The 144,179-nt window shown below is 40.5% G+C and overlaps 2 protein-coding genes and 1 long non-coding RNA gene across 3 annotated transcripts in view; 2 read left to right on the top strand and 1 right to left on the bottom strand.

Moving 5' to 3' along the window:
• Positions 1–14,526, top strand: part of cdin1 (CDAN1 interacting nuclease 1) — a 79,159-nt gene extending 64,633 nt beyond the window's left edge. The window contains exon 12 of the mRNA XM_047345158.1: positions 13,505–14,526. Within this exon, the coding sequence (XP_047201114.1) occupies positions 13,505–13,673 (169 nt within the window). The 3' untranslated portion in view covers positions 13,674–14,526. The remainder of the gene's footprint in view (positions 1–13,504) is intronic.
• Positions 14,527–30,791: 16,265 nt separating this feature from the next.
• On the bottom strand, positions 30,792–130,644 carry meis2a (Meis homeobox 2a). The gene is made up of 13 exons (XM_047345266.1): positions 129,800–130,644; positions 129,109–129,335; positions 127,710–127,851; positions 127,393–127,443; positions 127,111–127,161; positions 126,483–126,632; positions 118,060–118,174; positions 91,370–91,515; positions 64,218–64,294; positions 39,397–39,455; positions 37,186–37,275; positions 36,061–36,152; positions 30,792–30,930 (listed from the first exon to the last, which is right to left on the bottom strand). Exons 1-12 carry the CDS (start codon positions 129,809–129,811, stop codon positions 36,094–36,096), a joined length of 1,179 nt encoding a protein of 392 aa, XP_047201222.1. The 5' UTR covers positions 129,812–130,644; the 3' UTR covers positions 30,792–30,930; positions 36,061–36,093.
• Positions 130,645–132,110: 1,466 nt separating this feature from the next.
• Positions 132,111–137,037, top strand: LOC124855417. Its single transcript, XR_007035075.1, has 2 exons — positions 132,111–132,908; positions 136,696–137,037. It is a non-coding gene; the product is annotated as an uncharacterized LOC124855417 (long non-coding RNA).
• Positions 137,038–144,179: the final 7,142 nt, after the last annotated feature.

Genomic DNA, 144,179 nt, shown 5'->3' with positions numbered 1-144,179 from the left:
TCAGCAGGTTCTTTCAAAGGACATGACTCTTGATACTGTCTGTACAGCTAAAAGGACCTTAAGAAGTGTTTCAGCTAGAATGTTTTTTTTGCAGAACTTCTCTAACCAGAACTCATTTACGCTCCTTTTTTTCCTTTTTATTGTGAGCGTTTACACTTTGGAGTCCATAACAGGGCCACTGATGCTGAGTGGTAACTCCTATTCTGCAGCATTGTCAGCTGATGTCTCGCTTGCCAGCTGAAAATAAAAGAGAGGCGCTTCCAGTTTTGTATTAAAACCCATGCTTTTCTCCGAAACTACTATACCCAAGGATCCTGTCACCACCACTACATATTATAACTTATCCAGAGTTGCTACGAACTTCATGGAAAGTTGTAAATGTGATAGATTTTAAAGTGATTTCGCTGACGCAGACTTCTGTGGTGAGAGAAGAGGAGAGCCAGCTCTGCTTGGGATTAAAACCTGGTGTTCTAGCTATAAACTATAAAATATATTTACTTTAAAGTCAGAGAAGGTTTGTAACAGTAACAGGTATTTAATAAATAAGGCCTGAGAGAAGTGTCCCAGAGGAGCATAAACCATACACACATAGAGGAGCACAGAATTTCCTCTAAATGAGATAATCATCCACAAGGCTTGAGGTTATTTTTATTTTTGCCTCAGAATATAAACAATTTCAAACCATAAAAAAACCCTTTGAAAGAATTTACCCCCTTTTTGGGCCACAGATCACTGTAAACAGATGTCTATAAGTTAACATTAACACAAAGTATGAGTTTTAGATTGTTTTAAGCTGATATGAGTTAATTGTAACGTCAACGAAAATTCAACCAATTTAAAATAGAATTTATTTTATAAAACTCCATTAAAAAGTTCATGTTAAATAAATGAAAAGGGCCCTTAAAGGGCTCTTTACGTGATTTGTTTTACCCCGGTAAAGGCAGTGCGGTAATAATGACCCCAGAAAAAGGTTCCTGTAGTGGAAACACACCTTTAGTATACCGTGACAATATTGCTGGGTGATGAGGAGAAAAAAAATAATAATACGTTGTTTTTCACTGAACAGTGTCGATAATTATCACGATAGGGTTTAGAATTAAAAGTACAGTTTGTAAGATTGTATCTGTTTCGAAACAAAATAAAACATGTAAATGAAAATTTATAATAACCATTTAAATTTTTTTTTTTAATGATCAGAAACTAAACACTTTATTCGCTTAAGAATTGCATAACTTTATTGATTAATAATGACATTTTTTCAACTATAAATATATTGAAGTGCAAAAGGCATTTGCATTTCAGTTTGTGTGTTTAAGTACAAGAATATTAATAATACAAACAGTTACCACAGTTTGCAATCTGTTGTTAAAATGCTTAATGGAGACACCACTGTCTGTTAGGCAATAAATTATTGAAATTGTTTTATTTCTAAGCACTATTTGATGCCCAAATCTAGGCCCTGCCCACATGAAAGTTAGGTGAGTTGTGTGTGGGTTTTTTTGCTTGTGTTTATCATGTTGCAGAATCCATCTCTGCTGTTCTCTCAATCCCCTTGAACATTTAAATGTGACCAAGGCTGAGTCCTTTCTTCATGGGCTTAAGGTATGTGTCTGTGCATATCTGCATCAACTCACTCTCCCTCCCTTTTTTCCTCCCCACACACATCTCCTGTGTGGGCATTGTGTTAGGCTTTGCAGTGTCATCGCTATGACCGATCAACGCTGTCAGCCCAGGAGATCGCTCTGTTTGTTTTTTCTACTCCAAAAGGGGTTAAACTGTCAAGTTGACAACTCGCGAGACCCTTAGATTCTGCCCTACTGCCTCTCCATGCTTCCCTCCCATCCACCTTCATCCCCAAACGAGTGAAAATCAATACCAGATTGCCTGAGGACCGCTGTTTGGTGTGGGTCTGACCCTTAGATGTCCCCCACTCTGCTTCTTTCATTACATGTAGCTCAGTATTTAACTTCCATCCTGATCCCTTGTCTAATTAGTTTCGATAAGCTCCAAGTCGCTCTCTTCTTCCCTGCCTCCCTATCTCTCTATCCCTCTCCTTCTCTCTTACATGTGCGTTCACACACAAACATACCAAACACAACAGGCATTTTGCCCATTTGCCCCTTGGAGAGGACATCTCTGGGAGTAGCACAAATCCCAGCACACACACAAGCCCTTTGCTTTTCTTGTAGAGGGATTATTGACGTGTTTGCTTAGCAAATTTCTAAAAGCTACAATAAAATTGGATTTGCACTCCAAATTTTTTGTGAAAACACTGGAGCTAGCCTGTGTTGTCCAAAACTAATGGTGCCCTGCAATGGACATTCTGGCAAGACTAGACTCTTGCTTCTGTTGGCCACCCATTTATGTAGATTTGTCATAGAGCAGTTGATATCCTGTAGAGGATTCCAGCTGGCTCCTTAAATTTCTTTTATACTAATAATAACTTAACAGCAAGAGATACAAAGTTGGGTAATACTTGAGATGAGGTATTCCTTTTGTTCCCTACAGGGGGTCTGTCTATATGTGTGTATTTACCTTCCACCCAGATGTCTAGGTGTCGCCACTGCGCCGGCTAGCCGGTCGAACACTGACAAGCCCCAACAAGATGATGGCCCCCCTGCTCTGCTCCCCCCAGGGGGCTAAAATTACCCTTAGGAATGTAAACAGACTGCTGAGTAAGCACACAGATTTCTGCGGACCTTCGCCTCCAAACTCAACCTGGGCAGTTGCAGTTTGGACACAGACCAAACAGGGTTTGAAGAATATCTTTAGCTGGTTTTGTCTGACTTCCTGCACCATATTGAAGGAACAGAGAGTACATCATATGTGCATACAAGAATTTCTCTTATTTTGTTGTTTTAAACCTCTTTTTGTCTGTTTTACCAGAGAGATGGGCTTACTTAACAGGTCATTATTGTGCAGAATAGCCGTAAGCTGTTGAGTCTGGGTGAAGAAGTTCAGTGGGCCGGGCGCTGACATGTTGATTTAGTGGTGGTAATACGACTGCACTTCCAAAGGTGCTGACTTGGATGAAAGCCAGGCCTCTCTCTTTTTCTTTTTTTCTTTCTCGCTCTCTCTGGGAGACATTAGAGACCTGACTCTAATTTTGGGGCAGTGTTCTTCTCATGGATGCAGGGGTCAGAAGGCATACACAGGAGACATTCACACCTGCCCTACTGTGACTTTTAATTCCGGCTTCACTGAGATGTTTGCAGGTTAAAACCAATTGATAAAAATGGAAGAACAATTTGATAGAAGAATTGACAAGAATTTCAAAAGAATGAATCATAAAGCTTATCATAAAGTTTATACTGGGGAATTTATATAATATACAGTTTTGTCTAAAATGTGTCTGGCTTTTTGAATTCTGCAAAAATTTTTAATCATCCAACTACTTTTTTATCTGAGTATGGTAACTGTACAATATTTTTTGCCCATGTTGTGAATTTGCCCTTACTGAATGGCCTAATTTTGTTTTTATATTTTTACCTTTATGTGCATCTGCATGCTTCCGTTTGCCTGTCACTTCACTGCTGGTACACCAGAATTTACCCACTTATGGACAATAAAATGATATATTTATTTCTTTTTTTATTATTAGTCATTAAATGTGTAAATTTCTTTTGCAAAGTGACTTGGGGTACCATAGGTGATTTGGTTGCATTGCGATCAGCAGCGCTGCATGTATAGACCTCATGTGTGTGGAAGGTCCACATCCTATGACCTCACGTATAAACATGATATGTATACATACGCACTCTGCTCTCCTGGACACATCAGATTTGCAGGCGCCCGGTCAGGCTGACGCTGCTCTAGCAAGGCCAGATAGGGTTACAGTAAAAACTGTTGTTGATTAGGGCCATGCCTGTAGCAGTGGGGGACATCCTAAATTGAAAACACATTAGCAGCAAGGGTTAAGGGCAGGACTAGGCCCAGGGCTGTGCAAGGGGCGAGGAGCAGCGGCAGACACAAAATGGCCGTCCCTCTGCCTTCTTTTAACTGTGTTTCCCCAAGAGACAGGTGGCAATTATCGGCCAGGGCTGCTGGGAGTTCACAATAACAGGTTAAAGGAGCATGTATCCCCCTGACGATGCGGTCCTCTGTCAGGGCTGCCTCTCAACCCCCCAGCCTGCTCACCCACCACCATGGGGAGCTTCCCGTCTCGAAGCAGAATACACAGACATGGGGCCTCATCAAAGGCCAGTGGGACTCTGGACAGATCTAAATTATTGCTGTGGACTGTGCTTGACTTTAGAAACTTGTAAGACTTTCATTTGAAGACATTTAAAGCCATCTGAGCATTATATTCCTGGTTTTACTTTTTCCATGAAATGTAATTAAGGTCTTCTGAGTCCATTATAATGGAATTTATTAATATTGACATCTACTGTTAATGAATATCCACTAAGTGTGTCATAACTAAAGAGATCAAGCCATTGTCATGATGTAGAGGCTCATTAATAAGGATGGGGAGTCAATATCATGGAGAAGATCAGGTGTGCACTGACTGTATGAATGTTAACCTGTGCTCTGCTAGAAATTACATGGTTTATACCATCCATATAATAAAGGCACTGTAGGGTTGCCGTGCCTTTTATAGTCTTTGTATTTTTTTGCATTTTATTGCAGCCACAAACTTTAATGTATTCTATTGGGATTTTATTCAATTTAATAACAGGTCAAAAATACTTTTATAATCCCAGAGGGAAATGAAATGTATACATGTATTTATAGATGGGATGGCTGTGGGCAAGAAGGATATCCTCTATCGGTCATTATTACAGCAGATCTGAAGAGGCCTCTGACTGAAAACACTTTGCTGTTACATCACAATCTCATGAAGAAGGTTGTCTGTAATGCTTTGAGGGAGCCTGGTGCCTTCAAAATTCACATAACTAGTCAATGGAGGTATAATTTCATCTTGGTACAGCTTCTATGTGAAGGTCTCAGGGGTTCATTAGATAACATTAAAGAACAAACAGCATCAAGAAGGCTAAGAAACACAGCAGACAAGTCAGCCTTTTGTTCTAAAACAATATCTTTTGGAGCACTGTTCAGTCCATCATCCACAAGTGCAAAGATTACAACAAAACGGCAAACTTACCAAAACATGACTGTCCACCTAAAGTTTCATGTTGGATAAGGAGAGCATTAAAACGAGCTAAAATGCTCATGGTAACTCTGGAGGAGCAGCAGAGATCCACAGCTCAGGTGGGAGAATCTGTGAATACAACTCCCCGGTGGTGGTGCCATCATGCTGTGGCGAGGGAAGAAAACTGGTCAGAGTTGATGGGAAGATGGATGGATGGAGAAAGAAAACCTGTGGGAGGTTGAAAAACATTTGAAATTTGGCCAAGGTTCACCTTCCAACGGCACAGTAACTCTAAATGTGCGACCAGAGCTACAATAAAATCGTTTGGATGAAAACATGTTCATGTGCCAGAATGGTGCAGTCAAAGTCCAGAGCTAAATGCAATTGAAAATCTTTTATAAGACCTGCTGTTGATGAGCTCTTTCTAGCCGATCTGACAGAGCTTAAACGTTCAATTAGAAGCATACTAATTAATGAATTATTTGTAGCAAAAGATTATTCTACGAGGTATTGACTCTAGGGAACTTCATAAAAATGCATGCGTCACTTTTCAGATTTTCATTGGCCAAACACTTGCATGTTGGATTTCCTTCCACTTACTTTGTATCTTCCTGTCATACAAAAAGATTAAGGTTTTTGGCTGTAATGTGACAAAATATAATAAAGTTACATATATTTCTTTTTAATGCGATGCCAGAGAAAGGTCAAGGGTAACAAGAGTTCTCCCCAGTAGCTTGAAGCACAGAGTGATACAGTTATCCCCCTCCTTAGGGATAGTTGCATTTCAAATTTGAACCGATACGGTACCGATAGGCGGTACCTGGGAATCAGGTTGGCACTCAGCGGTACCCATTTTCGGTACTTATTATGTAGTAATGTTAATTTGTTTAGTAATAAAGTCTCAAAAAAAATTTATTTTAAAATATTTCTTAATATATAAACTTGCAAGGCACTATCCACTGCCAAAAGGCCAAGAATACACTTTATGAACAATATGTTATACATTATTACCAAGAAACTTGTTTCCGTGTGTTCTACAAGTTTGAGTATGTGCTATGCCTTCTTTCCTTTTTTGGTCCAACTTTTGAACTCTTACCAAACCCCAAACCAGATCCCACCTTGTTTGCCTTTCTCCATGTTCATGGCAGACTTGAGAGTGTCAGGATACATTGCACCATGACGCAGTAGATCTGAGAAGGGACCAGAGCCCATTACACACACAGAAAACACTTGTCCCTCAGATACATGCTGCTAATGTGTTAGGGGACATGCTCAGTTAAGAGACTTAACGAGTTCAAAACACTAATCAGAACTCTTCTCTGGGACTGGAGGATGTTTGGAAAGCAAGGCAGCAATAAATGCGGTTCTTTTACAACCCAAACGGAGACCTGACCCCAGGTTTTTCCATCTTACATTTGTCCTTTCAAAATAAAGTCTGTCGTTATGTTTACCAACTCTGTTACTTAATCATGTTTAACTGAAGCAATCAGTCAGCTGTCAGATTGTGTTTGGGTGTGTGGGTAAGGCGATAAGCTTTTGGTTAATTTGAGAAGGTGGTTGAGGTGATTGGAGCATTTGGGGGAGTGAGGTCAGAGAAAGTGATACTGATTGCGGAAAATGAAATCTCTGATAGTGTTGAGTGGTCATTGGAGAAGATGCACCTTAGGTAACAATGATCTGGCAGAGGTGCCAGCTACCAAATAATCACCTGTTTTCCCGATTTTTGCAAGACGTTCTTGCTATTGTAAATTATTCCTGACTTCTACAAACAAGGCACGACACAATAACACTACCACACTTCTATTGAAAACTCTGCATTAGTCAAATATGCATGCCTGGTTCATGGGCCAGTAACCACTGTCAAGGTTTTAACGTTAACCTTTCAGATCCACTAAAATGTTCATTAATGGTCATTAAAAGTATGGAAATGTATGTAATTTCATTGAATCAGTTCATTTATTCATCCATTCATCTGTGAATCCATACATTTGCCATTCCATGTATTTATTCATTCGCCACTATGTTCATCCGTCTATTCGTTGGTCATGATACAGCTTTTCATCCACTGATCCATCCACCCATCCATCCATTCATACATGCACTAAGAGTGGCCTGAGTTTTCTCCTACTGAATAGAGCATTGAGTAATGCAACACTGCCCCTCCCCCATCTGTTACTGCATAATGTCAGCTGGCTGAAATAAAAAAGCTCCTATACCTTTCCTCAAAGAAAGAAAAATTCAGCTGTTTGGAAATATTTCCAGTCGCAAAAAACGAGGACAAGTCATGATGAAGAAACTGAAGGAGGGCCACCCATCACGCTTTATTAGGGTAACACTGTTCACAAAACTACAGTTGGGAATCTTCAAGCTGACTGCTGGTTTGTTACTTGTGCAGATAGCCCAACTAATTAACAGAATAGTTAGACTCCTGGTGTAGAAGTACAGCAAAAAGGTATATTCTGTGCAATAAACACATGAAACCTGCTACTACATTTGCCTGATGTTTATTCAGAATTTTAAAGTCTATGTACAAAACTCGATATGAGAAATAGTTCTTATAGATATCATTATAACTCTAATAATCTCAAAGCTGCCTTTGCCTAAAGTTCATGTCCTGTATTATAGTCTACTTTCTAATGCTAGCAAGTGTCAACCACATCCTTCCCTCCTGTCAACCTGATTAAGAATCACTCATAAGTGTTGGCGATTGGAACGTACAGCCGAAGGGCTACCAGCATGTGTTTGTTTGTTACCTGAGCTGCACTAAACTTGCTCAAAAGAAATAAGCATGAAGTGTGGAGCAGAAAGAAAGCTTCTGTTCTTAGCTGGGGTCATGTTAATACCTTGACTGTGGGAGGTGAACTCTGCAGTTCAATTCCTGTTATTTATGGTGAGTAGGTTGTATAGTTTGCAGCAAAGGATTATTTACCTCCCTGTGCCTGGGTGCCCCTCTGGGCAGTCAGCCTTTAAATATCCGATTTGTGCACAAAAGCTTTACTTATCAGGGGTGTCATCATTGTCCACCAGGCCGAGTTGTTCCAAACAGCTACTGTAAGGCCGTTAATATACACAACGCGTTGGATTTACAGCGATTAGCTGCAGGGGCCGAATCACCTGACATGCAAGCCCCGGATCACTGACATATTCTGAAATTCCACACAAACTAATATATCATACAACTATAATCTTCCCCTGCAAATGCACTCCCAGTGGGTGACCTCTAAAGAACAGAGCATTTGTCACTGAGACACATTTTCTTTGTCTTTTTCTATTTTCTGTCTCGTTTTTAAGACCGTCTTGTATTTACCGTTTTTTTTTTTTTTTTCTTTTCTGCTTGATCCGTTTCAATGCTGTATGTTTTAAAACTTTCATATTTGCTTCGGAGAAAGTAAAAATGAAGACATAAAAATAATATTGGGCTAATATATATTAGAAGCACTTCAGAGGCTGTACCTTGTAACCTGATGTATGGAGGCAGGAAACAAAGAGGTCTTTATGGAGAGACCTCAGAGACACAGAGTTCACCCTCAGGTAGAGGCTTGCACTGTCTAAATCATTTCTGGGGTGTTTGTTTAAAATGACTGTGTGGTATGCAAAAAGAAGTAAGGGTGTTTTACAGTTGCACATAAAATTCATCTTTATTTTACTGATTGTTAATTATGTAAAATATATTTTAGAAACTGGCGTTTTATTTTATTTCTCCTCTCACCAATGCAGCAGATTGAAATGAAGTTTATTTGAAATAATTTTAGAAGACATAAGTGCATTTTATGGGTGGTGTGTGTGGGGCAAAGCCGCAAGCTTTCACAATCTTCAATTTTTTAATAATTACTTTCAGTTGTTGGTTTTCAAAGCAAAACATCCCCTGGCAGTTGGCTCCATTTTTGCACCAAAAGGGATTGGATGCAAAACAGCCAAAACTGTAAAAGTTTGGAACGACGAAGGGGAAAAATAACCATCAATGATAAGTAGCACATTTTCAGAGTCGCAAAATTTAGATACAGCAAAATATATGTTGGGGGAGTTACGACAATGTTAAATTACACAAACAAAATGAAAACCTTGTTACTAGACAACAAATCGGTCTACTATCTTGTGACTAGTTTCGTTGTTCATCCACCACTTTGTAAATTTTAAGTTTTAGTCTCTTTGCACTGGTTTCGGATATGGAAAAAAGACAGCTGAATGTTCAAATTGGATCAAAAGGTGCATCGAACGGTATTTTTCTATGGGTGTGCAAACTTATGCAAACCATTTATTGCAGTTTTCTATTATTATTATTTTCAGCTGCATTGCACATTATTGAAAGGTCACACAAGAGATGATGGGATATTTTATTAAAAATTAAACCTCTTGTTGGATTCACATTCAAACTTGACATTAAAACATAGTTTTTTTGGGGGTTTTATTTTTTACTTAAATTATTTAAAAACACTCTGCAGTCATTTTTGAAACTATTGCACTTTTAAACACCCTTCTATACAAGTATTGTGTTTATGCAACGAGCATTTAAGATTCAGAGGTGTCTGAGAGGTTAGCTCCATCTGATGCTTTGCTTCACTGCATGCTGTGTGTGTGTGCACTGGCAGCTAATAACGCTGCCTCTTCAACATTTAAGAGTTTTTGTTCCAGAGTGCCTTGCTCTCATTAAGCTGCTACCGTAAGCTGCTTGGCACCTGCTTAAAATGTGACCACCAGCCGCTCATTAACACTATCGAAAGCACGGCTGGCAGCAGCGATCCACGCCGAGGCTTATCAAGTTGGTTTCTGGCTGAAATTAGCTGCATTTCACAAACGATTTCCCCATCTCCTTATGTAGCTAGGTGTTTATTGGAAGATGGCCTGTCTCACTTAGAGGTCGTGTGTAATGAGCACATGCCAGGCTAACGAAAGTTAGCTTACATAATAGACCATCATTTGTCTACAAATTTAAGCCGAACTTCTTTTCCCACTTCTTCTAGTGTTAGACCTTCAAAGAGCCTATATACAGTAGTAGTATATAAAGCATCATAGTGTACATTTATAACATCTTTTTTCAGTGCATAGATGCTGTTTTCGAATCATCAGACTATCATGCTGTATTTATTAGGCTGACCCTCCCACTCTGTTATTGTTTCTTTTTCATATGTTAGAGTTTTACCTCAAGGTCCCCATAGTATTGACTTGTATTAAGGCTGAGCAAATTTCAGACTCCATTTATTTTCTTTACGGTATGGAAAGGCCTTGGTGGCATGGTTCCCCTGTGTTTATAATTTTGCTAGTTTCAATTTGTACTTGGCCTCCCCTGACAGACCTGGGACATGATGCATCGCGCAGCGCTGCCTTATCTGTTGATGTACAGTTTTAACCTTTTCAGAGGGTTTGCCCTGCTCCACTCAGTTGAGAGCAGTCACCCTTTTCTCCTCTGCTCTGCCTCGCCTCCCCATCCAGAGCAGAGGAAATCCTTGCAGCATGGCGGCCAAATGAAAAGAAGTAATCGTCTTAATGTAAATGTTTAGGTTGCATCTCCATAACATTTCCATATTAAGAATCGGTGGCCGTGTGCAGCAGTGGACCGTGGAAATTATGGGAGTTTTGGGGCTTTGTGCAGTGCTGAGAGGCTAAGCTATGTGTGTGTGGCATTGTGGTGAACTTGGAGTGTGCATCTGCAGGCTTTCTGCAGGGCTGTTTGCTCCTAGATACAGCACCGTAAATCACACACTGTAAAGCGTAGGATGCAGGGATGGAGTGCAGAAGCATGTACTGCTGCAAGGGCCGTGTGGAGGGAGGGGTGCACGTGTACAGGCGCATATTTTCTTGTACATGTCTGTCTCCACAGAAGTGCTCTATGTAAAACATGCACCGCCTCAAGGCCCAGTCAACACAGCGCAGGACATGTACACCACAAATCAGACCTAAAATTATATTTTTATTTTAAATTTTCATGATAATGTTTTTAAAGTCAGCCATTAAGGTATTTACAATAATCTCATATAACCATACAAGAGACAAAGAATCACAAAACCATCATCAAAATAAAAAATTAATGTGTTAAAGTAAAATTTCACCATGGAATGATTGATCACATGTCCAAGGTTTTATGTACTTTACCTTGGAACTGAACTTCCACTGCTCTCCATGGCCCCTTGGCTAGCTTCCTCTCTTGGTCTCCAGAGGCCCCGCAGCATTGTTAACTGTCTGAGGATGGAGTATCTGGGACTGGAGCTCTGTCAGCCCCCACAATCTGGTATTTCACAAGGGAGGTGAAGCGCTCAGAGTTCAACACCAACATGTTTTTGTGCATGGCAGTTAATGTTTAAAGAATAGGCATGATCCACAGTGTCTTGTAAAAAAGTATTCATGCGCCTTGACCTTTTTCAGATTGCGTCACCTTACAGCCGCAAACTTCAATGTACTGTATTGGGATTTTAAGTTATGGAAATAAATTGGCACATAATGAAGTGGAAGGAATATGATTGTTTCTATTTTTAATATATGAAAGAGGAAGAACATCATATTTAACCTTCAAAATATTTTCCTGGCGTTACAATCCAATTTAGACCTTTTGTGAGGTCAAAAATTTGATGTACAAGAGACAAGTTAAAGGTACAGAGATGTGACCATCAAGATTATACTTTCGAAATTTAGAAAACCAAAAATCATGTTATTGCACAAAACAAGCGGTTGCAAATTATTCTCTTGGATCAGAAAATAAATTATCTTAGATACTGAACTGTGTGCACACAACCAAAAGAAGGAAGAAGGCAAAATGGAAACATGCATAACATCGAGTTAAAGGTTAAATTAATTCTCAACAGGGAGAAACACTAATGTTTTGTTTTAAATCTTTAATCAATGTCTGTTTTATTTATACGTTACACCAACGTGCTGCACAGTAATGACGAGGACAACAATATAACTTCATAAAACAATAAAACCAAATGACGAAAAATATAAAGTTCAAATAAAAAACAAGTCATCAGTAAGTTTTATTTGTCTTTATTTTGAACTATATAAAGTTATATTGAAAAGTGGATATGTGTTTGACACGTAAACCCTTAAACTGACAAGAAATGTTATGCACAAAAATTGTTTTATAATGTTGAATATAAGAATCTTTCCCATCAAAGTAACAGTTTGATTATATCCCCTCATTTTTCTGGGGTTTTTACGTTGCTTAGTGTCTATATATCTTAATGAGGATACGGCTGACTCAGCCAATCTTGTGCCAAATAAAAATCTAAACACTGTAGCCAGCATTTGCATTTATACCCCTTTACTCTGATGTCCCTCAATCAAATCTAATGCAACTTATTACTTTCAAAAGTCACCTGACTATTAAGAAGTCCACACATGATCATCCCCACTGTGAAACAGGTGGTGGCGTTATCATGGTGTGGGGATGCTTCTCATCAGCAAGGACGCAGGAAGCTGGTCACAGTTGATGTAAAGAGGGATACAGCTAATTACACTGAAGACAACCTGTTAGAGGCTGCAAAGGATTTGAGTGCAGTTGAGGTTTAGCTTTCAGCAGGGCAAAGACCATAAACCTACAGCTAGAGCTACAGTGTAATGGCATAAATCAAATCACATTTATCTAATTAAATGACCTAGTCAAAGTCCAAAACTAACCGAGTTCAGAATCTGTTGCAAATACTTAAATGTAGATGCTCATATCCTGTTGTTTTTGATCCACTTTCCAATTATAGCCTGCTTTGTGTTGATCTGTCACATAAAATTCCAGGTTTGTAATTGTAACACATTTACGAGGTAGAAATACTTTGAGGGCTCTGTATGTGATAGAGAGAGGGACAATGATTAACTTTTTAAGCCAAACAGCTTCAAGGAATGATTGTTTTTCTTGACAAATGACTATTCATTTCTTATAAAATGAGTCAAGAAAAATATTTTAGAATTATGAAACGTTGGGGAAAAACAATAATCAGGATACATTCTTATTGCATGGCAAGATATTTGTTGCTATAACGTGCTTCACTGGTAGACAGAGGTTGAGAATCAAACAGCTTGACAGTGTTAACTGGCCAGCATTACCAAGGATGGGCAGTGGGACGACCATCTGGATGTTTTTTTATGTGCCAAAGGCACCTGATGACGAAAGGCAGAGGGCTAGTTAGTATTTTGGTTTTACAGAATATTAATTCAGTACCATTTTAAGTATTTCAGACAGATCTTTATCTTTTAGGCAGTGTTTTTGTTCAATGCAGCACAATTTGTCTGGCTGGTGATCAAAGGCAAATACCAAAGCTACCTCAGCTCCTATGATCCAACTCACTTATTCGTTTAATCAATTTTAGCTGATCTATCTTCTATTTCTGTACCTAACAACCAGAACTGTTTTAAAAATGTGAGATTAAATGTTTTTTGTGGGAAAAGAAGCAATAATATATTTGTTTCATTTGTTGTGTGTTACAGGTTTGGCCCAGGCCTTGTGATCTACTGGTATGGTTTCATAGAAGAGCTGGACTGCCAAAGGGACAGAGGTATCCTGCTTAAAGACTGTTTCCCTACAGACATCGTTACACTCTGTCACGTCACCCAGCAGGAGCAAACGCCTGAAAGCCAGAAAAAGGACACGGAGTGAGAGACGTTCAGTAATGGAGAGGAAAAACCAAAATAATTACAGACGTGGTGTTGAAAGGGGCAAAAGATGCAGAACAGTGAGGAGGTGGGAAGGGCTGGAACACTGAACTATGCAGGGCAGGATTCCTACTGTAGATCCGGAAGCAATTAGGCTTTCCTGCAGTGTGATGCAGCTGGCAAGAATCTGCCCTGAACTCCACGTGACCCCCTTTCTCCATCGGTATCGGTCTTTCTTCCTCCCATTCATTGCGCCAACACAACCTCATGTAGACACACAACAGCGTTCTGGATATCTGACGGTGCACAGCCAGATTCTGCTTGCGGTCGACACCTGGCCCTTGGATGGCCTCTCGCAGTGGATGGCCAGGGCGGAGGCAGGACACAAGACCCTCTCTTATCGCACCCAAAGCCCTGGCCTTTGTCACTCCTTCCGTCTCCGTTCCACTGGGTAGATAAGGGAGGTGCGTTCAAGGGGCTGGGTGGGTGCCTGTCTTTCACCTGCGTCACTCGGTGCCCTCTCAGTCACTCTGCAGGGGGGTAAACAGGATCATTTCTGATTAAGGTTGCCCTCGCGATGACCCTCTTACATGTTTATTTCTGTACATTGTTTTAAAGCTACTTTGTCTACAGTTGGCATTCATTTAGTGACCAATTCAATTACTGCAACTAATATTATTGTAATCTGAGGGCCTTTTTCCAAACTGATTTTACTAAGATTTCTTATAGTTTCATGAAATTACACAGTTAATTATTTCATACATACTGTTTGAGCTTGAGCTATTAAATAAATGTATAATATGAATAACCTTTTGTTTTTAATCAATTGAATAAAAACTATGTTTGTAAAATGTCAAGTTTAGTGAAACTGTCTCACTAATAAGTATTGACTAATTAATTAGTTGATGAAAGTCATTGTATTTGTTATTCTTTGAGCCCGTGTGTTTTCACAGTATTACCTTCAGTAATTTAAAATTATGGTCTTTTGTGTAAGTTAACTTTTGGTTTCAAGGAAAAATGTTTCAGCCTTTTTTCAGCCAGTTGACCAGCAGTGTGCAGCAACAGATGGTTGGAGGGTCGCACTGCAATACCCTATGCTACAAGCAGCTGGGAAAAAATCAGGTCTCTCTGGCACTTTCCCTTGCATCTCGTTAAAATTAATTTAACCGTAGGAACAGTATCACTGTAAATGTTAGTGGGTTTAAAACATTTGAAACTTTTTAAACCTAAATACTAGTAATGAATATATTTAACCAAACTCCTTTGCATTATGTCTTGTCGGGTTTCTGCATCATTTCTTTGGTTATATGAGTGCCTAAAGGTTAATTAAAACACTTGATTGCCATGTTAAGGTAGGGGAAACTATCTAGTGATTATCTGCTGCTCGTTTTTATAACTCCAGCATACTTTATGAGAAGATGCTGAGGGAAGAAACACAGCTGAGCTCTGGGAACCTGACCATAAAGTTGAGTGATGCTTCAGAGTCAGATATGCCCTGGCTATAGGAGGTCTGTGTTCTCCGCTTTATGGTGCACAAAACGATAAGAGGAAGGAAAGCGAAAGGTTAAAGAACATTTTGTGAGAGAGGGGCATCTTTTACCTTGCTCTAACCACAGCATTAAACCAAATACAATAGAGAATTTGTTGTTTTCTAATGTTAACAGGCTGCAAATATCTCCTGCTTTTCTGCTGGAAGTTAATTTAAACTGGAACTCAGGAGAAAATAGGGCAATATAAGTTGATTAATTCAGAAGTCTTCATAACAGGGTAATATTTGACTCACTCTGTTTGACACTGAAAAGAAAGTCCTCATGCAGGGTACAAATACATTCTGTTTTCTGCAGCCATGAACTGTTCACACAATTAGAAAGTTATGGTATGTGGGGGTTAAATACCCCTAAAGTGTTGCTTGATTTGTTACCCTTAAACCTCTAACCCTCAGCCGGCTCCCTTCTAGGCCTTGATCCCTCCAAGAGGAGGCCACTGGGTCACCATGGGGTCGCCAGGCAGCAACGGCTTTCTCTGTCAGCCCTCCCACCGTCATCTCACCCCACCCACCTCACCCGTGTTGTACAAAACAACTGTCCCCATGTGTCCAGTTAAAGTCAACCCTATTGCCTGGCCATGGTATGCTCAGACATCAGTTTATGGCTCCTGTTGGGCTCAAAAACATAGAACTATTTTACACAGGGAGGAAAAAAAATCTCCATTGAACAAGAGCAGAATAAATGGGAAACAGCAGATTCAGTTCCTCTCAAATTTCAAGCCTTCCTGCCATTGTTTTCCAAGATGGCTGTGTTGCACAGAGGACCCTGGGTCAGCTCCTTTAAATTAGCCTGTGCACACTAAATGCAGCTTTTTTTAAGCTTACTTCAAAGGCAAGCGCTGGCATCGAAGTCAGCTGACAAGATTTCCATGATGTCAGTGCAAATGTAGAAATAAATAGCTTCCTTGTAATTATTTTTACGAACCAGACGTCTTGTTTTTTTGTTTTCCTTTGCCCCCACCCCCCGACTCTTACCACTTTTAGATTCATTGTTCCTGTCACAACAATAAGAATAACTCTCCTGAGCGCTTCCCAAATAAGGTCGGTTTGGAGAGGCTGCTTCCTAGGCATGAGAACGCCCGGGATCTGGAGAAGGTTGATCTGAAAGAAATATCCAGCAAGAACGTTTGGATAAATACAGTTGAGTTCAAAATTACAACAGTGTGTCTAACAAAGTTAGTAAAGCTTTTAGCTTGAATTCACACACAGACAAATGCATCAGAAACATTGTAAACTCTATTCTAAATAATATTACAAAGAAATATTGATAGAATTTGTTATTCCTCTAAAGAAAGTGAAAAGAAATATTAGGCTGTTAAAAAAGCAGTTTCAGGCACTTAACAAACGCAAAGATTTACTGAATGAACTGTAAAAAAATATATATATGATTTAGCTTCCCGATAAATACCTGAGCTGATATTTAGTTGTATAACCACTGTTTCTAAAGGACTGTTTCACATCTGTGTTTCATGGACCAACTTCTGGCACCTGTAAACAGGTATTCCAGCCCAGGATGATTGGAGTACATTTCACAGTTTCTCTGTTTCTCGGTGTTGCATCAGAAACAGCAATGTTGGATGTAACCCTACAGGTGCTCAATTGGGTGAAGTTTCTAGGAATTGGCTTGGCCATTCTGCAATGTTAATTTTGTTGGTCTGAAACCAAGCTGCTGGTCCGTTTTGGGTCATCTTTTTGAAACGCCTATTGCAAAAGCATTTCCTCTTCTGCATGAGAGCAACATGAGCTCTTCAGGTATTCTGATGTATCTAAACAAATCCATGTCATAAGATAAATAGGTGTGACACTATAGTATGAAAAACATCCACGTGTCATGATGTTGAGTCACCATGCTTCACAGTGTAGTGCATGGCTTGAATTTAGCAGTTGGGGATCACCTGACCCAAAAATAACAATCTTGCTTTAATCTGTCCATAAAATGTAGCACACTTTCTCTTTAGGCCAATCATAGTGTTCTTTGGCAAACTGTATCATCTTCACCATGCCTCGGGGAGCTTCTTGCAGATAGATCAGCTTCACACGGACATCTTCTAATTGACACAGTACTCACCTTTAACTGTAGATCTTTGATTATTGGCTGAGTCTTTAAATCCATTGGAATCATAGTTTTCTTATGTGTCTCTTGTTTTGATTTTAATTTTAAAGCATTTTTTTACGTTTTCTTTTTAGCCCGCCAACGATCGTTTTCAGCTCTTCTCAGCGTTTTCCATTCTGCCAGCAGCTTTTTATTCAAAGCATGCTGTTCATCTGAAAAGTTTCTGGAATGGCTTATTTAACTCAGATTTTTAGAGGAATGCTCCATAACCAGCATGTTCAACATTTGCTGCCTTTGTCCTTAAAAAAGGATCACCTGTTTGACACTGGCTTTTTCACAGAATAAATGACCTCACTAAATATACTCCAAGCTATTTTTTCAAGCACAGTCCATTCTATCAGTTTATTAGCAACATGCATGTCATTACTATTGGACCTGTTAGTTTTCTATTACTCTACTACACCGTCTAGTAAATTGCTTGCCATGTAAAAACTAATTTGTACCAAAACCAGTGATTGATCTGGTTTGTTAGACTCTTATTCTGAACACAATTATTTTTGAGCTTAACTCACAATCATCCATGTGACAGAAAGAAAAAAAAAGGCCAGCATGTTATAAATAATGTTGCATTTAAACAAAAATACAGTGTGCTGCACTAACACATTTCATTTTTTTCTCCTCAAATTCTTAAATCTCTGCCTCCCATGTGTCAGATTAGTTTGATGCTGTCCACAGTATCCACTCTGTTTGGCCTACGCCTTAAGGCTATTGGAAGTCTGCGCTCCACTCAGATGTACAACTTGGCTCAATCTCTTGTAGATCCTGCTGTTTTATGCATCTTCGGTCAAGCTGTTAGACCTCTGAGACACTGAGCATGAGAAGAGAAGGACAGAACCACAGACTAAAGGGTTGGTTCTATCCCTGCAGCAGACCACCAAATGGGCTGCCTCCATGATGCTGTGTTATTTATGTGGAGAGATTTCAGGTCTGTTCCTGCCTCGGGCAACTTAGTTTTTTTTTTTGTAAGGATCCTCTCAGCCTCCCCAAGCCAGCGAGACATCACAGAGTGGAAATAAATAAAAGTTCTCCCTGAAGAATCAGAGCCAAATTAAAATTAAAAAATGTCTCTTTTTTTTTTTCTTTTTTTTTTGCTGGATCAAATAACAGCAGAGGGGAAAAAATGAGCCTCTGCTCTGAGTTGAAAGAGATGCGAAGAGTTCTCATTTTTATTTTTAGGAGGCTTTATCCCCTAATAAGAGGCTGGTCTTCAAAAACCACAATGGATCGTGAGAAAAGTTTTGAGGATGGGGGATGAGGGGCGTAATTTTAAATGGTGAAGCAGTGGAGGTTTGATTGACAGGATGGAGGACAGATGGTATGTTTAAAAGAAACTGAACAAGTATGACACATAAATTCACTCAGAGTTGGGTGGGGAAGAGATTTTACTTTCCACTGACTCACTGGCTTGGCTGGGTGAGCTCTATAATCGCTAAGAGCCAAAAAATGAAATAAAATCTGTGATGTTAATATCTTCGCTGTGATGCTGATTTGACATTGCATCTCATGAACTCAAGATCTCCATCTTGAAAATTACCCACAGCTTTAACTGAACAATTCAGGTTTCTTTCCACACCTAAGGATTGTTGAAGAAAAATATCGTGACTGTGCTCCTGCAATTAATGGAAATCCAAGAGATCCAAGCTCCAATTTGATACCAAAGGCTATTTTCAAATAAATATTTATATTTACAGTTCCTTACAAATGTAGGTGAGACTTTATAGAATAGACCAACAAAAAGTGGTGCATAATTAGAAAAGTCTGTTTAAAAAAAAGGGTCATCATTTGAATGCTGCCCCCTTTGATACCCCCCAAATAAATAAAATACATTGCAACAAACGGTCTTTACAAAGTTATCTAATTAGTTTAAATTACACACAGGAGATTCTTTTATCTCAGTAATAAATCCAACTATTCCAGTGAAGGCTTTAGAGGTTTTTTAGAGAACATTTCAGGACAAACAGCATCATAAAGACGAAGGAAAACAAGGGAGAAAGCTGTGGAGTAGTTTAAAGCAGGTTCTAAAACAATATCTTAAGCTTTAAACATCTTAAGAAATACTGTTCCGACGTGGCTCTCCACCTGCAATCATAGGCCAGCACAGAGACCTCTGATGAGAGTAGCAGCCAAGAGGTCAATGGAGACTTTGGAGGAGCTGCAAATACCCAAACCTCAGTGGGAAGAATTATTACAATGGCACTATTTGTTGTGGACTTCACAACGCTGGTGTTATAGAAGAGTGCCATACAAAAGCCAATGTTGACGGAAGACATGTGGAAGAAAGTGCTCTTGTCAGGTAAGACTATTGTTTTGAATTTGTACTTTTTGCCAAACATGCAAAACCCTATATGCGGCAGAAAACTACCATAGCCAGATCAGAACATTTCAATAGTAAAACAGGGTGGTGGTTGATTGGAAGATGAAGGAAAATACAGGGCATTCCTAGAGAAAAACATGCAAAAGACTTGAGACTGGGTTAAAGGTCCACCTTCCTCAACCTTAAACATACTGACAGAGCTACCATGCGATGGTTTAGATCAAAGCATATTCATGTGTTATAATGGTCTAGTCAAAGTCCTGGCCTAAATGCAACTGAAATACTGATGTTCACAGATGCTTTTCTTCTAAGCTAAATAAGCTTGAGAGGAGATACTCTTGAAAACCAAGTATGCTTTTTTTTTTCACTTCAAAATTAGGCACAACTTGTGTTGGCCTATAACATAAAATACCAATAACATACATTGAGGTTTGTGGTTGCAATGTGAGAAAATGTGAATATCTTTGCAAAACGTTGCTGTCACGGCACTCCTGATATGGTGTACCTATGCAGTCCTACCAATGTGGCGAACATCTCATACAAAAGCCACACTTCCCAGTGAGTATTTTTACTCAGGTTACATTTCTTCCCATTTTTTTCCAATGTTTATCTCATGAGTATGTGGGTGGAGGGGAATTCTCCATCTGATTAGAACCACATAGATGACAACCTGCAATGAAGGCACCTGCTGTAGCATTGACCAGCAGAAAGGTCAACCCCCCGGGTGGCATTTGGTGTGACCCAGAAACCGTGCCATTGCCTGCTCGCAGGGAGGCTTGGTGACATGCACATGATCAGGTATGAGCCAGCAGGGTAGAGGAAGGAGAGATGACACTGAGACTGCATTGTGACAAAACTAGAAAGAAAACAGAGGACAATGTTTTAAATCGGCTGGAGACAAAATTTAAGTAAAGTCAAAACTAATTTTGGCACACCACAGAACATATTTTTAAAGTGAAACAAAAATCTAATCATCTAATTTCACTTAAAAAATACTTTTGAATTGAGAGGGTTTTACATGGTTTCTCAAATGTTTGGCCCTGTCAAAGCCTGGACTTAGACTGTTATATTGTACTGCATGTTTGGAGTTTTTGTCCTGTTGGAGGGTGAATAGTTACCCCAGTCGTTCGTTTACAACTTCTACTTTTTCTTCAGTAATGCCCTATATTTAGCTCCATCCATGTTCCCATAAGCCACAACCAGCTTCACTGTCCCTCCTAAAGAAATGTTTCTCTACAGCTCATTGCTGCACAATGTTGCACTGTTGGGGATAGTGTGCTGAGGTTGATGTGTAGGTGGACTTTCACACTTAGGGTTATTAATGTATAAACAGAAAGTTACATTGTGGCTACATCGTTTATGGCAAACTACAAACATGCCTTCTAGTGGTTTACTTTCAAAAATCGTTATCTTCTTCCCGTTTTCTTCTGTGAAATTCAGATTTGTGACATGCAAAATTAATAGTAGTTTTGTCTACAGATTCTCCGACCTGAGCTGTGGACCTCTACAGTTCATACGGACTTACCACGGGTCTCTTGGATGCTTCTCCAAATAATGCACCCAGTGCACCATCCTGTCAATTTAGATGGACAACCATGTTTTGGTGGGTTTGCAGTTGTGCCATACTTTGTCTTTTTGGTTGCTTCTCCTTCACCTGACATGTCTGGTGCATTCCTTGATCTTCGCGATGGTGTTCACTGAGGCCTTCACAGAACACCTGTGTTGATACTGAGATTGCTGTACCTGTTCTGGAATGCAGGAACAACAGTGCGATTGGTTCACACCTAGTGAAAAGCTTGAATCCAAATTATAATCAGAGCCACTAATCCAGATGATAACCATGGACCTGTCCTTGTACACTGAGCCAACCCTGCAGTCGGTCACAATCACGCTTCTATTTGTAAAAAAAAAAAAAAAAACATTTCTTATGATGCAATAAATCTGGCCTTGTAATGCTAACCCAGAGATCAGAGGACTTCTTCAGTATATGAACTCGATTCTATTTAGGACATATTTGAAAGATGTGATATGACTGTGTATTTTAGTCACTTGTTGCCACTGGTAACAGCACAATATTTAGTTAGCACATTGGGAATCAAAGGATTAAAGCAGTGGTTTAATTGGCTGAAAAAGGAAACAGACAAATGCTCTTAATTGAAATGTTCCATGAGTATTTTTTAGTTGTTCGCTGTTTGGTTAAAGTTGCACTACTTGCCCCAGTTGTTTCATTAGTATGAGAAAGGACGTGTCACTTGTTAATTGTACAGCTAATTTTCACCCTAAAAAACTCAACTGTGTTTTTTTAACCTTGCTGCAGTCGAGCCATGTTTTTGAATTTCTGGTCGCAGATAAATATACACTTCCATCAAAACACATGTCCTGCATATGACTTATGGGAGGTCAGCATGAAGGGAATCGATGCCATGTTTCATTTTTATACTCCTGATTATGTCATGTTGCTGGAGGGTGAATTATTGCTCCACAAACTTGCAACAGTCCCAGTCAGTTAGTCACAAAATGATGAAGCAGCATGTGTGAGTTCCACGCAAACTTTAAAGAGAGGTTTGAATCTCGGCCTTCTGTAACTTCAGGACATCAGTTTTAGTGACCACATCCCAATCCCACAGGGATCATCACCCCGGTCGCACAAAACAGGGACGACTGAATGGAGCAATGGGATGTTGTCATTCAAATGGAATGAATAACTTGAACTGCATTGCAGGGTTGAAATGACCCTGTGTATGGGAACTGTAATGTGGTTTTCCCACTGGGTTTGAAGGGAAACTCTATGCCGGGCTATTCAGGTGTGCAATAAAGTGCTTTTCACTTTCTGAGGACTTCCTGTCTCCAGTGGCGTTCTCCATTAACTCCTTGCAGACAGACAAGAGGCTTCCCATTGGCCAGGACGCTCTTTATCACAGCAGTTATTCCCCCCTGGTGTGGCCCTACCTGGCCTGCAGATAAGATAGGGAGTCGGCTGCCTGTCATTACTGGCAGATGAAGGTTATTTGAGTATTGACAACACTTTACACTCCCTTGTTGAGAAACAAACTTGGACTTGTAAAGCTGGTACACACTAGGCTTTTATTGTGTAGAGGCACCCAAATAGTGTGATGTCAGAGCTCCCCTTCCTCCTCCTCCTGCTCCTCTTCAATTGGCTACTATTTATTCCCCCCAGCTGTAATGACGCGCTAAAAAAGTTCTTGACACCATCTCTTGCTTTTCATCACGGAAGCTTCCGACTGCTAACAGGGACAGAGCTGTTTTTTCCTGGCCCCTCTCTTTCTCTCTCTTTTCCATCTCTGTCATATGTCGCTGAAACTCCCACATGCTGAATTTATCAGATAAATTACAGAATGTCGCGCAGGAAATCTTTCTCATAAATCTCCACATCATCATCATCACGTCCCCTGCGGATGGCACACTCAAAAGACTGAACAACCAATTAATAAATAAAATCATCGACCAATGAATAATGAAAAGGTAAATGATTCATAAGTAAATGCAAAATAAATACACGGAGAAATACTGGATTAGCATAAAGAGGTAAGTAAAAAAGAAAAAAACCGCGTTTGGTTGATGACAAAAAAAATGAACAAAAACAAGTAAACAAAGTAGTTTTCAATGAATCACTTTCTTCATTCAGGTAGTTAAATCCCCCCAATTATTTAGGTGAAGTTTTATACAATAGGAGGGTATTACTCGCGGTAACATGGCGTGTACATACATGATAATACATCTGTACATATATACATATATATGGAGTTCATATGTGTATTCCAAAAAATAAACTTATACCAATGGACATGTTTTGGAATTTCCAATGCACCGAATGGTAAGACTTGATGTAGTATTTTATTTTATTTACCTTTATGTATTGGTCTTTTGGCTTTTTTCAGTTTTTCGCCTATTTTAGCACTTTAAAATAGTCCATTTTAAGTTCGTTACTTTTATTTGCAATTACCACAAGCATTTGTTATTCTTAAAAATCAAAGGTAGAGTATTTTGGATTTTTTCCATTTTATTATGGGGTTTTAAACCAGTCTGTTGTTGAAATGGATCACCTATGTCTCCATCCCTTTGAAAAAAGTTTTTTTTTTTTTTTTCCCATCGCTTCCCTTCGTTTTCTGTCCTGTGTTTTTCCAGTATAGACCTGTATGCCATTACACTGTTTTTGAAAAATAAGGAGAGGTTTTAACTGCCACCCGAGACGATAATGCTTACCGGTTCCATACTTTGAGTCATAATCTTCAAGTGGGCTGTGATTAATGATAGCAGCAGAGTTAGTCGGGCCCTTCAGGCCCCGCTCTCGCTTGCTTCTCTTTGGGTCTGAACTCGGAGATTCGGATGAGATGTTGCGGTTCTGTATTATTAATTGCTAATTTCTCATTATATGTCACACACACGCGCGCGGAGAAAGGGGGGCGTCGGGCAACAAGTCCCCTGGTGCGCAGCATCGTATTGACCCCACAATCCATCTCTATTGATTTCACTAGCATCCTGGATTCCTAATGCATGCATAAGGAGCTAAATACCTGTGAGTAAATGTAAGATTATGGGGCGCGTTTGCAGCAACAATCACCTCACAAGTAGAAAAAAGAGCAAATTTTCAGCTTGAAAGTAATGAATTAACCAGGGTGCAAAGATGATCACCTTCATGATTTTTTTTTCTTTCTGTAAACAAATGGACTCTGGCCTCCAGAAGGGGTCGCCATCATGTAAAAACGGTGCGCCCAAGGGTGAGTTAGAGAGGGGAGGGGGTCTCTTTCGCTCTCTTTTGCTTCAGCAACATCTACATCGGGTCGGAGTTATTAATTAATGAATCTGAGGCGCAAATCGTGCTTTCACAAATGTGCGCATTAATCAACAGCCCGGAGCATTTTTTATATATATATATTTTAGGAAATCCACAGAGTGTGAGCGGGTCCCTCAGTCCTTTCAGTCCTCTCCTGTTATTTACAGTCCCTGTGAAATGTCTCACTTTGCTGCCCTCGACTACCCGCAAGATTCACCCCCCCCCCCCCCCCCCCCCCCCACCCGCAAAGCTCTCAAAATAACCCAGGGAAATTAAAGAATAATAAAATCTACTTATAGGAACACAAGCCATAAATTAACTTTAACTGTCTCGTAATGGGAATAATGTTGCATTTATTTGGGGGGAATCTTCTCCGGCCACATAAAGCGCGATTATTTCAGCGGAAAAAAAGCGCTCAAACATTGACGAGCTGGAGGCCATTGTAACAAGGCGCTGGGAAAAAGGCAACGTAATGAGAAAATGTGGGCCCGGGGCTCGCCTAATTAAATCTTAACTGATTGAAATAATGCTTTGAATACCTCAAGGCTTGACTAAACTCCGGCTATTTCCCTTTTTATTGCGCTTTATTTATTCTGCCCCTCTTTCTCCTTCTGCAGATTCACAACAGGCCGCTGCAGTCTGAAGCTTCTGCTGCAATTCAAAATCCCTGCAGCTATGTTATTTGATTAATTATAATTTTAACATCATTAGGAATTAGTTTTTGTGGTGTTAGTGTACGCAAAGGACGGTGCAGTCACTCATTTTAAGAGGGGCACTGAAGTATGAAAAAATGTAATAATAAAGGCCTTTTTTTTTATCTAAACTGCAAATCTTCTCCTCTTAACGGTGTTTTTTTTTTTTTTTTTTTTTTGCAAATATTTGCAATTAATTTAAGATATTATCTTAGGCCTAGACGTTGCAGAGTATGTTCTTGGAAATAAAAAAATAAGTTTGCATTAAAAAAAAATCGAACAAAAAGGCCAGACGAGAATAATGAGTGAAGGGTGTGCATGCATGCAAGTGCACGCGTGGTTCTCCCTCCATTGTCTGAGAAGGGAAAAATACTATCATAAATGATAAATAGATAATGGAGCTGTCTCTTGCAGACGCGTTCATCAGTGGTAAATGGGGGCTGGCGCGGAGCACCGCGGTGAATTAAGGCAAAAGAGTTTGCAACATTCCTGCAGGGTGTGAGCTGACAATTAAACAACACACACTCACCCTAAAGGAATAAAGCACAGAGCTATACCCTTCATGCGATGAAGGGAAAAGGTCGGAAATCCATTTTATTTCAATGTAATTTTTTTAGTGATCCCCTGTTTTAATTTTATGAGTTTTATATTCTAAAATATAGATGTTTCTTTCTTTCGAACATGTCTGTCTGATTTAGGAAACAAACAAAATATATTATCTCAGCATTGCTGCACTGCACTCAAATGTCTTATTCCTTCTTCCATTTTGATTTAGTAGCTAATAATAATTCAGCAAGATGTGAATTTACGTGTCCTTCACCTACCAGCCATATGAAAATACAAAAAGGATGTTTTCCTCAGGCTGATAAGTAAAATGTTCCATTTGAGATGCAATTTGCTGTCATTTAGCGCAATAAAAAGTACAGAAACAGCCTCGAAGCAAAATAATTTTTTTCTTCTGTTGTGATTCTATTCGAATTGCACAGATAAACCCTTTCTCATATTTAAAAGACAATAAATACTACAACAAAACTGTTTCTTTACGTTGATGAGTAAAAGGTTGCATTGAAGAAACAATTTTAAGATATATTTCAGGCATAATTTTATAAAAAAAAAAGTACAAAACTGAGAAATACAGAAAGGAAAATTCACAAAATGCATCCGGTTGAATTTTTTCCTCTTTAGTGTTTGGTCTTGGCTTGCACAGCTCAACCCTGCTTCTTATTAAAAGCCAAAAGAAAAAAAAGTTCCTTCTTAGAAAGCCTTTTCGGCGCTGCTATAATAAACCATTTTCCCCGGGCTTTATTGATCAGTCACTCTGAGCTAATGTAATTATACTCATCAATAGGGGGACTGCAGGGAGAATCATTATGTGGTTGACATTGATAAATGATCAGCCCAATGCGGCCCTTTTCTCCCAGAGACCCCCCGCCTTTGACCCGTTCACGCAGGCCTACATAACGTAGTCATAGAAACACCTTATGGCGAGAGAAGCAAAAACTGCTGAAATGTAAAAAAAAAAAAAAAAAGGAGGACAACACATATAACAGACTGCATACATACACAGAAACTAATAACTGTCCCCCTGAGCGAGCCATTTTTGAGGAGGAGCAGCTGCGCAGCGCAGGACGCTCAGGCCACCATCCAAATCAGCGATTTAAGAGAAAAAAACAACTTTAAGTTTTCCCCTCGCTTAGAAAAATGCACTTATGTGTCTAAAAATACACAGATAAACAACCTTCTCTTCACTCTCTGTGGGGGGAGGCAATAATATGAGCATTATTATTAACATGTTGCAGCAGCGCGTTGCGTGGACGTTTAATATTGTTGCGGCGGCAGAAGAAGAGCGCAGAGAGGTTGCATTGTGCAGCAGAGCAGAGGGAATATATTCCTCATTTTATTCGTGCAGCAGCAGCCCGGACTGGCTTTGACAGGGAGGAGATGAAGGGGAGGAGTTGTTTAGCTCGGCTGGATCATCCATCATCCCTGTCACACCGAATCGGCAAAAGGAAAGCAGCAGAGGCAATCTACCTTCTGTCTCATCGGGGAGGAGGAGGAGGGGGAGAAAGAGAGGAAAAAGAAAAGAAAGGGGAAAAAACTATTAATATTAAAATCCTCTCCATCCATAGTAATACTCACGATTTTTTTTTTTTCAGCTGATAATCTCCGCACAAATCAGCGCAATTTCCTTTCCTTCCGTGTTAACCCCCAGAATAAAGAGAAACAGAAATGTTAAATAGGTCTTAAATAAAAAAATAAAAAAATCTGTTAACTCAACTATTGTGTAAATTCGATAAATAAACATTTTATTTATCTCCATGACCGAGGCCCAATATGTTTGTAAAGGAAATAACATTAAAAAAATATAAGCCACATTTACAGGTATAACTGCAGAAAGCCTGCAGGTTTTTTGCGCAACTGTTTATATTTGAACTATGGGAACCACATAAAATAAATAACACAACGCTACATAGGCCGCATGGGTTGAAACTATAAATTTGTAAATAATTACACATCAATCTGTTAACCGTCTTCTTTTTTTTTTTTGGTGGTTTGTTTTCAAAGAAGCGCCATCTTTGTTGCAAGATTTCCAGTAAATTTTGATTTTTTTTTTAAGTCTATACATTTTAAGATCCATCTTAAAAGAAAAAAGGGAATGCCAAAAATGAAATGGAATATTTAATGTCCTATAATAAAAGTTAGGATAATATAATAATGTTCAACTGATGCCTATCCAAAACAATCCACAGAAAGCATATTAGTAAATATATATATTCTTGTTACATTTAGATTAATTGCTAAATTTTTTATAATAAAAATAATTAAAACAGTATTACATTTGTTATTATTATTATTACTATTATTATTATTATTATTACTAGCAGTAGTAATAGTAGTAGTAGCAGTATTCATTTACATGATGACTTTTGCTGTAATAAAAAGCATGGCTAATAAAACTTAAAGGATTAGAAAAACGAAATAAATTCTTCTTTGTGTATTTGAAGGCTTGAATCCCACATTGCAGAAGTTTGAACTTTTTTGTAGAGGACAAAAAAAAAAAAAACGAAAAAAATCAAACAAGGTAATGTGTCATTTGTGGTTTTAGGCTATGACTTGGATGGCCGCAGGCAAATACAGGCTTGGAGATGGGGGGAAAGAGAAGAGATAGCCTATCACAGCCCAGGCGTGCATTTGAAGACGACAATGACAGATTTGACCAACAGGCGGCGCTGCAAAACGACAGAAATCAGGCAAGGAGCACACGGCGAGAGCCAGCCATACTTCTGGCAGCGATTATTCCCGTAGCAAATGCTTTCTGTGTTGGTTAAGTAGTAGTAATAATAATAATAATCATAATGCTGAAAATATTAGTCTGCACATCCAACAGGTAGGAGTTGTTACAAAAAATGTAATCCAACCCCCGCCCCCCTTTTCTTTGCAAATTGTGAATTTGTGAATAGAAAATTGACCTTTTGAAAATATTTATATATGTTCCTCTCTTTCCTTTAAGTTCTCCATCACCTGGAAACTGCAGTCAGTCATTTTAATTTACCTTCATGTCAGTGTTTTACTATTTTTTTTCAAGTAAAATGGCTTGGTGGCCAGGTTGTTGTGTAATTTGCTCCCTTCATTTGCATTTGAAAGTTATTTATCATTTGAAGGGAACATTTGTGTGCCTGAATAAATTGCCATGGCAAGATGTGCCTCCACCACAATTTGTTTTTGTCATTTTAAGAGGGCTACTCAGCAGTGAAGGAATCTATTGCAAGAAGAGCGCAGGAACAAGGTGAGAAAGTGATGTATTTTTATAACCATGTGCAAAAATAAATTTAACATGCAACAATATACCCCAACAATAATTAACCAAACAAACTGAGCTCTGTTAAAATGGGGGAAGGGGGGTTATGACTTTGTATGCAACACAGTTAATCACACAAAAATCTAACAAAAATCCAAAAAATGAAATATTTATTACAGCATTTGTGACTGAACACCTTTTAAACATTACGTCACAGTCCTCATACAAGTATTTAATGTATTTTTGACAAAGCTTAAGGGAGACGGCATCTTATCATCTAGTGAGGAACACGTGCTGAAAAAGGAAGGAATTCATGGACATACAATATCAATGCCACAGCAGATCTGAAACTAGCAAAAACATTCTTTTTCAATTGAGGTAAACACATAGAATATCTAACATGAAACAATTAATAGACTGAACTCTGTACGAAGTTTGTTACAATATTCTCTCTGCTTTTTTTTCTCCTAAAAGCATTGAGTTCATAATTTAAGTGTTGTTATTTTTTTTTCCTTTTTCTTTTTCTGCTCATGTTTTTTTGGTGCATCAACCATCAAATGCTTCTCCAGTGCCACAGAATCAACGTCTGTGTCTGTATTGTCCTCATGGCAAATTGTGTCAATCCGGCAGGTGAAGAAGCGCTGCAGGGTATTGCTCTCAAGCTTCCTTCCAAAGGCTCTTAACCAATGAGAGTCCGGGGTACAAAAAAAAGTTGAAATTAAAAGAAAAAATGTACAAAAACCAACACAATCCAGTGCTTGGGCATGTCAAACAAGGAACCTTTTTCTCCTTCAAAATCTACAGGGCAAACATTCATCCATGAACCAAAAGAAAAGAAAAAAGAGACAGAGAGAGAAGGGCATGACAAATGTTCAAACTGAATCTTTTAGCAGCCTTTTCCCATCATGCCCTGTTCTTACGGGGTGCAGGACCTGATTGCCCCTCTGTCGTTTGAAGCCTTTTTGAGATGTTCCATCTTCTTATCGTTTTTTTTCTGGGGTTTTTTCTGCTTTTTCCATGTTTAGTGTTGTGCTGTGAGAGAGTTTCTTCTCCAGGAAGGAGCACACACAGTGTGAGAGAGAGAAAAAGGTTAACCTTTAATTCTAAAACTAGCGCAACATAAACATGTGATCAACAAAACCAAAAAAAAAAAAAAAAAAAATGCACAAGTTTTAACTTATTTATCTATACTTTTTATACTACAGTAGTTATAACTCTTGGAGTCTTTCTGCTTGTTTCTTTTTTTTTGTTTTCCTCGATCTTCTGTGGGGTGATATTATTCTTATTTTGAAAGAGTGTGTCACATGAACATGTGTGTGTGATGGCATGTGCCAAAAAGAGTGTCTGTGTGTGTTTTCCATAACGTGCATCTGTCCGTTCATCGCACGTTTTTTTTTTTCTTTTTTATGTCAAAACATCTCTCGTTGATCTTTACCAAAAGCCCAAGACTTTACAAAGTGTTCTTGTCAGCTTGGTCCTCTGTTTTTTTGGATCAAAGTAACAAAATTGACAATATTTAAAAAAAAGAATCACAGCTCGCCTGGAATTCTGCTTCTTTAGTGTCAAATTCTGGTCAAAAGGGTTTGCTTTTATTCTTAAAAATAGTCTCAAAATAGGATTTATAGTGGGTTGCTTTCTTCTTTTTTTCTCCTTTTTTATTTATTTTGGAAGTGTTTGTTGTTGTAGCTGCTGTTTTCGTCCCTTTACTATTGGGCGTGGATGTCCAGGCCATGTCCTCCAGTACTGGGGACAATGTGAGTGAGCAAAGGGGGTTACTGTGCAGACATGGTCATTCCTGGGTGCAACGAGGGTCCTCCGTGCATCAGCATGGTGTGGGGAGTGTGGGGATGGTCGGGAAGGTATGCATGATGAGGTGGTGGTCCGTGTCTGAGCTGCGAGGGATGAGAAGGCATCTGATGAGGGTTGGAGTAGATGGGTGGGCCCATGCTCATGCCCATAGGACTGCTCTGAGGTACATACTCCCCTGGCATGACTGGCAGACCTGAGAGAAACACAGAGGGAGAGAAATGTATTCATGGAGTCAATAAAACTGCAGCTATGACACGCTCCCTCTCCATTAACAGACCTTAATTCAATTTAACCTCAACTTCGCCAGCAGTGAGCTTAGCAGACTTTATGACATTGCGTGTGTGACTACAGAGCTTTTAGCCTCTGCATGTAAAGAGAGACATTATTGCGCTGGGCTATTTTAGGCCTTGGTGAGTGGTTTACAATGCCCAATAGCGCTGTGGTCTGGTCTCAGGTTGGAAAACGATCCTCAGTCATCCACAGACAGTGGCAGTCCTGGAGGATGTGAGGAAAACCCAGCAGGGGTATTGATGTGGAGAAGTGCTAATACTTTTACTAGTGGAACAGTCAATTCCCACACTGAATTTAGTGACATTTTTCCCAGGGGACGCCTCTCTGCAAGTACATATTCACTTTAAAATCCCTTAAAGAAGATGTTAAATAATTTAGGACTTAGAAAGTTGTATCAGCCTTATTTTGTCTGCTGAAACAGAGAATTTTAGGCTTACAGCTACAGTGTCCGTACCCCTTGAACGTTTTCTAAATTAATGTTTTATTCTGATTGTTTGTGTGAGATCAATGCCAAGAAGCCCGCATATGTGAAGTAGAAGGAAACTGATACCCTTAAAGCCATTTCCACCATGTAACATGATGGTGGTAACAATATGCTGTGGGGAGGCTGGTCAGAGTCAGAAAACCTGTTAGAGGCTGTAAAAGGCTTGAGTCTTTGGTGTTCTTTCAACAGCAGCTTTCTTACTGCCACTCTTCCATAAAGGAAGGTTTTGTGCAGTGGATGAGTAATAGTTACCATGTTAACAGGCTTCTTCACCTGAGCCTCGGATCTCTGCAGCTTCTCCAGAGTGACCCTAGGCCTTATGTAGAATGCCATGTCTTTGTAATTTTAAATTATGCAAAACCTCTGTGCTCTTCACAGAAAAGCTGCATTTATTCTGAGATTATATTAAACACAGATTTTATTTAAGAGTATGACAGTCCACAGGTTGAATACAAATGTATACACCAATTTTCTTTCTTTTCATTTTCATCCCCTTTTATTTGTAAAACAAATTGAAAACCCTTTCCTTCCACCTCACAGCTGTGCACTACTTTATGTTTGCTTATTTTCCATAAGCCTGATAGAACAAATAAAAGTTTGGTTGGTGTAATATGAAAAGGTGACAAAAAGTTTAAGGGGTATGAATACTTTTACAATGGACTATAGATGTGTGGATTGTGGGTTTGAAAGAACAACAAGGTCAGGAAACAGCAGTAAGACAAAGTGACAAAGATGAGAGGAAGTAGGCAGAGAATAAAAAGGAAAAGGAGGTGGGACATGGTGATGTCCCTTAAGCTGGACTCCACTTCATATGTGTGGAGACCTCAGCATGCTGGCATCTCTGACTGTGACAGCACCCGGGACACAGAGCTGGCTCAGCAGTGCCACTGTTTGGCTTTCATATGACTGGTTGTTGTAATCAGAAGGAAAAAAGGAAGGGGGTGGGGGCTCGGGGGTGTTACTGCTGGAGCCTGAGACTGGAGCATGAGAACATGGCAGGTCCAGAGGACCTGAACATTGCGGAAAGGCAGGCAAGTAGGAGGTCTCTGTTGAATCCAGGGGGCCTTGGGGTGGGATTGGGTCTGGGCTGACCCTGCTTTGTAATGTGAACCCCAGGGGGAATGAAGCTGTAATAGGAGGGGAGAGGTCACTGCGAGGTCACTGGGCATGCTCTCTTTCTGCATTCCTCCACCTTAGTACACTACAATTAAGAAATTACATTGGAAGGCCCCGGTGGGAGGCGAAAGAGGAGTAGCCCCAAATCGATAACTGGTCTCAATGGTTGAAACCCGTGCCATTTTCTGTTTCAGTTCATTAGAAATGCCACTGTTTTAAACTTACTACTTGGGTAGTAACATAAATAAAATATTCAGGGTGTTAGGGCTTGATGGCTGCCCATCGTCTTCATATAGCCCACAGCAGCTCCTGTTAAAAGGTCCAGCAGATGTTTTTGACACTGTAAACTGGTAATCTCTCCTCTTGTAAGCTGCTGTCATTCCATTAAGTAGATCTGAGAGCCCCCTCCTCTCCCCCCTTTATTAACAAGAGTGGTAAAACCATCTGAAGACATAGATAACTGGGGAGCAGACTGGGCCCCTGTCCTGCCATCTCTGCATGCCTGCCTCATGAATAGGCTTTGCATTTCTGCTATGGCACAGTAGTCCTGCTCAATGGCTGGCAATAATTAAGTACCAAATATACCATATTGTGTGCCTGTGTAATCAAATCAAGAGAGGGTAATATTCCTCTGTATTAAGCTATTAATGTAATTGGTCATGAAGCATAAAATATGTTACATAATTAAATCGTCTCAAAATTATATAGACCTATATTAAGAATTAGCCAACCTGAGCAAATGTTGTCTCTGCGTGGCTGTTTTAGGGAACATTGCTTCCTGATATCCCCTTTTTTTCCAGGCGCCATTAGCAGAGACAGGAGGGGATGAGACCGAACGTTCTGAAGACAGAAAGGAAGCAAGCACCGGAGGGGTGAAATGATCTCTGTCGGAAGAATTGCCGCTGTGACCCCTTTGAAAATCCAGTCGCCATTTACATATAAAGGATTCTTTTAATCAAGGTAAGTGTTATTATATTGTGCCCCATTGAGCAAGGGAGTTTGGGTGTTAAATAAAATCTCCTCTGCTGTGCTTCCTTTCGGATGTGATATGTCTTGATTTTTCAAATGCCAGCACTGCAGCAGTATGGCATTTAAGGCAGAGGAAATAAGTATTAAACATAGCAGCACACAATTTTTCACAGGAAATATATTTCTAATGGGGAGGCAAAAACACAAGTTATCCCCACAGACAATATAATAAAATAGATGCATAAATAAAGTTATGTGTGTTAAAACTGAATGACAGGGAATAAGATTTGGACACATGAAGAAAAAAGCTGCTAATATTTTAAGAATGCTAAGATTTTAGCTAAATTCTGTGAGTATTTAGAAAGAAATCCTGCTCCCTATCAGTGCCAGTTATTATCAGATTATTTAGTCCTACTTCATGACCTAAAAAGGTTTATTATTATTAAGGTATTACACAAGAAGCATGTCCTAATAGATAATAGGAAAGAGCACTATAAAGACCATCCCAATATTATTGTTGCAAAACACACTTAGAGCATGTGTTATAGACATCTTTATAAAATTCTGAAAATGAGCATCATTGGAGCCAGAATCCGGAAGAAGAACAAATATTTCACCATAAACCAGCCACGACCAGGTGCTCTTCACAAGATTTCCAACAGAGGAGTCGAAAGCTTAATCAGAAGAGGTGTCCAAGAGCCAAAGACCCTTCAAAGAATTAGTAAGTACCATTTTTCCAAGGAAAGGCACTCAACCACCATGGCCTCTATACATGCTTCCGCTGATGAAAAAAAGGATGTTTTAAGCTCACAATAAGTTTTTTGCAGAACATTTGGACTAGCCACTAAAATACTGGGAGAATACAGTCTGGTCAGATTAAGTCAAAATTGAACAATTTAGGTAGCGGCGCTGGCGCAGCAGTAGAGTCTGCGGCTCACGTATAGAGAGCCACCCACAAATATGATGTGGGACTGTGTTTCAGCATTTGGTCCTCGTGGGTTTCATATAACTTAAGCAAGGATGACTAGAGAAATGTTACCCGGACATCCTTGATAGGAATCTGAAGATGAAATGTTGGTGGATTTTCCAGTAAGACTATGATCCCAAACATGCAGCCATAGAAAACTCAATTGGTTTTAGAGAAATAAAATAAAGCTGCTAGAATGGCCCATTAGTTCACCCGACTTGAATCTTGTTGAAAGAACTGTAGGATCAAAGTGCAGAGAAGAGGACCCCTTAACCTTGCATGCATTACTCACACCTGAGTAATGCATGCAACTAGTTTCTACATACAGAAGATGTCTTAAATTTGTCATGACCAAAAAAAGCTTTTCTACTACATATTTAATAAATGTCAGTAAGCATGTTCTATACTTTTTCCTTGTGCCATTCCAGTTTATAACACATCATTTATAAGCTGATTTATTTTGATTTCCTTGTATGTGTGGATTAATTGGGTTGTAACTGACATCTGGTTTGAATTCAATCTCTATAGAACTACTAGAAAAACATTTACTGAGAAAAACGTTGGCGTGTTCAAGTATTTTCCCAACTGTAGCTGTGCTGGGGGGTGTGCAGCCAGTCACAGTCACCAGTCTGTATCTATATGTGTGAAAGAGATCACCCTCCTTTTGGGTACCAAATAGATGTTTGTGTCCATAACCCTATAAATTTATCTCAGCGTTTCTTGTCTTTGAGTCCCAGGTCAGGCTTGTCACCGCTGGCCCCTACACCCCACCACCCCCCGCGATAAAATTGTCTCCCTCCAGTAAAAAATAATAAACGCACATCACCCCCCCTCAGATGCTCGTTCCTACAAATACGCATCTCAAAACAAATCCCCATTGAAGGATCGACCATGTCACCCACAGCCCGTATATCTAGCTCAGGGACCGTAATGTACTGCGGTGTTCCCGTCTTTGCATATAAGATAATTTGGACATCAATCCTTCCCCAGACAGATTTATGTCACTCGGAGGACAGTTTCACTTCTCTTTCTTTATCGCTTCACTGGAGCCTGCTTAATTTCCCCCCGTCAGCCCCTTCCCCAGGAGATGTTATTTTTTCCCTAAATGTCCAACATTTGCATCGGCTGTCCGGGATGGGGAGAGCGATGGCGCTGTTGTGATAAATAAATTTGTGCGTGCCATTCCAGGTTGTTTCTTCCCCCTTTCTTTTTCCTGTTGTCCCCTGTTGTCTGGCGTCTACAAGTCGGGGTCCTCACCATTCCAGGATAGCTCCCACTTATTTCACAAGTTGCCAATTTATCCTCGGCCCTCCCACTTTGACACTTAAAGCATGTTGCTAAAACATTAAGCCAAGAACTGTTGCTGGGGATGTAAACTTGCTGTAAAAAGACACCGTGCTGGTCATCTAAAAAGAAATTCTAGGAGGAAACCCTGACCCTGATTTATCCCCTGGACACAACAGTAAAACATGTTACAAATAAATCCTAGTACTTACTTCCCCCTTTTTCTTTGCGTTACAAGATGGAGGTTACATGTAGTGCCATTGCCCATCCATGCCCATATTCATCCCCATTCCACTCATAGGCCCTAGAGAGAAGGGATAAATGCCAGAAAAAAGAATCAGCAGGAGTTTGAATCACAGAAAGATTGAAGAAGACCCATTGGTAGAGAGGATGAAGTTGATTAGCTTAAGATGGAAATGATGAAGCAGAGGAAGGAGAGTGCAAGAGTGGTTACAGTGCCTTGTAAAAGTATTATTTCCAGATTTTTTCACATTACTACTACAAACTTGAATGCACTTTTTAGGGAACTAAATGGAAAAGGTTACATGGTTTTCACATTTTCTTTACAAATAATTATCTGAAATGTGCATTGTACATTTGTATTAAGGTGTCTTCATTGCAGTTAAAACTACAAGTCTTTTGGTGAATGTCTCTAAAAGCTTTTAATTTCTCCTGCTTTAAATTCTGCTTTAAACCTCTTCACAACTCTATCCCTGGTCTGCCCAGTGTGTTCCTTGGTCTTCATCGTGCAGCTTGTTCATTACCACAGCATGATGCTGCCACCACCGTGTTTCACTAGTGTTAGTGTGTTAATGGGGATGTACAGTGTTCTATTTACAAATTAGGTGACTTCTGAAGGCCTAGGTGACAATGGTTTTTATTTAATGGTATCAGAGTAAAGGGGGCGACTACAAAAACATTGCACACATTTCACATTATATTTGTAAAATAAAAATTCAAAAACCATGTATCACATTCCGTCTACATAAAATGTGCTAATAACAATAAAACCTGAATGAAGTACATAAAATGTTATAGTTTCAATGTAACAATGTGGAAAACATGTATCTTTTTGATGATGATACTTTTTTAAGGCACTGTTGCATTGTATCTTAGATTTAGTTATGGTTACATCAGAGGATTTTTCCTTATGCTGGCAAATAGTGAGTGGACTTGTAAGGATAATGCACTGTGTCATTGTGGTTTATGTGGTTAGTTTTGTGGATCTGTCCTAAAATGAGTCGATTAGATCTCAGTGCAACGCAGTTCATCGCAACTAATAAATGGTAAAGCAAGGGTTTTGGAAAGAGAGATAAGAAAAATAACGATGCATTTACCAGCTGGTCGGATCCCCATGTGTTGCTGACCATCCAGTACGAAGCTGCCCATTGGCTGGCCCTCTGGACTGTATGCTGCTCCTTGGCTCACTGAAGGATCAAGAAGAAAACCTGATTGTAGTCAAAACGTGGACATGAAAAAGGGAGTGGGGGGGGGGAGAAGAAAAGAGAACACACCAGACAATCAGCAATTGTCTCAGCTCCAGCCCAAACATACTGTAAGACATTGTGCTCATGTTTGTGGACCGTATTGACTGACGCGTGGCATGCAATCACGCATACAGTGGATCCTTATGCATGCAAGCGCACACACACTTGTGCGTGCATGCTGCCGGTGTCATTCTAAACCATGCTTACACAAGATACATTGTTATCAAAGCAAGAGAAGGGGACATGCAGTTTGACAGGATGAAAAGAAACCACGTTTATAGCATGTGCTTCTTTTCTATAGAACAAAAGATGCAACTCCATGAAACATGTTTGACTTATAAGATGCATAATTATCCCCTAATATGAATGATTTATGTGGTACCACAGTGATCAAGCCTCAGTAGTAATAAGTTAGCTCAGATGTGTCTGGTTTTGCTAATGACTGGCTTTGCTAAACTGCTGCATCTCATTAGTCTCTTGCGAAAATATTCAGACACCTTCAACGTTTTCCTATTTTGTCTCATTAAAGCATCAAACCTCCATGTGTTTTACTGGAAATTTTAGGTGATAGACCAACACAAAGTAGCACAGTTATGCAGTTGAAGGAAAATTATAGTTTATTTTCAAAATGTTTTATCAATACAAGTCAGAAAAGTCTAGCACACATTTGTATTCAAATCCTCGCCCTCCTCAAGACATTTTTTTCATTGGTGTCGATTAAAGCTCCACCTCCTTTGAAGAGTGTCTCAATCTACAGACAGATTTTTTTTTTTTTTTACTAAATGTTCTTTGCAAAATAGCTCAGGTTGGATGGAGAGCATCTGTGATCTTCAGTTTTCTTTTTTGTTTTTTTGTTTTAGCCTTTGACTGGGCAGTTTTAACAATGGTAGATCTAGCTGTTTGTTTTGCTTGTTCGTTTTTTGTTTATGCTCTGACCAGCTTCGGTGGCCCTGCTGAAGAAAAGCATCACCACAGCATAAGGCTACGTCCACTTTGCTTGATGTGCAAATAACCCAATGATTTCTGAATTCTGCAGGTGGTTTCTAAATTCATATGTACACCACACTTTTCAGTTCTTTGTGTAAAATTCCGAAAATCATAAATAACTTTCCTTCCACTTCAAAATTACATCCACTTTGTGATGGTCTATTAATTATATAAGTTACAGTTGAGACAAAATGTGCCAAGGCTCAAGCCGTTTGAATACTTATGCAACGTACTGTAACTCATGTTTCTCTTACCAGACCCCACCCTAAATAACAATATTTTAAGAGAAGTTACTTCACCCTTGTCTGGCAATTTCAGTCAGTTAAGCTTGAGAATTGGTTTATTTAATATTCAGTATCTCCTCTTTACAGCAGTTATGCAAAATATTGTAATTTCCTCCGTTGTATAGAGCTAATGACAAACAGATTCAAAGAAATGTAATAATGTATCGTCAAAGAAGTTACATAAATGTATACATTTTAAATCAAACTCTCTATCCTCCTACTAAAATCTGACTCTCACGGTTGAGAGGATTTTTTTGATCTGTGGAATACCTACTTCAGATCATAATTCAGAAGGGAGATTTTAGAGGAAGTGGAATTTAAATCTAGTGCAGAAAGTGAAAGTATGTAAACCTACTTAACCTCAGGCAAAAAAAAAACAAACCTAAATCAAATCAAAACAGACTAAAAAAGGAGATAACTCATAAACTGGTGCTAGCATCTCCTGCACTCCTCTTGTGTCCAATTAGTAATTCACAGAGAATGCTAATAGAGCCCTCTATCCACTAAGACTGGGAAATGTCCAATTAGAGTAGATCAGCAAATGGCTAGCAACATTTTAGAGCATAACACTGAAAAAAGGGGTAAAAGAGAAAGAGAAATAACCAGGAAGGATTTTGTTTAGAGTTAATAGGTGAAGAGGTGCAATGTTGGAAAATCTGGCCTCAAGGTGGGATGTTTTTGCAAGTGAAGGACTTGAAAAGGATGTGTTCTTGTAGGGAAAAACAAGGGTTAGGAACACTCTCGTGCAGATTGGCTGGATCGTTCTGCTTTCTATTTCAATTTTTTTTACCTGCTCGATTTGACTGGTCAATCATGGGTTGTACTATTCTTCTTCTGGCGTTAATAAACCTGGCAGAAAGAGAGAGAGAAAAAAACAAAGAGTAGAAATAAATGTTAAATCAACCCCTCTTTCACACTCAAGGAGATTCATCACAGGCCTCCACAAAGACAAACAGTTTTGCATGACTTAATGGCAACATTAGCCACAAAGTCCTCGAGAGAGGTGCACACAACAAAACAGAAACAAACAAAAGGGCAATTGTGTGCTGACTTGGGAACCCAGTGAGGGATACTTTTAATGTTCCATATGATCTATTCCCCGCTCTTTTAATAAAGCTTTTGATTACGTTTGGTTGCTATGGGCACAAGGGAGACATTCCTCAAGTATTAAGTGCAGCTTGGGCACAGAGGCTTGGGCACATCCCTTTCTCCCTGTTCTTTGTTAGTTAGCTCTATGAAGCAAACACCAATTTTATACATGTAAGTATACTGAATTTACTATGCTGGTTTCTCTAAATGTCATTTTGCAATGCAAGAGTTTCTTTGTGAGCAAAATACAGGGCTCAAATGGTTCCTTTCATTGCATCCCACCATTTTACCCCCACGCAGCAGTTTCCCTTGCTTGGGACCCCCTCTCTGGCAGCATTGTAGGGGGTTCTGCTCCCCTTCCAGCTGTCTAGAAATGAGGACCAGGCATGGGCCACTTCGTGCTTTCACGAGGTATTGTTATGTCAGTGAGCCCATCAATTAGGCTGTCTGAAGTTTTATCACCGCCACAGCAGCAAATAAGTGCAGCTCCACAAAGCCTTCCCGGCTGGCCTTGCTCCTGTGACTTTACCAGCGTGGAGCCAGAGGTCATCTGGAGGTGAGTGCCAGCCAGGGGCAACCTTTTTAACTTCGAATAGGGTGCCTTGGGGTGTGTCAAGCGCAGGGTGCATGGCCACAATAGCCAAGCCAGCTCTCAACCTTTCCCTGTAATTTTGACCCCTTTCCCATTCCGTTTTTCTCTCACACGCTTTCAAAAACCTAAAGAACTTGGCAGTAGCACTACAGGTAACACCATGTGTTTGACATTAAACAACAGTTTCAGATCACATTGGGTCTGTCCAGCATGCTGGTTCAAAAAAACATGCAGGGAAGAGAGGGGAAAAAAGCTTCCCGTCCCTCCTTTAACATACAGGCCCACGGCACCATCAATATGGCTAAAGTACTGGTCATTAGAAGGAAGGGAGAGCTGGAACCAATTTGGGCTCCTGATCCCCCATGAAGCCCTGATACCTGCCCTTACCTTCTCCAATGAACTTAAACGACTATAATCTGCCCAGCTCAAAGTGACATGGTTAAATGTACAAAATGCACGGTTGGGAAAATAGAGACACGGTACTCATTTGCCAGGGGGTTTCTAGAGTGCAGGTACGCAGGGGTGCTGTGGGCCCCTGAGAGAAGATGAAACACATCCATATGAGGATAAGAAAAAAACACGAAGGAAGTGAATAATTTGATTGCAATGCATTAGTGGGGATTTAAATCATTGGTGATTTCTATATACAGGGGTTGGACAATGAAACTGAAACACCTGTCATTTTAGTGTGGGACGTTTCATGGCTAAAGTGGACCAGCCTGGTAGCCAGTCTTCATTGATTGCACATTGCACCAGTAAGAGCAGAGTGTGAAGGTTCAATTAAACCACGGCTGCCCAAAACACATCAGAATTAAATGTGCACCTCAACTCTCCTGTTTCCACCAGAATTGTCCGTTGGGAGCTCCACAGGGTCAATATACACGGCCGGGCTGCTATAGCCTAACCTTTGGTCACTCATGCCAATGCCAAACGTCGATTTCAATGGTGCAAGGAGCGCACATCTTGGGCTGTGGACAATGTGAAACATGTATTGTTCTCTGATGAGTCCACCTTTACAGTTTTCCCCACATCCGGGAGAGTTACGGTGTGGAGAAGCCCCAAAGAAGCGTACCACCCAGACTGTTGCATGCCCAGAGGGAAGCATGGGTGTGGATCAGTGATGGTTTGGGCTCCCATATCATGGCATTCCCTCGGCCCAATACTTGTGCTAGATGGGCGCATCACTGCCAAGGACTATCGAACCATTCTTGAGGACCATGTGCATCCAATGGTTCAAACATTGTATCCTGAAGATGGTGCCATGTATCAGGATGACAATGCACCAATACACACAGCAAGACTGGTGAAAGATTGGTTTGATGAACATGAAAGTGAAGTTGAACATCTCCCATGGCCTGCACAGTCACCAGATCTAAATATTATTGAGCCACTTTGGGGTGTTTTGGAGGAGCGAGTCAGGAAACGTTTTCCTCCACCAGTATCACGTAGTGACCTGGCCACTATCCTGCAAGAAGAATGGCTTAAAATCCCTCTGACCACTGTGCAGGACGTGTATATGTCATTCCCAAGACTAATTGACGCTGTATTGGCCGCAAAAGGAGGCCCTACACCATACTAATAAATTATTGTGGTCTAAAACCAGGTGTTTCAGTTTCATTGTCCAACCCCTGTATATATATATATGTATATATATATATATTGATCCAATGTTAATATTGCTGTTAACTGATATATCAGTTAATGACCATAATGGCAATATTAACATCGGATCAATATAGGCCCAAATTGGAATATCAATATTTCATATTAATATGCCTTTTTTCTAAGTGTGTCAACTCCATGTTACTTGTCAGATATATATAGATGAGTGCTGTAGGCCAAGGAGGACTGGCTGCTGGTCATTTCCCCCCTTAGCCACCTTTGTAGTTTTGGTCGTCTGTACCCGCCTTTTTTTAAAACAAGATGGTAATGTCCACCACGAGAAACTGTCAGTTTGTACCCGCCAAGCGGACATTAAAGATTTAGTTCTGCAACTAACAATTAAAATAACTTTTTTATCTTACTTATAGTCCTGTAAAGACAGGTATTTTTATGGCTCTAGTAGATTTTGGTTGTGTCTACTGGCTCAGAAAGGGGATCAGAACCAAAATAAAACAGAATAGTGTGATGAAAAGTATTGTGTTAACAATATTCAACTAAATTAAATTATACATGAGATATGAACATTTTTATGACAACTTATGTTAATAATTTTCCGTGATTTAAGTACATGGGAATGAAATGGAAGATCACAGGGAAACTGTGCCTTTGGGCTGTCAGCTAGAACAGCAGATTCTAAGTAACATTACACCCCTCCTGATAAATAGTTATATCTGCGATCATTCATATAGATAAGTGACTGTTACATATTGACCATGTTTTTTTTATTTTCTCTTTTTTAACTCTTTTAGCCTTTAGTCGTTTGTCATCTAAAAAAAAAAACGATTTAATGTTTTAACCTTTTATACCATCAACCTGACGATAGCTGCAGATAGATATCTATCTAATAGCTATATATATAGCTATTAGATAGACATAGCTAATTTAGCTATTATGTATAGCTATATCTGGCACATATTCATTAAGGACTGAAGCACCCATGTTAAATAATGCACATTGCCCCTTTTAAATAAAGTGAAACTAAGAGAGAAAGAGTTCCAGCTTAAAAACCAGCGTAAACAATAATTATTAACATCACCCTCCCTCTTGTGGCACAAACCATGCTGCCTACCAGAATATATGCCCTGCCTTCTCCCTTTCTATGTTCACCAAGGGGCTCAAAATCACAACCATGTGCATTCATACCCACTCTGGGTCATAACCATAAACACGTAATATTAGAAATTGTCTACGCTGGTGCTGAATTTGACCGTATTTCCAGCGACTGTGGAGAAAATTCTCTGGAGAGTGCGCGCTGTAGGATCAAAGTGCTATTTTCAATTTTCTTTAAATATTCTGAGGGAAAGAAAGTGTTGTTCATGTTGTGTTTATCCAACTTCTTACAGGAAATGTTGAACCAAAACTGCACAGGAAGAAGGTTTGAATGTTTGCTCTCATTGAAACGGTCATTTTTAATATGAAAACACGTCACTGCTATGAAGACAAACAGATATCCAAATATTTCCTACAAAGCCCGCTTCTCACATGGGTCTCATTTTGGTCAATATTCCGAGCCTTAACTAATACCATATCATGCCACAAAGACTTAGCTTTAGGGTTGCCACAGTAACCAGCAGGCGATGAGGTGCACCAAAGGGAGTAATGAGGTGGGGTGGGGTGACCATGCCCCCCCTTCTTTGTGGCCTTAAAGCACCTTTTATCAGTCTGAGTAAAGCCAATTGAGATTATCAGACTCAGGCTTGATAACAATGTTTCCCCTCAACCCGTGAGCTGCTAATGGAGTGTGCTTATAACAACACAGAATCCTCCAGAGATGAAGGCCAGTCAGGTTGGATGGACACTCAGATGGATGGGCCCGGAGCCCCAGGAGACTCAGAGAGGTTGACCACAGGGACTGAGCATTCCTAAACTGCTCACTAAAACATACGTATGAGCTGGAAATCGACACAATGCCACCGCAGACATGACCGCAACCACTACCAGCCTGTCCGAAGGCTAACCAGAACACAGGCGATTCACAGGGGGAATCACCGGCTTCAAACCTCCAGCCTAAAGCTCGTGTTTTATTATCTACATCTGGTGGTCAAGCTTATTATGGCCTGCCTCTGCTCAGTGTTTGTGCACAGGAGCAGCAACACACACATGTACACACACGGTACACAGAGCACCTCTCAGCAAGGGAACTCCATGCTGTCTTCAAACAAATAATTAAAGCTGAGGTTAGGGGGTCATAAGGAGGTCATTCATTGGGATACAGCTCAGAATGTGTACAGCACCGCAGGAGGGGCCAGCAGCAGCTCCACTGCTGTTTAATGTAAGGAGTTAATGTCGTCCAGCCAATAAGCCTTGAACACATTTTCACGTCGCACATCAAAAACCCGGAGGAGCATGTACGTTAATATGTGTGTGCATGTTTAAGTCAGTGTGTATATTGTACATGCCAGCACATTCTTCACAGTATATTGCCAACTGGCTCACAGTAGCGCTTCCAGCTGACATGCCCCTTAAACGGTGTAAAACATGCAAGCGCACAAACACATACACACATCTCCACTTGATGACTGAGGACCCAGTTCCTCCATTATATGAAGTGGTAAGTTTGCTTGAGCCCTGACTGTTGTGTCTTTGTGGATCGCAGAGGAAAATAACAGACAGATATGAATGATGGAGCCAGGGCAGCGGGAGTCCACTTGACACAGGGTCTCCACAAGGCTGGATCAACACTGCATGCTTGGTTAATAATATCTGTTCTCACACAAGGAGGTTGGGGGCTTCACAGAAAGCTTTTTATCTGCTAACTACCTTGTCTAGCATTGTATGGTAGTGTGTATTTTGACATGGGAGAATTAAAGACTTCCTAGTTTTACAATGCCTTGCAAAAGTATTCATACCCTTTGACCTTTCTTACATTTCGTTATGTTACAACCACAAACTTCAGTTTGAGGATTTTATCGGACAGACCAACACAAAATAACAGACATTCATTACGTGGAAGAGAGATGATACATAGTTTTCAAATATGTTCACAATTTTCAAATAAAAATCTTATGTCTGGATTGCATTTGTACTCGCCCCCTTTGAGTCAATACTTTGTAAAACCACCTTTCACTACAATTACAGCTACCAGGTTTCTTCATCTAGAGACTGAAACATTTTACCTATTTTATCTTATTCTGCAAAATAGCTCAAGTTCAGTCAGACTGGATGAAGAACATCTGCTAGCATCAGTTTTCAGGTCAGGCTCAGAATCTTGATTGGATTTAGGTCTGGATTTTGACTGGGGTATTCTAACATAAATATGCGCTGATCATAACACAGTGCATTTCTGGCTGTATGTTTAAGGTGACTGTCCTGCTGAATGGTAAACCGCCACCCCAGAAGGAAGTCATTTTTATCCTCTAACAGGTTTTCTTTCTCTATTTAGCTCCGTCTATTTTCAGATCAGCTCTAACCAGCTTCCTTTTTTCTGCTAGAGAAGAGCATCCTCACAACATAATGCTGCCACCACCGTGCTGTACCATGGGAATAGGGTGTTAAGGTTGTCAGCAGGTGACGAGGTGACTTCTGAAGGCCTTTAGATCCGAGTGAATGAGGATGAATAGAAATAAAGAATGAAAACCATATATCACTTTTCTTGTTCTTTATAATAGCTACTGTGCGTTGTTTTAAGATCAAGTGGTGTGAATACTTTTGCAAGACACTGTATGTCAAGTTTCTTTAACCAACTGCCACCGTAAATAACAACAATAGTTATTCCCTTCATAAGATAAATTACCTGACCTCTATTTGATCATTTCAGACAGTGAAGCTCCCCACAGCATTATGCCGCCACCACCATGTTTTATCATGGTTCATGGTGATGTTTATTGCTAGATTTCCGTTTGCTAATTAGGTGACTTCCAATGACAGTTGGTTGCCCTAGATTTCATTGAGGGCTATCAGAATAAAATGAGCTGAATACAAATTCATGCCACACTTTTCAGTTTATCAATAATTTTTCTCACATTTCACAAGTAAGCATAACTTTGTGCTGGTTTATCACATACAAACCTAAAAAATACACTGAAGTTTGTTCACTTGACAAAATGTGAAAAAGTTGATGATTTAGATTTTCTTTTCATGCAAAAAAATTCTATGAAGGTTACTTGAAACTTCAAGATGTAATCAGTGCAAACCTGTCTGTCTGACTTGAGGCTTGCCCTTTTCTTTCTTATTTCCTCATCTAAGTCAGTCAGAGAGGCCTTGTTTCTGCTTAACTGACTTGCAGCCACACCTGGTAACTCTGTAGTGTTGTCAGCATTCCTGCGCTGTAAAATTGTCATGCCAAACCACCCTAGCCTGGAGCAGAGCCAAGAGATCGAGTGCGTGAGGGAGGGAGACGAAACCCTGCCAATCAAGAACAGGGTCACTCGTTTGACGAGTTTGCGATGAAAGAAAGAAAGCGAGCCACAGCTAGCGCTAGATGAAACAGAGAAATGCTGAATGCGTCAGAGGTTCAAAAAGATTGCGGCTTGGACATTTCAACAGAGGGATGTTGACAGTTTATTGCCTGTATGGCTGACCAGACCATGCCCATTTTTCTAAACTCAAAAACCAGGGAAGAGTGTAGAAGTTTCCATTCGTCAGTCAGTCTCCAAGACCCCTGTCTGTCTCTCTTGTAAGAAGATTACATGCAACACAATCTGTACAAGAATGTGCTGAGCTCAATCCATGATCACTGCTTGCAAACACGACTGTCCTCTGGTTCCTATTAAAGCTCATTGCTTCCATACTTCTGCTTCAGCCCAAAATAAAGAACCCAAACTGCCTTCAAATGAGTTACAGCTCACTGGAATCAGACGAAGGAAGGATTCAGTTTGATTTCCTCTTTTATAAAAACAGTCAATCATTCAATGTCTTTTGACCAGGAAGCACATGCAAATTAACCCCATGAGGAGGGTGTGTTTAGTATAAGCAAACACTCATTATGGTCTGGTCAGACACTGGGGCGGTCTGGGGCTACTGAATCTCTGACACTGATCTATTGTAGTGTCAACACCAGCGATTTAATCAGCTTGCATGGTCCAACAAGATCTCCATAACAGTTTATATATACAGTAAGCCTGCCACCAGGCAGAACCAGCAGTATCTCCACATTTATCATAAACTATCAAAAGGACACTTTTTGTAGGCTTTACTTCTCCAGTGTGGAACAGATCCATGGTTGTCAAACTGTGGTACAAGTACTGCTAGTGACACTTGGGCTGCCTTCAGAACAAATGTCAGTATCAATTGAATCTATTGATTGCGTGCTAAAGAGGAGTGAATTAACTGGGATGTTGAACACCAACATTAAAATATGAATTTATCAACCGCATTTATCTTTGCTTCATTGTGCCTCAACGAGAAGGCAATGGGAAACATTTCAAACATTTCCAGAATGAACTGAAGCTACGTAAGCCAGAAACTGTATTGTTTGAAAGATTTAATGTGGTTTAAAGGATTTTGCCAAGCTGTAATTTTAAGTTTAAAGTACTTGGAGACCAGTAACTTAATAAATAATACTTTTATTTTGATTTTTTTTTTTTATCTGCTCAATAATGACATAATCATACCTTAGTTGAAAAAAACAAACACAGTATTTTGTTTTTTTGTAGAAAACTAAAGAAAAGAAAAGTGAATTTTCAAAATTTTGGGAGGGTAATTTGTTTTCTAACTTCTGGCCTAGAAAAATCTTTGGTTTGATCTTAGCAACAACAGCAGGATATGGCTTTGCTTTCGAGTAAAAGTTTCAGGTTGTTTGTGGTCGTATTTACTATGAAACTACAAGTCAAGCAAAGCAAATATAAATAATAAAATATTAATACTTTTATGTTGTACCTAACATTTTCTTCTTTAAGGAGATCTTAATTTGGCAGTTAAAATCTGGATCAACTGCCCACACTGGCAGGCCATATATGTAAAATTTTTGAATAGCGAGGCCCCAGAATTTTTCCAAGGGCCACAGTTTGGACACCCTTCATTCAATGAGATGCAATACAATCAATAGAGCAGACAAACCTAAATTTAATCAGCATGGCAGTCATGTTGTATTTTGAGATTGGGGTCAAAGAGACACCTTTCATTTCCCCAATTTGAAATCCAACTTAACTGGACCTTTGTATCTGTCAGTATGATGGCACTTGAAAACAATCGGGCTTTACAGAGGTGGAAGTTTGAGAACTGCTGGAGTAGAACAAGGAAGTTTCTTCAAACTCATCATATCCCCCTTTTTTTTCTTCCTGCTTTGAGCTAAAGCAGGAGACGGGGGATGTATGTCGGGTGAACATTACCTCACCCCCATGTTTGATTTAGTGCAGATGTGAAGCAGAGTGGGGCAGGAGCACGTTTTTTTTTTTTTTTTGGGAACGTCAGAGAGGGCCCAACTTTGGGGCAACCACTGTGTTTACATAGTTTTACCTCCGTCTATCTTTCCCTCTTTCTCCTATCCACAGCGCCCCCACGCAACCCCACACACAATCTTTTGTCTGCCTCTGAAAGGGGGACTGTTTCACCTCTGTTCCATGGACTTTCACTGACCTGTTTTTCTTTCCCTTTTTATTACTCCATTCATCGCCCATTTGCAGCATCCCTCCCCCCCAACTCCACCCTCAGCCCTATATGACTAACATTTGCATTGCTCTGTCAGTCGAGCTGCACAAGTCATTTCTCTAAGAAACCCGGGGAGTGCGAGTCATTAAGACTCCAGTGGAAATTCAGACAAAGAATTATATATTTGTGTTGGAAACTGACAAGATTTAACAAGGAGCTAATTAAAATAAATCAATAGCACTGCGGCACGCTTGTGCTCCGTCTCCATGTCTTGCTCTGATCTTCTGCATCACAGAGGTGTAGCGCTGCAGTGTGAAGTCCAATGCTTGGCTACTGATGGTTTAGACCTAAAATAAGGCTTTTACTAGCACCAATGAATAAGTTAAAGAGAAATCCCCAAACTGTCTCTATATTTTACAGCAGAGAGAAAGACAACAAAAAGGGATAAACATAGACATCTCTACTGCTGTTTACCCTTCCCATCTAGCACTGTCTCCCCTCTTCCCCATGTCCAGAGAGGGCATGTCAGCTCTGGGCTCTGCAGTCCAGCGGCCTGACCCCTACAGGGCGGGCTGCGCGGCCCCAGCTGCTGACTGTCCGTCAAACACCTCCAGAGAAGTGTCGGGCCAGGAAGACCACGCTTGTTGCCCCTTTGATCCAGCAAGCAGCAGCTGCTGCTCCACACAGCAGCACTTTGTTCCTCTGTCTCCTCACCATACTCTGTCCTACGGCACAAAAACTCTGAATCCAGCTCAGACGTGGAGGGTGAGAAAGCAGAGGAGGGAAAAAAATGTGGGGGTTATGATGGAGAGGAGGTAAAAAAAAGGAAAAAAAAACATTTCTTTTTCCTCACCATAGCACCAACAAGCTCTGACAATGTCAGCGGGGTTTTTTCTTGGCCTCGACACAGCTCTCAGGCATCTCCTGCTTGACGCTTTACCCTTCTTTTTCCTTTAAGAGATATGATAGTTATTGTTTAAATCAGCTAAGGTGAATAGAATGGACTAAGGCCAAGTCTGCCCCAGGCGTCAACACACCTGCATGAAAGAGGGCTTATTGTAGCAACCGAGCGTGGCTAACCTGGCCTAGCCCTACCAGTTTTTCTGATGTAAAGAAGGAGTATAGCCTCACATCTTTTTTTCTCTTTCTTTCAGTCAGACCCTCAGTATTTTCTCATATTAACCTCTTTTTCTTCACAGGGTGGAACCTCTGCCCTGTAGTATTTCTGCACACTAATACTGTGCCTCGAACTAGTATTTTTTCCTATCACAAACACAGTGTATTTATTTTGGGTGGCACAAAAAAGGCGGCACTAAGTAGGGTTCAATTGGGAAGTGGAATGAAAATGCTGTAGTGTTTTCATTTTTTTTCATGAGGGATTTTCATTTATTTTTTTGCTTTATAAATAAAACTCTAAAAAGTCGTTAGGGGAATGTCTCTACCAGCCCTGAACATCTAGAAAATAAATGTTTGCCTATTTTTCCTTGTAAAAAAGCTCAAGATGATTCAGATTGGATAGACTGCACCTATGAATAACAATTTCCAATTCTTGCCACAGATTCCTAATTGGATTTAGATCTAGGTTTAGAGTAGGCCATTTTCATACATGTATATGGTTTGATATAAACCATTTTATTTCACTATGACTGTGTCTTCAGGCCATTGTTCTAATGATAAGAGAAGCTCCATCCCAGTCTCAAGTCTTATACAGCCTCTATTTAGCTCCACCCATCTTCCCATCAGCTACTGTATAACTAGCTTTTCTAACCCTGATGAAGAAAACAATTGTACAGCATAATCTACAGGGTCAGGTTTTTACAACACATACATTGCATATAGGTCAGAAAATTTTGTTTTGGTGTCATCTAACCATATCACCTCATATTTGGCATGTCCTCTACGTGGAGTGTGCCAAACAGTACGTGGAGTGTGCCAAACAGTAAAAGGGACTTTTCATAGCTTTCTTTTAACAATGGCTCTCTTCTCATCACACCTCCATGAAGCACAGATTTGTAAAGCGCACAACTAATAGTTATACTGTCAACAGATTTTCCACCTCAATTGTGGATCTCTGCAACTCCTCCAGAGTTATCGCGCCTCTCTTGGCTGCTTCCATGATTATTGCTCTCCTTGCTGAGACTTTCAGACATGTCTTGTTAAGTTTGCAGTTGGGCCATAAGCTTTCCAGTTTTTGACCTTGGTCTTCATGATGCTTGTTGTTCACTAATGTTCTCCAACAAAGTTCCAAGGCTTTCACTGAACAGTTGTGTTCATACTGAAATTAAATTACACGGAGGTGGGATCCATTTAACAATTAGGTGACTTCTGAGGGTAATTGATTACATCAATTCATTTAGTAGGTATCAAAGAAAAGGGGCTGAAGGCAAACGCACCCCACACTTTCCAGATTGTGGTTTTAAATATGACAAAATGGAAAAAGATCAATTGCTGTGGACACTTTTATAGTGCACTGTAGATATGAAGAGCTAAAAAAAGTTAAAAGAAGAGTTGAACTACATCTTACTTGTTTGGAGAGTATTTACTTATAAACTGACACCCACTCTGTTAATACGACACTATAATAATGTGTATAAATGCACAGTATGTTATATCCGGCTTGGATATGTGGTACAAACAGGTAGGTAGTTTTTTTTCTGAGAATGGCTATGTCAATATTAGCCCCTGTCAAAGGTTCCAGCACATGAAGTATGACAGAGGTCGTCAGCGCTGGGAAGTAAGGTTCACTCCTCATAAGACTTTTTCTGGCCTCAATAGTGGATGAGTGCTTCCTGCCTTCATGCTGCTCCAGAAAAAGCTTACTCACAAACTGGCTCTCTCTCACACACACAGACTGGAGTAGAGAAACTATATTACACCAGCCTATCCATCAGAGTTTTTCAGATAAGTGAGGTGTTCTTACAAGAACACCTCACTTTCTCAGTTGTGAAGTGTGCCACCCCACTTGCCCACATTTTCCCCAACATTGCCGCCTTTGTACGCCACTGTGGGGAGGGCAGTTGTAATCTCCATTTTCAGCCACTTTTCTGGTGCTATCTTACAAACGTGTGGCTTTTTTAAGTGTCTCCATTTTTTTTACATTTCTTTTCATCTCTTATTTCCTTCACCCATCTCTTTGTCTCTTGCTCTGTCATCTTATGCTCCCTTTTATTCTCAACCTCTTTTTCCTCCCTGTGCCTGGTAATCGAGTGAGAGATTCAGTGACTCTGTGACTCCCTCTTATTGTCAGATATCAAACAGGGTGGCTTTGTGGATTACCAGGGGAGGCTGATAATGACATGATAGAGGCGTGATATTTCAAACAAAATTGAGTGTCAATTGGCTGCATCGTCTAGGCAACACAAGTGCCTGCATTTCAGCAGCGAGGCAGGAAATAAGGCCAATCTATTTCTTTTGGTACACATCAAACATCTCTCTCTTCCTCCTTTGTGGTTTCAGTTTAGAGAGAAGAAAAGTCCTATCAAGAGCAATACTTATACCCCTGTGCAGAATACATACATATTTAGATAAATAACTGTTTATTTTCCTGAATTTAAAATGAATTAGCAAATGTTACAGAACTGATTAAGTTTCAAGTAAATTGTGCCCCTTTTTAACCCCATACCTGATTAGAAGTTTGCATTCGCATTCTGTCCTTCTGCAATGCATAAACGCACATTCAATTCAATTCAATTCAAAAATACTTTATTAATCCCAAAGGGAAATTAAATATTAAACATGCATACACGTGTGAATTTGGACCTGTTTGTAAAGGGAATCTCCATTCAGTTTTCCTGTCTTCCCAGCATGCAAGGGATTTCTATCAAGCACATTTCAAAGTTATGCCAAGGCATCTGAATTCACCTATTTGTGACCACGAGAGTCATCAGTTAAATGCGGGCAGCTTGCCTCTGACTTCCCATATTGAATAATTAATCAGAGTTTCAGTTGCACATAACTGGTTTGACATACATACGCTTCAGCACACACACACACACACACACACACACACACACACACACACACACACACACACACACACACACCCACTCTTGTTTTGCTATATGTAGTGAGGACCATCTGTTGACTCCCATTGACTTCCATTGATTTTCAGTCATTTTCAACCCTTTCTATACCCTAACCCTGACAATAACCCTAAACCTAACTATTACCAGTGCATGCCTAACCCTAACCTTAACCTAAACTCAATTCACACCTTAGTCCTAAACCTAACCGTTAGCAAAATAGGTCGTGAGGACCAGCACAATGTCCTCACTTTGGTACAAACGGTCCTCAATTTGATGGTGAAATCGGGAAAATGGTTCTCACTGTGATGCCAAGACAGGAACACCCACACACACACACACATACACACACAGAAGTGGTGGGACGATCAGAAGCTTAGAGTTTAGGGCTAAAAAGCCAAGCAGCAGGCCAGTGATATAAATAGCTGTTGTTTGTGAAGAGGACTGCTGGCAGAAGCGGCAATGACACTGTGGAGCAGACCACAGGGACTGTGATGTGCCTGGTGGCCCGAAGCAAGCCCTCTGCCTCTCAGATCAGCTCTACCACAGGCTGTGTGCAGCTTTGACCGGCCCGCTTCACATGTGACAGCCTTAAACAAATACAACAAAGGCACAGTCAGTTCAGCCTCCACTGTGGTGTATGGCCCTTGAATTTGAGTCTCTGAACTGTCAGGTGTGATTCTCTCATAACAACCTCAAAATACAGAAGACTTAAAGCTGAAAAAATAGTGAAAGAAATAGAAATCAGCATTTCATATTGTTTTTGACAACTTTTTTCTTAAATCTCCTTTTTATTCTACCCATGGGTATACTGAGGGGAGCATTATAGTCTCTCTTTTGGGAGCAAGAGCTAAAGGCTGAGAACCTCTAAGCGCACTAGGGGAAAAGGCATTCCCAGCACCACATGCTTACAGAGATTCTCAATTGAAACATCATCACTGATTATGAGAGAAATAAATATATTCCTCCAGTCTGGGAAGAGAGAAAGAATAAGGTAATTTAATCGCCTTATTATTCCCCCACTCTCAACATTTTGTTATGCAAGTTCCAGTTTTGGCTAATTCCTACAGCGACTGCTCATAACTCACCACAAACATGCACTAAAAACATGCATGTGTTTCCGTTTATATGCAAAAAACACGGCAGCAAGCTCAGTGATTGGAGAGATGTGCAGAAATTGGGACCCCATTCTGTTGACAGTGTTGTAACATTACAACTGTTTACAGGTGAAAGTTTTAATAGATATTTCTCTACCAGGTTTGCACATTGAGGGGCATACATGTGTTGTGAAAAAACACTGTGTGAAAAACCACTCTAGATTGTGTTGCCCGTTATTTTTTACAAACCTGGCTCATGCTCTGTCAGACTGGATGGATAGCTTCCGTGAACAACAAGTATCAAGTCTTCAACATTCAAATATCAAACATTCTTAACTGGATTTTCAATCGGTCTTCATTCTTTGCAAGCCTCTAACAGATTTTTCTCCCATGATTACCCTTCATTTACTTCCATCCATCTTTACATCAGCTCTGACCAGTTTCCCTGTCCCTGCTGAAAAAAAAAGAATCCCACCAGCATGATGCTGCCACCACATTTTTGCACTGTGTGCATGGTATGTTCAGGATGATAAGCAGTCTTAGTTCACTGCCACTTATAGCATTTCACATGTAGGGCAAGAAGTTGCATTTTGGTTCAATTACGGAAAAGTGAACTCTATTTACTAATTAGGTTAACTTCCTACCACACCTGAACTGAGATAGAGCAGTTTGAACCGACTTATTGGCCTACACACACACACACACATATATATATATATATATATATATATATATATATATATATATATAATGTGTTTACACACACACACACACACACACACACACACACACACACCAGGTAATAATGATACACTGTGGTGTTGTTAAGGATGTGATTACAACTCTCTCCAATTTTATATCCCAAAACACTCACTTTCACTGAAAGGAGCAGGAGCAAGGTCGCTGGAGGTTCTTTGAAATGTGACAGCACATAAACAAAGCAAAGATAAAACATGGCGTTGCTGAATCAACTAGTGTGAAAGAGAGAAGGTGGCATGCTCAAGGAGGAGGTAAAGAAAAACAGAGGAGTGAAGAAACGAGCATGCCTGGACAAAGAGAAAATACCTCATCAAGGTTCACAGAGTTTAAAAAGCTCAGCCAAAAGAAGGAGCTCCTGTCCTTCTCTGTTCCAACAGAGATAAACATACACATAGACCCCTAAGGCCATTCTGTTATACCTGGTCACCTTTATCCCTCTTAGTTTCTCCAACCCCACCCTCTTCCTAAATACATACACAGCATCCTGGCATCCCATTCACATCACTGCAGGGGCACAGCAGCATCAGCCTGTGGATAACACACAGATCCTCCGGCTATCTCTCTCGGCAGATAAAACTAATTATTCCAAATCTACCCTGTCAGGTTGTCTGATCCACTGGGGCCCCAGTATAATTCTCTCTTTCTCTCATTCTCTATCGCAGGTCCTCTATTGGTCATAAAGCACAAAATGACTAGGAACCTGCAGGCTCACCTCAAGAGTAAAACATAGTGACGAGTCATAAAGACACATTTACAGCAGCTAAAATGCAAGAGTTTCTTTGTGAAAGCAGACCTTTACAAAGTGCCCTGATCATTGCTTAAAAGTAGAGATTCACTGATTTGACATGACCGATGATTTTTTTCTGCTCAGTGAAAACAACATACATGAGTCCTAACAAGTTGCACTAACAACACCCTTCTGTGTAGAATCTGTTATTGACAGAGGAGGAGTCAAAGTTCATAAAGGCTGGTATGACAGAGAGCTACACTTCAGCACTGAGCATTTAGTTCCTTTGTCATTAATTACTTTTGCAATTTTGGTCATTACCCAACTTTATTGGGTTTGAGGAGGAGCTACCGGCCACAGGAATTCATTTCATTCTCACCTTGGGGATATTTTACCAAACTGGCAAAGGAGCAAACTGACCCAGAGTCGACTTGCAGATAACAGGAAGGCTTAAAGCAGTACAGCAAAGTTGCTCGGGTCAAGAAAAAGATTCAATTGGATCACAAACAGCCATATGGAAATCTCTCTCATTCACACAGTGTGACGTCAACTCTGCTCTTAATCAAAATCATAAATGGAGATGCATCGATGAGGCTTTTCTGACCAATACAGTTTCCAGATGTTCTTTAAAGATTGTTAATTAAGATTTTAAGTTATTGTCTTTTTTCTAACAACTACAAAACACAAAAGTAAAGAAATGTACTCCAGGTCTTTGATAAAGGTGGTAGTTTTGCATCCAGCAGAAAATTATCTACACACACACACACACACACACACACACACACACACACACACACACATCCACAAAGCTTTCATAAGATCTTAAATCTCAAATGATTTCACCAATCAAGTACACCAAAGAAGCCCTAATCAAATGTACACAACTATGAAGGATAACAAAATGTTCCTAATATTTGTATGCTTTGTCTTTTTTGGGACTCATGGAAAGTCTTAGAGCTAATTAACAATGCGAAACTCTAAGAGGCTTTCCAACTGCACACCCTAAAAACCATCTATAACAATGAGCTCTAAAGGCAAATGGAAGCTCATAAACAGGGATTCCACAGTATAGACTTTGCATTTTATCTTTCTGCCATTTTCCCCCTTTATGAGCCAAGGACCTCTACAGTAGCGAGTGTGAGGACATAGCAAGGATGATAGTAAGGATGTTAAGGAGGTAGAATAAGAATGAGGCACAGGTTGAGGGAATGAGATAGAGGAGTGCCGGGGTCACAAATCTGGCTGCTATTCCAGTATGTGACATCTTTGCTCGTTTGCGGCTGCTCATTAACAAACAATACTGCTGTGAAATTGGTTTAATGACAAAGTAATAAAATTGCTATTCTGCTCACAGATGGCCTGAGGCAAACGGAGATTCTAGCAGGCTTACTCTGGCTGCCCGTGTGCATTAAGCTGCTTGTTCATGAAAATAGAATCCCAACACTTGACTTCTCACAACCACTAACTTTTTTTTTCCTTTTTAAGTTTTTTTTCTCGTCTTACAAATGAAATAAATTAACCTACTTTCGTTCCTTGTATTCTCTTTGAATCCTCCCTCTCCCACACTCTCACCCTTTTGCTCTCTTTGCTCTCTCTAGTGTATTCTCTCAATCTTTCTCTGGTTCTCACCCCGGTTCAGAAATTACCATTCTGAAATAAAAAAATTTAATTTAAAAAAAGGAGGACTGCCCACGCAAAAAGCAGCCTGACTTCATTTCAAACGTGGAGCCCTTGTTATTAAACGACCCACCAATAAAACCAAGCCATTGAGGAATAAAAGAGCCAAAGGAGCAAAGAAGTACAAAGATCTCCCTCCTCCCATCTCTCTCCATCTCTCTCTCTCTCATGCTTTCTCTGTAATGCCTCTTTTAGCGCTTCGCCTCTCTGTCTTGCCTCGTCTGGCTTCGTTCTGCTTGCATGCCGTCTTAGCTGGGAGAATTCCACAGCCTTGGAGAGTCTATGTAATGGGAAAATAAGTAAAAAGGCATTCATTTTTTCTTTCCTTTCTTTGTGCATGATTGCCCAACATTGCCAGTGTTATTAAATCCACCACCTGTTTTTCATAATCATGCACTCACACAGAGGTGGGCACCAGGCTTGCTCCGCAGCCTCGGTGGGTGTCCAAGCCACGCTATGACCCAATGTTCCCCCGGTGCCCGATAAAGTGGGAATGGGCCCTGTTAATTACACTGGAAATTTTCAACAGGGTCCCGCACTCACGCGCAGCACATGCTGTACACTTGGAGCAGACATAAACACGGTGGCACACATTAGCATCAGCTGTTTAATGCTCCCATGGCTTACCCTGTGAGCATGTGTCTGGATTCTGTTGCAAGCATCTATTTGGATCTGTGACAACCTCCGAACAGAGAGAAAATCAAAATGAATCCCGCTACAACGGGGAGTGTGCTATGTACCGGCGGTGCCAATAATGAGAATATGTGTTTCCAAACGAGTTTCTTCATCCAAAACTGATAAAATGGGATTATTATTATGGCATCAAGGAGGCAGCCAGATCAAATGAACTTATTGGGCTGAGGGCGTTAGTAGGGGGGCTTGCACTTGGGATCTGACAACAGAGTCAATTCTGCTAATTAACTGCCAATTAGCAGTCCCTAAATGAGAGGGATCATGATGCCTATTTTGGCAGCGCCCTGCTCGTCTCTCTTTTTAGTTAGATGCACATATATACTCCTAGCACCACAGTGCAATGCAACACACACACACACACACACACACACACACACACACACACACACACACACACACACACACACAACCACAACCTCTCCACACTCCGGCTGTATATATATAGAAAGTCTGGGGTATGAGATGGCTGCTTCTGAGAGTCCCTGATTGCTGCCAAAAAAAGGCATGACATTTTCATCTGGGTCAAAGTTAGAGAGATAACCAAGCAACTTTCCCTAACTAGCCACCAATGTGGCAGAAACAAATATGTAAATCTAAAACAGACATGAGGAGAGCGAAGGGGGGGTACCTCAAAGCCTGTGAGTGTGTGATTCAGGAGACTACAATACTTATAAAGAATGTGAAAACGCAGCTAGGCCAGTTTCACAACTTTATGTTACATTTGGAAAATATTAGTTATTGTTATTTAGCATTTCATAAGGTATTTGTCTGCCAAACCAGAGAATCATAAATTTTTTATTTTTTTTAAATCATAAAGGCAAGTGTTCCTAAGTGTCTCATGGGCATTAAATGGGGGTTAAAAATACTTTTTTGCTGGACGAATGCTTTTTCTTTTTTTGTCTTGTTCTCACATACTCCAAACAAATGTGTTTTATCATTAAATTTCGCTTGTGAACCCGAACAAAGCTATGAACCTCTGGAGATATAAACCGAAAACTCTACAAGGGTCCTTAGTTGTTGAGGAGGGAGGAAATGGAAAGATCTGAATGGTGATGGAGCCATGCTGTCAGGAGAGCTAAATAGTTCAGAGACATTAGAACAGTTTATGTGTGCACAGTCTGAGGAAAATCAAGATTTGACATCAATAGGCTACTGTCTGAAAGCCAGAAATTGGGATGCAATGTAATAATAAACTGGGATTTCTAGGGATGTCTAACACTGACCACATGTGTCTGCTTGGAGTTCCAATCGAAGCATTGTTTTAATGATTGATATCAGAGTCCCTGACTAAGCTTAACTCCTGATTGTTGGTCTACTGTCCGTGATTTTATCTGCTACTCCTTACAAGTCATGCAGTTATGCTTTGCACAAACAGCTTTTTAAAATCAAAGCCGATTCTGTGTCCATGTCTTGCAAAACTGTATTACAGGCTGTGCATATTTGGTTAACCTAATAAATCTGGATTTTCACTAACAATCTTAGTGTTTTTCACCCTTGACAATGACATTCACAGTGAAAGAGATTGCATCAGATGATGCTCCCCAAACAGCTGCTTAGGGTGAATGCGCAGAGAGCAGCTGAACATTGGTCTTTAAACTTTACGATGTTCAAACCAAAGCGCAAAATGTTCTGTAATTTTTCTCCACACACGATTAACTAACACCTGACTTAAATATATTTTGAGACAATTTATCAAAAGACCAACTAAAATGACATTCAGTTTAATGAAGTCTTTCAGTGGTTCCTAAGCTTCTCGCCTTTTGAACCCAAAATAACAGTGGAGGAACTTGTGACCTTGACTAACTTATGTCAAACGGGTACAATGACAACACAAACCACATTAACAGTCAATGTACTGCTTTTATCTATTTGCAAGGAATGCTTTTACATCTTTTTAACATCAGTAGCAATAACTGCTTTAACTTTATTGTTTTTGTTTTTTAGTTTAATTTCTGCAGAAGATCTCAAGAACCCACACTTGTTGACTTGTGACTCCCAACTTTGGGAACCACTTAAGTATTGAAGTGTAACTTGGTATCCAACAAATGTATTTTCTACAATGACTCAAATTGATATCGAGGTTAGAAAAGGCTGATGGGGACATCCCTTGTGATTTCCAGTTATTATCTTATTTTCTCTTATCAACTATTTTAGCAGCCATAACTTGAAAAGCCTTTGAAGTACATGTGAAACAGGTGATAAAATGTTGGTTAAGGCGGGGCTTCTGCTCATAGATTTTAGATTTTTTTTTTCTCTCTCAATGAAAAAACAATCAGTGCACCATGCCCTGCCCCAAATGGCTGCAGAGATTTAACTTATTTCATCTCCTCAATGGGCACAGGCTGCTTGGCGCCGTCGTCTGGCGGATATCCTTCCCTTATCATGTGACCTGTGCTCCGACAGGGGGCAAAGGTTGGCCGCGATCCGCCCCTGTGTCTTAATAACTCACTCATTGTATTCCTTTCTGCCGCTAATTAGAGCCTCTCCCCAGTGCATGTATGTGTGTGTGTTTGTGTGTCTGCATCTGTGTCTGTGTTTGTGTCTGTGCATGTAGTCTGCTTCTTGGCTGTGGAGAGGAGGCAGAGAAGTAAAAATAGAGTGTGGCTTACTGCCCTCTTTATTGTTATTAGTGCTCCAGTGGCACAGCAGTCAGTCATCACAGATGCCAAGAAGTGACATATTCGTTCTCTGACTTGCTCTGCCTCTCCCTCAACCACAGAAATGACTGCCTGTGAGATGAGTGAATAAGGATAATAAGTTCTTTCCTTTTTTTTTTTAAAGATGTTGTGTCTCTCAATTATCTGTCATAACCGTCATTTCCGAGACTCATGAAACAACCTCCCGTTTTGTATGTGCTGCCTTGTGTTGGCATTGCTGTATAATGGCAGTATAGTTGGTGGTGTGGGTTTATGGAAGTGAGCGAGAGACCATCGGGCTGGCTCTGACACTGTGACATGAAAGGATTCGGTCAGGCTCCATTTAGTTCAGACTGATAGCAGGACACCAGGAGCTGCTGAGACAGGCAAATACACGGCTAGATACTGTAAACGTTTCAGTGTGCAGACATCAATGCAATGGGAGTCATAGCGCGCACCTTTTCCAGACCATGCCTCAAATCTGTCTGAGTTGTAAACAGAACAAGAATAAAAGCACTATTTTATGGTTAACTAATGGGGTACAGACACATGTGCATGTACAATTGCTTCCTGTTGTAATGTGCATAGCCTGCACAAACACACTTTTGGAACTATTAACAGAATAATCGAGCCCTCCTCCTCATCTGCTCAGCACCAGCGAGGCGCAATTGTGGACTTTAACCTTTTTCTTTGCTCTTTATTAACGTTGAATAGCTAATGGGGTGTGGGCTACAAGCAGGTGAGGCTGTTAGCTAATGATATGCACTAGATACTGAAGCAGGTGGAGCGTGTCGGCGGTACTAACACAAAAGACTTCAAACCATCTGGGCTTTGTTTTCCATGTATACAGGTGAGCGGCAGGTTAACGTACAGGGAGGGTACTGGTTTGGGGAAGTTTGAAGGGGCAAGAGGGGGGAAAAGAGCAAGATGCACTGTCCATTGACTATCTAACAGAGCGCCGTTGTGCCCTCGCCAGGCTGCGACAAAGCCCTGATTCAGCACATCCTTTCCCCAAGGGAGAGCTCTGGTAACTGAAGACAGCCGCCGTCCCCTCCCATCCACCGCCCCCACTCATCCTCTCCTTCTAGCTCTTCCTTCGTCTGTCTCTGTCTCCCTCAACCCCTCTTTGGCCGGTCGCACCAGCCATGCATCAAAGGGAACTACAGAACAATGTGAGGGCCAGCCAAGAATTTGGAAAGCTGCTCTTTTACTTTTTATCTTCTCTTTTTATAACATAAAAATGCATCAAATCATCCCCACATGGGCCATATAAAGACTGAGTAGAACCAGAAATAAATCAGCAAAGAACTATGTAACCTACTAGTAACTCTGAGACATGGGAGAAAACTCCATTGGCTCACTACTGCTTCCCTGTAACACATCCCTTAATGAGGACGCATCCTGTGCTGACAACACTCAGAGTGCAGCACTGATAGCCTTGCAGTCCAAGCCTCTTTTCTTCTTTAGTGTCTTGTTTAGTTTATTTAGGAAATTTTACTTAGTGAGCTTTTATTCACACAGCTGTTGTTATTCTGTCAATACCATACCATACATATTAAAGTACGTATGATTCTACAACGATATACATTCACATTAACATACATCACCTTGCAAAACTCTTTATACCCTTTAAACATTTTCATTTTTGTCATGTTACAGCCACAGACTTCAATGTATATTTTTGGGATTTTTTTTTTTTATGATTCAACACAAAGTAGTGTATAGATTTGAAGTGGAAAAAAAAATAAAACATGGTTTTCAAAATGTTTAACAAATAAAAATATGATCATATATTAAACTCTCATTACTCTCAAAGCTCTATATAAAATCCAGTGAAGCCAATTCTTCATTTGTGCATAATTAGTTAATTGTTCAATTAAATTACACACATAAATCCGTTCAAAATCAGTGGCAAGTCTTAAAGATTGTTCTGCACATATGCTTTCCACAGGGAAGCACGGTGGTGGAAGCATTATGCTGTAGGGATGCTTTTTTTTAGCTGGGACACCAAAGCTGGACAGGGTTGACGGGAGGATGGATGGAGCTGAATGCAAGGTAATGATGGAGGAGAAACTGTTAGAGGCTGTATAAGAGTTGGGACTGAGGTGGAGGTTCACCTTCCAGTAGGGCAAAAGCCTTACACATACAGCAGGAGCTACAATGAAAATGTTTAGATCAATGTATCATCACCTGGTAGACTGGCCCACCAAGAGTCCAGACTTTAATCCACTTTAACTGTTTAACAAAGATTTCCATCCAATTTAATAGAGTTTGAGCTGTTTTGCAAAAAATAATTAACTAACATTTCAGTATATTTATGTGCTAAGCAGGTTGAGACACACCTGAAAAAGATCTCCAGTTATAATTGCAGCAAAATGTGATTTTACAACATATTGACTCAGGTGGTCTGAATAAATATCCAAAATACAATTTTGAGAGTTTTACTTGTAAACATATTTGAAAACATTAATAATTTTCCTTCCACTTAGTTTGTGTTTGTCTGTGATGTAAAACCCCAATGGAATACATGTGCTTCTTTATTAGATTAACCAAATGTGCTTATTTCAGACAAAGTTTGTGGTCATAATAAAACAAAATGGCAAAAGATTAAAAGGGCATATACACTTTTGCAAGGCTTCTGAAGATGTGTTTGGATAAAATACATTTGATGTTTAAATTTAATGAATAAAGATAACAGAGGGACTCCACCTATGTCTATCTATTTTTATCTGTTACTCTGTCTCTCTCCTCCCAGTTTAGCTGAGTATTTCTGCATTAATCACCATGACATAGGCAAGGCAACTCAATTTTCTGCTCCTGTAGGTAAGGTGCACAACGTGGCATGAGGCATGAAACAGGCAAGCGTTGGCTAATCTTTGGTTACTGGTGTAATTGAAATGCTATCCACACTGTAGGGTGCATTAAAGTCTGATAACAACAGTTCCTGTGGCCAATTTAAGTAGCTTGACTTCCTCTGGCTATAAGGGAATAAAGCAAAAAGGTATGTAAGAGAGACAGAGCCATTTTAGGTTGGACGGTGGGAGAAAAAGGAAGGGAGGTGTTGGGGGAGGGGGAGGGTGGGGGCTGAAAGATAAGGCTGACAAACCCGGCTAATTCTGCAGGCATGTTTCTCATTGTGATCCGGTAAAAATGAGAAAAAAAAATGAATCACAGAACCAAAAAATCAATTGACCCTCGGGTGACTTGTCGGGCTGCGAGTCTGATAAACCTAAAAGCTTCGTTAATGTCGGCCTGCCTGTATCCAACAGATAGAGCACTTTGTAAATGAACCTGCTTTGATAAGTATATTAAGGAAAGCTGTGAATAAAAGGCACAGACTTGTCATTTGTAAATAGAACCCCCCGCTACATGGAATTAGAATGATAAAATGGGGCTCCATATAATTAAGTTTGTGTAAGACCTGAAATCCGTGCAAATACCTTCCCGGAATTTTGAAAGGAAGCTGTCAGTTCAATTAATCTGAACATCACCCTGAGAATGTACTGAACAAAATTAAGCCCCTGATAAAACCTGGGCTTGTATTTTGATAAGTAATTCCTGTATCATTTCTTTGCTTCTGTGATCAGTTTATTTAATCCACCACCCCCAGTTATGTGCTAAGCCATCTACAAAGACCCTGCTGGCCAGGCCACCGAAACCTTAATCCACCATATAGCTTGCGTAAAATGGGGAGGGGGTGGAAGACAGTTTTGCCTGTTGTGTGGCATCAGTGGCAATGCTAGGTATGTTTTTGGATGAAGGGGTGGGGTAAGCATGGGGGCTGTAGGGAAACCTTATGATGTCGGTCTGGTTCTTTCAATATATCCAGCTGAATACATATGCATCAAACTGCAAAGATCACAGTCTCCACTGCAGAACACTGTACGGATAACACCAGAACAGCTCAGTAGCTCAAACATAATGATGCCACAAAGGTTGTGTGTGTCTCTGTCTGTGAGTGTGTGTGTCTGTCTCTGTATGATGGGGAGGGATGTTCATAAACGGTTTTCACACTTTAGGAGTATTAGCTGTCATGGCTGGTGGGTAGATGTGGAGGCAAAAGCTTTTGAGAATAAAAGGCAGAACGATGCTGGTGGTGGAGATAGGGCAGGCGGGAATCTTGACTCACCAGTTGTTTACTTGTAAGATGGTGAGGCCTGTGTCTTGGGCTAGCTGCTTCTTCTGCTCTTCAGAGGGGTACGGGTGCTGCAGGAGAAAACAGACAGAAAAAAAAACAAACACACATGAGCCACTTTGATCTAAACATTAACAGGAAAATCTATGAGCATACTTGATTTCAAAATATTTAGCTAAAAACCTCAATGTATTTAATTGGACTTTTATGTGACAGGCCAAAGCCAAGTGGAGCAAAATAGTGAAGTAGAAAGAGTATTGCACAAGTGCAAGTCCAAGAAGTCTTTATTGTCCACCTAATTTAACAGACTGGGCTAGGGGAGCCTAGCTAAATACAGTGTTGGGCCCAGTCATGGGAGAAACAAAAGGACTGAACTACACACATAGAACAAAAGAGACTGATAAAAACTCTGAATCCCAGAATGCACAGCATTAACCCATTTTAATGACAGCTCCCAGGGAGGAAAAGTTTCACAGCTCAAATTCCCATGATGTCATAGAGGTATTCTTCCTTTTTGTCTGCAGCAACCTCTGCAGACAAGGGGTGACATATGCGTGAATGTCTTGATCTCGCCGGTCGAGTAAAAGACTGCATCTTCAAAGAAACCTTGGATCCAAAGTAAAGTACAATCTGCTGAGTATCCGGTGACTGTACTCCGAATGAAAATAAGACTAGCCACCTTGACCTTTCTGTTGGAGCTCCCACAATAAAGAATCTAAGCCAAAGATTCCCAAAGAATAGATGGTGTCCCTGTGTCAAGGAAGCATTTTTTTCCCTACCGCCTGAAGGAGACGACATTGAAACTGCAGTTCTAAATGCCTGGCATGTGCACGGGATTGAGCAGGCCGCCACCCAACTCACTTGTCCTATTGGCCATCCTCCTGTTCATCAGAACAGTTTATGTAAGAGGTGGTGTCTGGGCAGAGAAAATTGTTTTAGAATAAAACAATTTTAGTGTTGTCTATTTTGTTGTGTTTTGCTTTGTTAGCAAAACATACATATTTACACTGAACTATGATATCACTGCATCGTCTTAGTTTTATTAGTGTTTCGTCTTATTTTTCATTTTACTATTTTTTTTCCATACATTATTAATTTTCTTTATTCTTTTCATTTTTACTTTGTAGTTTAGTTGAATGTTACTAGCCTAGGTAAAGAGATGGTTGACTGAAGAATTAACTGGAGGTTAAAGTATTATGATAATAAATTCTTGAATTTTGGAGAGAAGTTGTTTGTTTAGTCTGTATATGTGTGCAGGGCTGGCTGTTTGAGAATGATAGTGTGCGAATTCACTCCTTCATCCATTGTTTTATGTTACCACACCTCACCAGATAGGTATTCATAAACAATATCTGCCAGAGGCTGAGAGCTGAGAGCAGGTGGTGCCAAGCTTAGTAATTTTGATCAGAATTATTAACTTCATTAGTAACTGCCTTTGGCATTTATTAGCTGTTCATATGCAAACCAAACCTTGTGTTCCAAAACAATAGAAATATTCTGGAAGAATACCTGTCAAAGGCTGCAAAACATTTGAGATTGGGCGGATGTTTACCTTCTAGTAGGACAACTACCTTAAACATACAAGCAGAGCTAAAATAAGATGATTTAGATCAATGCATATCCATGTGTTAGAAAGGCCAAGTCAAAGTCCAGACCTAAATACTATAAATAATCTGTGCCAAGAATTATAAACTGATATTCAGAGATGCTCCTTATCTAATATGAATGACCTTAAGATGTTTTACAAAGAAAAATGGGTAAACATTTCTCTAACTTTGCAAAGCTGGTGGAGATATAACCAAAAAACTTGTACCAGTAGTTCAAAAACCATGGTGTTGCTATAATTATGTTTCACCATGCACTACTGAATGTAATACTTTGCGTTGATCTATCAGGTAAAATCTCAATAAAATACATTAAAGTTTGTGTTTATAAGATGACAAACTATGAAGAATTCAAGAGGTAGGAACACTTTTGCTGGGCGCTGTATTAGTCTAGTTGCCTGCCACTGCACTTTACTATATGCATAGAATATGTTCCTGTGTTTGTTGCATTGTGTAATCTAAGACTGCACCTACTTGTGACATCCATCCAACCCTGCCACTCCCTTACACGGTATGGACATTCAGGACGTCTTGCACACAATCACGCTCAAAATTCTGTGTTAAACCAGTCAAAGGTGGCCAAACAAGTTTGGCAAAACTGTTAACTATAATAACCCTGTTTCAAATCCCCAGCCTGCCCACACGAAAAAAAAAAAAAGTTAAAAATATATAGGGCGCATACTAAACATATGCATTGCACACAGACTTAAAGAAGGCACTTACAGACATATGCACGATGACAGGACTTCACAGCAGGCCCAACACAGATATTGTGGTGTCTGATAATCCTTTCATAATGCCAAGCAACAAAATGAGTGGGAGCAGATTTGCAGCAAATACGTTTATCTTTCCTTGAATGTCTGACATGTATCCTAGTGGTGGCTTTTTCATCGAGAGCAGCTGAATACAAGCTAATTCCAAAGGAACTGAATACTGTGAAATCTCCTCCACAGCTCTGCCAGGACTTTTACCTGAAAATGGAAATCTCTGACAAGGGCTGCAATGAAACTATTTGTGTCAGGTCTAATCTAAAAAACATTGGTTGATATAAATGGCAGACCTTGGGCTGTCTTGCTCCCCCTGGGCCTGCTATGAAGCATGACAAAACAACAGTGATCGCTGGTGACAGATGTCTTTAAGGGCCAGATTAGGAGTCGGAGCGCACGCAAACGAAACAAATGAGACACTATGTGTTTCATTCACCACTGTGCATGCACACAGAAAGCATGTGCAAACAGAAATACACACAGGGGCATGAAAACCTTCACAGGCATGACACCTGCAAATCAAAACATAGAAAAAGTCCCTTTGAAAATGTGATGTTTAATCCCTCTCTATATTCAGATGGTTTTAGGCATCACTGACACACGTTCCCCTCTTTCCAGCAAAAAGAACCCAACTGTAAACACCTCCAATAGTCAAAACTTTGGCCTCGTCATTTTACATTTCAAATTCCACAGCTAGTAATGCTCGACTGGCTTGTGCTAATTGAATCCAATTTAACATGACGCGATAACAGTTGTTCAAGAAGCATTTTCTCATTTACTGCAGAAATAACTGATGTAAGTGAGAATTCATATCAATATGGAGAAGGATTACACTTTTCAGGTAGTCCTGCCTGTTTCAATGTTTTAATTAAAGGATAGATTAAAAAAAAAATGGTTGAAGGAATGTGCTCAATTAATAACAAACAAGACTAAGATTGGACAAATAATGAGTCCCCGCCACAGAGGAGGATTAATCTGATTTGTACTTGTATACACAGTCCCTTTTAATATGCTAAAATCATTAACAAAGGAACACTGATAATGCTTGCATAGAAATGCAATTTCTGATTGCCAGGTGCTGACATTTCCTTGGCTAGCTCTGACAGAGTTATTGTGTGGTTGTAAGTGTGTTTGCACAAATGAAGGTTGTTTTTAAAGAGAAGATGAGTGTGTAGAGAGAAAAAAGACGTCTACATCTGCATGTTTACCTTATTTGTGCACCTCCTCTCAGCAGCAACTTGATTCCGGAGTGCAGCCTATTTTCCCCTGCCCCTTAAACCTCTGTGCTTCCTTTCTGTTCATCTAAACTCTCTTGCAGAAGTAAGAGCAAGCACAGACATATCCACATGTGCACAGGAACAACCACAGACAGATTCTTAGGTCAAGATACCTTGGCAGGGAAGGGGTTTAGGTTTTGCCTAGATTGGAAATGGGAGTTGGTCATTTACATTGTAATAAGGCTTCCTCACCGTCTCAGCCTCAGACCAGTTCATCAATTGCCTTTTGTCAGCCAGAGCGCGCTCTAGCCCGGTGATAAATACGCCGGCCAGCGGCACAGCTCGTCCAGCGGCCACCGCGTAATGAATGGTTTGAACAAACAAGAAAGATGTCTCATCAAGGAGAGTGGGGACGTTAAAGCCCCCTTGCACACAAAACCCCTGAGTAAGGAGATTTACTCTAGACATGACAGTAAAAGAAAAAAATCCTATTCTGTCCAGCTCATGCCTCTTCCAGGCCTTACCCTTTAACCCATTCCTCCTCCGGCTCTCTGATGATCTCCTTTCCTCTGCCTGCAATGCTACAAGATGTTTTAACAGATGCACAGCCAGGTTTGCACACAAAGTACAATAACTTGTAAAAGCATTTACACCCCTTAAACGTTGTTAACACATTGTCACAACAACTGCTAACCTATATGCATTCAAGTGGGATTTTATGTCATAGACAAACTCTGAGTAGTGCATAAAAGTGGGAGGAATATGATACTTTAGCCTCAGGACAACATCCCTACGGTAAAACATGATTAACACACCATCCCCTCGGCGAAACATGGCGGTGGCAACATCATGCTGTGTGGAGGTTTTTCATCAGCAGGAACAGGAAATCTGATGAGTTGATGAGGAGATGAACTGAGCCAAACACAGGGGAATCGTGTGAGAAAATCTGTTAGAAGATGCTAAATAAAATGGCTTAGATCCAAGAAAATACATGTGTTAAAACGGCCTACTCAGAGTTCAGACCTATATCTAATTGGTAACCTGTGCTGAAATTTACAAATGTATATTCTCCAGTCTCCCTGACTGATTTTGAGCTATTTTGCAAAGACGAATAGGCCAAATATTTCAGTGTCTAGCTGGTAAGGACATGTCCCAAAAGACTTGAAGCTGTAATTACAGCCAAGAGTAGTTCAACAATGTATTAACATGAGTTGAACACAAATACATGCCACACTTTTCTTAATTTTTATTGTTGAAATAAAAATCTGGTCTAACATAAAATCCCAATGAAATACATTGACGTTTGTGGTTATTACCTGATGTAATAGGAAAAAATTCAATGTGATATAAATGCTTTTAAAAAGCAGAAAGAGTTTCATTCACACAAATGAAAGTACTAATTTTCTCTGCATCCTAAAATGTTTGCCCTTCCATTGTAGCTGATACACACACATATTTTATGATTCAAGGCTAATTCAAGCAATATGACATTCTGGGCCTTAAAAGATTGCGGTAAAATTGGAGAAATTAGAGATTAGAATAACCTGTTAATGGTAATTGGAACAATAAGTTAAATGAATAATTTTAAATCAGCCAATAAGCACAAAAAATCTTCTCAGATTTGAAAAGAAAGTAGTCATGTCTGATGTGTTCACTTCTGGAAATGTTTCCAACTCTCTGGGGACACCATGACATGATTATTTAATGACTGAAAAACAAACACACTGGAAGAACAAAGAGAGTATTGATAACCTCCCAAATAGCTTTGGATCCATTCAATATGTTCAGTTAAAAACACCAAAGCTGATCTCCTTACAGGGTTTTACTGCAAGACATAAAACAGTCTGCAAATAATTTTAGTCAATTTTAATTTGTTTCGGAGCAGCACAAGAATTGAAACCACTGTTATTTATGCAGAAATCTGTTTAAAACAAAAGGACATACAATCAATCTACATGTCACCTTGTTCTAACAATCTGTTGTATGAATTCACACACAGGTGGATCACACTGCCATTCATCAAAGAATCAAGCTATGTCTGCATATTTGTATGTGTGACTGACTGCTGGCTAAATTGCAGGGTTTGATGTGCTCCCTGCTCTCTGATAAGCCTGGAAGTAATAGCCCTATTGGCTTCTGAACATTACAAGCTGAGGTAGCTCTATCATCTGCTGGGTATGGTCCTTAAACCCCCCCCTGAGCCCAGCTTGGCATTTTAACACACACCACACATAATAACCACATGTACCGCTGGACAACTCTTACTTCACAGCACACCTTCCACCCACGCTGACTCCCATCTACTCATTCAACACCCAGTTTGCTATATATCACTTTCGTACTCTCCTGACACCTATTTGCAGCCGTCATCAAATCCCACAGCCCAATCATTATCCGGACTGCTCCTTGAAACCCCCACCACTTTTCCAGCTCCGATGCTTTCACTCCACCCACTGATCATGCAGCCCCCCCTCGCAGCCGGTGCACCTCCATTGATTAATTACATCATCAGTGTGTGACATGAGTTATGGAGCCAGGTCACAAGGTTGCAGTGGCTTGCAAACCTATTCCATGCTAATGACTCCCAGGAAATCACAGGCCATTGGCTGTTTATCTCCAGTGCCATGGCAACACAAAGGATTTTCTCAGGATGACTTCTGTGATTAAATCCCAGTTATTTTGTCTATTGGATAGGGATTTTAGATAATCTGCATCTTTATCTTCTATTTAGTGAAGTGTTCATTCATTTTGGAAAATAAACCTACAAAATGCTATTCAAAAGTGATTTTCTTTGTCATTGATCAGCTACATTATGACTTTTGTGTCAAGTTCTAGAGGAATATTGCATTCACACATTGATTGGAATCTTATTTGTTTTTAATCAAAGTGACTGGAGGATGATAATAATATTCACTGTCAGGAACAAATGAAGGACTGACATTTTAATATGGATTCTGCATGAAGCCGGGGTAAGATTGGCACATTTTAAATATCAAGTTGCCATAGTTAATAATATTATGATTGGCTTCTTTGACAAATGACAATGAGATTGAATGCATATCAGCATTAATGAAAGATTAAACAGATATGTCAAATAAATTCAGCACAAGTTTTCGAAAACAATCAGTGCATATAGCGCAGTGTTACCTTGCACTGAGTCCAACTTCATTTGGTATCGTAGAAGAAGAATTTCTCCATTTAGCTCATTTCAGTTTTGATGGAAAGCATCTGTGGATAGCGATTTATAAGTCCTGGCACAGGTTCTTAACTGGATTTAGGTCTGGACTTTGACTAGGCCATTCTAATGGATGAATATGCTTTGATCTAAACCCTTCCATTGTAGCTCTGGCTGTATGTTTAGAGTGGCTGGTTTGCTGGAAGGTGAACCTCTGCTCTAAAGCATCCCAGCAGCATGAAGCTGTCACCACCATGTTTTAGTGTGGGAATGGTGTCTTTAGGTTGATGCAGAGGTGACTTTTAAAGGCTGCGGGGGACCATACATTTTGTTTAAGTGTACCAGAATCAAAGGGGCTCTATACCCCCTTAGAGTTTTAATGGTAACTTAAATATAAAAAACAATGTATAATTTTCCTTCAAAATTACACTTATGCATTACACATGCATTACTCTGTTGGTCTATCACATGAATTCCCAATAAAAAACTGGGAAATTTGACATTGTAACCCGACATAATGTAAAAGAGTTGCAGGGACATTGAAATTTTTGCAGGACACTGTGTAAAAGCATGATAAAACCTGCAGAAATAAAGCTGTTTTTTTTTTTTACCTTTTCAGTTTCATCTATATTTTGTACTCAGTATTTGCTTTCTCCCCTCTTCTGTGCAGATTTTTGTAGGTGGAGGTGGGGGTTTGTTTTATTCCTCTAGGAACAACATTGCTTCCTGACAACAGTCAGAAATGGGTCAAGAATGTCGAATCGACTCAATTCCTCAACCTTTCTGCACACACACACACACACACACACACACACACACACACACACACTCTTGTTTTGCTATATGTAGTGAGGACCATGTGTTGACTCCCATTGACTTCCATTGATTTTCAGTCATTTTCAACCCTTTCTATGCCCTAACCCTGACAACAACCCTAAACCTAACTATTACCAGTGCATGCCTAACCCTAACCTTAACCTAAAGTCAATTCACACCTTAGTCCTAAACCTAACCGTTACCAAAATAGGTCGTGAGGACCAGCAAATTGTCCTTACTTTGGTAGAAACGGTCCTCAATGTGATGGTGAAATCGGGAAAATGGTTCTCACTGTGATGCCAAGACAAGAACACACACACACACACACACATCCGTGTTTTACTATCTTTATGAGGACATTTCAGTTACTTCCATTGACTTCCATTAATTTTCCTTGATTTTTAGTGCCTAACCCTGGCCCTAACACTAACCCTAACCCTAACAATAACTCAATTCATACCCTAGTCCTAAACCTAACCCCTGTCCCAAGAACGGAATTTGAAAAAGTGAGGACCAGAAAAATTTCCTCACTTTGTCAAAATGTCCTCACTTTGTGATAAGAATACGAAAAATGGTTCTCACTCAGCAACAAGTACAAGAACACACACACACACACACACACACAAACTACTCTAAGAGATCCAGAACTCACATGATGTCAAACAACTAACCGCAAGCACTGCATGCGAACCTCAGATAACAGCAAATTAAACATTTACATCTGCACCTCATACAATCTACATTCACAACATAGGACTATGCTTCTGTCTCTCCCACCCCAAACTCCAAAGCATCTACACTCAATAAGCACTCTCCATGAACTGCCCTCTGACAGTAAAACAGTGAGGATTGCAAATAGATTGCAAACAAGTGGGGCTTACAACATCCAATATATAGGGGAAAGGCCCCCAGTCTGTCTGTCTGCCTCTCTGACTGGCTGGCTGGTAGGTTGCTTGGCAGTGCAGTGCAGTGCAGTACACCCCCCCCCCCCCCCCCCCCAACAATCGCTGGCTGGGCTCCTGAAGCCAGCTCCTGGACCCCGGCCAGCAGCCCGTTTGCTCTACACCATTAATTTATGTTCACTGGAGACAGTGCAAGGTTGTAGAGAGGCTCTATGCCATAACCGCCTTGCTTGCTTGCCAAGCTACAGCAAGAATAAAGTGAGTGAAGAGGAGTGAGAAGGAGGGAGGGCTGAACTGAGAGAGGGTGAGGAAGACACCCCGGAGAATGTAAAGATACAGGCATCTGATTGTATCAATGTCCATGAGGCTAAATAGCAATCACTCCCACACAATCCCAATGCACCTCCAGACATAACAATTGATCAACAGACAGAAGAAGATGTTTTAGGGGATATTTTGCCCAGCAATATTATGTATAACAGAGTAGGAAGACATGCTTTAGATCGATGAAAAGAATCAGAATAGGAATGTTGAAACCTGATGCGTTACCTAGATCAAAGTCTGAAGATTCACAAACAAATACAAAGTGAAGTTCCCCAATATATCTGTCAGAGTTGTATTTGTAAGCTATGTACTTGCTTTGCAGACCTAGTGAGACTTCTGACCTGCAGATCAAAGTCAGTCAGTCAGTCATTTTCTACTGCTTATTCCATAGTGGGTCGCGGGGGAGCTGGTGCCTATCTCCAGCAGTTTATGGGCGAGAGGCAGGGTACACCCTGGACAGGTCGCCAGTCCATCACAGGGCAACACTCAAACAACCATGCACACACTCATTCATACACCTAAGGGCAATTTAGAGTGACCAATTAACCTAACAGGCATGTCTTTGGACTGTGGGAGGAAGCCAGAGTACCCGGTGAGAACCCACTCATGCACGGGGAGAACATGCAAACTCCATGCAGAAAGACACCCGGCCGGGAATCAAACCCAGGACCTTTTTGCTGCAAGGCAACAGTGCTACCAACTGCGCCACCGTGCAGCCCCAGATTGAAGTCATCTCTTCAAAATTCATGAGGTAAAATTTCATCAACACAATCCAGAGCAGGGATTTCAGGATCTCTTGTGTCCTATAGGCACACTTTAGTTGGTACCAAACCCACTTCTTTTGTTTCCTGCTTACTCCACTGCATATTTTGTCTCCTACTCTCAGCTCATCTCATTCACATATTTCAAAGTTTTTACTCAACCTTTAAGCCAGGTCCTAGAGGGCAGGAATTTGGCATGCTTTTTCAGGCCAGTCTGCAGCCTTTGTTGTGGTAACTGCCTGCTCAGGGGCACCCAGCTCTGTTCTTCTCTTTCCTTTCTGGCTCGTCTGATGTGAACACACAACCTTACTCGCTACATTTAAGTTGTTGGCACTTTTTTCTAATTCTCAAAAATCATTCCCCTGTTCTTTAGTCCTCTGTGATGCCGCTTGTTGCAAGTGAGAAGTAATTGGTGTCCTGCCTTTGCGAGGTACTTTTAAGACCTATAAGCAGATCATTAGAGGCCTGGTGGGCCCTTCAAAGCAGAGCACCCACCCCCATTTTTTCCCACATGGGACAAAATCTACACCGCCTGTTACTGTTGCCAGTCATAAAGTCATTCAAACCATGTGCAAAAGCAAAATTTATTAAGTCTCTGAATAAAGATGTTTGCTTTTAATATCACAAGGGCCCCTTGGATAAAAGCTAAAATGTTGAGCTTTTACAAAGTGAATGGTTGAATATTTAATATTTTACCAAATGTGTATTAGACCCTATACAGTTATACCAAAGTATTCAAGCAATATTTGGAAAGCACAAAGCTCCTAACAAAATAATTAGCACTTAGAACTTAAAATTGCTTAAAACATTTGTCAGAAAAAGTGCTTAACAGTGTTCATTATTTTCCCCTTTTCTGATATTGGGTCACGGAGTGTAAAACAGACATCCCTCTTTCTAGCAAAACCCTCTTGCTCATTCTGGGGGATCCCTAGGTGTTCCCTTGCCAAAAAGGTAACATTTTCCCTCCAGTGAGTTCTGGGTATGTTCTGTGGTTTGCTCCTATCGGGATGTGCCAGGAAAACCTCCAGAGAGAGGAGCCCAGGAGGTATCCAGATCTAATGCCCCAACTAACCTATCTGACTACATTCAGTCCAGAGAAAAAACAGCTATAATTCAAGCTCCATTGGATTATGAAGATCCTTAACCTATGTCATAGCCTGAGCACAACCACCATATGAACTCAGGTAATGTCATACACTTGTATCTTGGATCTTGTTTTTTCTTCACCATGACAGACTGGAGCAGTGCCCAGCTTACTGCAGACAAAGCCCCAATCCATCTATCTATCACCTACTCCATCCCACCATCACTAGTGAGTAAGACACCAAGATATTTAAACTCCTCTGCTTAAGGTAAAGGTTGACCCTCAAAAATAAACAAATTCTTACACCCTTTTTCCATTGAAGAACTATGGCCTCAGACCAAGAGGAGCTGAATCTCATCAGCTCCACTTAACTCTTGCCTGTGAACTGCTCCAGTACATGCTGAAGGTTATTACTTGAAGATATCAACAGAACCACAACATCTGCAAGCAGCAAAGATGAGACACTGAGGTACCTCAACCAGACACTCTACTCTGTACGTATTAACAAGCACAGCCTTTCTAAGTTAATCTTTTTCCCTTTGCTGTGTTCTTCATTCGATGTTAAGTGGAGCTGATCTTTGATTTTAAAAGAAAAATTGGGTGTGTTCAATATCTCTTTCCACTTGATGCTTCTGCTCCTCAATGGTCTCCATCCTTATGAGAATAGGGATTCCAGTGCACAGCCAGCATCTCTTTTAGCTGTCTCCCTCTCTCTTCCTCTTATCCTATCCCTCTGTCTCTTTAAGACTCCACGTTCTCCAGAGAAAGGCCAGTGCGTTCTAATAGTAAGCCTCGGGATACAACAACAAGAGCACAACCACTTACAGAAGACAAACAAGAAACCCCTGGGGGCCACATTGGAATGTCAAGCCAATTTGGGAGATATCATAGGACATTTATAATGTCAATTTCTGTTTTCAGGTCAGAAATCAAAGGCAAACATTGTGGGTAACATTTGTCCATTACATTGCAGTCAGGAACACCCCCATTCCCTACCAAAAAACAGCTGCAGGGGACACTTCCTGTTTGCTAATGATGCTAAATGTGTTCAAGTCAACCATGTCAAATTTTCTCCCCCTCTGAATGGACAGCTGGGGTGGAAGGCAATTTTTTTCTGCCCTCCACCAATGCCTGTCGTTTTTTACCTCATGCATGTGAGAGAGATTCTTACAGGACTCTAGGAGACAAACACTTCAAACCGTGTCCCTTTTACTAGGACTGACTTATATAACTGCTACAAACCAAAGATGCATTCATTGGCATAAAGCCAGCCAAACCCTAATCATTCATCATTCTACTCATACCTGTTGTGTCTGTTCTCTGTTACTGACTACAGTTTATCTCCTTTCAGAAATGCACATCTTAGGTGCTGTACTTTCATCTAAGTGAGTATGAGTCAAAGAGATTTCTTCTGTCATTGCTCAACCCCCAAGGGCACCTAGCTGCAAAAGGCTGTGTGGACTGACAAATGCCCTCAAGATCTTTTGCTTCCTTATTGTTTCTCAACATGTCACAGGAGTTAAAAATGCCTTTATGAAGCACTGCAAAGGCATGTGTAGAGTGGAGAAGAGAAGGCTTTTGCAGCTTTTAGGTTGAATCTTTAAGTGCATTCTTCCATTCTGTCTTTCCCTCAGGTTGCAGTGGTTTAAGGCTCAATCCTGCCCGGGGGCCAAGGTGACCTTTCTGACCTGGCTGGCCTGCCTAGCTACAGCCCTCTTGTTTGTTAGGCGCTTTATCCACTGACAAAGCAGGCAGGAAGTTGGCAGCAACCCAGCAGCCCCATGGGAGGATGACCATCAGCTAGCTCAGCTTACCCTGCTTATTACAGGATGGTGGGGAGCATGTGTATTTTTGAGTGTCTGACTGTGCGATGGTGTGTGTGTGTGTGTGTGTGTGTGTGTATGTGTGCGCATACAGCTTGTTTTCACACATCTATGTTTATAAATGGGCTTTTGCATGTGCATGATTGAAAACATTCAAAAGTGACTGCCCCTGTTTTTTGCAATGCCAATTTCTTAGCTTATGACACGCAAAGAAGAAGCCCAGAAACTACAGACCTTCTCTTCAAGTAAACCAGATCAGCCACGTATGTTAGCAACAGTCAGACAACCTTCTAATCGCTTGGACTCCTGGGACTCCAGCACACTTCACTCTTTCTCTCTTTGCTCGCTCCGTCCTCCTCCTCTCTTCAGCCTCCTCATCAGAGCACTCAGAGCAGCTCACTAAAGCATTATATCATAAGACACTCCGGTTTCACTCGCGCCACTCTATAAAAGTCAGGTAATTCATACTTCATTTATATACCTTCCCATTAATAAAGCTGATGAACTTTTCACTCCTTAAATCAAATGGGCCATTTTAACAGGACTTAGAGCACCAGTCGTTTTCTCTCCATTTTCCTTCTATTGCTTTGGAAAAGGATAACCATCAGATTCCCAACTGCTACTTGGAATATATAGACAAGAAGGCTTCACAGAATTTTAAGACTTTTGGCTGACCCCTCCTACAGAGACGAGCTGTGACTCGTACCTTATGGTTGGATTTTTTTTGTTGTTTTTCTGCTTTTTTCTTTCTGTCTCGATGTAATAGAAGGTCATTGACCTACAGGCCTAACACAAGGCATGATGGCTCCCTGGCTCAGAGGCTGTTGACAAGCATCTGTGTTCTTTTCAACAACTCGTTGAACCACCCCCCGTCAACCTTCCCTTCTCAGGAATGTAACACAACCGCTCACTGAGGTAACCCAAGCCCCTCCCCTCGCCCATCCTTCATTTACAGAAACAGAGAGACCAACTGGGGGTGTAAGGCAGCTGTCCCCCATCTCTCCATCTAACTCTTGCTCCCTCTCTATTTCCCTTCCTCTCTTTAGATTTACTTCTAGCCCACTGCCTGTGGAATAATTAATGATGCAATTGAGCTGAGGAGAGGACTCTGATCAGCAGGGGCCATTCGTGAATGCCTTTGTAACCATTTTAAACGGGAATGGAAAATAGTATCTGAGAAAGGTATGAGACAGATAAGAAAGGGAAGTAGAAGGACATAACACAGTTAGATGGTGAGAGGAATAGATTGTTAATAGTCAGTTCACCCTAAAATCTGTTTTGGTTCACTCAAGTTTAATCCCCTGTACCCATCCCCCTTCTCCTCTTGTCCGTCCTCATGGCAGGATTGGGAGGGCCTGACCTGTCTGGTGATTGATGGTAATGTCTCAGGAAGTCATTTTCCCCGACAGCACCCCACCGCCTTTCACCAGGCCTGGTGCAGAGGTGAGCCCATCACACGGACGCTTTTAACTCTTTGCTCGCTCACCCTCGCGGGTTTGATGCACCCATATATCACACGCAGCCCTTAAGCACCACCATCTGCCTCTAACAGCAATGCCTAAGACAAAAATCAACTCTGCTGCTTTTGACATCAGAGATGAAACAATTACTGGTTTTAGATATACCATGATAAAGTATCTAACGGTTTTTTCCTTGTAAAATTTATTTTCCTTTAAAACTCTATTTGTAAACCATGCTAACTGAAAATTAAATTCAGGTTTTATGATTTTCCATCAAACAATGAAGTAAGAATAAATTATAGTATCTGGGCTGTATTACTGTCTAGGGAAGGATTTTTTGAGACATTTTTTTCCTTCCTTTCTCGCAGATGGAAATGGCACAAGCCGTCTTCTCAGTCGCACTGTGATGGACAGGCGACCTATCCAGAGTGCACCTCAACTCTCGCCCACTGACTGATGGAGATAAGCACAAGCTCCCCCATGACCCTGCAGGACAAGTGGGTATAGACAATAGAAAAATGGATGGATGTCTTCTCACTCTTCCAGCTGCTACTAGCAGTCTAGTGGCTGAAGCTAAGTAAGGTATCTATTAGCTGGATGTTTGCTGTTTTCAAAAATGGTCTGCTTTGAATTTTTTACTGGTAAACAGCTTGTCAGATTTATTAAACTACCAGAACTGCAGCAAACAGTCTGCTTATACTTGGTAGAACTGCCAAAGTAATAATTCAAGACTTTTATGTCTGAAGTAGTTGGACAACTTTGTATTTTGATGAAAATAATTGACACAGCAGATGAATTTAGTCAGTAGTTCCTGTAAAACCTCAACATAAAAACCTCAATTAAAACATAGGGAGGTCTATGCTTCAAGTAAGTTATTTTAAAGCTAGTTAAAAAAGCTTACAATATCATAAAATCACCACAGTCTGAATGCAGGGTGTATTGTGTGTTCAAGCTGTGATTTTTCACTACAAAATTTATTAAAGGGCAGTTATCCTTTTTTAACCCTTGCTTATTAAAACACTAGAAATGATATTAGACAGTTACATATTTCTAATATATAGTACTTGTACAAATTGCAAGTATTTCCAACCGTGAAAATGTCACCTTTTGCACAAATCTACACAAGCCCTCTTGTAGCGGATCAGCCGAGCAACCCCTTAATTCAGGTTGCTGGGGACGTATCTCCTCAACTCCATTATTGTTTGTGCTTACGACCTCCATTATAGCAATTAAGACACGATTCCAACACTAGGAATGCTGTGCTACGTCGCAGTATTGCTAACATCTTCCACATCTCCACTCCATGTGTCAAAGCAGAGCTGTCGTTTCTTAAGCACACATATTTTTTTACAGTCGAGCTCTTTTTTCTTTAATGCTGCTTTCTGCATTTATTTTCTTAATTCGACTCAAACTGTGCCTTACAGACATCCCTCTCTGTTTGAGCCCAAATAACCTAAAATGATCCGTGAAGAGACTCGTGATTCCCATTTTCAATAGGCTTCATTAGTTTTTAATATCTAGCCAAGGAAAAGAGGGGGAAAATGGCATGAAGATAATCAATGAAAAGGGGCTGGTAGCCTATTAATCTCCCCCGAAGGATTGTGGGTTAATACACGCTCTTGCATAGGCAAACATGGCTGTATGGTGAACACATCTGTCTGCCTGGATGGGCTACTTAATGAAACAGAGAGTATTTGGCTGTATAGATGGATGTTGTTCCCCTTGTGAAAAATGATTTCCCACTCCCAGTGTCCTGAGGCTAACGCACACATGATAGGACTCTATTCAATCCGCTAGAGACCTGACTGTGCCCCTGTGTGAGAGCGGCTTAAACAATAAAGGTGCCGAGCTGGACAGGCAATGCATGGGCACCGGAGCAAATCTTCATGGAGATCATATCAGGGACTCCTAATGTGGACAAGACTCAGACTGACCCGGGAATGAGAGAAGATGATGAAAGACGAAACTTGCAGTGGTACAGTAGTCCTCTAAAGAAGAACAAGGAAAGGGAGATAGAGAATGAGCCAGCTGCCATAGATAAGCAGGCTCAATGTACTTGGTGTTGTGCGTATGCATGTGCTAGTCAGCCGGGACATGTGTGCATGTTTCTGTGTATTCTGACAGTATCGCGGCTGACCTCTGGTCAAGGAGTCCTGTAACAGGAGCTCACCTCTCAGTGTGCTAAACAGCCACCTGAAGACTGGATTAGCCAGTGCGACCTTGCCCCTGAGGTAACCGAGATACACATCCGGGGGGACAGACATGAAACACACCCGTGTCACGTGTTGGAGAGGCATGACCAGGCAGGGAGAGATAGACACAGGGAAGATTGAAGTTTAAAACAAAAGCTGGTGCACCGAGACAGAAGAGGCCAGGTGGCGGTAGGGATTGTAAGTGCAAACAGGACACTTATAAGAGGATGAATTCAAGAAGGATACAGTATAATGTGGAGCAAGCTAAGGTGAAGGTGTCAGTGGTGTTTTCTGTTGTCAGATGAAAACAAAGCATTGGAACATAAGAGGATTGAGCTGCCTAACCCGGTGCCTTGGGGTAGCCGAGATTTGTGCCTGTATGGAAATTGATGCCTGTCAGCCTTTCTATGACTCAACTCTGACAACATGCATGTATGTGTGTAGCTGTGAGCATGCTGTGCTATGACAAATGAGTAGCGCTTAATTTGTGGATGATTATGCGGGCTGTGGGTGCCCTAAACTCCTTTGAACTTGTAATTGCCCCTGGTTTCAGTAATGAACATTAAGGAAGATTCAAAAATGTGTAGCTAATTAAACATTTGCTCCCACCCACAATTTTTCTCCTGTATTTCTTCATCTTCATGCTGCATGAGAGGGAGAGTAGAAGAGGAGGAGCTGGAGTTGGAGGAGGATAAGAAAGAAGGAGGAGGTTCTGCATTGGGAGGCATGCACTGCTGTTGTCGCCCTCTTTATCTAAATAATTGTGCAAGCTGGTTTATGGGCTTTAGAGAGGTGCTTTGTGTGTCAGTCGTGCAGCCTTGGGATATAGAGAATCTAGCTTTCCCCACAATCAATATTCAGAGATTCACATCTGGAGCCAAGACCTGCTTTGCTCAGATTTGGGTTTATATATTTATTTTTCATCTTTATTTGATTTTTGATTGGTTGTTCTCTTCCTTTATCCATCTGTATGTTCTTATCAGTGAAAAGAAAATCTATTTTTGCTTTAGAGCTAACTGATCTATAAGACATGCTCATTTGTATAGCTTAGAATGGTGCAAGGCAGCATGTGGTTATAGATGAATAAAGAAGTCTGAAAAGATTTCTAATTGTAAAAAGACACTAAAGCAAATGGTTATGTATTCAGACCTCTTGAACCTTTGTCATTTTGTCACTTTACAAACACAAACTACATTGTATTTTTATGGATTATTATGTGGGGAACCGTCACAAAGCAGAGCATACTTATGTAGTGGAAGGAAAATAGTTGAAGGTTTTCAAAGTTTTTACAAAACAAATTTTTTTCAAGCCTGTTGTGGATATCTAGAGATGTAAATATTCTCTGCAGAAGAACTTAAGCTCAGTCAGATTGGATTTGAAGCATATTTTAACATCTTACCAAAGATTTCAAATTGGATTTAGGTATGGACTTTGACTAGGATGTTCTAATGCACAAATATTCTTTGATCTAAACCAATCCATTGTGGAGTGCACGACTTTACGTTACCCTGTTAATAAACTGTTATGTATCTCTGCAGCTGCTCCAGAGTTGCCATGGGCCTCTTGCCTGCTTCTATGAAGAAAGCTCTCCTTACCGGAGCTGTCAGTAGTTTAGGTGGACAGCCATGTCCTGGTAAGTTCACAGTCATGCCATATTATTTTTATTTTGAGATTATGCATGCTTTATGAAATGTTCAAAGTTTGGTTAATAACAGGGGTGGACAACTTTGCTTTTTACTCGGTTGTATTTACGTATATCAGGGTAAAGGGGATGAATATAAATACATGCCATAATTTTAGGATTTTTATTTATAAACAATTTTGAAAAGCATGTGTCAGTTTACCTCCAATGCATAACTATGCGCTACTTTGCATTTGTCTATCATTTAAAAATGTTTATAAATTGGGTGTAATGTGGCAAAATGAGAAAAGTTCAACGGATATGAATAATTTTGCAAAGCACTATTTGCATGCTTAACAAAACTGCTGAAGTATTCTGGATAAATGTCTGTTTATCAGGCAGAGTCCTGGTGGAGGGCAAGAGAATATGGAAAGGAGCAACATATTGAGCTGCTCAGCCTCAGTCTTTGATGTGGACTGGTCTCTTACCTAAAAAATAGCCCATATGTTCAAAAGGGAGAAAGAGAGAAAATATATCAATAGGGAAAATTGAAAGGTGAGGAAGTCTGGGGGAGAGGGGGGAGAGAACAAGAGACATGGCTCCCAGTTATAAGGACCCCACTGTGCAGGAATCCCACCGCCTGCCTCTGGACTGAATTCTGGGTAAAACAAAAGCATGCATTTGAGAAGAATCAGAAAAGGAGGGGAGAGAAAATTGCACAAAATGGCAGAAGTTGGATCTGGTGCAGCTATGAGGTCCCATGATAAACCAGACAGCGAAACACATAGTCTGTTTTTGATTTTGTCTCTGTGCCTCCATCCTTCCACCTTTTGTCTATCTTTGCCTCCCTCCCCAGTTTAGCCTGGTTTGCTGTTTCCATGTCAGCTGCTCCTTTTCCCTTCTGCATTTTCCTTATCTTGGTGTGAGATGAATATCAAAGCAGTGCTGAGGCTGCTTGGAAGCCTGCAGCAGAATCTCATTGGCCTCCATGGTACCCTGCAAACAGCAGCAGCAGCAACAGCCACCGCTGGAACAGCTCTTGCCACTGCTCCACAATCTATCATGAGAGCAATGAGACTAGTCCTCAGGGTAAAACCCCAGATTAGGTCAGAGGTAATTTAAGTGAACTGGATCTAAAATGTAAAACCTTAATCCTCTTCTATGTTTTGTTATAAGTAAGATAACACAAAAAAGTTTAAAAGGGGAAAGCAGCAAGGAATCAAAAACACCATCTTAAACACATACCATGTCACCAAAAATAGCATATGAGGCCCCTTATTACAAACAGCCACATTCTATCTTATTTACCATAGAGTCAGATATGATTGAAAGACAGTGCTTTGCAATATAAATATTCATGCCCTTTGAACTTTTTCATAGAACAAAATTAAACTTTTTGGCATGCAGAAATCTAACTCTGGAAAATGAACACTACACATAACCCTGAAAACACAAACCCCTCAATGAAACATAGTGGTGGCATCATCATGCTGTGGGGAAAGCTGGTTAGAGTTGAAGGAAAGATGGAAGAAACTAGCTACATGACAATGCTAAATTACATTAAATGCATGCCAAACGTTTAGATTTTTAATTGAAAACAAATAGTTGAAAATTATGTACCTTTTTCCTTTCACTTCCAATGATGTGCTTCCCCAAAACATATGTTGAAATTTAGGCTTGTAAGGTGGCAAAATGTGCAAAAGTTCAAGGTGTATAAATACAAGGCAGTGTAGGTGATAGATTGGAGTGTTATGACTAACGAAGGAACTGACAGTGCTAATGGCAAGGAAATTATCCCAAACTGGGCTCCATATTCTCGCCACAGAATAGGCCTTTAAAAAACGTCTTGTCAACTTTACGCCTGTGCAGTCTCAAAGAGTCTTTCTCTGTTCTGAGCAGCGAGTTTATAAATCTGACTGCCTTCAACAGGCCATGCTCCGTTTGCTGTCTGCTGTGGTCAGGGCACGTGTAGTCACCTCTGCAGGGGTAAGTCAAACTCATGCCGTGCTCCTGCTCTTCAATGAGGTCAACCCCACTCCAACCACATTATTTAAAGGCCTGCATATTGCATCACATTTCAGGAAGCACTTTGAGTAATGCCCTGTTATTTTGCACTGTTGTCAAACTGGAAACTGCAAACACTGTGGATTTCCATATGGGTTAATCACCTCATTGCAGTGGGAATATGTCGTAAACAGTCCCTGAACGAAAACACTCATCTCTGCTACTTCATTAAACAACCTGCATTAAGATGCAAACAGCAGGAATGAAAATTAACAGGCATGGGTGGAAATGAGAGAAAACATGAGGAGTAGCAGGGACATGTATGTATCCCTGCATTCACAAACAAAAAACAGCAAGGTGCTAATTTTCCATAAGTAAGAATATTAAAATATAAATAAAGAAAAAAAAAGGAAAAACAAACAAAACATGTAAGCAGCATATAAGCACTTTCTCACACCAATTGTGTGCCGTATGCAGTGTTAATGTGGCGTGCTTTACATGCTCAGATTCCATGTGGGGAGAGTTGGCTTTGAAGTGGAACTGTGACAGATCTGGATTAGGGGGCAAAGTGTAAAGGTCTGATGTCAAAGCAAGAAATGAATTAGAGCTTATTACATTCAAATACAGCATTAAATCTCTGGAAAAACTAATATCAGTGCCAAAAACACACTGTAAGAAGTAATAGAGCTGCAATGCACTAATAGGCTCCAGGTCAATTTGCCTGCTTATAATTGAAACCAACATTTCAAAGCTTCGCCTTGCTTTCCCTACATTTCCTACCTTATAAACAATCCATTTATAACTTTGTTTATGTATATAAACCTTTGTGTAGGATCTAGCCATTGTAGTTAAGTATTTCATCTGTAATTTTATTAAATTGAATATTATCTAAAAACCCTGAATTACACTCAATTCCAATTGTTTCTGCAAGTTCATTGTTATAAAATCTGATAGTATAGAACACCTAATTAAAGCATTACAACTCTAAATTTCCTCTTGCAAGCAGATACTATTCATTAAAGCCCTTATCACAGCTTTTCCGTACATTAAACTATAAGAACAACATGGAAATTTATTTAAAATTGGCGGGTAATAGATGTCCTCCTGGCAGATGGAAATTGACAAATAGTCGTGATAAACCTAAGTATTTCATGCTCAAAACAACCAAAACGTCATTGTTAAAAAGTGGTGAAGTGCAGAATGGGTAGTTGGTTTATAGCAGCAACAAACTCGATGTTGCTCATATCAGGTGTGTGCCTCAGAAAGAAAAAAAGATTCTTATTCTATTTCCTGCTTTGTCCTCTTTGCAAATATCTTCAGACAGAGAAGAAGTTTCATTTAAAATAAAGAGTTGTTCCACTGTGTTTGCAGTTGGGATCCTGTCTCATTGAGGGTCTATCACTGCTTGTTACCCTGACAGGGGAAGAACAGATGGCAGAAAGAGGTGGCTTGTGTCTCTGTTTTCCAGGGTCGCCGAGCAGCCCACATAAGAACACAGCGACCAGACAATAGCTGCACACCAAACCCTAACTTCCTCAAAGGTCTCCTCCACTCTCATTAGCAGTGACTTTCAATGACTTCAGTGATAAACATCACAAAACTATGTCAAATTGTCTCTAACATCTGTTTTGCAAACACTCACAAAGCACCCACAAAAGGCATGTGATGACTCTTTTTCCCTAGATCTTCCACTGTTAGTCACACATTTGGATAGCGGCGCTGAACCAAGCCGTCGCCTGGGTTACTACGGGTGACTGCAGAACTGACTTTTGGGCTCCTGAGGCAAACAAGCACATGACAGATTAGTGTGTGGGCCTCCTCCAGGCTTCCACCTCTCTGACCCTTAGGAGCCCCCTCTTTACCTCCTCCCCATGTCTGCTCTTATCCCTAAACCCACTCCCTGCCTCTCTTTTGTCTCAAAACTCTCTTCATCTAAACTCAAAACAACCTGAGGAGGTGGAAAAGCAAACTGAATCTCAATCACAGAAGTAAAGGCTAGAGTAAGTTCTTTTCTGAGTTGATTGCTTTAAAGAGTAATGTCATTTAACAAAATATACAAATAAATGTTACACAATTACACAAGATTACAAGTAAAATAGGAATTTATTTATATAAAAAATAGAATCTTTCATCATGTGTATTAAAAAGAAGAACAAATATAAAACAAACAGCTTTTGGCAGCTGAAGAAAAAATAGAGTTAGGTACTTCAAACTATTTGCAGATGTGTGTCTCCACCATTCAGGGACTGCCCGTATTGGAACAACCCACAAGGATTAGCAGGACTAGAGGAGCTTAAACAAAACAAAACAAAAAGAAAAAAAACTGGGGACACAACAGGGCTGACTGTTTAGTCTACACAAACAACATACCCTCTCTTATTTTTTAGGGGATGGACTTGCACCCTTGTTTGTTATATGGAGCAAACATCCGTTGCCAGGGTTTGGCCTTGCCTGTGCCCATGTCTTGTGAATGACCCTTGCTGGCTCTTTTATGTGCGCCTATAAAGGGTGGCAGTGAGAGCAGCTCCCACAGGAGGGCTCGACCTGACGATGACACCCTGTTGTCATGGAGATTAACGCTATGTTGGGCTTGGGTTGTTGGTGTGTGTGTGTGTATGTGTGTGGGGGGGGGATTGGGGCACTGTCAGCAGTGTATCTAATGATGTTGTCTGCAGCACAATGCACTCAACTCTTCAAAGGTCCTCACTTTTCTGATCACATGTATTTAAGGTGCAGGATTCTTATTGCTGCGTTGGCATTTTGAGCTCTGCAAAGAGTTTGCAACATGATCAACTTTTATTTATTAAGCTCAGTGAAAACACAGTTCAGGAGTCAATCCTCTTCAAAAGCACACACTAAAGACAGTGAATTGAGCTTTCATACAAATAGGTACACTTAAATGCCACTGGATCCCACCTTAAATGTTATCATCTGTGCATTTAATTCTACTTCACAGTCCAAAGACTCTCGAAATGACCAAAGGATATATCACTTCCTTTTCAAAGAGCCCAGGGGACCAATATACCTGGCTTAGCAGCTTAACAGCATTTCCCCAAACACCCGGGCCAAAAGGTGGCTCGGGACACAGAACCTGAGACGCTTGATGTTTGAGAGGGCTACGTACTTACTCCTCACACTGACCACTCTTCCTCTGTTGCACAGTCCATCCCTACTTCCTTACAGTATAGAAAAACTTTCAAGTGGTTGTGCTTTCTCCTGTTCTCCATTATTTATTTTCATAGGTGTTTGAGGATTTACATGAGCCAAACTGACAAGATCAGATCTCAGACTGGCGTCTTTGTATCTGAGTGCTTCCTGTATTCATTGCTGTGGTGACCTTTGTCTTTACAGAAGTGAGTAAAGGGTAGCAGTTGGTGAGTGGGAACAGAAGGCCAAGCACGCCATGGGGCTAATTGTAAATTTTGGAGTTTACTTTAGTCTTAGCATCACCTTTTCAAATCTTGTCCTTCTCCTCTTTTATCTTTTTTCCAGCTTACATTCCTACTATCCACCCATCCAGTGCCCTCTTGGCCCATGCTCTTGCAGTGGAGCAGAACATTTTACCCCTAACAGTGAAGTTTACCTTTCTGATAACATAATCTCCCTGTAGTATTGAAAAGCTTATTCCAACAGTCTGGGATTTCCCTTCCCCTAATGTGGCTGGAAGACATCCAGAAACTCGTGGAGAGGGAGAAAAAGAGAAGGGGGGCGGGGGGTGGCATTAGAGAGGCAGAGCAGGAGGTAGAATACAAGAAGGAAGTGGAGAGACAGTCTGACCCTCTTCTGCCAGCCAACGCCAGCTGATCTGTCCAACCATTGGCCAATTACATGTGGAGCATTTAAGGTTGCCAGTTTTCTTGCTCCCAAGAGAATGTGCATGTGGCCCCAATATAAAAGAGGTCAGGGATATCATAGCCCCTCTATAGAGTCTTGTTTTGAGGAATCAATATGGTGCAAAAACAGTACTTTCCTCTCAGCTGGAATGCTGGCACTGTAGGACTGATGGTTAACATGAGCTACAATGTGTCTGTCTCTTACGTTCGACCGCCATGACCAAAACAACCTCGTGATTTCTCCCAAGAGAGAGTGTGAGGTCAGAGCGAAGCTTTGGATGGAGAGTGGGAGGGCAGAGGGAGAGGGCAATTTTGTTATACTGAATCTAAAAGCCAACAGTTGTTACTATTGGTCCGTGTTGTTTTTTGTGTGTTAAGGGGGGTTTTGTCCTTTTGAGCCTTTCAGAAGATGTGACAATGGCTGGATGTTGAGAACATATGTAGGGAGACCCCTGTGGCTCATGGAAGAGGAGCTCCATGCTGGCCCCCTCAGTTTGAGAAAATTCAAGGCCGCTCCATTCACTCCTCACCCCTCAGTTAATGAATGTGTGAATGGCAGAATGCCGCTATAGGCCATTCAGGGGCCAAAGTCCCCGAGAATTCACCCTTGGACAAATGCATCCAGCTATTGCAAATACATTTGCTTAACAAATTAAAAGAAAGGAGAATGGTTAATGGGTGTGTGTATGAGTAAGAGTTTATGGGTGGGAGAACTGGATGGTGATGGTGAGAAGAGAAGAGAAGGGGGATAATTCAATTAGTCCTCTTCCTCAGCGGAGAAATGAAGGCAGGTTAAAAGGAAGGGATTATTATTTGTACAAGACTGGTCCGGGCTTTGCACAAAAGAAACAAATAAAGATTGGAGAACATCCACAAGCAAGGAGATGTGATAAAGGGGCGAGGAACAGCAAAAGAGGGTCTTGAAAGCTTTGCCTGGTCTGAATTCAATGGGTCTCTGAAAGATCTGTCTTTCTCTGAGCTTTCCCCTCCACCAGTCCTAACCACCTTTTGATTTTAAACACAATTAAAACAAATCTGTTGGCAATTATTCCAGAGGGTTTTCACAGATAGAGACTGTAAGGCTATCATCAGAGAAAATGTTTTCAGATGATTTTATGTATTTTTTGCATCCATAAAACGATTTTTCCTCAGTCATGAACAAAGGAACAAAACACCAACAGCAGACAGAATCGCTCTTAAAAATAGTACATATTAAAAATAAAAAGTTTAGCCTCAATCCGGCCCTCAGTGTGTGAATGAAGCTTGATCTGTACAGCTCAGTGAGAAGCTCTCCCGTCAGGGAGTGACGGCGCTGTGAACAGCTGTGAAGTCATTTTGATAATGATGAGAATAATAAGCGTGCAGACTGGCGTGGTGGAGCCGCTAAGGCCTGCAAGGCTCAGGGCTTTGCTGTTGCAGCTTCACTGCTCCTGAATAGATAAAAGTGATTAAAGCACTTCTGATTATCCCTGACCAATATGTAATGGATTTACAGCCCTTTCAATTAGGTTGTATTTGCTGGCCGCTTATTACTTGGGCTTTTGGTTAGGTAATCAGGGTAGAGGTGGCTTTCAGCTGGGAGTGGGCACTTTGGTGAAGGGGTAGGGGGTTTCTACACAGTGCACAGGGGGCACCTAACCCTCTTAAATGCAAGGGTGATCTGCGAGACCCCAACTCAATACTAAGACTCCCTTACTTTCCCCCCTTCTTTTACTTTGCCCATCCCCCCACCCCACATTGTCACTCCTTCTCTGCGGCAGAGAGTTACAAGCTCAGGCAGCTTTTGTGTCCCACCGCGGCCACCTCCCTCTGATATCTGACCCGTGTAGCAAAATCAATACAGCCTGATGTTCTGATAATGTCCTAACATTAGCAAGGGTGAGGGGACATGTAGACCACCCCCTTTTAATAAGGCACAAACAGATGAGCAGAAATGTAGTCAATGCTAGACCATCCGTTTTGTCAAATCATATTTGAACAGTCATGATACTTAAAGCTCTGTTTCCAGGTCACGTAAAACTGCTACATTTAATGACGTGAGCAATTTAAAACTGTTTAAACTGAGGAAATAAATTGGCATCGCACCAGGTCAATCAGACAGAAAAAAACTCCAACTCATTACTGAATTTTAATTTATTTCAATTGAAACTTTACCTTGAAATGCATAAACAAATAACTACCCCCCCCCCCCCCACACACACACTCATGTGTGGAACGTTTTACAGTTATGCACATGTACCCCTTCTATCTTTCTGCTTCTTACACCCAAACAAACAGCACAAAGCACAAATAGCGGTTGTTGAGCCGATTCGGGGCATAATGAGCTAAGCAACTGTATAGGGCCCTGACACCAGAAGGGGGCCCCCAAAGGAGCTACAATGCTCATTTAGCACTAAGAGGCTTGAATTGTGCCAAAAAAATACCCCCTATATCATTACATCACCATCACCAGCCTGAACCGTTGATATAAGGCAGGATGGATTCATGCTTTCATAATGTTCACACCGACCAGGTGATCTTTTTCCAATCTGGAACTGTTCAGTTTTGGTGAGTCTGTGTGAACTGTATCCTCCTTTCCCTGTTCTCAGCTGACAGGAGTGCCACCCGGTGTGTTCTCCTGTCTATGTAGCCCTTCTACTTCAGGGGCTGATGTGTTGTGCATTCAGAGATGGTATTGCATCTGAGTGGGAATTAGAGCTACAGTTGCCTTTCTTTCATCATCTTAAACACAGTCTTCCCATTTCCCTTTGACGTCAACAAGCCCTTTTTGCCCATACAACTGACACTCGCCGAACATTTTCTCTTTTTCAAACCATTCTCTTAGAGCCCAAGAGATGGATGTGTGTGAAAATCCCATCAGATCAGTAGTGTCCAGACCCTATCGCACTAACAATTCTGCCATGTTCAAAACCACTTACATCCCATGTCTTGCCTCATTCTGATGTACAATTTGAACTTTAGCAAATCATTTTCACCATGTACAAATTTGTAAATGCTTCAAGGTTCTCCCATGTGCATGGCTGAGTGCCTTATGTGTTAACAAGCAATGAAAAAGGTGTAGCTAAAAATGTGGCCTTTGAGTGTACACACCAATTCAGTTGTATAGTCGATAAATGTATTGTATTGTATAGCTGTAAACTATGACATTCGTAATGTTAGGTGTATAATTCCCAAAGGTTCAAACATGGATGATATTAGGGAGATTTTATTGGAGAAGAGGTTGCTGTTGTAGCTTTTGTTGACTGTGAAGTAACCGGCGTAACTCTTGACATTTGCTCCAGGCATGTTTCCAACCATATCTAGGAGCTGATGGTAGTTAGAAGGTGTCAGGATGAAAGTCTTTTCAGGACCCCATACAAACATGACTGACTATTATGTCACAAATTGCAGAGCTGAGCCAAGTAAGCAGCCCAGACTAATGATATTGACCTGGTCAGTGTGGCCCTCTGACAGAAAGTTTCACTTGCTCCCACAGCAGCTACTAATGACCAATGTGTATATGTGTTGTTTTGTAATACACGTGTTTCTGCAGAGGTTGTTAGCATAGCTCTAAAAATGCTTACCGTGAGGTGCTGGAACAGCCATGCCCTCATGATGTTTGTGGCCACCTTGGGGAAAATGCCACGCTTTTTCTGCCTCTTCTTATCCTTGTCTGGATCATCGTCGTCCCCCGTGCCAGGCGATGCAACACTGTTGTCTAAGCCATCTCCTGGGCAGAAACCAAATTCGGAGTTAAATAACATCTCAAACCACATCACAAGGTGAAAAAAAGAAGAAGTACAGTCAGTCAAAGCTGAGTTTAAGGTTTATGAAAGATGGATAAACTGACAAATACCACAAATACTGATGTTGGAATTTAAAAATGGTGCGCTTAGGCCAAAAGATTTGGTGCAAGTACAGCTGGTGTTGTGCTGTGAAAATGAGGAGGTAGGGGTATTAGGATGGCCTTAGATAAAGGCCTGCATAGAGACTACAGGGTTTACACAGAGCTGCTGTATACCCCAGAGCATGAGGCCGGGGAATAGGGGTTAATGGCTCAAATGTTATGGTAGGGCACTGAAACATTGTGTTCCTCATTCCACTTCTCCAGAAAGAAAAGGGAAATAGGGAAAAGGGAAAAGAAATAGACAAGGACCTTTCAAATACAGTGGAGACTAGGACTCATGTCATTAATTCAATTAAATTTGCATGCTTGACTTAACACAGAGCATTTTTCCCATCCTTTCAAGAGAGCCAAAGGGGACAGAATGGAGTTAAGCAGATATGTACAGTAAAAAGGAGGATTCATGAATTTACAACATTCAGTTTGCTGCGTGAGCAATGATTTGTGATTTGAGGAAGTTCATTGTTGCAGTTCGATGCACATAATGGACTCTATTGGTCCTATTCTTTCCCCCACCCCCTTACCATCCAGCCATAAGATTATTATGACAGGCCAGCGACGGCAATGCCTGCATTAATGTGCATCAGCACTTGACTTCTTGACAAAAAACATGGACATACGCCTCCTTCAAACTGAAGTTTGCATCCTCGTCCCTTGGCTTTTGCTTGTTCCTCTTCCCTGGCATTAATTGTGCATTAGCAAAAATGATTTACTTTTAGCAGTCATGGTTATTTTTTCTTGCCCCCGGGCACAGATGCCTTGAAAGCCTTCCTTGAGGGCATCTAAATTATGTATCTGAAAAACTCCTTCACTAAGGAAGCGAAGGACCCTGACATTCTCAAAATTCAGACGCACATGTCCTCTTGTTTTTGGCGAGGCATCAATCACAGCCACCTATACAAGCCTTAATCCCACATAAATATTTCAACTAATAACATTAAAAAGGGGGAAAAGAAAAAGGATCCGACTGGTGGTGTAATCAGATGCAAAATAAATGAAGAACACAAGGCCAGCAGGGGCCTGCACTTCGTAAAACTTTTTGTCTTTCTTTATGTTTTTCTCAACTTTTTCTTCTTCTCAGTTGGTGCTGCGTTTTTCTTGCACATCATTAGCTTGGAGCCACACGAAAGAGATAAACAAAGAAGTGCCGAGGAGAAGTTAAAGAAGCTGCCGCCCTCCTGAAGGACATATGGGAATCGGGACAGACGAGGGGTGTTGTAATTGTAGAATGGGCATTAATTAGCGGGCAAATGCCATAAATCCCAGGCTAAGTACAAATCCTTGTTCAGGAAAGCCTAAAACAATAAACTTGGGCCCCTACCCTGACTGTGAGGGGCTTCCTGAGAAATGCGACCCAGACGGAAGCTGACTACAACTCCCCCAGTTTGCTTCGAAACTTACAATAAAAACACAACCAGTGAGCTGTGAATTTTAACCACCCCGCCTTTGTTTCTTTGCTTTTGAGCTTCGCTGAATAATGTTTATGCTCCGTTCGGTGTTTGTTTGTATGCCGCTAGGTTTTGTGTTGATTTTCGAGCTACTCTCCAAATCCCTTTCCCGCTGTGAGCAGTCAGGCTCATCCAATAGAACCGCACAGTGGCCAAAAGGCTGGCAGATTAATTTTATTGACGTTTCCATTTTCACTGCAATGTGATAGCCTTCCCCCTGGCCAGGGCCAGTGCGACCCATGCGTATTTACAGACTGACCTGTCACTTCATTACCCAGCATGCTTGCTGCCTCCAGCCCTAGCCTGTGAGGATGAAACCAGACTCCCCCTTACTTTTCAGCCCCTCTCTATCTTACATTGATATCGGCGTGTGTCTACACAGATCCGACTTCTACAGCAGCAAGTTTGTGTACGGCTTCAATGGCTGTCTTTGAATCTTTATTTATATGCCGACATTTTACTTCATCACAAGAATAAAGAAGTGTGGACAGAAAATAAAAAAAAGAAAAACAAAGGAAAAAAGAAAAAAGAGAAGCAGGAGGAATAAAGGAGTAGAAATAGAATAAAGAAGATCCAACTTGCTCAATCTCATTACATCTGAAGGAGAGCTGGTGCTTTGCATCCACCCCCACTCCTTTCTTATGAGCGAGAGAAGGAACGCTGCAGGGCAAATTGTCCCAAACGCTAATGGCTTCTGACTGTTCCCTGGCAACTCTGCCATTCTAACCTGCGTGGATGTGCACTCTGAGAAAAAAATTGGGTAAGGGAAAAAAAAGTACAGGGCAGAGCAGAGGGAAGCGTCCCATCATCTGGCCATGTGACACAGATGGGGGTTGGCTATTAGGAGGCAGTCGAAAGGCCTAAGGGAGCCGAGGTGCTGGAGTGTAGCCCCAGGCACTTTTGGAAAAGCAGCGCCCTTGGAGAAGGAAAAAAAAAAAAGACAGCAGCACACCCCCACCCACCCACTTTCCCCTCTTTTTCTTTCTTCCTTTCAGCCTTTTCTCCTCCGTCCGTTCCTCACTCCATCAAGATCTTGACTGTAGTGCTTGCAATGAAAGTTTCTCTGCAAATTTGCAAATGCGCAGAGACTGCAAAAGTGTAATCAGGCAAACACGGAAGACAATGACCGGGCACAATGAGGGTAAGAGAGAATGAATAAGCACACTGGCAAACAAACAAGCCCAAGTCCAAGAGCACATTATACGCTCACATACATTCCCTCTCTCATCACCAGTGGGTGGTTATTAAAAATGCATTCAGATATATCTCCTTGTGAGTAAATTGGTCTCAGGGCTGAGCTCATTATCGGGCTGGGAAAGGACTGTAAACACATTGCATCTCTGCTTGCCTAATGTTGGTATGTTCGAAGTCGCTTTAGAAAATCTTGAACAGATTACCAAGTGTCTTGTAGTCTTGTGGCTATATGGGGGTTTTCAGGGAGGTTGTAATGACACCAAAGCCAATGCTCAATGCTCAGGAGGTAACATCCCACTGGGGAAGCCACCAGGTTAGGTTAACCATAGAAATACGACCACGAGTAGGAAATATTACAACTCTTGGAAACCACATCTAAACCTAAATATGGTTAGCTACGAAATAACTAGAGTTGCACTAGGAAATTGGCTGGTAAATGGAATTGGTGGATAATACACTTGACCTGGCTAGAAACTAATAACCTAGTATATTCCGTATATTTCCGTAGTATCTGTGAGGTCTTTTAAGGAGGAAGCACAAAAGCAGAAAAAAAGCTTCTGGAGAGACTATTTTCAACACATGCTTATGGGGTATTTATTCAGGCTGATACTTTTAAAAAGGACATGAAACTACAGCAAATAATGGGAAGCTAAAAGCATTACAGCAAAGTTGTTGTGTTTTATCCTTGTGATAAGTCCAATTCTATCTGTCACAGAACATCTGCAACATCTTTTCGAAGTCGCACACTTAAGATGAGAGTCTACTTGCCCTACAGGAATACGCGTTACTGTACAGGAACTGTAGAGCTGTGTAATACTGACTGCTCACTCTCCCTCTCAGACTATGTGACATCACATCAGGCCCATATATAAAGAATTATCATTGATTGATTTTGACAGAAAAACTTCTTAAAACTCCTTGTTAGTTAGAATAAATAAATTAATGATTTAACAATCTAACACAACAGTAAATCAGAGACATTTCCTTACAAATAGCAACTATAATTTATCCTGTATACAAACTATATTAAAATGTGGAGCAAACAAAGAAAAAGCTGAAATAGTAAGGTACAATGTGTCTCGTAAGGCAGTTAATGATCTGTGCTGTAATTTATTTTAGTATGGTTGTATTTGTACAGATTGCTCTGTCACATAATCTGACGGAATAGATTTTTCTGTGGTGCAGAGAGACAGATCTAAAACTTTGTGCTGGATATGACATACTTTTTTTATTTTACTACAAATATTTTATCTTAAAGACAGCTCAACTTTCAATATATCCAGAATGCAGAAAACCGTATTTGTTGTTCTTTCTAGTTGTTAAAGATAAATTATATACCGCAGGGAAGAGCTTTACAAAGTTGCTGTTCTGAAACTGAAAAAACCTTATTGACAAACTTTGATTTTGTTGATGTTTTATTTTAAACGTTTTACTTTTAAAAAGCGACCTGATTGTTTCAGGGTAATAAATCAAAGGTGTAGAAGCAGTGGCTTACTAAAGCTGATGCTAAAATTACTAATTACAACATCCCCCACCCATGACCCCTGTCAGGCCAGACTAGTCAGCCATGTTCACCCAAATAAGAAGAAGAAAAAACTCACATGGATGGCTAGAGTAAAAGAGGAGTGGATGGAGAAGCAGAGGCTATAAGATCTTTTTTGGATTCTCTACCTTAGCACAGCATTCTGACCCGTCCCTCCACCCGCCTATTACACCACCTCCATCCCTGCAGGCTTGGCTGCGAAGAATGAGGAGAAAAGAAGAAGGGGGATTTAGAGCCTCCCTTTCCACTCTTTTTCTCTTGAACTTTTCAGCCAACATAAGCGGCGTTTAGCACATTCAGTCCCCCAAATGGCAACGAATGAGGGACGCAGTGGGGGCTCCTCTTTTGTCCGTCTGGTTACCCCTTTTATTTACTCTGGATTTACGGAGGGGTCTTTGCCGACTCTGGGACCACATGCTTTTGACACATACACAATCTCCTTTCCGCACACACACGCAGAAATGCGAAGAGGCTCTATTCACCCTGGTGGAACAGCTAGCCCTCTGTTACTCCATGCTCTCTGAGGATTACCATCCTTCTTGCTACAACCACATGCTAGCAATATGCTTCGTGCTCAGGCAAGAAGACCCTAATCCCTTTAATGATAAAACATACTTGACCATCCGTGTTTTTTTATTTAAGTAAGCCGTCAGAACATTTTTGTTTCTCTGTGTGAACGCACCATATGGTGTGCAGCATTTGCTCAGATCCATACAGTAGATGAGGGCTCTAAACGGAACAGTCTCAGTGTGCGCGGCACCACCGCAGCCTGCGTTTTACACTGATTATTTCCTGATCTGTGCTTAAACAAGCAGCAGCCCCTTTGCACTGGACCATAAAACAACAGCTTAGTAAACAGCAAGCATGCTGACAAATTGGTGGCACTCAGGCCGGAGTCATTAACAGCCTTAAAACCTGTCAGAGCAATTACAACAAACTCTCTCCTTTAGCAAGTCCATGTGCCAAACTCAGAGGGTGCTGCCCACCTCTTGTCTGCCGCCCCCCAGTTACCGCCGGACACATGGCTGAAGGTGAAAGAGAAAGCATAACCCTCGTCTCTCCATTTTATTTTTTTATTTCTCTAAAAGCATCCCACAGAAATGAAGACAAACATCTATGTAAAACACAGCTGTATCTGCAGCTGAGAGATTCATCTTGCATGAGAGGTAATAATGTTGGGTTGTCCCCCCCCCCCAAAAAAACCCCACATCATTAAGTGTACCCTTAAATGAAGTGGAATAAGAGCTTTTAATTAGATGTTGTTTTCTGTTTGGGGGGAAGTGAGGCAGTCAAGCAGTAAGAAAGGCGTGGAGGGAAGGACGGAGTGAAATGTGTGTGTTTGCATGTGAGTGTGTGTGTGTGGCGGGGGGGGGGGGGGGGGGGGGGGGGGGGGGGGGTTGCTCATCAGCTCTTGTACAGTACCTCCCTTCTCTAAGCCCCCTAAACCTGCCATCGGCCAGATATCTCTATGTCATCCCTGGAATGTTGGAGATAACTATCGCCTTTCCACAGATACGAAGCCTCTCTCTTTTCACAGGCGCAGCGCTGACCCCACTGTACACATCTCTGCCATGGAGGACGAGGAAGAAAAATTGCAAGGAGGGGTGAGAGGGAACAGAGGGGAGAATGGAGGCTGTAGAGTTGGAGGTAAAACGTGTTTTTAACAACCAGTTAGGCTATTTTATCTTATAACCCAAAACATGGGCTGGAGCTAGACCACCCTCCTCTTTCAGCTTCTCCCCTGGAGCCAAAGAGGAGTAGTGGGTCCAGGAGTAAGAAGGAAGCAGGTGGTTTAGGTTTCTTTTTTTTTTTTACCAGGGTCATTGGCTGTGCCTCCCTTAATCTTTTTATATATTAACATTTTGCCAGGAGCCTAAAATATCCCTGCAATTACGCTACAATAACAACTACATCATAATCTGAGGCTTATTTGTGTTTTTCTGAATCCATCTGCAACTTTCCTTTAGTTCTGCAAATATCTTTGGATGTAAAACACACAAAAGCATCTCTACCAGCTTTGCACATCGGGAAACTGAAACTTAAAAAAAACATACATTTTTACGTTTAAAAAAAATTCTCAGTTAGATTCCGGGCTGGACTTTGACTGTGCCATTATTGCACATGAACATGATTTCATTGAAACAGTTCCACTGTAGCTCTGGCTGTACATTTCAAGTCCTGTGTAGCTTCTACGAAATTTTATTATTCAGGATTGCCCTGTATTTGGCTCCATCTATCTTCCCATGAACTCTAACCAGCTGCTATCCTTTCCTCGATGAAGAAATACAGCCCCACAGCATGATGCTGCCACCACCGTGTTTCATGGTGGGTCTTCCAGATGATGTGTTTGTTGACTAAAATTCTCTAACATACCCATTAGGTCTTCACGGAACAGCTCCATTGATGCTGAGATAAAATTACACAAAGATGAACAACCCTAATTACTAATTAGGTGACCTGTAATTTATATGTTGAGGTATTAAAGTAAATGAGTGTGACTACAAATCCATTGCCACATTTTTTATATTTTTATTTATAATATGTTATATTCCACAAATGTGGATATTTATAATGATGGTATATCTATGTTATAATTATAACATAGCTTTATTAGAGAAGCAAAATAGATGGAAAGAGAATAGCTGGAATAAAGATGTATAAAAGAAAAGAGGCAAGCTGTTGCGGATGTCAGGACCCAATTTGCATGAATGGCAAAGGGCTAAATTGCAGGGGATGGGGTAGCTACTATCCAACCCCTCACTCTGCTTTTTTTGGGAAGGGGACTAAAAGGCAGTTTTGATGCCCATGACTGCCCCTTACTCAGAAGACAGGGATCAGTGGCTAATGAAGGGCTTTGGGTCTCCACCAAACATTTCACACTTTCTGCCTCCCTGACAACTCCACCCTGCTCCCTCTAACCTCTGAACACTGCAGTAAAAGTCTGCTGCTGGTGCTCCTTCCATATATTTGAAATCAAATGGAGCTAATTTCTTTTTTTTTTTTTTTAATGACAGACCAGTCTGTATAAAGTGCAAACCAAGAGTTTCTGTCTCTTTAAAATAGCACCATAAAGCTGTGCGCATTTTGGCCTAAGTCACTCTATAATTCATAATTGTTACAACGGAAAAAGAAAAAAACATAGCTGGGCGTACCAAGAGAAGAATTTTTAAGTCCTAGGGTTTGATGCTACATTAAATATTAAATAACAGGTATTTCCCTAAAGTAATTTGATCTCTGTTGAATTGAAACAAGCGTCATCATTAGTAAGACAAGTTGTTTCTGAGCTTGTGCTTTTTTACTAACTCCCTCTGCCTCCAAAAAAATTTTATAAGTTGCTCAGCTTTGGAATGATAATGTCTTGAAAGCTGGGAATAAAGAGATGAGACGGAGCAAAAGAAAACAAAAAAGCTGTGCAGCGGCATCATACGGCTGTATCTGCAAGGGAAGAAAGTTCTAACATGACGACTGTAGTGAGCCTCTACCTACACTTACAGTTTAAGGGGAAAACCCTGTACCTCACTCATAAAGAGATTCATTGTAGACTCCTGACAGGCACATGAAGGAAAAAGGTGCTCACATGAGACAAAAACTAAATGTTTTGTGCTTTATGCAAAAACTCTATGTGTGGAAGAAAAATGAAATGTGGTGGTGGCAGAATTATGCTGTGGGGATGCTTTTTATGGCAGGGACAGTAAAGCTAGTCGATGGAGCTATATACAGGGACATCCTGGAAGAAAAGGTTGGTAGATATTCAGAAATATTATTTATCATATCTCACTCATTTTGGGATCCAAAACAGCTACAACTCTTTAAGGTGTATGATCATGGCAGTAGTGATTCTCTGCCTTCACTTGCAAGTTAAAGACAAAAAATACGTTTCATTCAAAAAGGGAACAAAAAGAAATTTAATTCAGATTCCTGATAGACTTGTGATGGACAGTGCCGTCAAAGACAAAATTAGCAGGTATGCTGGAGCTCTACACATAAAGCTTTGTGGTTGAAAGAGTAAATGAAATAAAAGGTTTATAAATCAACAAGTCAACCATCAGATTGTAGCCTCTGCTCAGCAGCCCTCTCATCAGCCAAATGCCATAGGTTTTTTTTTCCACCCCGCTCTTTTTTTTCCACACAAATGTCCTGGAGGCAGGGAACAAAGCGAGCAGAACTGATTACTGCACTGTTGCTCCGCTCCGCCAGTCTAAACTCTGTTTGGCTTCCTAATGAGCTCACTAAAAACCCAATTCATCACCCATAACCCCTTCTCAACCTGCCTTGAAATCCCCCATTATGGAAAGTCAAGGACAGTCCGCTTACAGGCTTTGGGCTGGGGTCAGGGGCTGTGAGGGTGCATGGCAGTGGCTGCGACAACAGTTCAGCCAAGATTACTTGACACAAGGCATACTCATGTGCCATGTGAAGAAACATGCTTGTTCATTAAAGTTAATCTAATTTTCTTCTGATAATCCATTGATGTTGGTAGTCTCTTGCAAAAAAAAAAATGTTACAAGACAATCACAACCTTGAATGTATTTTATTGGGATTTTATGTGCTAGTTCAAAACAAAGTTGATCTGTCATATAAATTGCATTTATGTCCGACTTTGACTAACATATGAATATATTTAAACCATTCCATTGCAGCTCTGGTTGTATGTTTAGGGTTGTTGTCCTGCAAGAAGGTTAACTTACCCCTAGTCTCAAATCTTGTGAAGGCTTTTAACACTTTTTTCGCATGACTGCCCTCTATCCATAATTTCATAAATTTTAACGAGCCAGCCGGCCCAAACTAAAGAAAGCATCTCATAGCATGATGCCACCATCATATTTTATGGTGATATGAATACTTTTGCAAGGCTCTGTATGGAAATAAAATACTTGAATCTTCTACTCAAGCATGACAAGTGGATCAGAAAGTGTTGCCCTAACTTCCCCTATCTTCTATGTTCTTCCCTCATTTTGCAAAACCAGCAGTGCCCCAGTCCGGGCAGAGGAATGTCCAGCTTGATGACTGCAGCAGCGGGAATGTCCCCGTTTAAGTAAGCTCTCGCACCAGAGATTTCTAGTTTAATACCCTTTCGTCCCATTCCTGCAAAGACAGGAATGTGGAGGGAATTAAGCAAGGAGGGTGCAATCCCTATTGAGAAAAAAAAGAGATGCTTAAAGCAGGCATGGTATCAGAGTATGGTAAACAGTAGAGAAGGTGGGAAATGGGCTCAGAAACGTCTGATGGTTGGAGGGAGGGGTAGGAAACCGAGAGGAGGGAGATGAGGACAACATAGGGTTGGAGTAAACTCCCACTGTTCCTCATTACATGGAGCTGAAATGATCCTCCTGACACCTGGGCTGTAACCAAGAGATTACAGAATTGATGAATCCTTGGTTTAAAATGCAGCTGATTTTGTCTGCTTTAGTAATTAATTCTTTTTCCAATAATGTATTGATTAAGCGTAGCCCCTGATAAAGTTCAAACTGAGAGAGATCCCTCCAGGGGCTTTGGGTTGGCCTGTTCCAGAGAGTCAATGAAAACTTCCTCCCTTCACCTGCATCTATCTCTCTCTGTCAGTGCAGTTTACCCTCATAAATTAGTCAGATCAGTGAGGAGCTGATACTGTCTGTCCTCTTGCTGATATATTTCCCTGGTTTTTTGAAGTAATCATGTCCAAACAAATGCAGATGGGCTTTTTGACAAGTCCATCACACACAACTAGGGGAAACATTTAAAGGATGTGCCAAAAGAAGTTCAAACGCATTAATTTACCAAAACAGTTTTTTCCCTTTGCTTCCTTTGCTCTCCTCCTTGTTCTTATTCTGAGCCTAGAAGGGAATTATGGCATGCAGAACGGGAGCATCCCATTTCACAAAAGTACTCTTTCATTCTTTTTATCGCTGTATTTTTCCTCACAGTTGTGAATCACAGCCTGATCAACAGAGGGTAGAGTAGGTATCTCCTGGGAGCCAACTAGCAGTGAAATCAGATCCCGCTTTATATGACAATCTGCTGCTCATGTCTTGTCAAGACCCCTCACCTACAGGCTTCTTTACAAGTCTATAACCAGGGACCACTGTCCTCCTTGACATAAATTCACTTATTCTTATAGGAAGCAGAAGCATTTGTTTCAGCTCCATGGCACAACCTCCTTGTGGAAACAACCATGCAAGGAAATATAGTTCCATCTTCCTAACAATAGTAGCAAATAGGATCTCTCTCAACACAAAATAAATGCATTACTTTGACACACCATTAATACATAGTGGCAAATAACTGGTGCCCCAATGAAGAGTTAAGAGTCAGTTAAAAGCCTTTTTCAATATTAAAACCTAATGAAACAGGGAATGAATAAAGCAGAAAGAAGGAAAAAATATAATTAGAAGGTGGAAGTAGAGCGTAATACATTTACACGCAACTATTTCCTTTCATTAATGGGACTGCAGCAAGCAGTGAGGTGGTTTTCACCAGGCCAGTATTGACTGTCCGCCCCACTCCTTAAGGTAAATCCAGCAGGTCATTTAATTAAAGCCCAATTCCATGGTACTAATTTTGATTTGAGGCGCTTGACAGGCATTTAGAAATTGCACTCAGTGGGATCAGATGAGATGAAGCCTGCTGCTCCCAATATAAAGCTTGTCTACATATATATCTACAGACAAGTACAAATTTGTTGATAACCATGGTTAAAGGTGTAAAAAAATTCAAAACAATTTATAATTCCAGCAACATAAATAGAAAAAAAGGAAAAATCCAGCCTTAAAATTTAAGAAAATTATTTCAGTTAGAAAAAACTTACAGATTAAAAGTAATTGCTAATCAATGAAAACATTTTTTTAGTTATGCTTCTTTTTCTTATCGTGTTGTTCAGAGTTCATAGGAACTATCAAATAGTAGTTCATAAGTTTCTTTTTCCCTTCAGTATAAATATGACATGATGCAGAGGCTATTTTTTTGCCACTTGGCTGGACAAGGACCCATGTTTATGTTGCAAAGAGTGACATCTTGGCGTCACATAGGCTTCATAACAACCAATTAGTTGCCATCTACCTCACAATGATTTGTTTCAGAGTGAAGCCATAAAAATCTGCTGTTCTCTACTGCCATCACAAACATGAGGAGTTTGCTAAACTCTACTGGGACTTTAACTGGAACTGTTTGCTTTGGTTAGATGAGACTAAGACGGAGGTTTTCAGCTACAAACACTCCAGATGGGATTTGCATGAAACAAACTATGAGTACATGGATAAGCAAACTCTTAGGTATGGTGAAAGATCTGTGATGCTGCTGGCCAGTCTTTCTTTCAATACTTTTTTTTGCATAACTTAGTTTTTAGGTTGATCAGAGTGCCAACTAATCAATGACTTCCTGTTTCCCTTGAGTATAACTATGACGTGACACAAAAACCCCTTTCTCTTGGCCACTCTTTGAAATGGGAAAGACAAGTGACCATGCTATTCAATAAGGCTTATGTGCACTGAACTTCATAAGTCATGAAACTAGCGTGTTGTGGAGAATGTGTGATGCTGTGGGCCTGTCCTTCAAAGAGGAGATCTGGTACCTTTATTAAATTGCATGACATTCTTAACTATTTAAAATACCAGGAGATTTTAATAAAAATCTGTTGGACTCTACCAGTAAACTAAAAATGGCTCGTCACAGAGTGGTTCAGGATAATAAGGATCCAAAACATGTGGCCAAATAAACACAGATATGGTTCACTGGGCACAAAACAACTTTTTTCCAAGGCCATCTCAGTCCCAAGACCCAAATCCTGTAGAAAACCTGTCAGGTGAGCTTAGGAGAAGAAAGCATCAGAGAAGATCCAAGACTCTGGATGATTTAGAGATGATTTCTTAAATAATAGACAATTAAAGAATAGACAAAGATCCCGCTCCCTGTTTATCCCAACTAATTATAACTGAAATGTTATAGTAGACAAAGTGCTATCCTATTGGCAAAATGGGGTCCTACAACGTATTAACAGCAGGGGTACCAACAAGTCTGACCTACTGGTAATGGTGTAGTTCTGAGTGAACAAAGAAAAATATCACCTCTAAATGTAGTAAACTGAAAAGATTTTCTGCATAAAACAAATATTCTCTGTTTGTTATTTATTTAGTAGAGCAACATTACCATTTCTTCCTTATCATAAGTTAGTCGGTCTGGCAGTGAAATGGATCTGTTAGGTCGTCATCATTTTGCCTTGCATGTTATCATGAAGCACTAAAGTTCCAGAAGGGAAAAAAGCTCCTCATGTGAAGCTGTTAATTAGCAGACCTCCTTACTCCTCAGTCTATGAAGCTTTCCATCTTCTTTTTTCTCCTCTTTGCGCCCCCCCCCCCCCCCCCCCCCCCCCCCAACACTCTTTTTTCTTTATTCTCTTTATTTCAGTTTTTTCTATGCAGCCTCTGCTATTGACTTTTCAAATTTCCCCCTCACATCCACCCCCCTGCACCAGCATCAGTGCCGGCAATCCTGCATCAGTACCCAGCTCCACAATACCCCCAAGCCCATTCTCCGAGACGCTCGCTGGGGAGCCCTGAGAGCTGGGCCGGCCCTACAGCTCCCCACAGCCCACCGCTCACTCCCCACGAGACCAAAATCAAAGAGAGAGGGCCTTAAACTCTAACCACGGGTATAATGAGGGTGCTCCCAAGAACAGTAAGCATATGCTCCAAAGGAAAACAGAGAGCAGGACTACAAAAGAATGAGAGAAATAACTATAGGAATTTTGGCCCAACAGTGTTTTGGAGACGTGAACAACAACAGAGAGCAGATGAGCAAAAATAATTAATAACCTAGCTGTACATTGCTATGAAAGAGGGGGCAAAGAGCCCACGGCCAGTGGCGATGGTAGCCGGGGCCATGTATCTCCTGAAGCACATATCTGAACGCAGAACAACAAGGGGGTCTGCCACATGCCCCCGGAGCCAAAGGGAGCCAAAAGGAGCACGACTAATTTCTGCACAACAATGGGCCTGGATGAGCGCCCACACAATGGCAGGTGGTTTGAATAGCAGCAGGGCCCTTGCAGCGGGGATCTTCTCCTCTCTTCACTCTGAGGTGCTCGGGTCTGGCTTGTGTAACCTCTCATTTTCAACCAGGCTTCCTTTTTGACTTATAAAGGATGAAAACGATCTCATGGGAGTCCAGAGAAGTGTGAGGCAGCCAAGCCTACAAGGCAAAACTCATAGCAAGTCCAGCTGTGTTTTTACTTACAATTTATTTACCTCCAATTTCTTCCCATCACCTATTAACTTTTGCACCTTGTCTTGTTATTACTCCACATTTTCACGTATTTTTCCTCTGTTGGTGGAGTGGTCGTGTTTGTTGTGCAGCTGCTTGGACTGTCCTGTAAGCCTTGTTGCAGTGGAAAAGGCAGTTTTTCCCCCCACCTTAAGAACATTCTTTCTGGGGTCATGAGGTCAGGCTTCGCAGATGTCTCCTGTAGACACTTAGTTGTCTAAGAACTGCATTGCTGGGAGTAAGTAGTTGTACTAAACAATACATCTTTCCCTCCCTCACTTTGGGGAATGTTAAATGTTTTTTTTTCTTTATTTCTGTCTTGTTTTTTTTTTTTTGGTTTTTTTTGCTCATTGTTTAATTCCTAAATGAAGCAATGGAGTTAGTACAGTTTTTCCAAGGTGGAGATTTGTGCACCGACATAATGAAAGAAAGTACTGGTTATCACAAGATAGTAGTGTGTTTTTCTGTCTGCCCTCATTTCTTCAAGCACTAGCTGTCTCCATGAGTTTCCTCCAATTGTTTAAATGGGGCCTTAGTCATCCTCGCCATCAGGCGAAGGGAAAGATGCTTTTAAAGGTCTTTCTCTCATTTAGTGTGCACTGTTGCCAGGAGAGAAAAATGAAACCATGTAGTAACTGTCCCATCAAATAAAAAAAGAACCTTTGAGTAAGCAATGTTGAAGCCAAACAGTGACCCTAAATGAACAGAGGGGAAATATTTGAACTAGAGCCATGGTTCTCAAAGTGTGGTACTTGGGTTGCCTTTAGTGGTACACAGAGGGAAGTCTTGGTGTAAATCAAATTTACAAGGTAAATATATATCATGAAACGGTTATACGCTCCCAAAGAGCCCAGAAAATTATTAGTTCCGGCAAACTTATCTTTGCTCCAAAAAAATACTCAAAAAGGAAGTACAGTGAGAAATACTTCCTTTCACTTAAATATTTTATACCAATGCTTTTACTGTTATTGCAATAAAAATCTTAAAACACTGTGATAAAATATAAACTTCATGTCGCCCACGCCTACTGGGAACAATATGAACCAAAACTTTGCCACGTTGGTGTTGCCATGAAAGTTGGAGGGCGAGACGGATTTGCTGATTCTTGAACTCAGTGACCAAGCTTCACACCACTATCAACACAAGCTAATAGCACCGGATGTGTCCACATTTAATGTATTCAAACACTAAAGGAACTTGTACAGGAATAGTGCTAACACATGCAGTTATGAGTTTTAAAGATTAATTTACACACAAGCTACCAGAAGTATAACAAAACCGCTTATCACTGCAGCCATATTGGATTTTGGGGTTGGGGTTGATGAAATACCTCCATCTTTCCCTATTGAATTCTGACCCTGGTTACTTTTTATTTATTTTTCTAACTTGGAATTATAAAATGTTTACTTCAATCAAAAGTTCAACTCCTGTAGTACTTTTTTAAAATGTCTTGTCTGGTTATAAAAGTTTGAGAACCACTGTGGAGTAGAGCCTCAATCTCAGCACAAATGGTAAAGAAGATAATTCCTGAGCCAAACTGTTTCAATAAAAGCAAATCCTCATTTGTTCTGTTCAGGGTTGGAGCATAACATTGCTAAAGATTGCACAATTTAACATGCAAGTCCTGCCTCAAAACATGGAAAACTGTGTAATTGAATCAGCCTTTTAAAAACCCCTGCAACAAGCTATCCTTGAATATCTCTCTCCTTTTCATCTCGCTTCTTTTTCTTTCCTCTTTCTTTTCGTTTGATATGGTGTTTTCTTTTTCTTCCGTCTTCCCCCTCCAAACATCTCTCTGTATCCTACAAATTGATATCGCTCTCAATGAATTATGGTAAATGCATAATGAAGGTTTTCTCAGCTTTCCCCCCTGCAGCCAGCCAGGATGGAGCATCTTGTTTGGCCTGTTTGATTTGTTTTGTTGCGCATTTAGCCCCAGTGTTCCTTCAGAGTGCTCTCTTATCCAGGGATGCAAATACAAAATTATCCTTGCTGACTAACATGGCTAATACCTCCTCTGGGGTAATCAAAAATTATTAGTTACATGCTTCCAATAAACATTAGGGCTTGTGGCGATAAACACTATCAAATTGCTCACTTTTGCTTGCTCCCAAATAGCCATTAAATGGGTGAACAAAAGTGATCAGGTGTGGAAAAAGCACTCTGGCTACACAGAAACTGAGAGACCGCGGGACTCCTATTATTCCTATAAAAAAGCAGCCCTTTGGCTTTAAGAGTCATTAAAGCATGTACTAGAGTGGGAATCAGACTAGAAAATGAGCTTATCTTGCATAATACCCTCAAAAGCTTTGCATAAATGTGAAAGATGAGCGCGTGAAAATCAGCAGCAGAGAGAAGAGAACCAGGATTGTAACACACTTCCTTTATCATCCTCCCACTAGCTTGGACTGGTGGCTGTATGCTAAAGCGCTACCTGTAGGGTACAGCTGCTCCGCTGCAGTTCCACATATGCTCCAGAGTGTAAACTTCGGCTTACACAAGAAGAAAAACCACACAGCTGGTGAACAAGCTGCAGCTAGCCTCGCTAAGCCAGTCTGCTAAACCGTGTGCTGTTTTTTTGGAGGGACCTTTGCTGAGATGCAGGGTTTTAGACATAAGGGGGAGGAGAACTGGGAGGGTGGGGGTGGGAGAGGAGATTAAAGAGCCAAGGGAGGCTGAAGAAAGAAAGTAGAGTAAAAGAGCACAAGGCCCATTGGTCAAACACAAAGGTGAAGATGGGGAAAGGACATTTGAAGTCAGGGCTATACTCCAGCTAAGTACACCTTAAACAGTCCAGTGTAAACCGGCAGTCATGGGTTTTTAGAGTTTCCCTGCAGGTGTGCCTTTGACAGTCTTGGCTTCTGTGACCCCTCTCCAATCAGCAGTGGGGCCCGGATTTGGACACAGAAATCAGCAGCATCTCACAGACTCTGCCTGTCATTCAATGTCTGTCTATATACACTCATGGAGTGGCTGCCAAACAAAAGGAAAACAAATCTGATGAGTGCTAGAGAAATTGGATTATCACCTCTCAAAGGTGACTCCTAGGCTGAACCCCTCTTGGGCAAAGTCTTCCAAGACAAGTCCAAAAAAAGTCTTGGGAAAACATTCCTGGCCTTTAAATAACCGAGGTCTTGTCATCCTTGTGAAAATGCAACGGCGGCAGCATTAATGGACACGGAGATGCCCTTTGGGACACATGCTGAAATCCCTTTTAGCCATATTACATCAGACCCCTCTGCACTCCACATCACCACCACACACAATGGCGTAATCAGCAGGAGAACATGGGCGTGTAAACCCCTGATATAATGAACTGATTCAACATGCCCACACTCTGTTGTTTTTGTTGATCAAAGCTTGAGTAAAGGGAAAAAAGTCACTGCTGGTGATTTCTGATAACATGCCAACAATTCTGTTTCCTCTGAGCTTTTAAACTGTGCTCAAGTCATTCTCAGATTTCCTAGTCTTCATCTACAGTGCTTTGCAAAAGTATTCACACCCCTTTCCCATCTAGCCAGTTTACAACCACAAACTTCTATGTAATTATTTGGAGTGTGTGAATTTGCATTCAGCCCCTTTTACTGTGATACCCCTAAATAGTCTCCAGTACAACCAGCTATAAAACATCTCACAGAGCACAATTCAATTCAATATCTAAAAAAGGAGACATGGCCCTCAACCTAAACCGGAAAGCATACATTGATGATAGAAGGAACCAAGAGGCCCATGGAGGCAACTGTGGCTCAGTAGGAAGAATAGTCGTCTTGCAATCAGAAAGTTGTGGGTTTGATTCCGGCTCCCTCCTGCCATATGTTGATGTGCCACAGTGCAAAGCACTTAACCTCAAGTTGCCTACGTATCGGTGTATGAATGTGTGAGCGTTAGTGAGTGTGATTGGGTGAATGTGGCTCTAGTGTAAAGCGCTTTGCGCGGTCTGTATGACTGGAAAAGCGCTATATAAGTTCAGTCCATTTACCATTTAACTCTTGAAGAGCTACAAAGATCCACATCTCAGTCCTGTACTCCATAGGTTTGGACTTTATAGAAGGACGGCAAGAAGAAAGTCATAGTTGGGAGAAAACTATAAGATGTCAGGTTTGCAGACACCAAAAAACACATGAAAGATAGTGTTCTGGCCACATTATCTGAACTTACTGTATAGGCCTGCAATTAAAAATATTTTGTGAAAAACTATTACTTTCCAACACCCTGAACAGACATGTTGAAACATAGTGATGGCAGCATCATGGTGTGGGCAAACTTTTCTTCAGCCTGGTCAGTGAAGCTGGTCAATGAAGCTTACCAGAGGGCGGTCCTGTAAGAGGTTTTCATTTGTACAATGACCTTGAGTGTTATGAAAGGTGCTTGTAAATAAAATGCATTATCATTATTATTATTAGAATACCAAAGGCTTCCCATTCACTTTGCATATGCTCAAGCTATTTTGCAACAAAGAATTGGCAAAGATTTCAGTCTCCAGATGTTCAAATCTGTTAAAGACATACTGTAAAAGACTTACAGCTGTAATTACAATGCAAGGTGATTCTTTAAATTCACTCAGGATACAAATACACAGCATAGTTTTAGATTTTTATTTGTGGTTGTAATGTGATAAAAATGAAAAAGTTAAAGTGGTGTGATGACTTTTGTGAGGCATGATACTACTCAGAGGGAAACCATATGAGCAAATACTTGAGTAGGAATCAGACTAGAAAATGAGCTTATGGGAGAAAAGAAAAAAAACATCTCCCCAAAGGTTTTGCCTTAATGGCGCAAAGCAGACATTCTCGTCAGCTGCTGTCAGAATAATCTAGGTAATTTTTTCCCTATGTTCTCCAAACATTAGTTTGCACATTAGGCTGACCCAGTTAATGTGCCTTTCCTGCAATGCAGAAACCCAGTTTCAGGCAGAGCTAGGCCGGGTTAGCCAGGTCGCGCCAAGGGCCTGTTCATGATTATGGACCAGAGGGACAAGGCCTCATATAGCATTTCGGCAAAGACGAAAGGCAAAAGGAGAAGATGTGGAAAGGGAAAGCTAGAATGAAGGGCAAGGGGTGATGGTGATGTAGTGGGAAGGCTGTACCATACTGGCAGTCCTCAGTACTGTTATAGTCCACATTCTTTCATTGTTTTCAAGCCATAACAACAGGTTAAGAAGAAAGACAGAGACAGAAAGAAAGGAAGAGAGGGCGGAAGGGAGGAAGGAAAGAGGGATCTGAGGGAGCCGATCATTCTCTTTAATCACATTTTGGATGAGTGCCAGGTAGTCTGCAGCACTGAAGGCGAGACGGAGAGGGGTGAAAGAGGAGAGAAGTGTGAGGGAAGGGGAGAGACCGGGAAAGCGATGGAGGAACAAATGGAAAAAGAGGTGGAGAGAAGATGGAGAGAGAAAGACGAGAGCAGAACCCCTTGAAACAACTTGAGGAGCACTGATGTTTTCGCTAGTGTGCACATTTGCCCACGTGTGTGTGTGTGTGTGTGCACGGTGGTCATTCCCGTAAATGTCCACGAATGCTGAATCTAGCAAGAATCTGGTGTTAGGGCAGAGCCAGGGAGAAATCCATTTTAAAACTATGTGCATTAACTATAGTTTTCCCCATAGGTTAAGCACTCCACATGAATAATTTAGCCTCTTTTATGCTAATGGGATCATGAACGTATCCCCTCTGTACCATGTTTTCTACCCCCCAACCCCTCTTTGCAGCAACTCCTCTCAGCTTTCAGTAGTTGCCCTGCCTCTTCCCAACAAACAATCAGACAGACATACTGCAACCTTTAGAAAGCAGACACCTGACCAACATTCAGGCTTGCATGCAGAGAGAAGGCAAAAGATGCAACAAATGTATGAAGAAGCACTGAAGTATTGTTACCCTCATTAGCTGAGTTTATCTTCAGCTTGCTTCCTGCTCACTCACTGCTGCTGAGTAAGATGTGACAGTTTATAAGTTTTGATGCACATCATGGTTGCACTTTGTTAAATGTTTATGTGATCTCTACTTCTGCTGAGTTCCTTTTTTTACATGACTTATTTTCTCATTCTATGATTTCTAATTTGAGCCTCTGTGTTTTCTGCTAGTGATGGAAGCGTATATAAACTGTATTTAAAGTGCCGTAAAAAAGTATTTACTCCCTTACAGACTTCTTATGTTTTAGCTTTTTTCACACTTAAACATTTTAGATCATTAAATTTTATTATTAGACAAAGATAACCAGATCACAAACAAAAGGCAGCTATTAATAACCCCCCCCCCCCCCCTTAATGAAATTATCATTTAAAAAGCTGATTTTCATAATTGTGTTTGTTTGAAAATTAATTTTGCTTTATTATCAAAAACATTTTGTGGTTTTTTTTGGAGTTTTCTTTGCTTTCGTTCAGTCAGTTGCACACAGTCAGAGCACATACACACCAATGTTGCTTCTGCATTGTATTGTGGTGAGATTGGGCCACTGTGTAAAAATTATCAGTGCTTCAGCAGCTGGGAGAAGGAACCATGGAACAGCAGGCCGTGGGTCTGCTTTATTGTTTATCTGTTGTTTATGGGCTAGTGTTCAGCTTTAATTACTACACTAAATTAAACTCTAACAGGCACTTAAACGGAGCCAGCTAACACATGCACGTGTCTGCTTGTACACACACACATGCACACACACACCCAGATGCAAACAGACACGACCTGTATATTTTATAAACACAGACGCACCTCACAGATCCCTCCAGAGCTGGAGTACTAGCCTCTAAAATTCAACAAGACTTCCATCTTGCGTTTTGCTGAGATTTTAGTTTAATGTTTTTCTTTTTTAGCTACCAGCATTGTTTGAACATTCTTGGTACCAGACAGAGCTCCTAAAAGCAAAGTTAAAGCCAAAGGTCCTTAAAATGCAGTATTCAGCAGGCCATGCTCATGCTGGGACACCAGGAGTCGTGTCCCTGCCAGCAATGACCCTTTCTAGTGAGCTAAACCACAAAGACTTCACTTAGTGGGGCCCCTAGCCGGGGCCAAGGGGGTTCACCGCACTCCCCACATATACACACACGCAAATGTACCACAACACCATCAAGCGCAGCACGCTTCCTTGGAGCCGAACACTCAAGCTTCTCCCTCCCTTTTCTCTCCATCTCCGCCTCTCTTGGTCTCTCTAGGGAGCCTGTATATCCGCACAGCGTGGGGATTGTTCAATTGCTGAGAAAATGTACAAAATGCTTTCTCCTCTCTTCTGTTGAGCCATTTCCATTTACAGTAGATTCTGGGAATGGTGCAGAAATCCCCTTTGCCGAGCACTCAAGATGTCATTATGCATTTGGTATTCATGCATAACTAATAATTACAAGTGGGGACAGGAGCAGAGGCATGCAAACTCTTGAACTTAATCATATGCACAGGTAAAAGCATTACCTTTCCTGCTGAATTAGTGTTGTGGACTATATATTGAGAGAGATTTTGTCAAATTTCTTTGTGTACCTGGTAAACATGTAAAAATGTAAAATACATCCATATAATATTGCAGTTACATAATATATTTAAAATAGAATAAGAAAAATCTAACTTTTTTGGAATGTATTTAATTATGAAAAAACTCCAGGGTAAGAAAGAAATGTTTTTGATTAAATCAGAAAGGACATAACCGACAATAGAAGTATTTCGTTATTTATGCTTAATTTTGTTAAGTTAATCATAGTTTCCAGGAACTTCTATTTAGTATTCCATGACTTTGTATCCATTAGGACGCGGCACAGAGACCCATTTCCTTTAGCTACTGGCCACTAGGCTGGACAAAGACCTAAGTTTATCTTGCCACAAGGCAAAGTGAGCATGCTGGTATGGAGGGTAAAACATCTGCATAACGACCAGTAAATGCACTCTAAATGCCAACTGGTTCATTTTTTTAAGCAGGCTAGAAAAAAGCCTTTTCTTTCCTACCATTACAAATGTAATAATTTAGAGTTTGTTAAACTCTACTAGGGTTTTAACTGGAACTGTGTGCTTTAGTCAGACAAGACTAAGATTAAGCTTTTCAATAACAAACATTGCAGGTGGGTTTGGTGTGAAACAAAGGATGAATATGTGGAAAAGCACCTTATACCCACTGTTAAGCATGTTACAGGATGTGTGATGCTGTGGCCCTGCTAACATTGTTTTTGAAATACCAGCACATTTTAAACAAGAATTTGATGGCCTCTGACGATAAACATATTTCCTAACATTGGATTTTTTCCCATTTGAACAAATGTACAACCTATGTAAAAAGTTTGAATTTTATTTCATTTTTCACTGATTGCTTCTGTTTTTTGCTTGCTGTGCGCAAATCTGCACAGTATGTTATCTTGTACTGTTCCATCACGCTTTGAGTGTTAAAAATGTTGACACCTGCTTAGAAACAAGTGTTATCTAAAGTCACACACATTCATCAAAGGCTTAGAGTAAGTCCTGAGGATCCTTATTCATATTCTCTTTTCTAGGAAAGTAAACCAAAAAAACTAAATATTTTCTCTTTTCTCTAAACTTTTAATTGAACTCAGTTTAGATTTCTATTTAACTGAAGATAAAAAATGTTTACACACTGATTTTTTATTCACACATTGCCAAGATTGTGCCAAGATTGACAAAACATGAAAAGGAAATAAATTCTGTTTATAGTAATCTTCTTGAGTCCTGACCACCTTTGTATTGTGTACAGTCATAGTTTTTATATCGGGTGATGTGGCTCACCTATAGGGTGCCATTTCATCAGGAGGTGGCACCAGCACTCCAAAAGAACAAAGTGAGATTCACTTATAAGTTTTCTATTGCTTGGAGGTCCAGTCAACAGTTAGTTGGAAGATTGCTTTGCTGTTGCAATCAAAGCACAGCATGAAAATATGGCTGTATACCACTGGAAGCTAGCAACACTGAGGTTGGTATCTGATAAGCAGATTCATAATATCCCCTAAATTAAAGAGCTTTTCACTGTTTTCAGGAATGTATACTACATTTGATAACTTCTATAAATTCTACATTGAACACTGAACAATGTTTAAAACACAACTTGAGGTTAATCAAACTTTTTTTATAAGCAATACAAAAAAGAGCATATTCAAAACTATTTTTGGCACCTCAGATTGAGAGCAGAATTAAAACCTCAATTTTATAATCTGGTCAAACCTGGACTGGGCTGTTCCACATTGATTATATATTTAAAGCACAGTTTTGATTTGGGAAACATTTAGTATATCTGTAAAAATGGGTATCAGGCACAGATGAGGGGGTTGTCGATTGGTTGTGTACAGCCACATAAGTCATTGGTGAAGTTCAAATGAAAGGAAAAGTTATTCAGTCGAACTGGATCTTGTCACTGAAAAAATGCCTTTTGGGTCAAATTGGGCTGGAGTGTTTTATTCAACACACAATTGTTTTCCGTGCCTCAGGCATGGATAAAACACATCTTTCAAGACGGCAGGAAAACTTGATATTTTTCTTGGCACTGTGCATCTTCTACAATTTTTTACTCTCTTCTTATCTTCCACCGTAGCCCATCCACTGTTTCTTCAACCAAATGATCCACATTGTCACCTCTTTTAAGAGAGGCCAAGCTGTTAAAGACCCCATTACCATAGTGAAGCGCACACTTCCTAATTTCTTGGTTGGACTTAAGAGTGCGGACTACAAATTTAATGCTCAACTGTATTGAGATCGGAGGCGAGTTCATGCGTGGAGTGGAGCAGAGCGCGGAGTGGGAGAGGAGGGGAAGGTGGAGAGGTTGGAGCAGGAAGGCTCTGTCAGAATGGAAGGGCCAGAGTCGAGAGTCAGCGAGCGCTTCAAGCGTTAACGTAATTGCAAGAATGTGAAAAATGAGGCAGTGGGGCTCCCGAACGAAGAGAAAGGTCAGAGCATGCCTCACACAAAACAACTGGCTAGAGGACGGCCTCATTAGACCATTAAATCAGTTGCCCATGGTCCAATTCCCTTTTTCTCTCTCTTTTATTTGCCGTGACTACTTTTTCACCTTTTTTGCTCATTAACTTCTTTCCTGAAATTTTTAATCTTTTCCTCAGCTCTTAGCTGCCTACTTAGGTTTTATTGTGAAACATCCTGAGGTCCTGGATGCTGCATTTAGCATGATCTAGCCTTGGTCTGTGTAGGCCCAGCGCATGGGGCTGTACCGTAACTGTCTTCGGCTAGCATTGATCTGCTGTTACTGGATACGGTGGGGAAAGGAGTCGATAAGTGCTCTGTGGATTACAGGTCACTTGTATTTATGTGTATAAGATAATCAATAGGCAGTGCATTTCTTCCCTCTCACCCCCACCCCATCCCCTTTTGGCTGCTCTTCCTCTCCAGAGCCACTTGCACTTGCAAGGAGGCATCTGAAAACTGGTTTTGTTCTGTATTAAGATCTGCCTTTAGACTTTTTTTGTTCTCTGTTTTTTATTCACTATTGTGCGCTCCCATTATACAGTATTCATACTTTCAGTGTTTTCAGATTTTACCAAGATGAAACCACAAACTTCAATATGTTTTAATAGGACATTATGCGATTGACCAACACAAAGTACTACATAATATATAAGTAGGAAAATGATGCATGGGTCTAAATGTTTTTGCAAGAAAAGTGAGTTATTTATTTAGCCTCCCTGAGTCAGTTCTTTGTAAAACTATCTTTCATTTCAAGTCTTTTGCAGCTTATAAGGTTTTCCTCCAAGATGGCCCTGTATTTGGTTCCAGCTCTGAACAACTTCCCTGTCCCTTCCGAAGAAAAGTGTCCACACAGGATGATATCATCATCACCATGTTTTCTTGTGAGTATGCAATGGAATGCATTTGCATGTAGGCAAAAATGCTATTTGGGTCTTATCTGACCATAGCACTTTTTCTTCATGTTTGCTGCATCCTACATAGATTGCAGCAAACTTTAAACATTACTTCTTATTGGTTGTCTTTTAAAAATAACTTTCTTCTTGCCACTCTTCTTAAAAGGCAGCTTTGTAAAATATAAATCAAATTTAGAAAAGTGCCAGTGGCAGCATCATGCTGTGGGGATGCTTTATTTCAGCAGGGCTGAGAAGTTGGTCAGAGTTGATGAGAAGAGGATTATATTTAGGGTATCAGAGTAAAACAGAGTAAAACAGCCTGAATAGAGGAGCAGGCCACACTTTCAGATTTTTGTTTGTGAAAACAAAGGTGTATTATTTTTATTTGACTTCACAATTTTGCACCACTTTGCATTTCTCATTAAATCCCAAAACAAAAACACTGGAGTTTTAGCTTGTAACATAACACGATGTTGAATGGGTTTTGGTAATATGAACTGTTATATGCTCTTTGTGACAGTAAGCCCAGTTTTATCTCTATTACTGTTTAACCTCGACAGGGAAAGCCAACTATTTTGGGTGTCATTTCTTCTTTAATCGTCTCTATTCTCTTAGACACTTAATCAAGCTGTAGCTATCACTGCCTTCATCATTCCCAATGAGCCTGACATCAGAATATGATCCAGCTACTACTGATGCATCCAACCACAGAGGTCTTCTGTGGCCCCCAGTCTGTGGTCAGTAATGGTTCAAAAGCTGCAACAACAACCATTTCTGTCTGGAGAGCAGACGATGATATAAACACCACATAGGACACAATAGGTCCATCAATATGTGTGATCGTTAACTGGCAAAACGATAGTCGGAACTAATGCAAAACTGGAAAGTTTTGCAGGTAAAAGCATGATGGAACATCAGTCTATTTGACAAAGCCATAGACCTGTAGAGAGAGACTGAGAGAGAGACAGAGACCCATAATAGCAAACAAACTATTTACTAAAGGAAAGTAGAGCATACATTCTAGGTAACATGTCAGTGTATTTGGTCTCGCCTCTAAACTTACCAAAAAGCCTATTATTTTTTCAGTTTACATGTCAAAACTGGTAGACACCGTGACAAAAATACTAACAGGACAGCTGTGGCACATGCTATGTAATGAATTCAAATAGTCTTGTTTTGAAATGCATTATTAGTGTTTGGCATGTCGAGTGGGAGATAACACCGAACACAAGACACTATGAGACATGATTAAGAGCTTTTGTGTGGGCAAAGTTAATATGGTTCACATTCAAGCGGGAACTGGCAGAAATATACTATTAATCACCAGCTTTTATTTAGCTCTTTTAATAGCAAGATTTTGAAAAGCCTGTTCTGGGGTAGGTACATTAAAGCAGCTATTTCTGCCTGAGCCGTACAGTGGATCAGCATGCTTGCTTTCAGATTTGACTGTGTTCACATGGACAGCAGTCGAAAATGGGAAAGTATGAACAAAATTTCCATTCAGTAAACATCTTTCTCTGCATAAAGTAACTTTATTTCCTTTACTAATATATAGACCCTTGCATAAGTATTAACACCCCTTGAATCTTCATCATTTTGTCACTAATGCAAACTAGAATGTAGATTCTGGGGTTTTATGTAATAGACAGTGGTGGTCCTTTTATCAATGCCAACCCGTTCTTTACCCTTGCCCCCACACATTAACAATGTAAAACATAACCACACAGCCACTGTAGCTTGGCCCAGAACAAAAACCGTCACCAGATATAGACCAATAAAAAAGTAGTGTATAACTGTGAAGTGGAAAGAAAATTATATATGGTTTTTGTAAAGCTAATGCCTGTAAAGCATCTTAGATGATTTTGTGGGATCTGAGTAAAGGGGCTGAATACAAATGCAGACCACAATTTTTTCTGTTATAAAAATTTTATACTTTTCTTTCTCTTTTGCATTACTTTTGTTGATCTATCCCATAAAATCCCAATAGAATACACTGAAGTTTGTAGTTGTAATGTGTCAAAATGTAAACTTTACCTTAAAGAGATTTAAATCCTTTAGAACGCACTATATGTGTGTTTGTTTAAAAAAGCTGAGGTAAATATGGTCACTCTTGTCTACATGCGTGCGACTGCACTTGCGTGCCAGTTTGTGTGGTAGCTCACCTTGCTCGCTGCTGTTGTCGCCGCTCTGTGAAGCGTGTCCCCCGCTGGAGGGCCCTGGTGTGCCAGCTGAATGTGTGGAGGTGGCGTCATCGTGGTCTCTCCAGGAAGTTGGGTTCTAAAGGGTTTTAAAAAGGGAGAAAGTAAGCGTGGGATCCATGCATCCATCCGTACATCCAACAGCATTCCCAATCCAAGCCACAAACCAAAAGACAAGAAAGATTGAAAGGGAAAAAAGGATAGAAATAGAGGAAGTCCAAATGAGTTTTCTGAAAATATAAAAGGGAGAACTCTTAGGCACAGTGAGGGTGCTTAGCATGCTTATATTATCCTGCCAAGGTAAAGAGTCCCCACGATTAGTTCAAAGCCTGCAGAAAATCAAAGAATCTACCATAATCACAGATAAATAGAAAGAAAATGATGCTCTAATGCAGCTGGCTATAAGTCAAACTACTGTAATCATAGTGTTTCATTAAGGCATGAGAGCAAAATACAGCTCTGTTAATGTGGCAGCTGATATTGAGAGCTGCAAGTAGAACTCTTGTGAATAATCATCTAAACACATATGGTAGAGCCCAGAGTTCATTTATACCATAACCAATTGAGACTTCCGTGTCAAGACAGAAATATAGAGGTAAAAAGTCCAAACACACCACAGCTGCCATTAATCATTACTACTGTCAGAAATGAAAATAAGATATGACAGTGATTCTCCTGCTAATCTGCCAAGAATGTGTTCACACCCACACTGACATACACAAATGGCCACAGCGGCTGCAGAAATACACTTAAGCTCACATGATAATGACATAATAAAAGGCGGAGTATGAACGTAGCAGCATACACAATCACTTTTAGGTTCACAGGACTTCAAAGACGTGTCCATAAACAAACTTTCTTCTCTCCTGCCTTCCTCTCGCTTTTTTTTCTCCCCCTTCTCTTCCTCTCTCTCCCAGTCTTTCCCACTGCCCTGTCAAAGCACACGGGGAAACAGGATTTTCTATTGTACAGGAAGGGCTTTATCAGTGCCACACGAAGGCAGGCTAGAGGTGGAATTTCCTTTGCCATTCAGGCAACGGCAGGACAGACTGTCACGTCACACACAGGCTCGATGAAACGCACACCAGCTGGTACGACCTGGCTGCTCACGCAACGCTCGCTGGTCATTCCCAATTTAACATGTCACCTGAGCACGATGACAAAATGTTGGCTCTGACGTTGTGGGGGGGGGGGGGGAGCAGACCCTTGAGCGGAACCCAAGCCAAACAAACACATGCCTGTGCCCAGGCTTCCCACAAACCTCAACCCACTTCTCAGTACCCGCTATGGGTTTTTTCTTCATCGAAGACACAGACATGTATACAAAGCTAAAGGGAAAATGAATATGCAGAAGAGTATTCCAAGAGATTTTTACCATTTTGTCCAACTTGAATCTTTAAAAAAAAAGAATCCTTTTTTTTTCTTTTACCACCACAGAGTTGTCTTCCTGCCTCCCTGCTGTCGTACTGGATTCAAAGTGAGCTGTACTGGAGCAGGACAGACAGGACAGGGCCTGGAGACTTAACGGAGGTTTGAAAAGCTGAACTCCCCTGGGAACAGAGTCCTGATGTGCTGCTGCTTGTCCTGCAGCGGAGGTGAGTCCGACCGCCGTTGCCTGTGAACGGGGCCCTTTTATCTGCTAAGTTTTTAGAGGGAAGGCGGGCTGTTTTCTCAAACAGCTCGGAGCTGAAAACAGCAGACAGAAACACACAAGACCCTTCAGACTCAGGGCTCCACTTGAGGCCTACTCAGCGTCAGCTGTTCGCCGGATGGCAATCAGATGAAGAGCTTGGAGAATTACTCAGAAGAGGGGTGAGAAGACAGGGCGAACAATAAACCATGCGTCAGTTTTAACCCTGAGGAGTAAGCCCAGAGTGTCCCTGTCTCTGCTCTGATTGTGATGTGTTCACTCCCGGGGCCACTGATCAACACATGGCAGCCGGGGCTGTTGTTAAAGTAATTTTCTGTTACTCTCAACACTGTGTATGCTAAATAAAATCACTAATGTGGGAAAAGACCATCAATCCCCTTGTCTTTGTTGAATGCAACACAAAAGGAAGGAAGAAAGAGTGGTGAAAATCCCAGGCTCCCTGAGTGCATTATGTATTTAAGCAGAGTTCGACTGTGTGCTCTCAGGATGAGCTGTTGTTGTGCTAGCAGAAGAAAATGACTAGGTTTTACTACCTCACAGTGATGGCAAGGCAGAGGACAGAGCTGAAGATCAACACTGGCTTACTTATTCTATCTGAACCTCTCTGGCTACAGCGTGGTTTTAATGCAACAGCCGAATCGATAGGACTTAATTTAGCTATCATTGCAGAGTAATGTGTCATTTTTAATGGTGCTGGCACTAAATTAAATTCAAAGACACCTCAGCTAATGGCATGAAAGGGAATGATATTTTGCTGTGATTTGCTACCCCGTGGATTTAATGTGCCTGTATGCTGAAATATAGATGGAGATTTGTTAGCTTCCCTCTTAAAGAGCAAAAGGAAGACTGTAGCACTTTAAGACCTAGTAATAATAATACAGAGGATACTTTGGGATGGAGCACACAAATCTCTCTTTTTTAAAAGTGTAGTTTATGATTTTTAAATAAGTTTAATTAAGTTAAGTGTGTAGATTAGATTGATCCCAGAGGCTAAAGCTAATGGCTAATGCCTAAAGGCCAAGGCTAACAAAGATTTCAACTGCCTTAAACAACTCCAATCTCAAAAATAGCATAAGCAGTTTATGCAAACTGTATTTTATGGCACTTTAAATAGAATTTAACAATCAGCAAGAGGTTGTACATAATCTCATATTTCATAAGAGTCAACCAGTCTAATTTGAACCCATAATCAATCTATCTATCTATCTATCTATCTATCTATCTATCTATCTATCTATCTATCTATCTATCTATCTATCTATCTATCTATCTATCTATCTATCTATCTATCTATCTATCTATCTATCTATCTATCTATCTATCTATCTATCTATCTATCTATCTATCTATCTATCTATCTATCTATCTATCTATCTATCTATCTATCTATCTATCTCTCTATCTATCTATCTATCTATCTATCTATCTATCTATCTATCTATCTATCTATCTATCTATCTATCTATCTATCTATCTATCTATCTATCTATCTATAAATTAGGCTTTTGCAGTCAGAACAGCAGTCCACAGAAGTAGATGCGTAAATCATGGAAAATGTGACGGGACAAAAAGTACAAAATGGAGGTATAAAGGGACAAAATGGCAACATGTGGGCACGAATTGACCTGGAGCCTCGGTCCCATGTCACATTACGGTGCCTGCTGTGACTAAGGAGATCTATTGTGAAGCAGTTGCAGTGAATATGTTTTGAACCTCGTTCTGTGGATGTTGGTGTAGGTACGATGTTACCTGCGCTTAACCTTTTACCAGAACTGAACAATCACTTCATTACCTGTAATTCAGCCTTTCCTCACAATCTTGTCAGCAAAACAAGACCACAAATATAAAAACAAGTGTGTTTTAACTTTCCACGTTACATGAAGGAACAAAAGCAACACCCTCTCCTCCCCATGAATAATTTAGAGGGCCTCCACAAGCTGTAGCGGGTGCATCATCAGACGCTGCGCAACACAAACACAAAACCATTTTGTCACAAGCCCCGTGGGTCTGGTAAAGTTCAAACAAGTTGCAAGGAAAAAAGAGACTGTGTCACCCAAATAGTCTTCAACCTACACCAAAAAACAGAGGAAGCAGCAAATGCCTCCAGCTCATGTGACTATTCCCTAAAGCTGGGCATAATTAGGAGTCAAACATGGTTCACTCCATGCTCTTCACTAATTGTGTTAAAGAGCAGTGTTACTGGGAGGAGGAGGAGGAGGAGGAGAATCCTGGCTGGCAAATACAGATACACACACAAGCTGGAACGCACAAAATATACACAACAGGACTAGATAGAGAGTGAGATACAAAAGAAGCGCAGTCTCTAGGGACAAGCTTTTGCTGGTCTTTGCAACTGGCGGCTGATAATACAAGTTGTAATTAATATAAAAGCAGGAGACAATATGGGAAAAGAGGCTGGCTGTGCAGCCGGGCCACAGGAGAGCAGGGTGAAGGCTGTCCCCTGTTTCTCATTTACAAACACCTGCCCGGCACAATTTTACTTTCCCTCGCTGCAGTCTGCCTATATCCCAAGGAATTTCAAATAAAAATGATTTAGCAGCATCATTGAATTTCACTTAAGTTCCCTGAAACCTATAGAGAAAAGGGCAAAATCTCTTTGCTCTGTATAGCAGCATATAGGCACGCTAAGTATGTGTGTGTGTGTGTGTGTGTGTGTGTGTGTGTGTGTGCGTGTGTGTGCGTGTTGCAGCTACATAGGTAAACATGCACAGTACAGTTAACAAACAGGGCACTAAATCATAAGGAAGGCTAAAATTTCAAAATGCATCATAACACAAACAGAAAAAGAAATAAAATCGGCTCTCACAATTTTCTTTCTTGTTGTTGTTGGGTTAGGCTCGTAATTACGTGAAATCCCTTCAAAAAAGTGTCAGAACAACTCTACTGAGCACTTTACAACACCCTCAATTATCGAGGACTATAAAGAGTCCTTAATTTAGCAGCTAATAAATCAAGTGTGTTTTAACAGACAGGAAGGGTAAACTGATTGCCTTTATGCCTGAAAACTTTATTTTAATCACTATGCAGGAGCCACAAGATTCAAGCAAATATATCTTCAGAGAAAGATAGGTTTTTCAATGTGACTCATGCATTTGGTCTAAACAGAAATGTAATTTCCAAAAAAGAGTGGCCATATAAATGTCAGTATAAAACTGACAGTTCATTTGATTTCTTGCCTTTATAAGTTCCAGCAAATAACTCTTAAACATATATTTGTAACACAATCATTAGCTGCATATCGTCATTTAATCCAAGGTAAATGCTGAAGTGTTGTGATTTTATTTATTGCATTCATTTTGCTCCAGAGAATAAGTGGAGTGTGGGAGATGCAACAAGTGAGCATGATTAGATATGGTTTACATGAAGAATCTGCATCTGAACAATAACCAAACAGGAAATCTAAGGTCATAAAATAAGCAATCCCTACACAAAAAGAAAAAGGCCTGTTTCAACAATGCACTGAGCTTGAGGGCGCCATGCACATCTGATGTGCTGAAATAAACCAGACCCAATCACCTATTTCCACTGAATAGGCTCAAAATGAACTATTGCATTCTCTTTCTAACTTTACAGCATAGCACCCTAAACCGGCACCTGAGAAACCAAACAGAAACGGTTTGTTTTCCTTTCTCCCATGCCTGCCATGCACTGCTGAGATAAGCTGCACTATAACTATGTGAAAAGTAAAACTCCCCAAGGAAAGCTCTGCAAAACAAAGCACTAGGGCCTGCAAATCATGCAGAAATTGTATGAAACAAATTTGAAACTGTGCAGAAATTCATTCAGTTCAGTCTCATATGTGCAAATAAAAGGGAAAAAGACAGCCATATGCTAATATGAAAGCACAATGGCACAAGAAGACATAAAGACTAATTCATTAGAGCAGATAATACTCAGAGACTGTTAATTGTATTTGTCACCCTAATTGGATGTAGCAGAGAGGAAAAAAAATTATTCATTAATTATACAGACATGAAAGTGCACACACTGGCCATATACAAAAACTGCACTGCTCTGTGTGTGTTTTTCTCCTTATCAGTCTTTGTGTGTAATCCGGCATCTTTTTCTTTCCCTAAATAGGATGGAGTGGATATGAGGAGGGGGCAATGAGTTGGGAAGCCCTGGGTGGGCTTGCATGTCTGAGATAGCCAAAGCAGGGCGAGTAAGGGAAATCAACAGTGTCAGCAAGGCCTCATCCTGTTCTCACTATACCATAATCCAATCATCTGCAAGACAGTGCTGCATTCAAGTGTAAATAAAAGTGTGCTTATTATTCTCCACCATCAGGTATGAGAAGGGCAGGCAAAAACAGGGGAAGGAGACACACAGCGAAGAGCCTCATCATCTACAGAAAAACCAACTTTCTTTTCCAAATGAGATGTAGCCTGGGGCTGTGTATTAAAAATGCATATCAAAGCAAAGAGAGGGAAAAAATGGACGTGAGAGATTCTAACTAAATAAATTAACATATCTAACTATGAAACTGCCTTCCTCTCCTCAGTGAGACAAGGACAGAAATGAATAATAAATCAAGAGCGAAAGAAAATAAATGGAAGGAAAAAAACATTTTTGTAAGTTGTAGATTGGACTCTTATTAATGATAGACATAGCAGCTAGTTTGCTCTCTTACACAGTCTATAGCACAATATTTATCTTTAAAACAATAACAATAAAAAATTTTTAAAAAGACCACTGCAAATGTATCAGTTTCTCTGATTTTACTGTATTAATGCTGTATCTATAAACTACTGATTTATCTTTAATTTTCAAATAAAAACATTGTCACCTTCATAAGCATTTGTGTGCAGACAATGTCAGATGCTCAAAATTACAGACAAGTTGTGGCTTTCAGATTTCAAACTAACATAAACACAACAAAGAACTGTTCATACTAATTTTTAAACACAATAGAAGTGTTATGGCTTTTGGGCAACCGCTCTTGATCACCCAATCAGTAGGGGGGTGATCTTGCATTGGAATTCACTGGAAACTGATATCTCTGCATGGCTTCCATACATGTAAAGATGCTAATTTAATAAACAAATGTGTATAATAAAGTGGTCTCTTATTTTTTTTCTAGAAATGTATACAACCACAAAAGCAAACAAAGAAAAAAAATACAATACTCTTCTGTTTTGGAGAAATTCAACAGAGCAGTTAAGGTGCAATAAAAAGTTGCGTGGTGCCACACAAGTGAAATAAATCCCTCAAACCTTAAATGTCTAGTGAGCTGGCCAGTCCAAATGACTCCCAGATAGTCTGTCATGCAACCTGCTTTGTTTATTGCCACTACTTATTTGCTTTATTGACACATTTCATTTTCTAATTATCAAAAATACTTCTCACACGTGGAGCCATGCAGAGCTTGTGTCTGAGGATCCATCGGAAATTGGCTTGAATATCCAACCATCTGCCATGAAACTAAACAGGCCAGTTTATCTAATCTCTGCAATATAAACAACAGCATGCCTCATTTCTGCACTTGTGTTTGAGGATCACAGTGTTACAGTTTTTTGTTTAGATTTTCCTCTGGGTTCTCAGCCCTAAATAAAGCTCACCTGGTTGCATGCTTGCAGCAGCGAAACATAAAGCGACGGCACAATCGCTTTTAGGCCTATAGCCAGACTCAACAGATGCAGCGCACAGACTTTGCATAACACTTAAATCTGCTTTAATTCCTAATAGGCTTGGCCTTGCGCAGCACAGATATTTAACCAGCCACTTTGTTTCTCAAGCAGCTCATTTTTACCCCCTCCCCCGAAAGAAAACCATTTGGTTTTATCACAGGCGTGCACAGATATCAGCTCAATCCTTCAGTGTCAGCCCAATCCATACAGCGCAGGGAGAGTGGGTGTTTATTACACCGAAAATGCGCGATTTAAACAGGAGGATCGATCTTCAAATTTAAAGCTACTGTACTTCAGGTGCATATAATTGAATTCAGCCTTATGCAGCCTGCGGGCATAAAGCAGCAGCAGCAGAGGAGAAAGCAACAGCAGAGCAACAGAGAGGGAAAAAAAAACGCACGGCAGATCAATACGAAACAATTAAACACATTAACATCAACAGCAATAGGAAGATCCTCCAGACGGACCATCATAAGCCGTGTGAACTTGACATTGATGATAAGCCTTTAGCTCTGAGATCTCTCTCAGTGGGTTCCCACTTTCTCCACCTCTGCTCCAAAAATCCACAGCTTTGCGCACACAGCCCCCAAAACATAAAGCTGTTCTTTCTTTTTTAAATATTGACCCAAAGCTGAAGCTTACACCGCTGATACCCTGCTTTAGCATTAAACCTGCGCAACTAATAATTGCCTCTTTTTCCCCTTTCCTTTCAGCTAGCGTTGCTCTGTAAATGCGCGTGTTTTTTTTTTTGACGCACCCACTCAAACTTCCAGCAACACAAGCGCACAGGGACGCATCATGCACACATGACTGCTCCCAATCAAAAGACTAAAACAATAACTCCGTCAATTGTATCATATGTAGCTTTTGACCTCACAACATCGATTTTTTGTTTTTACTTGCAGAACAGAGCGCGCTTTATTTACAGACAGGGTTACACACTGCAGCGCCGAAAAGGCTGCTGTTATGAACAATATCAAATAGCTTATATTTAGCAAAAACTAATTATCATATGCATTAAAAATGAGTGCCCTCAAAATCAACACCAGAGACATTACATAAAACGCAGTAAAAGTGGGATTACTTACGTGATCTGCAAGGTTAGTCGACGATCCCGAAAGTTCTTCGTGATCTGACTTCGAGCTGCCATCTCGCTCATCAATAACTAGATCTATTGGCATTTTTCCTTTCAAACAGCTGATGTACCGGTGGCAAAAATTGTCGCACAGCTCATGCACCTATTGTAAAAAAAATAAAATAAAAATAAGGAAGGAAAAAAAAAACAACACACATGGTTCAGGGTGGGGGTGGAAACGCTCCAGTCAGTCCAAGAATAACTCAAATTAAGGTACATTATCGGCGGCGAGGAAACAATAGTCAAATTGTGGCCGCGCTTATTATTATTCTCCCGAGACCTGAGCAACAAGTTGAACGGACAAAAGAAAAAATAATCAGTGCGGCCGTAATGAGCGGCTGAAACTGAACCTGCGGATCAATAGACGTGCGCAACGTGGGCAAAGAGCCTCTGACATATTTCATCAATAGTTCCCCCAGCTGCGTCAATAATTGGTTGAATAAAACATCTTATGGTGTAAAAATGGTAATCCTAAAACTTTCACTCTCTTTGCTTTCGGTTTCTTTTTTTATCTCTAACAATGTAAGCATTGCATGAGCATTTATTACAGGTCTGATCATAAGATTATTAATAAAATGTACCTTTTCTAGCTCCAAGAGGTGAAACCGTAATACTTGTATGGCTTGTATCATCTGGAACAGAGAGCAAAGGAAGCACAATCAGAATGAGAAGATGGTCTGAATTATATTTTCTTTATGAAAATTAAAACGCATTTTCAGCTGTGAAAAAGGGGGAAAAAGTTGCTTCTCATAAGTAATCACTTGCTGGTCAGATGGGTTGTGTGTAAGAATATGAAATGGATCTGAGATCTGCGCGCAAGTTCAAATCATGCGCAAATTTTCTACACAGAGAGACGCACTTACCAAATTATCCAACTCTGGATTTGATGAAAATAAAGGCTTTTCTGCTCGGACCTAAAATAAAGCAAGGATCAACAAAACAAATGTTTTTATTAGTTTTTTTTTATTTCTGATTCTGACGTGAATTCATTTTCAGAAATAAAACTTGAGTGCCAGCTGGAAAATACGCACGCTAAAATGTAAAGAAAGTTTTCACTGCAGTAATAATTATGAGCATGGCAAAACACACTGTGCGTTAAGACCCAGCCGGAACGTGCAATACTTGTGTCTATTTTTTATTATAATTATTATTATTGTATTTTTCAAATTGAAAAATGGACCTGTTTGGCAAAGACTGCGATGTCCTCGTTGAAGGAGTCTGAGGAGCAGACGTCGCCGCCTGCTACGCCGGGCTCCCTCGGAGTACACGTCGCCAGCTCGCACTTCTCAAAGACGAGGGCGAGCAGCGGGAATAAAGGGTGACTGCAAAGAGGAGGGGGAGAAAACAAGCAGCCTGAGTATATACGAGCAGCACTGCAGCGGCTGCACGGAGCCCCGCTGCACAAACAAATATCTCCCAGCGAACCTGCATGCTTTTAAAAATCCTTTCATTTCAGGTTGCAGTTAAAACAGTTCAACACATGTATAAACTTAGTTTGATGTGCTTTTATTTCTACCACCGTAATCCTCATTTCCCAAGGAGCTGCATGTTCAGGGCAAGACGACGAACGCAGTCAGTCTAATTTAAGATCAATTTTCACATCTAGAAATGAGAGTAATTCCGGAGCAAATCCGAAATATTTTCTTTTTCTGACCTCAATATAATTGACTAATCGACAGTGACATTTATTGCAGTGCACAGCCACAAAAGTCCAAACTCACACAGCCGAGAGATGTCTTTGGAATAAAAAAACAAAATATCTACATTAATAACATGATTCTGTATTTAGCCTCACTAGAAAACGGAGTCTTGTACTTCTGAGGAGGCCTTCAGCTATGATCCATAAAATGGATAAAAATTCAAATAAAATAAGCATATTTTCAGAAGTAAATTGCACATTTAGAAAAATGTTGCTGTTTTAACAACAGATCTCTTGATAAATAAAGGATTATATGTCCAACTTTTTCATTTGTAGCAGTATAAACGTGAGTGTAAACTCTACACTTTAAAAAAAAAGTGAGAATAAAACAGAATATATCTGTGGATTATAACACTGCATGTGTACGTATCAGTGATCAGCGGCTGTAATCATATTTTTCTCTTTAATCGTTTGAGAATAATCTTAGATAAGTAGCCTCAGGAGGACATACTGTGCTTTTTAACGCAGTCTTAGTGTGTGTGTGTGTGTGTGTGTATGACTACAGACAATGTTTAAAAACATGGCAAATAAAACTAAAACGTTTAAAGCGGATTATCATTTTGTGTTTGGTATCTCATTGTCGCCAGTAATATTAAAGCAACAATGCAATCAGCCTAAAATAGTTTTTATGTATTCATTGAGCCACATTCGAGGGCTTCCGTATTAATTTACAAGCTCAAGGCTGATACTCTTTGCTTGCTGCAGGCTTTTACAATGAGTGTAAAATTACACGGCGACAAAACCCCCTTAAATTAAGTTCAAGCTGCACAAAACTCCACTAAAAACAAGCGGTGTAAGAGAAACTCTAAAGTTCACCAAAAGCTGCAAACCTAGAGAAAAGGAGCTATTTAGATGGAAGTCTGAATCATGCGAATCTTACCCGTAAATTTGATCTTTGTCCCTCTTTAAAACGTCGTTGACAGCAGAGCCCATGCTGGTGGGCATAACGTTCGGGTGAGGAGCGTGGGCTCCGTAGTGCTGGCTGGCGTGCAGCGGCGGTCCGTGGTTCAGGTGGTGGACCTGGGGAAGCGGCCGAGGCGCATGCGGGTCCCCGTACATGGACGCCGGGACTCCGTCCATCCCACCATAATGGGCAAGCTCATCGTACTGAGAATGAAATAAGAGCAAAAATTAAAATCGAGCGCATATTCCTGTTCTTTTGTATATTTTTGAACAAACATGCAAAGTATTTTTTAAACAAAGCATGTTGTCTCATTCTGATTTTAAACAAATCCCAAATGAGGAGACTAAAACACGCTGCTGCCAGGGCAAAATGTGTCGAATATTAAGGAGCTGCAGCTCGATTTTATCATTACCAGAAACATTATAAAGTTAGGTTGCTCCCTCTGCGCAAAAAGAGCGAAACAGTTCGGAGTCTCTCGTGAAACTGCTTCGTGACGCCTTGTCGGGAAAAGTGGAGGCTGTCACTTCGCTTGGAGAGTGAGAGCGCAGCAGAAAATGTCAAATAGAGCCGCTTTGATAAGAAAACTTTGTAAAATTGCCAGCACCCCCGACTTAGAAAAGGGGGTTGCGATCTGAGCAGGTAAAGCGGAGTGAGATTTAAAACCTACCCTTTGCGCCATCAGGCTGCGCTCCAATAAACTCCCGAATCTGTCCGTATATGTTTAATATCCCAGATCGGAAAGTGATTTAGTGGCAAGATTCCCCTCTTTCAACCAACTTTTTTTGCGAATTCTCCTATTCGCCAGTGTGGTTCAGTTCAAACCGTCGCATCGGGAAGTTTTTGCAGCAATTTTGTCTTGTTTTCCTTCTTTCCTCGGAAAAAAAAGAAAAAGAAAAGAAAAAATGCGCCAAAGTGAAGGTTTACAATCGGCCCATCAACAACCTGCATGTAACTAAACTGTCGTGTCTCATGGCTTTTTGCCACTCCAGCTGTCAATCAAAGCCAGAGGTTGTCAAGGTAATGAATGAATGACGGTTGGTGATGATGTTCAAGAGAAGGACGAATGTTTTTTAGTCCGTTTTCATCCCGCAAGTCCGCGTCTCCTTTAATGCCTCCAGATCGCTATCTTGTTTTATCACTGCAAAAAAAGAACAAGAAAAAGAAGAAGAGGGGACATAAAGGTGTAGAAATTATTAGAGCGCGATTCGGATCTCTCCTTTTCTTTCCCCCCGTAGGTATTTCGTCTATCTTGGCGAGACTGAGATGAGTGAGTGTCAGCGAGTGTTGGCAGGTTGGCTGCTGGCTTGCTTATAGAAACAGAGTCAGTTCTCAGCGCTGAGCGGTGGGCGAATGAAATGACGGATCCCGGAAGTAGCGGTGGCCATAGCCAGTCCTGCAGCAGCTCCGCACAAGAGAGAGGAGAGGAGAGACCAAATCCTGTGATATGCAGAGTGTCTATGCGAGGCGCGGGGACGGCTTCAACTCCACACTGGGGGTAGAAAAAGCTCGAAACTCCCACCCCAAATCCCTCCGTTTCACCGAGGAGAGACCTGAAGAGAAAGCAGGAGAGGGCTGAGTGTGAGGGCGGACATATGCTCCTCCGAGTTGTATAAAAACACAACTGCAACTTAACAGCATGAATATTCATTTAGTATAAAGAAATATAGAATCATAACCGAAAAGCGAAAATACGTATCCAAATATTTACGCACTGGGAATAATGAAGTGTTGAAAAACAAACTATAGTCGATAATCTGCGGGGAGAATCAACAATTTATTATATTAATGCTGTGTTTAGTACATGGCGCTCAATTATCTGTTTTGTGGTAATAAACTGATGTGCGTACTTAATATCTCCGTAATTCCTCCTAATCTGGTTGCTAATTATTGCTGTGCAGTGGGGGGTGGGGGGTGGGTTGGGTTGGGGAGGCAAAGGGGGCAATGGCCACCCCAATAAATCCGTTTTATCGTGATCATTATCATGCTTTTTGTATGAATATGAATTCATACAAATAATTTCCTTATTTGTTCTTATTTATGGCTGACGTTCATTTGTTTGTTGTTCCAACATATATAATACAAGTCAGAAAATTCTAAAATGGCTCTCGGTTTTTGGAGGTCCGCCAATCTTCCCACCCCCAAGTTTTCTTAAATGTGCCTCTGTCAGTAACATATCATAAAATGCTGAATTTAGTCACTTGTTAGAATTCAGTCACTTGTTATATGTTTTGTAGGTATTTGCCATCATGTGTTTCTGTATGACACCTTTTAATCTGTCTACCAAATACTGCTGTGCGGTGGTGTCACAAAGGGAAGCGGGCACTGGCCCCCCTTGGCCATAGTTATGTTGTTGTTTTTTTTTATGTAGTTTTTGAGTATAAATTAAGGAGAGGACAGGACACAGATTGTACAGGTTGCTATATTTATTTAATTTTTAAGTGTTTATTTATGCATTCTTATTTATCTGTTTAGTTGTTTTATTGATTTTTCTCAACAAGAAAAAAACGTACAAATACAGACAAATCACATTTCTCTGCCCCCACGCGCTCCCGCCCTAAAACAAAAATAACTTGAAGAGCTAAAATCAGTGCATAAATAGCATTATAGTGTTATAATAAATAGCTAACACTGAGTCTTATTGCCTCGGTAACATCATCCACACTGAAGAGTGTTATTGTTAGCACAGCCAGGCACTTTGTTGTTATTTATGCCAAACTCTCTGTTTTCTTTACAGGGCACTTCCGGTTTTGAACTGCCACGCCAAGGTTATCAATCAAACTTGCAGTCACCCCCCACCACCACATTTGTTCACCCCTTCTGAAACGTTCTGAAGGCGCCAATGTCGCTCTGCTCTGTTTTGGGAGATTAAACACCCCTATGAGCCCAAAATGAACTTTTCCATGTAAAAAAAATAAGAAAAAACCTTTTGTGGGGAGGGGGGGAGGGGGGGGGGGGGGGGGGGGGACTAATTTGTGCATGTTCCTTTCGCCCAATCCCCTCTCTTGATAGGAGCTTACCTCAGAGTAGTCAATTATCAAAGCTCCCCCTAGATCATCAATCATGTGAGAATATTGAAGTTTAGAGGAGGAGCAACGCTCCGGCCATCGATTACTGTGAACCCCCCTTTTCTCCTTTTTTTGTACTTTTAGCCACAACACATAAGCAGGCCATCTATGCCTTTAGCTCTATCAGCGCTAATATGCCCTCATTGCTGTATTGATAGGTTCAACACATAATAAAGGCTCCTTTTGGAGCTCGGTGACATTTTTTGATGGTGGAAATTAATTATTCACCGGTTAGGATTAAGCGCTCAGGGAGATGGGCTGTGGCTACTGTTGGAGGGTCAACAACTCTCCCAGCAAACAAAAATGGCCAACCAGTGCTGGATATAGGGTCGACTGACAGCAGAGTTGAGCAACAAAGGAAAATGATTTAATAAATGAAACCGTGACCACAGTTATGTTTGTTGGAATAAAGTGAGGAGGGGGTGGGTGGGGTGTGCAGGACAGCAGGCTTTGACAAACTGCTATATGTGTGGACATTTCGACGCGCAATACCCCGGGAAGGAGCTGGAGAGCTGCGCGCAGAGAGAGCCAAGTCGCTTACCGTCTCCAGGTTTCTGTGTGCGCTCTGTAAACACAGCCAGTCCGGCGCACAGTGCCTCTGAAGACTCTGACTCTCATAACCTAAATACTGCCGATCTCAATTACTTGTGTGCTAACGCTTGCGTTTCTTATTTTATTTTTGACAACCACTATTCTTTTGGATCAACCATGGTAAGTAGAAAAAAGCCTCATACTCACACACTATTATTATGACTGCGTTTTCTTTTCTCATTCTCGGCGCAGTAAAGTTGGAAAGTTTTTTTTTTCTTCTTCTCCTGCTTCTCTCTATGGCTGTATTGTTTAAAATGCAACTCAGAATCAATTACCTTTTCCCTGGTATCCTAAAAGAGAAATCTCGGCTGATGTTTTAAGTTTGCATGCTTTGATATCTCACAGGCGATTATTGTGGAAAGTGTGATTTGCCCTGAAGGAACACAAGATGAGCGTTTGTTATAAAAAATCTCCAAAAGAACAATATTCAACTTTACACTTCTAGTTATTTTTATTATTTCTATAAATTAATTAGATTTTAAAATAATTTTACAATGAAATGTAATTAGATTATTAATAGATTAAATCCGCTTAATCCAATGTTTTTAAATGTATATAAAATAGAACACAAATTGCTGTTTGATCTTTTTGCTGTATATGAATCATCACAGGCTACAATAGGTAATTAAATTCAATTAAACTCTCGCGAGCGATTTGCAGGCTAAATAATTGTAGGACACCTCTCGTAAATATATATATATATATATATATATATATATATATATATATATATATATATTTTTTTTTTATTACAAGTTTTAAAAAAAAATTCCAAACAACTTGCAAGCTCGAAACAAATCAGAAGATGGCATTACCATGCGGTAAATTTCATCTAGTGGTGTCAAATTGAGGTCAGTTTAGGGTTAAAGCGCTCGGTGTCCGTATGGGGACATGGCCAGCTGCGTTTGGATTCATTAAAGAGGAGGAGGTGGGGGGTAAGGATCCATTTCAAGGAAAACACTGCTGGGACAGTCACCGGGGCTAAAGATCCCCCTGCATGTCACATCCTAAAGGTGCGCCAGGACCACTGCTCCACAGCGCTGAATTTACACTCTTTTCTGTAAGACCCCCCCTCCCACACACACACATACACACACACAAGCCTGTTGCTAAATATGGAGAAGAACGCGTTGCTGATTTTAATTCCCCACCGAAAAGATATCAAACGAGCTCAAAATCCTCTTAGTGACCTTAAACACTCCAGCAGAAACAATCGGCGCTCAAGCCGCAGGAACAAATAAATTCGCCTTAATCTTGTTTGTAACTTTGTTCTTCCTTTGGAGCTCTGCAATGTTTGAGATGCAAATCTGGGAGGCTAATGTAAAGAGAGGGTGAGAGGAGGCCGGATCACAGGAGGGTTACAGGAGAAACGCGGACAGTGAAGACCTCAGTTTGATCCATTTTTATTAGTCCTGCAATTTTAAACAAATTACAGAGATTGATGCATAGATTAGCTCAAATACGTATTTTTGCGCTTAGTAAAACCAATGCAAGTTTAACAATTTAGCCAGATCCCTAATTAAACAAATGAAAGAGCCTTTTTATTGCAAAATTTCCTCCACAGTTATTTACATCCAAACAACAGTTATTTCCTTCTCCCGCATGATCCATTACCTCAGTCCTCTGAATGTGAACTCCTTCTGACCCCCGGACTGAAATGTGACTATAAGCTCTCAGAAAAAAGGGCACCGAGCAGCTCAAATACTTGTAAAAGTTTCGCGACTAACTGTAAATTCTTTAGCTCCAAAGCCTCATTTTCCCCTCCACCGATTCTCAGACTCTGGTGTCAGAGGGTCTGCAAAGGGAGGAGGAGGAGGAGAAAGAGAGGGGAGGCCAACACAAAATGTAACTGTGGCTTTTCTTGTCCCCACTCTCTCTCTCTCTCTCTCGCTCTCTCTCTCTCTCCAAGCAGAGAACAGAGAAATATGTGGCGTTCTAGCGACACCTGGCGGTTACAACTGATGCCAAAGAGACAACCGGAGGATTTTGTAGTGGAAAAAATGCGATGAGGCCCAGAAAATAAACTCTAATTACCACGTTTACTCGAGATGTTTTGATCAAAGGAAGAAGAAAAAAAAAAAACGTGCTAAATTAAATAAAATAAGATATTTAGATGTCAAATAATGTGTTACTAAACGATAAAAATAGCTTATTAAAATGCAAACTGTAAGACAGAAATTTAGATCTACACTTCCTTTGATGCGGGAATCGTTTCTATCAGTTTGCTTTTTTATTCATTTTTTTCTGTAAATACTTTCTCCTTTTCAATTTAGAGTTTGCATTTTGGAAGAAGAAAAAAACAGCTTCACACATCTTTACCAGTCATTAAATATATAATTTAACATATTTATCTAAATGTAATAACTTGTTAATTTTCAACCTGTATTTTAGGGCTTCACTTGCGAAATATATTTGTTCGAGTCCCCACTAAAAATTATTGTAAAACTGCGATTTAAAGCCGCAGAAAACATAGTCATTCCAGCCACCTCATTCTATAAGTGAATTTATTATTTTAAGGTTGTTGTTTTTTTTTTTTGATCAAGCTTAATTAAATTAAATTCCAAGCCTTACTAGGACTTCACAGCAACGCATCAAACAGGGATTTGATAAACAAACTATTAATACTAAAAATTATAATAACTTTAAAAAATCAAATATTTTCAAATTCCTATTTCATTCCACGTGATAAAACTGTTTACGCAAAAGACAAGGCCCCTTGTGTCTTCCTCTACAACATCTCAGATGTTTTGCTCTGCAGCCTGCCTTGCAGAGCCTTACAGCCCTGCTCGGCTGTAACACAGTTCGAACAGGTCACCGCCGAGATTAGAGCCCGTCGTTAACGCCTGCTCCGATACACCAAATGCTGATTTAATGAGCTTGCATTGGCTGTTTGCCCCAGAATACCTGGTGAGCATGTGTTAGGAACGCCACCAGCCATAATCCTTGTGTTTCCTTTTAACACTCGGCTTTAGGGGGGCAGCCTGCAGACATGGTTGATAAATTGACCTTTTTTTTTATTATTATTTTGAGTGTTATTAGAGTTAGACAAAAGAAATCACAGCCTATATAGATATATGTTTACAGGTGGCCCGTTTGCAGGCATATTACAAGCTGTAATTGAGAAAAGTTTAAGTGGAGGCCGGGAAACCGAGGAGTTAATAGCGCTGACCCTCGTGCTGTGCCACTGTCGCTCATCATTTATCAAGTTTAAGGGGCTTAAACACGCAGTACAGGCCCACCTTTTATTACATATCAAACCCTCTCTCTCTCCCTTATCTACATTATAAGAAATGCACGCATCGTTGGCTGTTATGCGGATTTGGAAACAGAAACATGTCCAATAAAGTCGCCCTCCTCCGCTGATCAGAGGAAATATGACTTTAGGCGCTGCGCGCTTTAAGCCCCTCATTAAATCCCTCTCAATACCTCTGCCTCCTCTTTGAGACGAATTTAGAAAACGCTCAGTTGTTTGGCCACTAAGTTTGGAAAATTTTTAAGAGCCTTTATGCTCTCATTAAGGAAAGGAATAAAACTGTCTGACTTAGAAATACAAGCTGCGCTAAAACTCGACAGTTTAAACATTTGTAAACAAAATAAATGCGCAAAGTTATAAAATCAAAGTGCCACCTGAAACCTGCGCTGTTGAAAATTATTAAAAGGGAAAATGGACACAAATTACTTGTTACAGGATATATATTTAGGCTGTCTTATACTGCGTAATACAATTATTATTTTTGTATATTATTATTACTATTATTATCATCAATAATATTGTTATTATTATCATTAGTTGTAGTAGTAGTGATTGTAGCAGGATTTTTAAAAAATGTTTGAAATGAACTTTTTTATACAGGAGCGATTTTTGCCTTTCTTTCTTTGTTGTTTTTGTGTTTTTGTGAAACTGCAGGTCCCACCATGTCTGAATTGTCAGCTGGTTTCCTCCAAGGACATCGCTGGGAAGTCAGCCTGAACGCAGCTGCATTCACGTGGAGCGACGCGTTTTGATATTCAGGTCACACAGGGGAGCAAACACTACTCTCCTGCTCAATAAACATCATTGATAAAGCTGCATATCCGGCCATTTTCAAATACTGATTTTAACAAAGTAACACTAGTTAATATTTGTAAATGCTTAGATGTGTCTTTTTGAGCTTTATTTAATCTGTTCATTTAAATGTAAAATTTTAAAATGCTTTAGTTTTGAAAGTGTCCTCTTTATTGTGTCCACATTAAAGTCATAGAAAGTTGACTTTTGATTTGTCCCTCTGTTTATTTCTACACACAGGCTCATTAGTAACATGTGACTCTCCTCTCTTTCACACACACACCTAGCCACTCCCCCCCGCACATACACACCACAAACACACACATGCACACACATACACATACACATACACACACGCACACGCTGTGGCTGCACGTTAATCAAATGACCCAACCTAAGAGACAAAACCTATTAATTTGGATTATGTGCACCATGTCCTCCCTTCCACATTCATCTGTGTAACTTTCCCTGTGTGACCTCATGTTTGCTCTGTTTCACAGCATGACACAGAGGCTGCTGAACTCTTTGCAAACACACTGGACTTGCAAAGCAAAACCTCTCACTCATGATACCTGCAGAAAACAGTGCAGGTAAACAAATGCATATAGGTTTTATTTGCTTTTGTACCCCTGTTTTTTTTTGCCTGTTTATGTTATCTGATACTGGGATAGCTCCCCTCACCCTCCCCTCTCAAACCCTTCATTCACTCCCTGCTTTCTGGTTCGGCAGGAGTTCACACATCCAAGCGAGGCTACCTAGGTAATTACCTGGCATTATCAAATAGAGCGACCACTGATTCAAATGAGGAATGAAATATCAAAGAGCGGCGTTGCCTTTGCAGCCGGCACTTATCCACACAGGAGACGAGAGAGGAGATCTGAGAGCTCAGGGGACCTGCAGGGAGGCAGCAACAAAAACACTCAGCCTTCCCTTCCTAGATAAATATCACCAATGAAAGCAACAGAGCCCAACATGCCCAGGTTCACCTGGAACAGCGTAATTTGTTTGTGTTGTGTATCTCACTTATCCATTATTAGCTTTTGAAGTGGAGAGGGATTTTGTGATATTCCACAACATTCCTGATGTGTGACCCTCAAAGGTCAAAGGTTGAAATATATGGATGTAATCGCACTCTGGCAGCGGGTTCAGAACATTGTCTTACTCCTCCTTTACAGCATTTCTTCCGTGTTTCTGGATTAGATACAAAGGGAAGAATGAAGAGAAGTCAGCCACCGGGATTAGAAGTGAGTAGCGCATTAAGATTTGGCAGCAGAAATGAGCTGCACAACCACACGCTCATCTATAACGTGCAATGTTTCTCTTTGATTTTCCTCCTACTTAAATCTACAATCTGCTTCCCAAACCAGTGTGAATCCCCTTTTTTTGTCCTGCCGTGTTGTACGGCATAATCTAATATAGTGTGTAATTTCTTCACCTTGATTTCAGCAAGCACCTACAACAAGACCTTTGACACTTTGACACAGTAAGTGGAGGGTGATCTCAATGAACAATGTCATTGCACTTGGAAGGGGGTGGGGGGATGATTTCTGATCCCCTTCATGTTCAAACTAGACAAGGTGTGTCCAGGGATTTCACCTCAGTGCAAAAAAGGGGGACGTGTAATTTGACTTGCCACATCTCGATGGAAGCTGAATGGGTTACATTCTGCAACAACAAATAAAATGCTTTCCATGCTTTAGTGAGTGTTTTTCGTGGTTGGAGGCAAAATGCGTTTACAGACGAAATTTGAGTGTTTAATGCTGTAAACACACAGACTTCCCTCCCTCTGGCATATGGATGGCTCCCTGGGACACTTTACTTGTAAATATTCATAGAGAGATGGGATGGGCTATTAATTATTAAGCGCAGTAAAGAATGTAATACTTCAGCATCACACACATATGAATCCAAATTTTTTTTTATTTGCTGCATATGTTCAAGTAAGGTGGGTCATATTTTATAAAAAGGATTTTATGGTAAAGTTTAAAAAAATACGAGGGAGAACTCACAGCTGCCTTTTAAGAAATACAGAGCATTAACTATGAAAGAGAACATGGGCAATATTTATGAATATATATAATTAACTGATGAACTGTGATACAAGAAAATTTGCATGAGCTTTTTTTCTTAAACTAAAATTCATGATCTGGACCAATCTCTTCCTGTGGTTTTCCAGGAGGAAATTTGAACACATTAACTTTTCAGGTGAAATACACTAGCACATTCCTCCAGGTTCATGTCTTTCCTATTTTTGCCTTGTGGCCTGTGGCTTATGACAGATTGTCACGTTGTGATGGAGTTAGAGCTGTGAGGAGGAAAAAAAGACCACACCTGAGTTTTATACTGCAGGTATGTGACAATCAAAGAAATAGGAATAGGATATCATTACACCTGAGAAATAAGGGTTTATGAAGGCCTATTGAACTTAAATGTTAATTATTAATATTATTCTTACAACTTTTTATTTGCCTGTTGGCTGGCAGCAACCTTATTTTTTAGTAAAAGTCAGAAAAATGTTTGTGTTTGGAAGGAATCAAAAGTAAGCAGAGCTCAACAGCCCCTTGAACCAGTTTTATGTAGAGTTATAAAAATGGCACACATATAGCACTCTACAGGAAGTCAGCCATTTTTAATCACAATTGTTTTTTAGCAAAGTCCTCCTGGAAATTTTGACTTCCTGTTATTGTTTTGGGTTCATTGTTCCTAATATGGACTTTATAAATGAAGTGCTGCACGTTATGTTATTAGTAAAATATATAAATAATATCTCATTTATATTTATAACTTGACAATAAAGCATCAAATACTGAACATTGATAATGGTGATGGTCAAGAAAATACAATTTTACAGACTACACACCAAATGACAATTTTTTTAAACTTGAGACAATATTTAGTTTATCTCACTACTATGGTTCTCTTTCTGTTGCAGATATGACCTGAATTGCTTTTCAGTAATAAGTACGAGGAAGAAACAACCTCGATACAATCGGCTCTTGGAGAGTTCAGATCCTATTGTGTGAATATTGTGCGACAATTAACCAGAGATCCCCATTACTTGTGCTGACATGAGTCATAATCTGAAAAGACGCTGATGTTCTCTAAGATCCCTGCCATTCGGTTCATTTGTGCCCCCCCCTCCAAAAAATTCCTCTGAATTATCTGAGTGAAATTGAATGAACAATTTCCCTTGCTGATTGGCTCTTTTAAAGTCTCTCATTACACAGAAATATTGTATATATTATCAAATCCCTTAGTGGAATATGGAAGGAATGCTCCGAGATGATCCCATCATCACCAAGATGTAATATTATAATCAATTAGCATGGATGAACTAATTGTCCAATCTCTCTTGCTAATTAACTCTGGAAATATAAGTGGGACAAACCAATGCAGCATTTTTTCGAGAGGTTCCACAAATTGAGTTTGTGCTTTGGTGAATGTGGCTGATTTTTCTTCTGCAAGGTTCGGTTTCTCATTATGCATGAGCTACATCAAAGAGAAAGAGACTGAAGTGGGGCCTGTATGAAAGCGGAACATGTTTAAGATCCCGAAGATGCAAATGTATTGATTCTTGTTGAACGCTGTTGTTTGCATAACATCAGTTGACACAGTCTGTGAGAGCTTTTCTGTGCCACTTGTGTACAGATTACAAAACACATTGTCCTTTGGGAGGTTTTTATCTTTCTTTAAAAGACGCACTCAGAGCTGAATCAAGGGAGGAGGCTGTCCGTATTTTCAAATGGGAAAGCAGGCTTAGAGTTTATTGCATGGTGATCGTCATGCTGCAGTTTTATTGCACGTTATGTTATAGAAAAAAAGCTGTCACCACTGCTGGTGCTACCTTCATTATTACAGAGCACAGATTCACTGTGACTACAAGCAACAATCTAATAATGAGTGAGACATCCCTGGGAAGCCAAGCAAGTGTACCCTCATGCTGCCAAGAAGCTGCCCTCAGCTGGCTTAAAAAAATAAACCCATGAAACAATAACCCTACTGTATTCTAACTATACTTTATTTCAAATGTTATTCAGTAAACATCTCAGTATATTAGAATATCATTAAAATGTTCATTAGATAGAAAACCTTTAAACCAATATAAATGATAAACTGAAATTGACTGCATTGTTTGATAACTAGAGTAGGAATAGATGTACTTAACTTGGATTCTGTATGATTCGATTGAATTGCCTCGGAGCCTTGAACCAAGGTGTTGTGAATTGGCACAATAACAATACATCTATACATCTGTGATTGGCTCTTGAAGCAGTGACACCAGCTGCATTAAAAATATTGTTAATCTTCCCTAAACTCATTAATAGGCTTTGTTTCACAATCCTGTCAAGCCTGCTGTTATCCATGATGCTTGTGAACCTTTTTCTACAGTATGTTTTCCTTTCACTCAACTTTCCATTATACTTGCCATGATTTGTGAGGTGAAAGCTAGACCAAAACCCACTCAGGAATGTGGGAGCAACATGGTGAGTAAAGTATTTATTAAAGATAAAGACAACACCTACAGCACAGTACGAGGGGAACAAGATGTAGAACAAAGGCAGAAAAACTGGCAAGTAACACAGGAGAGTGATGGAAATCAACAGAAGAATCCAAAAGTGAACAATGAGAACCAGTTAGTATACAGGTCCTTCTCAAAATATTAGCATATTGTGATAAAGTTCATTATTTTCCATAATGTAATGATGAAAATTTAATATTCATATATTTTAGATTCATTGCACACTAACTGAAATATTTCAGGTCTTTTATTGTCTTAATACGGATGATTTTGGCATACAGCTCATGAAAACCCAAATTCCTATCTCACAAAATTAGCATATTTCATCCGACCAATAAAAGAAAAGTGTTTTTAATACAAAAAACGTCAACCTTCAAATAATCATGTATAGTTATGCACTCAATACTTGGTCGGGAATCCTTTTGCAGAAATGACTGCTTCAATGCGGCGTGGCATGGAGGCAATCAGCCTGTGGCACTGCTGAGGTCTTATGGAGGCCCAGGATGCTTCGATAGCGGCCTTTAGCTCATCCAGAGTGTTGGGTCTTGAGTCTCTCAACGTTCTCTTCACAATATCCCACAGATTCTCTATGGGGTTCAGGTCAGGAGAGTTGGCAGGCCAATTGAGCACAGTGATACCATGGTCAGTAAACCATTTACCAGTGGTTTTGGCACTGTGAGCAGGTGCCAGGTCGTGCTGAAAAATGAAATCTTCATCTCCATAAAGCTTTTCAGCAGATGGAAGCATGAAGTGCTCCAAAATCTTCTGATAGCTAGCTGCATTGACCCTGCCCTTGATAAAACACAGTGGACCAACACCAGCAGCTGACACGGCACCCCAGACCATCACTGACTGTGGATCCTTGACAGTGGACTTCTGGCATTTTGGCATTTCCTTCTCCCCAGTCTTCCTCCAGACTCTGGCACCTTGATTTCCGAATGACATGCAGAATTTGGTTTCATCCGAAAAAAGTACTTTGGACCACTGAGCAACAGTCCAGTGCTGCTTCTCTGTAGCCCAGGTCAGGCGCTTCTGCCGCTGTTTCTGGTTCAAAAGTGGCTTGACCTGGGGAATGCGGCACCTGTAGCCCATTTCCTGCACACGCCTGTGCACGGTGGCTCTGGATGTTTCTACTCCAGACTCAGTCCACTGCTTCCGCAGGTCCCCCTTCTCCACAATCTTTCTCAGGGTCCGGTCACCTCTTCTCGTTGTGCAGCGTTTTCTGCCACATTTTTCCTTCCTACAGACTTCCCACTGAGGTGCCTTGATACAGCAGTCTGGGAACAGCCTATTCGTTCAGAAATGTCTTTCTGTGTCTTACCCTCTTGCTTGAGGGTGTCAATAGTGGCCTTCTGGACAGCAGTCAGGTCGGCAGTCTTACCCATGATTGGGGTTTTGAGTGATGAACCAGGCTGGGAGTTTTAAAGGCCTCAGGAATCTTTTGCAGGTGTTTAGAGTTAACTTGTTGATTCAGATGATTAGGTTCATAGCTCGTTTGGAGACCCTTTTAATGATATGCTAATTTTGTGAGATAGGAATTTTGGGTTTTCATGAGCTGTATGCCAAAATCATCCGTATTAAGACAATACAAGACCTGAAATATTTCAGTTAGTGTGCAATGAATCTAAAATATATGAATGTTAAATTTTCATCATGACATTATGGAAAATAATGAACTTTATCACAATATGCTAATATTTTGAGAAGGACCTGTATATACTGAGGCACGGAAGAAAATGACAAATGAACCAGAAAAGCTCATCAGGTGAAACGGGAAGCGGATATGGCAGAGAGAAGGCAGAGCAGCTGAAGGCGGGGGGCTAATTAACATGAGCAGAGCACAAACACAAAGAAACCCAGGAAGCTGTCTAACAGAAAAGAACTCCAGATGTATAAAGAACAATCAGTCATTTTCTACCGCTTATTCCACAGTGGGTCATGGGGAAGCTGGTGCTTATCTCAAGCAGTCTATGGGCGGGAGGCGGGGTACACCCTGGACAGGTCACCAGTCCATCACAGGGCAACACAGACAGGACAAACAACCACACACACACACACACACACACACACACACACACACACACACACATTCATGCCTAAGGGCAATTTAGAGAAACCAATTAACCTAACAGTCATGTTTTTGGACTGTTGGAGGAAGCCGGAGTACCTGGAGAGAACCCACGCATGTATGGAGAGAACATGCAAACTTAATGCAAGAACTGTGGACAGCCAACTTCTTTTGGCTTATCCTCTTTCAAGAAGTCAATCGTCTGCTGGACAAACATCATGCCAGCAGTCTTCTCCATGATCGTGTAGGCCATAAAAAACATTTCTATATTAAAATGTTTTTTTTTTGTTTTGGCCTTATGTAACAGTTTAATAATTTTTAGACTTTTTAGTAGCTATAAGTGATTATAAACAAAATTAACAGCAACAAACACTTGAAATGTATCACTCTTTATAACAAGTTTCACTTTTTCAACTGAATTACTGAAATAAATACATTTATCAAAAAACATCTAATTTCTTAGTGATATTCATTTATTTTTCATCTTTAATAGAACATAATTTCACTGTCAAATATAAAAAATGTCTGACTTGCACGTGACTGTTTTTTGTTTGTTTACCTAAAGTAAAATTGTCCCAAAAATGTCAGATAACATTTCAGTTTTCACTTTCCAGTCCTTTGTTCTGTACGGTTGTCAAATTTGAAATTTAATACTGTTTTTACCTGACTCCTTCTGCAGAAAAGATATCCCATATTTTCCTTTAATATTCACTAGTGGTTAATAATTAAAGGTATGTATTTGAATTATAAATATACTAG

The sequence above is a fragment of the Girardinichthys multiradiatus genome, chromosome 19, assembly GCF_021462225.1.
Source record: "Girardinichthys multiradiatus isolate DD_20200921_A chromosome 19, DD_fGirMul_XY1, whole genome shotgun sequence".
NCBI classification, from domain to species: Eukaryota; Metazoa; Chordata; class Actinopteri; order Cyprinodontiformes; family Goodeidae; genus Girardinichthys; species Girardinichthys multiradiatus.
This window is presented reverse-complemented; position numbering and strand designations above follow the sequence as displayed.

Coding starts and splice junctions, on each gene's coding strand:
- meis2a (XM_047345266.1), bottom strand. Junction 127,444..127,709: donor TCGCAGTCTTTGCCAAACAG/GTCCATTTTTCA, acceptor GCTTTATTTTAG/GTCCGAGCAGAAAAGCCTTT. Junction 126,633..127,110: donor ACCTCTTGGAGCTAGAAAAG/GTACATTTTATT, acceptor TTTTTACAATAG/GTGCATGAGCTGTGCGACAA.